At 44.1% G+C, this 144,179-nt stretch overlaps 1 protein-coding gene across 1 annotated transcript; it reads left to right on the top strand.

The window, feature by feature from the left end:
* Nucleotides 1-80,945: 80,945 nt before the first annotated feature.
* ARSA (arylsulfatase A) lies at nucleotides 80,946-143,699 on the top strand. The gene is made up of 8 exons (XM_040413564.1): nucleotides 80,946-81,445; nucleotides 98,908-99,148; nucleotides 99,271-99,489; nucleotides 103,413-103,582; nucleotides 108,413-108,537; nucleotides 108,890-109,017; nucleotides 140,324-140,426; nucleotides 141,546-143,699. Exons 1-8 carry the CDS (start codon nucleotides 81,222-81,224, stop codon nucleotides 141,842-141,844), a joined length of 1,509 nt encoding a protein of 502 aa, XP_040269498.1. The 5' UTR covers nucleotides 80,946-81,221; the 3' UTR covers nucleotides 141,845-143,699.
* The last annotated feature ends 480 nt before the right edge of the window (nucleotides 143,700-144,179 follow it).

Here is a 144,179-nt window from a genome sequence, read left to right as displayed (position 1 = left end):
GAATGAACAATATAAAAACATGTGAAGGGACATTTAGCAGAAAAGTTGTCCCATAAAGTATTTTGTGAACATGACACCATAAAATACAATCGCTACGTGTGTTCTATTGAAACATACAGTATTTGGAGTAACCAAACAAACAGAAGAAGCAGACAAAGACGGAACAACAAGGGGGAGAGATTAGACAGAAGGGGGGGGGAAGGGTCAGAGGGGGGGAATAAGTGCCTATTGTGTCAGTATGTCTTGGTACTCCTGTGTACCCTGGAAGGTAAACCATGGGGTCCATGCCTTGACATGGGCATTAGTAGTATGCCTTAAAGCCGACATGAGCTCCTCCATTCTCCGTATCTCCTCAACCTTCTGAATCCAGTAACTAATCTGTGGGGGTGAGGACGACTTCCATCTCGCTGGAATGCAAGCCCTTGCGGCTAAGACTAGGGAACGCAAACAGGATTTACGCAACACCGTCAGCGGGAGGTCTGAGTATAATAGTAAGAAGAATCCCGGCGTATTCGGTATAGAGAAGGAAAACGTCTTGACCAATGACCCATGAACCCTGTTCCAGAACGCGTGTAGCTTGTGGCATTCCCAAAAGATATGCATCATTGAACCCGGAGCTGCTGCACATCGCCAACATAACTGAGAGGTGGAGGGGAACATTCTCTGCAGACGAGTCGGGACATAATACCATCTAGACATGATCTTATATCCTGCTTCCTGAAATTTACTCGCTACTGATGATTTATGTACCAGAGAAATCAGCTTAGGCCAGTGGTCAGAGGGGATGTCAACGCCCAGGTCTCGTGCCCATTTGTCAGTGTAAGGGGGATGGTATTCTGGGTCTGGTGCAATCAGGGCTTTGTAACATTCCGATAGAGAGTGTCTGTATGTTCCTGAGCCTATGCAAATCTTTTCAAAGGAAGTGAGGGATCTGTCTAAACCACTCGGAGAGGGTAAGGTAGATAAAAAATGAGCTAGCTGTCAGGCCCCCCAATGTCCCAGAGGGCAAGGGTCCGATCTTCCTTCTAATTCAGTATAAGTTAGCCATCTCCTGGAGGTTCGGAAGAATGGGGCACGGCTTTTACCTTGTATGCGCCATTGTTGGAACGGACCACCCGAACAACCAGCCGGGAAGTCCAGATGGCCCAGGATTGGAAAAAGCGGAGATGGGTTAGGAGAGATCAGCGAGGTATCTCTAGACTTTCCAAATTGCGTCAAGGTAGGGCCTATGGTCAGATGCGTGGTTAGGGTCTGGGAGAGTTTCGTCCCAGTCGAGGGGAGAAGCGCCAATGGAGATCTGGAGTAGTGTTGTTCGATGGACACCCATTGTTTAACTTGGGTATGACGACACCAATCAACTATTCTCTGTAAGGCTACTTTCACACCTGCGTTTGGTGCGGATCCGTCTGGTATCTGCACAGACGGATCCGCACCTATAATGCAAACGCTTAGATCCGTTCAGAACGGATCCGTTTGCATTACCATGAACAAAAAAAAATAAAAAAAAATTATTATAATTATTATTTTTTTTGTTCATGATAATGCAAACGGATCCGTTTTGACTTTACATTGAAAGTCAATGGGGGACGGATCCGTTTGAAAATTGAGCCATATAGTGTCATCTTCAAACGGATCCGTCCCCATTGACTTACATTGTAAGTTTGGACGGATCCGTTTGCCTCCACACGGCCAGGCGGACACCCGAACGCTGCAAGCAGCGTTCAGGTGTCCGCCTGCTGAGCGGAGCGGAGGACAAACGCTGCTAGACTGATGCATTCTGAGCGGATCCGCATCCACTCAGAATGCATTAGGGCTGGACGGATCCGTTCGGGGCCGCTTGTGAGAGCCTTCAAACGGAACTCACAAGCGGAGCCCCGAACGCTAGTGTGAAAGTAGCCTAATAGTGATGCCACATAGTATTTCCTGAGGTCAGGAACCCCCAGACCTCATATCTCTTTCGGTAAATGCAGTAAGGAGCGGGATAATCTAGGTTTCCCTCCCGCCCACATAAATCTAAAAAGGTTACGGTGAGCTATGTCAAAAAAAAAATTCGGCAGCCGAATCGGGAGGGTCTGGAAGAGGTACAGCACTCAGGGGAGGACGTTCATTTTAAAAATGGCACAGCGCCCAAACCAAGTATAAATACCTTTGGACCATCTCTTCAGGTCGGCTTGGATCTGACCCAAGAGAGGCACATAGTTCCGGCTGTACACCTCTCCCAGATCCCTAGGGATAAAGGTGCCCAAGTATTTAACTGCTCCCGTCACCCATCTAAACCTGAAGGCTGAGGCTAGGTCTGATTCTAGAGAGGTTGGGAGGGACACATTCATAGCTTCAGACTTTTGGAAGTTGATTTTGAGATTAGACAACCTTTGAAATGTACGGAACTCTGCTATCAGATTCGGAAAAGAAGTCCTGGGCCTGGTGACCGTGAACATCAAGTCATCCGCATAAGCAGCAATCTTGAACTCTCGGCTACCTACTGAGATGCCCGAGATGTTCGGATTACTCCTAATCGAACGTAAAAGAGGCTCAAGTGTGAGAACAAAAACTAGCGGCGAGAGAGGACACCCCTGACGGGTCCCATTTCTTATTGCGAAGGAGGACGAGAGCAACCCATTGACCTTAGTCGCTGCAGAGGGTGATGTGTAGAGAGAATGTATCCAGGTCGACATCTGGCCTGCAATACCTATATGGTCCAGCACCTCAAACAGCCACTGCCACCCCACCCTGTCAAAGGCTTTCTCGGCGTCAGTGGAGAGGAGACAGAGAGGGGTGGACTGTCATCTTGCATGGTGGACCAGATTCAGAATTTTGGTGGTGTTGTCTCTCGCCTCCCTAGCGGGAATATAACCCACTTGGTCAGTATGAATGAGACCCGAGAACAGAGGCACCAGCCGTGTGGCTAAGACTTTTGCGAATAACTTGAGGTCCACATTTAGTAAAGATATGGGTTCGGTAGCTCGCACACGCTGAGGGGTCCTTCCCTTCCTTGTGAATTACAGTTATATGTGCATGGGTCATATCAGAAGGAAGAGGGTGACCTGCCGTGATCCCATTGAACGCCTTAGTGAGTGGGTGTCATGCCCCACTCTGACGATGTGCGGAGGACGGCCAGGATAGCAGCACGAGTTTAGTATTTGTTTTGGTGTCGTGCTGGATCCGCCTCTCATCAGGTGCACTGGGTGGAGTCATTAGTTTAAATGGCCTCCAGCTAAGTGCTCTGAGCGGATTATACTGATCATTTTGGTCTGGGAAGTTTGGAAGAAAGGTTGGCTGTCAGTTCCTGCTCTCAGAGATAAGTGGCATTTCTAGTTTGGTTGTTTGTGCCATCTAGCCCATCCAGGTTCTGTGCGAGCAGGCTGCTCCTTTCTCCCCACTTCACCATCTCAGGGAGTTCAGGGTTTTGTTAGTCCAGGCTGGTGGACACAGCACACCTACCTTTAAGGTCTGCCTGTGGGCTGAGCAGTGCAGGGAAAGAGGTCAGGGATTTACTAGGAGGTGACCCTTCCCCTGTCTCTCGTCCAGAGCCTGGTTGGTGTGTTATCGTTTATACTGAGTGCACGTCTGCCGTGACAGTGTGATCAGAAGGAGAGAGGAAAATCTTTTGTAATACGAGGCAGGTAAGCCATCCGGCTCCGGGGCCTTAATGGGCTGCATGAACTTCAAGGCTTCTTTAAGTTCTAACTCCTGAATCGGCCTGTCCAAGTCTCGCAGGGCCTCTTCAGGGATCTTAGGCATTTCAGAGTCTACAAGGTATGCACGCATCGCCTCAGGCAAGGATGGGTTGGCAGTATCAGAGTGCGGTAGATTATATAAGTTCTGGTAAAAGTGTGCAAACGCTTCCGCAATGGATTCCGGATCAGTTACGAGTCGGCCCCCATGGGCTGTCACTCGGGGGATATAATTTTTAACCCTTTGATCTCGCAAAGAGCGGGCTAGCAGTTTACTGCTTTTATTACCAAATTCGAAAAAGAGCCTTCGGCCCCTAGCGAGAATGGTTTAAGTGCGAACATCTAGTTTCTCCCTAAGCTTTCCCCGGGCTATGAGTAGTGCCGCTTTGGAGTCCAATGCATGGGACCGTTTATGGACTTGTTCTAGTTGGGCGATCTCTTTCAGCAAGTGGGCAATCTCCAACGCCCTCTCTCTCTTACGCCTAGCTCCATGTTTGACAAACTCCCCCGCACTACACATTTGTGAGCAGCCCACACCATAATTGGTGAGGTGTCTGCAGTTTGATTTTCTTCAAAATAGCGGGTTAGGACCTCACCAATTTCTGGAGAGACTGACAAATCTTGCAACAAAGATTCGTTCAAACGCCAATTCCATGGCTTAGAAGTCGGCAGTAGGAACTTCAGCGAAACATGGAGCATGGCATGATCTGAGAATGTGATGGAATCGATGGAGGACGAGGAGACAAGGGATATAGCTGAGTGTCTCACAAAAAAATTATCTAGTCTGGAGTAAGAGTCCCTCACCGCCGAGTAGAATGCAAAGTCCCGTGTGTCCGGGTGTACGGTCCGGCATACATCCACCAACTGGTACATGTGGAGAAGACGTTTGAAACTATGCAGAAAGGCGTAGGCCAGATGAGAAGTGCCTCTTGAGACATCTACCGACGGATCTAAAGCCACATTGAGATCCCCTCCGACCAGTAAAGTGCCTTCCGCAAAATCATCAAGCTTAGACAAAATCCCCTCCATGGCTCTGAGCTGTTTGGAGTTGGGTAAATATACATTAGCAAAAGTGAAAAGTTGTTCTCCTAAGCGGCCTTTGACGAAGAGGTATCTACCATTGTCATCTGTACAAGTATCGATAAGTTCCCATGGGGCAGATCTGGCTATCAGGATACTAACCCCCCTTGATTTAGATACTGAATAGCAACTGTGATACATATCGGGGTATCTGGGGGATTTGAAGGATGGCATAGCATCACGGCGAAAATGCGTCTCCTGGATAAAAGCAACCTGTACCTTTTTATTGTTTTAAAATTGTTTTTATTAGTTTTTAACACAAAAACTGAACATACAGGTCGACAGTGTTTCACCATTTTGGAAGAAAACATAAATATATATCCTGAGCGTACATTACCCTAGTGATCTTGACAATAAGGCGAAGATACTTCCATTAGAGATCTATATAGACCAAATATCAACTAACTAAAGAAAAACTGTAGAAGGAAATAAAATGATACAAATGGAAAGGGAAAGACATAGACATAACTTAAAAATATAATGGAGAAGGAGGGGGGGGGAAAGGGGGGGAAGGAGAGCTTGATATGTTATGGATTACCATTGAGGCCGGTGCAACATGATATGTCTTATCACAATTCCATCCGGAAGCAGGCAATTCAATTAAGTACCATAAATGAGGTTAACCTGTACCTTTTTAGAGCCGGAGAATGGAGGAGCGTTTTTCAGGGATGTTCAAAACGTTGGCATTGATCGAGGCAAAGTTGATAGTGGACATGTTTCCAATCTAGAAGACAAAGATGTGAGAAAAGGGACACAACAAAGGAAGGGATAGACACAACCAAGACGGGGTAGACAAAACACACAACACAAGCTACTAGAGCTATGTACCCCAACCGGCTAACCCAGAGAGGCTAGTAATAATGGAGAAAAAAATAATAATTTATAACTCTGAACAGAAATAACAAAAAGGGTTCCAGAAGAACCCTAAAGAATACTGTGGGAACCAAGCCCACTTTGCGATTCTTGGCAAACTCTAACAGAGCCAGCCAAGACTCACTACACTATGTGGGAGGATGGAGAGCAAATCGAAGCGTCTCCCTTTCTCTGGGTCCAGCATATGCTAAAACGTATGGGAGGTTGGTGACAACACTACCAAAAGGCGGCCCACACGCCAGCACCACATAGGTCTGCATCTGCTGAACTGCATAAAAAGGAAAAAACTAGGGTAAACATATAAGCCTATCCTAAAGCTAAGCTAGACTGTGAGGTTAGTTCATTGGTCCAGCGATCGTCTCGACAGCCAGTGGCAGGGCGGCAGAAGTAGATTCTCGCTGGGGATCCTGATGTGGTCCTACATCTGGATGTGCGGAAGTACCAGACAAAGGGAATGAAAAGATAGGGACATCAAACCAGTCCGGCAATTGTATAGGTGGAATGTCCAAGAACCGTCCCAGGTCAGCCGCTTGGTCTGGAGTATGGATGGCCATTGAGGATCCATTCTTGCGAACGATGAGATGAAATGGGTGACCCCAGCGGTACGTGGCCCCTGCTTCCGTGATGATCTGTAAGAGCGGCTTCAGAGATCTCCTCATCAGTAAGGTTCTTCTGGAAACGTCCGGGAGGAGCTGGATTTGGGAGTTGCCGGACAATACGGGACCATGCCTCCAAGCCTTTTGTAGAATATCTTCTTTAATGCGGAAAAAGTGAATTCTGCATAAGAGGTCGCATGGATTAAGATTCCCAGGGCGTCTCGGACCCAGAACTCTGTGGACTCTGTCCAATTCAATCTCTGCGTCAGTAGGTCTCGACAGGAGGGTATTAAATATGGAGGTAACCACCTTGCGTAAATCAATGGCTTGAACCTCTTACAGTATTCCACGGAGTTTGATATTGTTTCGGCGACTGCGGTTTTCTTGGTCGTCAAGCTGCAGTAGTAGGTGTCTGTTCATAGCTTTCTGGGACGCAATGCTGTTTTCTACTATGGTGAGGCGAGAGTCCAGGACACTAGACACCTGAGCCTGTGATGTGATTTGAGCAGAAATACTCGAGATGTCAGCTTTCACCTCTGCTATTGCTTTATCTTGTTTGGATTCTACCTTCCTTATCAAGGTCTCCAAATCGGATTTGGTGGGAAGGGAGCTTAATAGTGACCATATATCTTTGAGCCTCGGTCTTTTGGACTTTCTGAATGGAGAGGTCGAGGCAGAGGTGGAGGCCTCCGATTCCTCTGAAGGAGACTGAGTACATAAGATCCCCGGAGTAGATGAAAAGTCTCCTGATACGTTTCGTGGAGATAGGATTAAGTGATCAGACTGAGGGACAAAGTCCTGTGCCATGGGGGAGAGTCTACCACGTGGGATCAGGTGGGGAGAGGAGAAATGGCTCTCCTGCAAGTCCTCTGCAATCAGTCCCCGTGAAGTGGTCTTTGCATTCCCGCCGGCTTCATTCATCTCTATGACCCGCCCTATAGTCTCCCCTTTAGGAGATGTGGATGACTGCTCCATTCCCTGTGTGCTCAGGGCCAGCGATATAGGGTTCGGTGCAGGAAGGTGGGTGGATAGGGGCACTGCTGCTGTCTGGTCATTCATGCCCGGGGGACCCAGTGGAGGCTGCGCTGCCGTTGTCGGGACCTACAGCGGGAGAGGACCGGAGGTAAGAACAGACCTTGTGTAGAAAGGCTGAGAGGGTGAGTCCTGTGGTGTGGGCCCTGTCGGCTCCTTACTGGTGCTCAGAGCAAGGAGGGACTGTGAACCAAGGAGTGGAGTGCTCACGGGCGTCATAGTCTTCCCTGCAGGTTCCACTGCGGGCGCCATCTTAAAAAAGCCGGGCTCTCGCTCTGCAGCCACATATTATCTCCTAATATGTGGCTCAGGAGCAAGGTAAGTGGATCCCCGTCGTCCTGAGCGCCTGACCATGGCTTCGTGTGCTGTTTGTGGGCACTCTGAGAGGCAGAAAGGGTAGGTTAAAGGACCCAGGGTCCGGGAGCTCTGAAAGGTATATATATATTTTTTTAAGTATTTCACTTTAGCATAATAATAGCAGTTTTGAAACAAAAAAAATGATGTTTTATTGTCTCCATGTTCTGAGAGCTATAATTTTTTTTATTTTTTAGGCGATTGTCTTAGGTAGGGGCTCATTTTTTGCGGGATGATGTGACGGTTTAATTGATACCATTTTGGGGGGCATACGCCTTTTTGATCGCTTGGTGTTGCACTTTTTGTGATGTAAGGTGACAAAAATGGCTTTTTTTTACACTTTTTTTTTTTATGGTGTTTATCGGACAAGGTGGATCATGTGATATATTTATAGAGCCAGTCATTACGGACGCGGCGATACCTAATATGTGTGTTTTTTGTTTGTTTTTTTCAGTTTTTTATTATAAAATAAGGGGAAAGAGGCGTTTTTTTTCTTTTTTACTTTATTAATTTTATTACTTTATAAATTTTATTAAAAACACTTATTTTTTTACTTTTTTTTTACTTTACTTTATTTATGACATTCACTTTTGGGGGTCTGATCCCCCCCATCTGTATTGTAATGCATTGCCTGTTTGTGTATGGTACTAACAGGTTGCCTAGTGTATGACACATACACTAACAGGTTGCCTAGGAGACCTAGCCTGAGGCTGGATCTCCTCGGCTCCCAAAGAAGGCAGTTCCCGATGCCGTGCAAGGCATTGGGCAGCCTCTGCACGGCATCGGGCTGCCTTGTGTCGCATCGGGTCCCCGCCACAGCAGCGCGGGGACTCGATGCGATCGTTCACCTGACACAAACCTCTTCTATGTCGCGGTCAGCGCGGACCGCGGCATAGAAGGGGTTAATCCACCGGCATCGACTTTTACAGCGATGCCGGCGGATACAGCAGGGGCCCGGTTACCACTGACTGCCGGGCCCCTGCAGTGATCGCGCGCGCGCACCGCTCCGGTGCTCGAGCGATCACTATGACGTACTATTGCGTCAAATTGCGGGAACTCAGTGGTTCCCATGACGTAACAGTATGTCAAAGGTCGGGAAGGGGTTAAAGGAAATCTGTCACCAAGATATTCGCTATTGAAGTAATGCCATGGCCTAATAGCACTTAGTACCTTATTTCAAGATGGGCCTTTGTTCCTCAATAGATGTTTTTATCCTCTGAAAATCTAGTTTATTTGGTATGCAAATAAGCCAGTGAGGTGCCCAGAGGGGTGTCCCTCTTGCAGGAAGGAGCCCAGAAATGCCCCCCGCCACAATGTGTCCACCCTCAAAAGACAAACTTAAAACCCTGCACCTAGGTCACACTAAGCCACGCCCCTAATCCTCCTCAGCCGACGGAGATTGAAAAAATTAAGGTAAAAATCAACTTCTGTCAGCTGCAGGGGTGGGAGGGACAGTGACTTTCTCCCTGCAGCTCACACTCAGACAGCACAGTGCTGCTGTTTTAGAGTGAGCTGTTCAAAAGGACACGCCCCAATCCGGTTAGACCACTCCTTCTCCTACTCCTCAGCCAACAGGGATTGAAAAAATCAAGTAAAAAATCAACTTCTATGCCCCGCTAAGCCACGCCCCCAATTTGGTTAGGCCATGCCTCCTCCCACTCCTCAGCCAACAGGGATTGAAAAAATGAAATAAAAAATCAGCTTCTGTCAGTTGCAGAGGTGTGAGGGAGGGTGACTTTCTCCCTGCAGCTCACACTCAGACAGCACAGTCCTGCTGTCTTAGAGTGAGCTGTTCAAAAGGACACACCCCCAATCCAGTTAGGTCACGCCCCCTCTACTCCTTAGCCAACAGGGATTGAAAAAAATGAAGGTAAAAATCAACTTCTGTCAGCTTCAGGGATGGGAGGGAGGGCGACTTTCTCCCTGCAGCTCACACTCAGACAGCACAGTGCTTCTATCTTAGAGTGAGATGTTCAAAAGGACATGCCCCTGATCTGGTTAGGCCATGCCCCCTCCCACTCCTCAGCCGACAGGGATTGAAAAAATGAAGTTAAAAATCAACTTCTGTCAGCTGCAGGGGGAATGGTGACTTTCTTCCTGCAGCTAACACTCAGACAGCACAGTGCTGCTGTCTGAGAGTGAGCTGTTCAAAAAGATATCCTTGTGTCCATCCAGGCCCTGCACCAGATGGAGGAAAGCCGGACTGACCTAAAACTGGACCTCTAGCCACCCTAAGGGCAGGCTGCTGTGGAGGTCACAGTTAAGGGGATGGTCCGCTATGGAGGTTAGTGTTAAGGGGCAGATTGCTGTAAAGGCCACTGTTAAGGGCGCGGGCCCCTGTGGAGGTCACTGTCAAGGGATTGGTGTGCTGTGAAACTCACTGTTAAAGGGGAAGGCTGCTGTAAAGGTCAAAGTTAAGGGGGTGGAAATGGAAATCCAATTTTTTAAGGGACGGGGAACTGTGGGCCGGGGGTCAGTGTTAAGGGGTGGGGGGCTGTGGAGGTCACTGTTAAGGGGGCAGGGTGCTGTAGATGTCACTGTTATAGTGGATAGTGTTGATATCTTTTAATGATACACACAAACATTAAATGAAATAGATGAAATATACCCGAGCGAAGCCGGGTCCTTCAGCTAGTGTGTGTATATATATATACATATATATATATACAGTCCTGATCAAAAGTTTAAGACCACTTGAAAAATGGCAATAAATCATATTTTACATTGTTGGATCTTAACAAGGTTCCAAGTAGAGCTTCAACATGCAACAAGAAGAAATGAGAGTGAGACAAAACATTTTTTGAGCATTCAATTAATTGAAAATAACGATTAAACTGAAACAGGCTGTTTTTCAGGACCACATGCCTTTAAAAGGCCAAATCTGTGCAAAGATGTGGATTCATTGTCATTTTCTGTCCGGTAGTCACATGTTGTGATGGCAAAGGGAAAAAAACTCTCCCTTTTTGAACGTTGTCGGGTTGTTGAACTGCATAAGCCGGGTCTCTCACAGTGCGCCATCGCTGCTGAGGTGAGACGCAGTAAGACATTCATTTGGAATTTCTTAAATGATCCTGAGGGTTATGGAACAAAAAAGTAAAGTGGAAGACCCAAAAAAATTTCATCAGCACTGAGCCGGAGGATCCAATTAGCTGTCCGTCAAGACACTGGACGATCCTCGACCCAAATTAAGGCCCTTACTGGTGCTGACTGCACCCCCATAACCATCAGACGGCATCTGAGACTGAAGGGCTTCAAAAACAAAAAACGTCTTCAAAGACCTCGTCTCCTTGAACGCCACAGAACTGCTCATTTGGACTTTGCAAAAGAGCACCAAACATGGGACATTTAAAGGTGGAAGAAAGTTTTATTCTCTGATGAGAATTTTTTTTACCTTGATGGTCCTGATAGTTTCCAACGTTACTGGCATGACAAGCAGATCCCACCTGAGATGTTTTCTACGCACCACAGTGGAGGGGGAGCCATAATGGTCTGGGGTGCTTTTTCCTTCAGTGGAACAATGGAGCTTCAGGAAGTGCAGGGGCGTCAAACGGCCGCTGGCTATGTCCAGATGTTGCAGAGAGCATTCCTCATGACTGAGGCCCCTCGTCTGTGTGGTAACGACTGGGTTTTTCAACAGGTTAACGCTACAATACACAATGCCCGCAGAACAAGGGACTTCTTCCAGGAGAATAACATCACTCTTTTGGCCCATCCTGCGTGTTCCCCTGATCTAAATCCAATTGAGAACCTTTGGGGATGGATGGCAAGGGAAGTTTACAAAAATGGACAACATTTCCAGATAGTAGATGGCCTTCGTGCGGCCGTCTTTACCACTTGGAGAAATGTTCCCACTCACCTCATGGAAACGCTTGCATCAAGCATGCCGAAACGAATTTTGGAAGTGATAAACAATAACGGCGGAGCTACTCATTACTGAGTTCATGTTTGGAAGTTGGATTTCTGTTTTGGGGGGGTTTAGGTTTTTTTTGGAGCTGTGGTCCTTAACTTTTGATCAGCTGAAAAACAGCCTGTTTCAGTTTATTAGTTGTTTTCATTAAATTGAATGCTTAAAAAAATGTTTTGTCTCACTCCCATTTCTTCTTGTTGCATGTTGAAGCTCTACTTGGAACCTTGTTAAGATCCAACAATGTAAAATATGATTTTTTGCCATTTTTCAAGTGGTCTTAAACTTATACATACCCATGTTTCTGAATTTGTTAAACTCAAAATATACAGCCGCATCTTTTTGTTTAGAACTCCCCCCACATTTTTTTTTTTACCTCCAGTTTTATACAAGTTCTCAGAAATGAATAGTAGAGGTGAATACATATAAGAAACTTTGTAATATATATTATTAAATAATTAAGTTACCGCTGGGCTTCTCATGCTGTTTTCCTCCTCTTTTCCTTAAAAGGGTATTCCCATTCCCATCTCAAGTTTATTTTAACTGTGTTCCCCAGGGCACAGCCACCGCGGTGATACAGCCCTGCCCCTGCCACATGCCCAGCCTAAACCCACCCAGCTTTGGAGGCAGAAAACAAGGAAGTGGAGAGCACAGCAGACTGAACAAGACACTGAAAAAGTGAGATGGGACAACCCCTTTAACTCAACCTCTTACAGTCAGGTCCATAAATATTGGGACATCGCCACAATTCTAACATTTTTGACTCTATACACCACCACAATGGATTTGAAATGAAATGAACTAGATGTGCTTTAACTGCAGACTGTCAGCTTTAATTTGAGGGTATTTAAATCCAAATCAGGTGAACGGTGTAGGAATTACAACAGTATTCATATGTGCCTCCCACTTGTTAAGGGACCAAAAGTAATGGGACAGAATAATAATCATAAGTCAAACTTTCACTTTTTAATACTTAGTTGCAAATCCTTTGCAGTCAATTACAGCCTGAAGTCTGGAACGCATAGACATCACCAGACGCTGGGTTTCATCCCTGGTGATGCTCTGCCAGGCCTCTACTGAAACTGTCTTCAGTTCCTGCTTGTTCTTGGGGCATTTTCCCTTCAGTTTTGTCTTCAGCAAGTGAAATGCATGCTCAATCGGATTCAGGTCAGGTGATTGACTTGGCCATTGCATAACATTTCACTTCTTTCCCTTAAAAAACTCTTTGGTTGCTTTTGCAGTATGCTTTGGGTCATTGTCCATCTGCACTGTGAAGCACTGTCCAATGAGTTCTGAAGCATTTGGCTGAATATGAGCAGATAATATTGCCCGAAACACTTCAGAATTCATCCTGCTGCTTTTGTCAGCAGTCACATCATCAATAAATACAAGAGAACCAGTTCTATTGACAGCCATACATGCCCACGCCATGACACTACCACCACCATGCTTCACTGATGAGGTGGTATGCTTAGGATCATGAGCAGGTTTTTTTTTATGGCGGAACGCACCGGAACGGCGTTCCCGCCACCTTTTGACATCGCAAGCTGCGATGTATCAGCGGGGAGGGACTGGGAGGAGGAGCTGGGGGCCGGTGCGTTCACTGTGCTCCGGCCCCGCAGCTCCAGTAGAGACTTATAAAATGTTTAATGAAATGAATAATGATTCCTGCTGCCCCTCAGTAGTATAATATTCAATGTATTTGTACTCACAGCCGGCTACTGACATCGTAATCCAGGCCGGCCGGGTAGACGAGCGGCAGCGTCACTGACTGACGTCACCTGCCTGGGCCGCCTGCTTCATTCATAAAGTAGGCGGCGCACTCACGTGACGTCAGTCAGTGACGCTGCCGCTCGTCTGCCCGGCCGGCCTGGATTACGATGTCAGTAGCCGGCTGTGAGTACAAATACATTGAATGTTATACTACTGAGGGGCAGCAGGAATCATTATTCATTTCATTACACATTGTATAACTGTACTGGAGCGGCAATGGGGGGTCTGTGGATGACACTGTTATGGGGTGGGGGGGGGGTATATGGATGGCACTGTTATGGGGTGGGGGGGTCTGTGGATGGCACTGTTATGGGGTGGGGGGGTCTCTGGATGGCACTGTTATGGGGTGGGGGTGTCTGTGGATGGCACTGTTATGGGGTGGGGGGGTTTGTGGATGGCACTGTTATGGGGTGGGGGGGTCTCTGGATGGCACTGTTATGGGGTGGGGGGGGTGTGGATGGCACTGTTATGGGGTGTGGGGGGGTGTGTGGATGGCACTGTTATGGGGTGGGGGGGTCTGTGGATGGCACTGTTATGGGGTGGGGGGTCTGTGGATGGCACTGTTATGGGGTGGGGGGGTCTGTGGATGGCACTGTTATAGGATGGGGGGGGGTCTGTGGATGGCACTGTTATAGGATGGGGGATCTGTGGATGCCATCCCCAGATCCTCCACCCCATAACAGTGCCATCCTCAGATCCCCCCATTAACAGTGCCATCCCCAGATCCAGTGCCATCCCCATCTGGGGGGTTTCTTTGCTGGGCTGGACTTTTATAGCCCCCCCCCCCCCCAAATTTTACTTGCAGTCCTAGGGTTGGGTAGAGGGGGCGGTCCTAGGGGTGGGTAGAGGGGGCGGTCCTAGGGGTGGGTAGGGGGCGGTCTTAGGGGCGGGTAGGGGGGGCGGTCCTAGGGTTGGGTAGGGGCGTGGCCAGGGGAGGGGGGGTGAGTTCCACCACCTTTTCTCTGAGAAAAAAAGCCCTGATCATGAGCAGTTCCTTTCCTTCTCCATACTCTTCTCTTCCCATCACTCTGGTACAAGTCGATCTTGGTCTCATCTGTCCATAGATTGTTGTTCCAGAACTGTGAAGGCTTTTTTAGATGTCGTTTGGCAAACTCTAATCTGGCCTTCCTGTTTTGAGGCTCACCAATAGTTTACATCTTGTAGTGAACCCTCTGTATTAACTCTGGTGAAGTCTTCTCTTGATTGTTGACTTTGATATACATACACCTACCTCCTGGAGAGTGTTCTTGATCTGGCCAACTATTGTGATGGGTGTTTTCTTCACCAGGGCAAGAATTCTTCGGTCATCCACCACAGTTGTTTTCCGTGGTCTTCCGGGTCTTTTGGTGTTGCTGAGCTCACCGGTGCGTTCCTTATTTTTAAGAATGTTCCAAACATTATTTTGGCCACGCCTAAGGTTTTTGCTATCTCTCTGATGGGTTTGTTTTGGTTTTTTTCAGCCTAATAATGACTTGCTTCACTGATAGTGACAGCTCTTTGGATCTCATCTTAAGAGTTGACAGCAACAGATTCCAAATGCAAATAGCACACTTGAAATGAACTCTGGGACTTTTATCTGCTCATTGTAATTGGAATAATAGGGGAATAACACACACCTGGCCATGGAACAGCTGAGAAGCAAATTGTCCCATTACTTTTGGTCCCTTAACAAGTGGGAGGCACATATGCAAACTGTTATAATTCCTACACCGTTTACCTGATATAGACCCTATAGGGAAATTTCCCAGGAGGGTCGATACCCAGAGGGCTGCCCAAGCCCTCTTCATGGCCACCAGCCAGGTACATAATGATCTGATAGTCTCAACATTAAAAGGGTTTTCCAGGTTTTCCTCAGGATCGGTCATCAGTATCTGATTGGTGGGAGCCTGACACCTAGGACCAGCTGTTTCAGAAGTGTAAGGGATCAGATCTTTTTCAGGGGTAATTCTCACAATTATCTTCGCCACAGCCGGATTGCAGGTCCAAATGTGAAATTTTTTTCACAGCAACAACAAAACAGTACAAAATAAAATAAAAACCTGCCCGTCTGGGCTCTATCTAAACATAAAATAACCCTATCTCACTTATAGCACCGTTCACACACAGTACCAACATGCAGCTTTTTTAGCCAATACTCCAGCACTTCCAGGCTGTAACAAAGTCCAGTACCTTTGGGGGATGGTAGTCCAGAAGTCCCCCTGACTCTGGCCCAGCGACCGTCGATTCCCAGACCTCGCGGAGTCCCCCAAAGCTCAGGCTAGCACCTAGCTCCGTGGCCCCTCAGCCAGCCCGGCTGAGACCACCCTTCCAGAGCCTCCAGCAGGCCTCTGTTGCACCAAGACTTTCTCTCCTTGACTGACAGTCTGGGCTGGGCTCTTATCTCAGACTGATTGTGTCACCTGGTGCTGCCTCAGACCTGATAACTGACGGGGAAGACACAGAAACTCCTGCCATGAATCTCCCCTAGCAGCTATGAGGCCTGTCACTGCCTCACAGAAGCCACCAGCACATCACTGTACATTGTATAGCGGCTGTGCTTGCAGTGTATTGCAGCTCAGCCCCATTCACTTCTTTGGGGCTGAGCTGCTACTAGGCCATGTGACTGATGAATGTGTTATCACTGATCTAGGAAAAACTGTGAGAAGGCCGTGGTGTTCACAGGAGTGTGCGGTGAATTCTCAAACAGCTGATCGGCGGGGTCCCGGGTGTCAGACCCCCACCGATCAGATAGTGATGACCTATCCTGAGGGGAAAACCCCTTTAATTATTGTAGGAGTATAAGGCACTTGTGCCCTGCTGAATTCAACTGTATTGTTGTCCTCAGGAAGATTATACAGTTTCATACTGTGACACGAACGGAAGTATTATGGTATTTAGTTCTGCTGGGGCTGTATTTTGTTCTGCACTACTGTATTGCTGGCCCCGCCTACTTCTGTTAGCCCGCCCTTTATCAATTTGGACCCTCCTACAACATGGGGCCACGTCTAGTTTTTATTTCCAGAGCCACTTTAAGTTCCCAATCTCCCCCTGCATGCTGGTGGGGCAGGAACTAGAGGATCTTGTGTGCTGGGGGGCTATCCAGGCTTTGTGTATAAGTATTGTGTACTTTGGGAGAGATGGATTATAGATAACATACCTCCCCAATTGAAACTATTCATTGGGTGGTTGTTTCTATTCCTCTGATGAAAAAAGTTGCTTTAATTTTTCATCTACACTATTCCCATACTAAGTAAATGTGTCTAAAGATTTTGATGTATATCAATAAAGTTTAATAGGTTTTAATTATTAGAGCTCATACTGCTGAGTCAGCGAATTTTCCAGTGTTGCTGGATCTTTCCTGCCCTCACTGCATTTTGTAAGCCTAGTGTGCAGAAGAAGGGAGTCTGATTGTGTAGGTCCCCATCTGAAAATGCTGCCTTTCTGTTGGCACATGGGCCTAATTGAAAATGTGTACAAAAACTTTAAATTTTTATATACAAGTATGGTAGTAATGCAAGTCAGAATATTGCATATACAACTTGAAATGTCTTAGTGTATAACCCCTTCAGGCCCAAGACAGTTTTCCCTTTTAGCACCCAGACTAACTATGCAAATCTCAAGTGTCACTTTACTGCATGTGGTAATAACTTTGGAATGCAATTCTGAGAATGGCTTTTGTGACACATCGTACTTAATGTTAGTGGTAAAATTGGGTCAACATGTTTTACCTTTATTTGTAGAAAAAAGATCCAAAATTTACGGAAAATTTGGAAAAATATGAACTTCTCTGCTTTTAAGACAGATCGCGATACCTGACAAAATAGTTATTACTTAACATTCCCCATATGTCTTCTTTGTGTTGGCATCATTTTGCAAATGCCATTTTATTTTTTAGAAGGCTTAAAATATTAGAAGCAATTTTTCGAATTTTCCAGAAAATTTCCCAAACTGCCTTTTTTAAGGACCAATTCAGTTTTAAAGTGAAGGGCTTACATAATAAAAAAAATATTATAGAAAATAAACCACTCAAATTACTCAAAACCGATTTTTAGAAACTTTATTAACCCTTTAGCTGTTTCATAGGAAGTAACTCCAAATAAAGGTGAAATTTCAAAATTTCACTTTTTTGCCAATTTTTTCCTGTACTAGAAGGGTTAACAGCAGAGCAAACCTCAATATTTATTACCTTGATTCTGAAGTTTACAGAAACACCCCATATGTGTTCGTAAACTGCTGTATGGGCAGACCACAGGGCTCAGAAGAGAAGGTGTGCCTTATGGTTTTTGAAGGGCAGATTTTGCTGGAATGGTTTTTGGGTGCCATATCACATTTAAAGTGACCCTGGGCTACTCCTACAGTGGAAAATCCCAAAAAGTGAAAACATTTTGAAAATTACAACCCTCAAATTTTTCATTTACACAAGTGGCATTTCAGGAGTAAAGGCACACCCCAATTTTTCTGAACATGGCAACATCCCATATATGGTCATAACCTGCAATATGGGCACAAGGCAAGGCCCATCATGTTATATTTTTATAGTGCAGGTAGTTATGGACATGGCTATAAAATATGTCTATTTTTTCATTTTTCATTCTTTTTTAATAGTAAATATCTTGATGGGGTGGAGGTAGGAAGATGTGCTTTTTTTTATTTGAAAGTTTTATTTTCATGAAACAGTTTTTACATTTTTATTTTTTACCTTTTATTTTTGTTCTCTGGACTTTAACTTCTGGTGTCCTGATTGTTCCTACAATGCATTACAATACATAGGGTATTGCAATGCATTGTAACTGTCAGTTTCTCACTGACAGTTCACCTAGGAGGCCTAGCCTTTGGCTGAACCTCATAGACTTCTGTATCTGGCAGGCCCGGGGGCCTTTGTAAGATCTTGGGCTGCCACAGCAACCGTTGGCACCCCGGGATCAAAATTGCAGGGAACTGATGGGGTCAGAGAGGGAGCCCTCTTCTTCTGTAAACTGAACTGCTTAGATGTGGCGGTCATCATCGACCACTGCATCTTAGGGGTTATATTGCTGGCATCAGAGTTTTCACCTGCGCCAGTATATGTGAAAAACATTAATAGATTCTACCATGCACTCAATATTGTAAAGAAGACACAAAACAGTCTACACTGAGGCACCAACAGGTTCACACTTTCTGTATAGTACAGTGCTCAGCTATCTCTTGTAGTCCCACAGGGAATGAATAGATAAGCAGATCACAAGCTAGGCCTGCTGCTCTCTTAGAGTACTTTCACACATAGGCCCCTTTCACACGGGCGAGTATTCAGAGCAGGTGCAATGTGTGACGTGAACGCATTGCACCCGCACTGAATCCTGACCCATTCATTTCAATGGGGCTGTGTACATGAGCGTTGTTTTTCACGCAGCACTTGTGCGTTGCGTGAAAATCGCAGAAGGTTCTATATTCTGTGTTTTTCATGCAACGCAGGCCCCATAGAAATGAATGGGGCTGTGTGAAAATCGCATAGCAGCCGCAAGCAAGTGCGGATGCGGTGCGATTTTCACGCATGGTTGCTAGGAGATGATGTTAGTAAATAGGGATGAGCAACCCTGGACTCCATTAAAGTCAATTCACTGTATTATTTTCCCTTCTAACATGGTTATAAGGGAAAATAATAGCATTCTTAATACAGAATGCTTACTTAAATGTCCATTGAGGGGTTAAAAAATAAAAAAAAATAAACTCACCTCATCCACTTGATTGCGCAGCCGGTATCGTCTTCTTTCTTCTTCCTGCAGGACCTGCAAAAGGACCTTCGATGACCTTCTATTTTCATTCAGCAGGACCTGCGCTGACATCACCGCGCTCACCACATGGTGAGTGCCATGACGTCATCAAAGGACCTTTTACAGGTCCTGCAGGAAGAAGAATACCGGCTGCGCGATCAAGTGGATGAGGTGAGTTTATTTTTTTATTTTTTTAACCCCTCAATGGACATTTTAGTTAGCATTCTGTATTAAGAATGCTATTATTTTCCCTTATAACCATGTTAAAAGGGAAAATATTCAAATCAACAGGATTGGTGGGGGTTCTAGCAGTCAGACCCCCCGATCAGTTAGCTCTCCTCTATCCAGTGGATAGGAGATGTGTAGTTAGCTTTAAATGATATATTCTTATATTCTTCTTGCACTTCTCATACCTTCTTCAATAAACGCTTGGAAGTATTATTACTTTACAGCTTTATAGAATATGTTGTTTAAGGTGCAGAACACACTTCAGAAGCAACACAATTACACAAATGTACAAACCTAACCCATTGTCCTTGGACAATAACTGCCAGATGGCTTTAAAGGAGTTACTAAGCCGGTATTCACTGCACTGAAGTCAATCATACCACTGGGGAGGCTTACCTCTCTCTAATCATAAAGACACAGTTTTCCAGCAAATAATCCTTCTAACCACAGGAAAATGAATGCGAAACGGTGAAAAACATTGTGTTTAACATATAAAAAAAAAAAGAGTTCTCTTAAATTAATATCTTGTCTGAAAAGCTAACAAAACGAATAATATTGTAGAATTTGTATGTTTGGAAAATTATGAAATATTTCTTTATATTAGGCTACATGCACATGAACGTTGTTTGTTTCCGTGTCCGATCCTTTTTTTTTGCGGATAGGATGCGGACCCATTCATTTCAATGGGCCGCAAAAAATGCTGTCCGCATCAGTATGTTCGTTCCGTAGCCCCGCAAAAAAATAGAATATGTAATAGAACATGTCCTATTCTTGCCCGTTTTAGGCATTGTCACAATGGATCCGCAAAAAAACGGATGGCATACGCATGTCATCCGTTTTTTTTTGCGGATACGCAATTTGCGGACCTCAAAACACATACGGTCGTGTGCATGTAGCCTTAACAGAATAAAATACAACTCAAATAGTCCACAGCTGGCACCATGGAGGTATGGAAGGGAATATTTTCGTAATTTGTATAGATTGCCTTCTATAGATGACAGACTAATTTTTTTAAGTAAATAACCTTAAAGGGGTTGTTGATTTTAAATTTTTTTTCTGCAAAACTGCTGTGGCAAACTTAAAATCACCTTCACCAGCCCCCTCCAATCCAGTATTACCACTCCTTTCTTTTGGGCCAGTGACATCACTACTTCAGCCACAACAACACATCACAGCTGAAACCCATAGGAGAGGATGGAGCAATTGCACTGGATTGGAGGGAGCTGTAGAAAGGGAGTTCAAGTTACCACGCAAATGCACGGGGCCCCGTGCAGACAGCATCACGACTTTCAACTGTATCTGCTTCTTAGGATGCAGATATAGTTGCAAAGAGACAGAGAACTGCTGTGACGAATAGCAATTTCTGAATTCCCTTTTAACTATCAGCCTGGGCCGCAGCACCGGCATGCTGCACACAACTTCACAATGTCACGAACGGAGAGACGTTGTATCATGTGTACAACCCAACTGCGCAGGTGCAGTCTGCAGAGGCTGCTATATCATCAGTAATGTCATATTTCTATTGTCAGTTGACCCTGCCTACTGCACATGGATTTAGCTTTTGCCACTAAAATGTAGGCAAAATTCTTGAGAAATGCATTGTCATAGTTATCTGAGCTCAGAGTTAATTGCACTCAGTCCAGGATATGAAATTAATCCCACACGCCTTTCCCTCCGATTTGTATTTGGCGTGTGGGTGTATATGCTGTATATCCTGGTAATTACATGCAGGATGTATACGGTGATTATCCTGTGTACTGTGTATACTGGTAATTACATGCAGGGTGTATATGGTGATCATCCTGTGTACTGTATATACTGGTAATTACATGCAGGGTGTATATGGTGATCATCCTGTGTACTGTATATACTGGTAATTACATGCAGGGTGTATATGGTGATTATCCTGTGTACTGTATATACTGGTAATTACATGCAGGGTGTATATGGTGATTATCCTGTGTACTGTATATACTGGTAATTACATGCAGGGTGTATACGGTGATTATCCTGTGTACTGTATATACTGGTAATTACATGCAGGGTGTATACGGTGATTATCCTGTGTACTGTATATACTGGTAATTACATGCAGGGTGTATACGGTGATTATCCTGTGTACTGTGTATACTGGTAATTACATGCAGGGTGTATACGGTGATTATCCTGTGTACTGTGTATACTGATAATTACATGCAGGGTGTATACGGTGATTATCCTGTGTACTGTGTATACTGGTAATTACATGCAGGGTGTATATGGTGATTATCCTGTGTACTGTGTATACTGGTAATTACATGCAGGGTGTATATGGTGATTATCCTGTGTACTGTATATACTGGTAATTACATGCAGGGTGTATATGGTGATCATCCTGTGTACTGTATATACTGGTAATTACATGCAGGGTGTATATGGTGATTATCCTGTGTACTGTGTATACTGGTAATTACATGCAGGGTGTATATGGTGATTATCCTGTGTACTGTGTATACTGGTAATTACATGCAGGCTGACGGGAGGCAAACTAGGCCATGAACAAGATACTAGAAATAAATATACAAGGATTACTAGACCTAGGCTAGTTTCACACTAGCACTAGGGATCCTACAGCAGAGGTGCAGCGGTGTTCTTCCGGCCGATTCTCTTCATATTTGCCTGGTTGCAGCCAGATCTCCACTGATCCCCCTTATAGTAAATGGGGCCGGAAGGGGATGATCAAGCTTCCAGCAATGCCGGAATGCAGAGAGATCAGGGAACAGCCTGCCAGATCCCTAGAACTAGTCTGAAACTAGCCTTAAACGCACAGAGCTTACGCTATAACCAGCAAGAAGCCCAGGAATATTTAAAGAGCATCTGTCAGCAGATCTGTACCTATGAAACTGGATGAACTGTTGCGTATTTGCTTGGGAGCCGAAGGCATCTGTGTTGGTCTCATGTTCATATGTGTCCATATTTCTGAGAAAAATTAAGTTTTAATAAATGCAAATTAGCCTCAAGGAGTAGAGTTGAGCGAACACCTGGATGTTCGGGTTCGAGAAGTTCGGCCGAACTTCCAGTAAATGTTCGGGTTCGGGATCCGAACCCGAACCGAACTTCGTCCCGAACCCGAACCCCATTGAAGTCAATGGGGACCCGAACTTTTGGGCACTAAAAAGGCTGTAAAACAGCCCAGGAAAGAGCTAGAGGGCTGCAAAAGGCAGCAACATGTAGGTAAATCCCCTGCAAACAAATGTGGATAGGGAAATGAATTAAAATTAAAATTAAAAAAATAAAAATGAACCAATATCAATTGGACAGAGGTCCCATAGCAGAGAATCTGGCTTCACGTCAGCAGAGAATCAGTCTCTTCATGCCATAGCAAAGAATCTGGCTTCATGTCAGCACAGAATCAGTCTCTTCATGCCATAGCAGAGAATCTGGCTTCATGTCAGCACAGAATCAGTCTTCATGTCATAGCAGAGAATCAGGCTTCACGTCACCCACCACTGGAACAGGCCACTGTCACACATTTAGGCCCCGGCACCCAGACAGAGGAGAGCGGTCCCGTAACAGAGAATCTGGCCTTATGTCAGCGCAGAATCTGTCTTCATGTCATAGCAGAGAATCAGGCTTCACGTCACCCACCACTGGAACAGGCCACTGTCACACATTTAGGCCCCGGCACCCAGACAGAGGAGAGCGGTCCCGTAACAGAGAATCTGGCCTTATGTCAGCGCAGAATCTGTCTTCATGTCATAGCAGAGAATCAGGCTTCACGTCACCCACCACTGGAACAGGCCACTGTCACACATTTAGGCCCAGGCACCCAGGCAGAGGAGAGAGGTCCCGTAACAGAGAATCTGGCCTTATGTCAGCGCAGAATCTGTATTCATGTCATAGCAGAGAATCAGGCTTCACGTCACCCACCACTGGAACAGGCCACTGTCACACATTTAGGCCCCGGCACCCAGACAGAGGAGAGCGGTCCCGTAACAGAGAATCTGGCCTTATGTCAGCGCAGAATCTGTCTTCATGTCATAGCAGAGAATCAGGCTTCACATCACCCATCACTGGCACAGGCCACTGTCACACATTTAGGCCCAGGCACCCAGGCAGAGGAGAGAGGTCCCGTAACAGAGAATCTGGCCTTATGTCAGCGCAGAATCTGTCTTCATGTCATAGCAGAGAATCAGGCTTCACGTCACCCACCACTGGAACAGGCCACTGTCACACATTTAGGCCCCGGCACCCAGACAGAGGAGAGCGGTCCCGTAACAGAGAATCTGGCCTTATGTCAGCGCAGAATCTGTCTTCATGTCATAGCAGAGAATCAGGCTTCACGTCACCCACCACTGGAACAGGCCACTGTCACACATTTAGGCCCAGGCACCCAGGCAGAGGAGAGAGGTCCCGTAACAGAGAATCTGGCCTTATGTCAGCGCAGAATCTGTCTTCATGTCATAGCAGAGAATCAGGCTTCACGTCACCCACCACTGGAACAGGCCACTGTCACACATTTAGGCCCCGCCACCCAGACAGAGGAGAGCGGTCCCGTAACAGAGAATCTGGCCTTATGTCAACGCAGAATCTGTCTTCATGTCATAGCAGAGAATCAGGCTTCACGTCACCCACCACTGGAACAGGCCACTGTCACACATTTAGACCCAGGCAGAGGAGAGAGGTCCCGTAACAGAGAATCTGGCCTTATGTCAGCGCAGAATCTGTATTCATGTCATAGCAGAGAATCAGGCTTCATGTCACCCACCACTGGAACAGGCCACTGTCACACATTTAGGCCCCGGCACCCAGACAGAGGAGAGCGGTCCCGTAACAGAGAATCTGGCCTTATGTCAGCGCAGAATCTGTCTTCATGTCATAGCAGAGAATCAGGCTTCACGTCACCCACCACTGGAACAGGCCACTGTCACACATTTAGGCCCCGGCACCCAGACAGAGGAGAGCGGTCCCGTAACAGAGAATCTGGCCTTATGTCAGCGCAGAATCTGTCTTCATGTCATAGCAGAGAATCAGGCTTCACGTCACCCACCACTGGAACAGGCCACTGTCACACATTTAGGCCCCGGCACCCAGACAGAGGAGAGCGGTCCCGTAACAGAGAATCAGGCCTTATGTCCGCGCAGAATCTGTCTTCATGTCATAGCAGAGAATCAGGCTTCACGTCACCCACCACTGGAACAGGCCACTGTCACACATTTAGGCCCCGGCACCCAGACAGAGGAGAGGTTCATTCAACTTTGGGTTGCCCCACAATATAATGGTAAAATTAAATTAAAAATAGTATTGAATGAGGAAGTGCCCTGGAGTAGAATAATATATTGTTAAGGGGAGGTAGTTAATATCTAATCTGCACAAGGGATGGACAGGTCCTGTGGGATCCATGCCTGGTTCATTTTTATGAACGTCAGCTTGTCCACATTGGCTGTAGACAGGCGGCTGCGTTTGTCTGTAATGACGCCCCCTGCCGTGCTGAATACACGTTCAGACAAAACGCTGGCCGCCGGGCAGGCCAGCACCTCCAAGGCATAAAAGGCTAGCTCTGGCCACGTGGACAATTTGGAGACCCAGAAGTTGAATGGGGCCGAACCATCAGTCAGTACGTGGAGGGGTGTGCACAGGTACTGTTCCACCATGTTAGTGAAATGTTGCCTCCTGCTAACACGTTCCGTATCAGGTGGTGGTGCAGTTAGCTGTGGCGTGGTGACAAAACTTTTCCACATCTCTGCCATGCTAACCCTGCCCTCAGAGGAGCTGGCCGTGACACAGCTGCATTGGCGACCTCTTGCTCCTCCTCTGCCTTCGCCTTGGGCTTCCACTGGTTCCCCTGTGACATTTGGGAATGCTCTCAGTAGCGCGTCTACCAACGTGCGCTTGTACTCGCGCATCTTCCTATCACGCTCCAGTGTAGGAAGTAAGGTGGGCACATTGTCTTTGTACCGGGGATCCAGCAGGGTGGCAACCCAGTATTCCGCACACGTTAAAATGTGGGCAACTCTGCTGTCGTTGCGCAGGCATTGCAGCATGTAGTCGCTCATGTGTGCCAGGCTGCCCAGAGGTAAGGACAAGCTGTCCTCTGTGGGAGGCGTATCGTCATCATCCTGTGTTTCCCCCCAGCCACGCACCAGTGATGGGCCCGAGCTGCTTTGGGTGCCACCCCGCTGTGAACATGCTTCATCCTCATCCTCCTCCACCTCCTCCTCATCCTCGTCCTCCTCGTCCTCCAGTAGTGGGCCCTGTCTGGCCAAATTTGTACCTGGCCTCTGGTGTTGCAAAAAACCTCCCTCTGAGTCACTTCGAAGAGACTGGCCTGAAAGTGCTAAAAATGACCCCTCTTCCTCCTCTTCCTCCTGGGCCACCTCCTCTTCCATCATCGCCCTAAGTGTTTTCTCAAGGAGACATAGAAGTGGTATTGTAACGCTGATAACGGCGTCATCGCCACTGGCCATGTTGGTGGAGTACTCGAAACAGCGCAACAGGGCACACAGGTCTCGCATGGAGGCCCAGTCATTGGTGGTGAAGTGGGTCTGATCCACAGTGCGACTGACCCGTGCATGCTGCAGCTGAAACTCCACTATGGCCTGCTGCTGCTCGCACAGTCTGTCCAGCATATGCAAGGTGGAGTTCCACCTCGCATATGAGGCGGTGAGCGGGAAGGCCGAAGTTACGCTGTAGCGCAGACAGGCGAGCAGCGGCAGGGTGTGAACGCCGGAAGCGCGAACAGACGGCCCGCACTTTATGCAGCAGCTCTGACATGTCGGGGTAGTTGCGAATGAACTTCTGCACCACCAAATTCAGCACATGCGCCAGGCAAGGGATGTGCGTCAAACCGGCTAGTCCCAGAGCTGCAACGAGATTTTGCCCATTATCGCACACCACCAGGCCGGGCTTGAGGCTCACCGGCAGCAACCACTCGTCGGTCTGTTGTTCTATACCCCGCCACAACTCCTATGCGGTGTGGGGCCTGTCCCCCAAACATATGAGTTTCAGAATGGCCTGCTGACGTTTACCCCGTGCTGTGCTGAAGTTGGTGGTGAAGGTGTGTGGCTGACTGGATGAGCAGGTGGAAGAAGAGGAGGAGGAAGCTGAGTAGGAGGAGGAGGAGACAGGAGGCAAAGAATGTTGCCCTGCGATCCTTGGCGGCGGAAGGACGTGCGCCAAACAGCTCTCCGCCTGGGGCCCAGCCGCCACTACATTTACCCAGTGTGCAGTTAGGGAGATATAGCGTCCCTGGCCGTGCTTACTGGTCCACGTATCTGTGGTTAGGTGGACCTTGCCACAGATGGTGTTGCGCAGTGCACACTTGATTTTATCGGACACTTGTTTGTGCAGGGAAGGCACGGCTCTCTTGGAGAAGTAGTGGCGGCTGGGAACATACTGTGGGACAGCAAGTGACATGAGCTGTTTGAATCTGTGTGTGTCCACCAGCCTAAATGACAGCATTTCATAGGCCAGTAGTTTAGAAATGCTGGCATTCAGGGCCAGGGATCGAGGGTGGCTAGGTGGTAATTTACGCTTTCTCTCAAATGTTTGTGAGATGGAGAGCTGAACGCTGCCGTGTGACATGGTTGAGATGCTTGGTGACGCAGGTGGTGGTGTTGGTGGTACATCCCATGTTTGCTGGGCGGCAGGTGCCAACGTTCCTCCAGAGGCGGAGGAAGAGGCCGAGGCGGCGGCAGCAGCAGAAGAGGCCGAGGCAGCAGCAGCAGAAGAGGTAGCAGGGGGAGCCTGAGTGACTTCTTTGTTTTTAAGGTGTTTACTCCACTGCAGTTCATGCTTTGCATGCTGGTGCCTGGTCATGCAGGTTGTGCTAAGGTTCAGAACGTTAATGCCTCGCTTCAGGCTCTGATGGCACAGCGTGCAAACCACTCGGGTCTTGTCGTCAGCACATTGTTTGAAGAAGTGCCATGCCAGGGAACTCCTTGAAGCTGCCTTTGGGGTGCTCGGTCCCCGATGGCGGCGGTCAGTAGCAGGCGGAGTCTCTTGGCGGCGGGTGTTCTGATTTTGCCCACTGCTCCCTCTTTTGCTACGCTGTTGGCTCGGTCTCACCACTGCCTCTTCCTCCGAACTGTGAAAGTCAGTGGCACGACCTTCATTCCATGTGGGGTCTAGGACCTCATCGTCCCCTGCATCGTCTTCCACCCAGTCTTGATCCCTGACCTCCTGTTCAGTCTGCACACTGCAGAAAGACGCAGCAGTTGGCACCTGTGTTTCGTCATCATCAGAGACGTGCTGAGGTGGTATTCCCATGTCATCATCATCAGGAAAAATAAGTGGTTGTGCGTTAGTGCATTCTATCTCTTCCACCCCTGGGGAAGGGCTAGGTGGATGCCCTTGGGAAACCCTGGCAGCAGAGTCTTCAAACAGCATAAGAGACTGCTGCATAACTTGAGGCTCAGACAGTTTCCCTGATATGCATGGGGGTGATGTGACAGACCGATGGGCTTGGTTTTCATGCGCCATCTGTGCGCTTTCTGCAGAAGACTGGGTGGGAGATAATGTGAACGTGCTGGATCCACTGTCGGCCACCCAATTGACTAATGCCTGTACCTGCTCAGGCCTTAACATCCTTAGAACGGCATTGGGCCCCACCAAATATCGCTGTAAATTCTGCTGGCTACTGGGACCTGAGGTAGTTGGTTCACTAGGACGTGTGGCTGTGGCAGAACGGCCACGTCCTCTCCCAGCACCAGAGGGTCCACTAACACCACCACGACCATGTCCACGTCCGCGTCCGCGTCCCATATTAGATGTTTTCCTCATTGTTCCCGTTCACCACAATTTTGAGAATGGCAAATTTGGGAATGCTTTTTCAACCCAGAACAAAAAGTCTGCTTTTACGGTCACTACAAATAACTTGACCAGCTAAAACAGTGCAGATTTGGTTGAATAGAGATGTGAGACCTGTTTTTTTTTGCGCTGTGTGACAGGTATAGGTTTAATCACAGAATGACACTTCTATCAGCACGCTAGCGTGTGTCTTAGGTTTTTCTGAATGACACTATCAATACCTTCACTGTAAGATTTTCTTTTTGGGATAGATTTCAAGTAGGCCTCAAATACCAGAAACTAGTTATTTTGAGAATGGGAAATTTGGGAATGCTTTTTTAACCCAGAACAAAAAGTCTGCTTTTACGGTCACTACAAATAACTTGACCAGCAAAAACAGTGCAGATTTGGTTGAATAGAGATGTGAGACCTGTTTTTTTTTGCGCTGTGTGACAGGTATAGGTTTAATCACAGAATGACACTTCTATCAGCACGCTAGCGTGTGTCTTAGGTTTTTCTGAATGACACTATCAATACCTTCAATGCAAGATTTTCTTTTTGGGATAGATTTCAAGTAGGCCTCAAATACCAGAAACTAGTTATTTTGAGAATGGGAAATTTGGGAATGCTTTTTCAACCCAGAAAAAAAAGTGTGCTTTTACGGTCAATACAAATAACTTGACCAGCTAAAACAGTACAGATTTGGTTGAATAGAAATGTCAGGTCTATTTTTTAGGCGCTGGGTGACAGGCTCAACTTGCCCCTGATGTAATATATGGCCAAAAAATAACCACACTGTTGATGGTTAAATGCACTTGGGTGACACAAGCTCAGCCTGCACCAGATGTAGTATATGGCCAAAAAATAATCAGACTGTTGATGGTTAAATGCACTTGGGTGACACAGGCTCAGCCTGCACCAGATGTAGTATATGGCCAAAAAATAATCAGACTGTTGATGGTTAAATGCACTTCGGTGACACAGGCTCAGCCTGCAGCTGATGTAGGATATAGCACAAAATAACCACACTATCGATGGTTAAATACACTTGGTGATAGCTCGTGCTGGCGCACCACAAGTCACAAAATGGCCGCCGATCACCCCAGAAAAAAAAGTGATCTAAAAACGCTCTGGGCAGCCTCAAAAAAGTGAGCAAGTCAATAATAGCACTTCAATGATCCACAGCTGCAGATCGATCACAGAATGAAGTCTTTTGGAGGAGTTAATCTGCCTAATTTCGCCCTAACGTCGCAGCTGCAACCTCTCCCTATACTGATCATAGCAGAGTGACGTGCGGCGCTACGTGACTCCAGCTTAAATAGAGGCTGGGTCACATGGTGCACTGGCCAATCACAGCCATGCCAATAGTAGGCATGGCTGTGATGGCCTCTTGGGCCAAGTAGTATGACGCTTGTTGATTGGCTGCTTTGCAGCCTTTCAAAAAGAGCCAAGAAAGCGCCGAACCCGAACCCGGACTCTTACGAAAATGTTCGGGTTCGGGTCCGTGTCACGGACACCCCAAAATTCGGTACGAACCCGAACTATACAGTTCGGGTTCGCTCATCCCTATCAAGGAGCAATGGGGCCGCATTCCCATGTCCCATCATATGTAACTCCATTATCTCCATACCACTCACATCCACTATATACCTTCACACAGCAGCATCCACACAAGAAGTATCTTTCTAGCACTGGTGGGCCAGGTGGTGTTTTTTGTTATGGTGTTGTTCTGTCATTCTTTTTTTTTTTTACAATTTTATTAAACATAAATTATAATTGATTTGTACCTCCTTTTTTGACAACTGGTTGTATGGCAGGCTGGGGGTTTTATTGTAGTAAGGGTGCATTCACATGACCGTATGTATTTTACGGTCTGCAAAACGTGGCATCCTGAAAAAATTCTGTGACATCCATATTGCATTTGATTTTTTGCAGACCCATTGTAACAATGGCCTATTCTTGTCCATGAAAAAGACAAGAATTGGACATGTTCTATCTTTTTTGCAGGACTGCGGAATGGACATATGGAAGTAGACAGCACACAGTGTGCTGTCCACATTTTTTCTGGCCCCATGAAATGTTTTGTTATTACAAACTGCTGCTGCTAAGCTTTTATATTATATTTTCTGCTACATCAAATAAGCTACCAGCAGTACTTTTACAATGGCCAATGTTCAAGAACGAGTGTTGTGATGAACGCTTGCACCTGAAAGTGTCAAAACAATTGACCATTGTAAATGTTCCTTTGCAACAGGACACTGTTTTGTGGCTCTATGATAATACAAGAGACATTGATGTCAATCATGTATTGTTATAGTTTGAAGGGGTTGTCCATTTTTGATATATTGCTGACCTCTCCTCAGGATAGGTGAGGAGCATACTATTTCTTATGGTGAACACCTGTCAACCCCACTTATCACCCTTGTTTTGCTCTGCGTGCCTCATGAAGAAGAGCAGTGGATGCAGAAGGAAGAGAAAAGATGGATTTTTTTCATGATGCGGATTAGTAAAACACATGACTGTTTTATGCGCTGGGTGTCGGATCCCCGAAAATGTGATATCTATTATCATTAAAGAGATTGTCTCATCTTGCTGTTACTAAGGTGAGATAAGAATAAAGCCCTGACCACAGGGAGTCCGGGAAACGGTGGAGCATGCTGGACTCAGTAGTTCCCATTGTAGTGCATGGGAGCTACGCAAACAGTGTAGCACAGCAAGCTTAGCTGTTTCCGAGTTAGCTTGTGTAGTTCTGACAAAATACATAAGCCCGCAACTCCCGTGAAGGGTCCTCATCATTTTGTGAATGCCTAGCTATTCAAAACAAGAAACTAAACTGCATGGCCACATCAGAAAAATAAACCTTCCCAAATCCAGGGACAAAATACAGGCCAAAATGTATCTGTGACTAGGAATACAGTCCTCCTGCTGCCATAGGAAATCTCCCTGAAGTGTTTTCCGCCGCTATTGAGATCCTATGACGGATCCAAATAGCGGAAAGGGAAAATGCTGGTGGAAAGTAACCTAAGGGTGGGTTCACACTAGCGTTATGGAGTCCATTATTGTTTTCCGTTATAACAGGGTTATAACAGGACATAACGGACTCCATAACGCTAGTGTGAACCCAGCCTAAGCTGTATCCCATACTTCATGATCAGAGCAACAGGTCCCTCACTAGCTCAGCTTTATTTGATATCTTCTAACTTAAAGTACACAGGTATCTTAAGACTTGTACAGGTAGTATGAGTGAAAAAACAGGGAAAAGTTTTAAATTAATCCATAAATGGTGATTTGTCGTTGCCGCAGCCTATCTTGATTGCATGCGATCAGATCCCAAACAACAGAGAGGAGATCCCTACACCTGATGCAGCATTACATCATGGACACATGAAAACCATAGGGATTTTCCAAGGATCAAACAGATAGCTGGGTTGCACAACTTCCTTTCAAAACTCAGACGCCATCTTCCCAACAATAGGGAGCAGGCATCAATGATTTGCACTGATTGGGAATAGCAGGTTTATAAGCAGACTCAAAAAGGGAGTTTGGGAGTAGTGATGGACGAACATCTGATGGGACGGTTCGCAAACACGATCGCTCAAACTGGCTCAAATGTTCGGTTCGCGGCGGGTTCCATTCATTTTAATGGCAGGCGAACATGAGAAACCTCCAGGTCATATTTGCAGCCACAAAATACTTAGTAGATGCGCACACATAGTACCACAACATGGACACTGACATACCAGAAGTATTAAGCGATTTTACGATCGACAAGCATTCTTTTTTTATCGGCGAAATTTCGGCAAAATATTAATCGCAAGAGCACATGCGTTCTGAAGGCGTGGCCTACAGCAACTGGTTTGCACCGACTAGCAATTAGATGGATGCGATGGTTGGAGCGAAGTTCAACGAGGAAGAGGAAGAACTACTGGTGACTGTAAGTAATCTTACATCAAAGTAGTGTATTTGATTATATTTCACCTGCATGTCTGAACAATCGCTTTATATGCAATCGCTTTATATGCATAAAGACCTTCTGCGAATCAAATTTTTCTTAAGTGCACAAAACTTCACATTTTATAAGGTCTCACTAGATATTATAGATTTTTGCACTAAGTATTCCTGTGACATCACACCCACTATTTTAGGTTACCCTGCAGAGTGGCCGAGCACACGGCGTCATTGGTTGCTAATGCTAACTCGCTATGACGCCGTGCGCTTCTTGCCGCCACCACTGTACAGTAATACACTTGTATAGATCATACAAGTGTGTCACAGTACAGCGGTGGTGGCCTGGAAGCGCACGTCGTCATAGCAACCAATGACGCAGTGCGCTTGTCCACTCTGCAGGACGGCAGGACAGGGTTGTACGGTCCTTAGTTTTGAAAAAACACGCCCGTGTGCATGCGGCCTTACTGTTACGGTTAGAAGATGGGATTGTATTACGACTGTATGTGGGTGGGGTCAGAGCTATCAGATACTGTCCAGCTAAGCAGAGATGTACCTGTCTAATGAAGTGACGGTACGGTATGGGGTGTACAGCTGGTTCGTCTCCCCGGGATGCACCCTGGGTAACTCTAAATGAACCAGCAAATACTGGCGGTGCAGGCGGCCTAAATCTAATATTTCCACCTCAAAGCATTAAATACTTTTAGCAGTTTACTTGAGTAAATTATTTTCAATACTATTATTGTTAAAAATTGGGATTATATGCTTGCATTTTTCTATTGCAGCGGATGTTGGGTCGGGGCTACGACCGCACATGGTCCCACGCCGAGAAACAGAGAATAGTGCGGGAGTTGGCCTATGAAATGTGGCGCCAAATGGGTCGCAAACACTGCCGTCTGGCCATTATAAAAAAAAGGTCAGACATGAAGCAAAGACAGCCCGTTTCATAAAAAGAATCTGGGACGAAAAATGCCCAGGTACATACGTAAATAACTTTTTTATGTTTTGCCAACACTCTGTAATGTACTGTATACAGTGCTAAGCAAAAGTATTCACCCCCTTGACTTCGTTCTTTTTTTGTTGACTCACCCCCTGGAACTAACATGGATTGTTTGAGGATTTCCTTCATGTAATTTGTAGAACATGCTCATAACTTAGACCTTTTTTTAAATTGGTTAATTGTAAAGCATACAACTAATAGGACAAAATAACAGAAAAGGTCAATGTGCATAACTATTCACCCCCCTAAAGTCAATACTTAGTAGAGCCACCTTTTGCGGCAATCACAGCTCCAAGTCGCTTTGGACAAGTCTCTATGAGCAGTTGCCATATCTTACCACAGGTGTTTTTACCCATTCCTCCTTGCAATACTGATTCTGCTCCTTCAAATTTGATGGTTTGCGCTTGTGACAGTAATCTTTAAGTCTGACCACTGATTTTTCTATTGGATTGAGGTCTGGGCTTTGACTAGGCCATTACAACACATTTACATGTTTACCCTTAAACCACTCGAGTGTTGCTTTAGCAGTGTGTTTGGGGTCATTGTCCTGCTGGAAGGTGAACCTCCGTCCTAGCCTCAAATCGCACACAGAGTGGTACAGGTTTTGCTCAAGAATATCCCTGTATTTAGCACCATCCATCTTTCCCATCAGCTCTGACCAGTTTCCCAGTCCCATCCCCATTGCATGATGCTGCCACCACCATGTTTCACTGTGGGAATGGTGTTCTTTAGGTGATGTGATGTGTTGGCTTTGTGCCAGACAAGTGACGGACTGAACCATCACTGTGTCTGCAGTAGAAGCCTGAGGCCTAGCCTCCTTCCTACGGGCTATGGACCCAGGACTATGGAGACCCCCACTCTGACCTATTTGGTTTAGAGGGGAACTATAAACCATGAATTTTTGGTTGAGTTTATAGGCCACATCTTTCGTATTCCCCATTAAAGTAGCATGGTGTGAATCCATAAACACAATAAGGGTTAACTCTGCTCTGAGACTCCCAATGAATGTGTTGGTTTATTTTTTCCTTTGTTCTATTGTGTTAGTGATGGAATTAAGAAGTAGCCGTCTCTGGTGTAGAGAAGTAGATCATCCTATGATACACTGAGGAGATAATCCCATCCCATGGGTCGCCTCTCGCCCTATTGTTCCATCAAGACACTGTGGAGGGGATGTCTTTTTTCATACTGTTAATTTTTTATTGAGTTATGCGTCATAAAGCTGGCAGCCACTGCAATTATATATAGATCCCTCCATATTGGAATTTCTTTATATCAAATGTTCTTAAGATTTTGGAGTTGTTTATCTAAAATCTGAACATTCTGTGATCACAGAAGTTCCTATTTCCTCCATTCGGAGAAGGCGATCGGCGGAGGCCGTGGAGGTAGAGGCGGAAGAGGAGGAGGCCGGACCCTCCCAGGCTATTGAACCACCCCAACAGATGTGGGAGAAGTGAAGGAGGTGGAAAGTGCTGTACCCTCCAGCAACACCCCTTCTCAGGACTCTGAGGAAGAGGAGGTGATCACCAGCCCCCGCCAGGAGGGTAAATATGTGCACATAGCAATATGATTATGTATCCATAACATGTACATAAAGATTAAAAGGGCCAACAATGAGGCGACAACCTACACTATAGTAATACAAAAAAAGAACACTGGACAATAACTCTTTAATCTACATTAAAACCATTAACTTAACAAATATATAATATTAAACTCAATAGAACTATCACTAACTAATAAAATAAAATTATACTGTACTGAAATATCACTAACTAATAAACTATATAAAGATCATAAATATCACTAACGTATTGAGATTTAAATCGTTAATGTGTATAAAGACTTTAAATTAAAAAAAATATAAGGTAAACAATAGACAAACAGACATATTTTGTACCGCCGTGTACATATCGACCGTCTCTATAAAAATATCCGATGATCTAACCCCTCCGGTGAACACTTTAAACATAAAAAAAAAAGGAAACAATTTAAAGAAAATATTAATTTATTCAACCTAACATCACTAAAAGTGCAACACCAAGCTATAAAAAAAGGCATATGCCCCCCAAAATAGTAATAATCGGTCAGTTCATTCTGCAAAAAATGAGACCCTACCATTAGACCATAGCCAAATAAAAATAATATGGCTCTCAAAATATGGAGATAGTAAAACATGAATTGTTTTTGGTTCAACAATGCTTTTATTGTCTAAAATAGAAATAACTAAAAAATAAGGAAAAATATTCAGTCTGGCAGCATCTGTAACAACCAGCTGTCTAAAAATATCATACCAAATAACCCCTCAGGTGGACACCTTTTTAAACTAAAATTTAAAACTCTCCAAAAAGTCAATTTTTTGGACAACTTTTATCACAAAAAGGTGTAATAGCAAGCGATCATAAAGTCAGATGCACCACAAAATAAAGGTTTAATAAGAGTTGCAAATAATGTTCATATATTTTTTTCAACATGAATGAAGACATTGAAGGCCAAATTGGCCAAAATGCAAAAGGAGCACCGCCAGGATATGCGGGCCATTGAAGGCCATGGAGGAGAGGCAACGCCAGGCCATGAAGGGGGTGCAGGAGATGATCATCCTTTTGGAAAAGTTGCCATCATTTTTTTTTCTAATAAGTTATATAAATCGTTTATACAGTTATAACGTGTATTTCGTTTTTTGTAATATTGCTCGGTTTTAGTGTAATAGCTTGGCCTAAATCAGCCAGAACTGACAGCAGCCGGTAAATACATGTCAAATACATATAGGGTCCATTCACACGTCTGTAAAATGTGTCCGCATCCGTTCCACAATTGAGAGGAACGTTTACAGACCCATTGATTTTCAATTCCAGTCTGAAAAATTTGGCATTCACAGGATACAGAAGTAAGTGTCGACCATTACAGGCCCCAAAAATTAGCCGACAGGCATTCACCTGACAGCAAATACATTTGTATTCTGTGGCTGGTGGAACATTAGGCATTCACAGGATACTGAAGTAAGTGTCGGCCTTTACAGGCCCCAAAAATTAGGCATTCAACGGACATAAAAGGCCTTTTATGCCGCTGTATTTAGCGAAGACAGGGACCATAAATTGTTATGGGTGGTGGCGGATATGGGCTGTCATGAGGAATTTGAATCAAACATGGTCTACTGGTCACATGTGTTGAATTCCTCCGAGATCCATGCCTCATTCATTTCTTAGAAATGTGAGGTAGTCAACACTGTCGTGAGCTAGGCGAGTGCGCTTATCAGTCACAATCTCCCCTGCTGCGCTGAACGTCCTTTCGGATAGGACACTTGATGAGGGGCAAGCCATCATTTCCATTGCAAATTGTGCAAGCTCTGGCTAGAGGTCAAGCCTGCCCACCCAGTAGTCCAGGGGTTCATCACTTCTCAGAGCGTCCAAATCGGCCGTTAACCCGATGTAGTCGGACACCTGCCGGTCTAGACGTTCCCTGAGGCTGGATCCGGAGGACAGCTGTCGATAGGTCGGCTGAAAGAATGTTCTCATATCAGAAGTGATCAACACATCTTCAAACCGCCCTCTTCTTGCAGGCGCAGTTGGATTGGTACCCGCAACTGTTTCTCTGTGAGTGGAAATTCCTCTGCGCCCAAAAAAGCAGAATGCAGCATTTCTCTAAGCAAGGCCTGGAAGTGCTGCATTCTGACAGCCCTCTGTGATGGTGGTAACATTCCCGCTATTTTTTTTTGTACCGGTGGTCTAAGTATGTTGCCACCCAGTACTGGTCCTTGCCCTTGATGCTTTTTATACGGGGGTCCCTCTTCAAACACTGGAGCATGAAGGCCCCCATTTGCACTAAACTGGAAGCGGTGTAGTGGTCTGGCTCCTGCTCATCATCCAGGATAATGTCGTCCTCGTTCTCCTCCCTCCATCCACGGACAACACCAGGGATCCCAGAAAGGTTTAAAGCATTCTCTTCTTGCTCCTCCTCCTCCCCGGCACCATCCTCCTCTGACTCCTCTTCAGACTCCTGTTGTTGACTTGTCTCAGATGCAGTAGCCTCCCCTGGGAATTCATCCAGCATTGAGACTTCCTCATCTTCCTGCTCCTGCTCCTCGACGGCTTGATTAATGACACGCCGCAATGCACGCTCCAGAAAGAAGGCATAAGGTACAATGTCACTGATGGCGCGCAGGCTGCGACTGACCAGTTTGGTGATCTCATCAAATGGCCGCAGAAGTCTGCATGCGTCTCGCATGAGCAGTCACTGGCGCGGTGAAAAAAAAACAAGCTCCTCAGAACCTGTCCTACCGCAGAGTTCGTACAGGTAGTCGTTAACTGCACGTTTCTGCTGGAGCAGCCTATCCAGCATATACAAGGTTGAGTTCCCATGCATCGGGCAGTCACAAATAAGACGTCTGACGGGCAGTTTGTGTCGCCGCTGAATGTCAGCAAGGCGAGCCATGGCCGTGTAAGATCTTCTGAAATGGCCCGAGATTTTCATGGCCTACCGCAAGACGTCCTGGACCCCAGGGAATTTGACAACGAATTGCTGCACGACCAAGTTCAGGACGTTGCCATGCACGGCACGTGTGTAATTTTGCCCTGTTAAAGCGCGCTCAGCAGATTGGCACCGTTGTCGCACACCACTTTACCAACTGTCAAATTGAGCGGTGTTAGACACTGATCTGCCTGTGAACGCAAAGCTGAAAGGAGTGCAGGATCGGTGTGGCTCTTGGCTTCCAGGCACAACAGACGCAGCACAGCATGGCAACGTCTCACCTGGCATGTCGAATAGGTTCTGGGGATCTTGGCCGGCGCAGCGGAAGAGACGGTAGCAGTGGAAAAGGAGGAGTCAGTCGAGGAGGAGAGGGAGGATGGAGTAGGAGAAGGAGAAGAAGAGGCAGGCCTGCATGCAATCCGTGGTGGTAAAACCAAATCTACACGGGTGCCACGGGTTACATGCTTGACGGCCGTCAGAAGGTTCACCCAGTGGGCAGTAAAAGTTATATACCTTCCCTGCCCGTGTTTGCTAGACCACGTGTCTGTGGTCAGATATATCTTGGCACCAACACTGTGTGCCAGAGATACATTCACTTGCCGCTGAATGTGGCCGTATAGCTCTGGGATGCCCTTCTGCGAGAAATATTTCCTTCCTGGGACCTTCCATTGTGGTGTTCCAATGGACACAAGTTTATATGGCAGTAGTTGGCGGGCTATCAGTTCCGACAAGCCAGCGGTCAACCGTTGGGCAAGAGGGTTATCCGGCGTCATAATTTTTATACGCTCGAACATTTTGGCCACGGAAGCCTGCCTTTTTCCTGACAAACGTGAGGACGGCATGATGGAAGGTGGAGTGGAGGACAATTGTGAGGAGAGAGGAGAAGGAGAAGAGGCTGGACGGTGAGAGCCTGGAGTGTGGCTTTGTGGGTTCTGACGGTGTTGCTCCCACTAGGCTCGGTGATGTGAGGCCAGGTGCCTTCTTAAGGCGGTCGTCCCTAGGTGGGTGTTGGGCTTACTGCGACTTATGCGTGGACTGCAAAGGCTGCAGATGGCAACACTATTGTCAGCAGCTGACACATTAAAAAAAGCCCACACTGCGGAGCCATGTGCCGGCGTCCTGGGAGCGCAAGATGTGACCGTACATGGTTGATGGCTCTCTGCTGATACATTAGCAGTCTGGTTTGTCCCTCCTGTGCAATGTAAGTTCAGCCTGCTTCTCCTCCCTATCTGCTGGTCCATCTCTCCCTCTGAACTCCCCTCCTCTTCCTCTCTTGTGGGCACCCACGTTACGTCCATAGACACGTCATCATCGACGTCACGTTCCCCACCACTAACGTTAGAGATCTCGGAGTAGGCAGCAACAGGGGGACCAACCTCCTTGGGCTGATCTGGGTACTTTCGTCAGACTGCTGAGTGGCGGCTGTTGCTACCTCCTCTTCCTGATCCGATGCCAAGAATGGCTGCACATCGGAAATGTCTTGTGATGGATCGTAAAATAATTCCTGTGACTCAAGTGGAGGGTATATGGTGGTGGTGTTTGTGGTGGTGTCTTTGGGGGTGCACACAGCAGAGAGTGAAGAGGGTGCAGATAGAGAGGATGAGGAGGGTACAGAAGCGGAAGGCTGAGTGAGCCACTCAACCAAGTCTGGTGCCTCCTTTGACGTAATTGAACGCACCTTCTAAAACTTCCCACTTTGGCTCCGGCCTTGTGCTCCTGCCCTACCCCTACCACCCCTGTGGAAGGGTCTGCCTCTTCCTCTGCCTGTCATTTTTTAAATGACCCGGTGACAAAAGTCTCTAGAGAAGCGCAGTGTATGTGGAAGAAGGTATATAACACCCTACTTCAATTTGTCGTTTTGGGGTCAACTGGTCTATAATCACACCAGTTTATATAAGGCTACTTTTACACTAGCGTTCGGGGCTCCGCTTGTGAGCTCCGTTTGAAGAGGCTCACAAGCGGCCCCGAACGGATCCGTTCAGCCCTAATGCATTCTGAGTGGATGCGGATCCGCTCAGAATGCATCAGTCTGGCTCCGTTTGTCCTCCGCTCCGCTCAGCAGGCGGACACCTGAACGCAGCTTGCAGCGTTCGGGTGTCCGCCTGGCCGTGCGGAGGCAAACGGATCCGTCCAGACTTACAATGTAAGTCAATGGGGACGGATCCGTTTGAAGTTGACACAGTATGGCTCAATTTTCAAACGGATCCGTCCCCCATTGACTTTCAATGTAAAGTCAAAACGGATCCGTTTGCATTATCATGAACAAAAAAAAAAAAAAAAAAGTTTTTTTTTTTTTTGTTTTTTTTTTTGTTCATGGTAATGCAAACGGATCCGTTCTGAACGGATCTAAGCGTTTGCATTATAGGTGCGGATCCGTCTGGGCACATACCAGACGGATCCGACCTAAACGCAGGTGTGAAAGTAGCCTAAAAGATTTCCTTAAAATTTTCTCACTGTTTGTAGCAGAGGTGACGCAGTGAAAGCGAAAAAATTTCTTCAGTACCAAAATACACTATTTGAATAGTATATTCTTAGATAACACCCCGCTTCAATATGTGGTTTTGGGGGCCACTGGTCTATAATCACACCAGTTATAAAAAAAGTTTTGCTTTAAATTTTCTCACTGTGTGTAGCAGAGGTAACGCAGTGAAAGCGGATAAATTTCTTCAGTACCAAAATACACTATTTGAAAAGTATATTCTTATATAACACCCCGCTTCAATATGTGTTTTTGGGGGCCACTGGTCTGTCACACCAGTTATAATACTTTTTTCTAATTGTGTTTGTCACTCTTTGTAGTGGTAGTATCGCTGCAGAACCGATCACCAGTCACAATGCTGCACTATACAAATCCACTATAATATGCTTTCTATAGAAAGTATATTATAAGTGTATTACACCCCTATATAATGCACACCAAACAATAGTACACCTATACCAGTCCTTAAAAGGACTTTTGTGGACCTATTATCTAGCGATTTGTGTCACTATTAACACTCTAACAGTCTGTGCCTGCTCCACACAGCAATCTCTCCTTACACTGACAAAACACAGAATGAAAAATGGCAGCCAGATCGGGTCTATTTATAAGGTAGGGGGTGTGTCCATGTGCTGAAATGTCTCAATTGGCTGTCCTGTACCACCTGAAGGATGTGTCATGGGTCAAAGTTCTTCACAATGTAAAAAAATATGGCGCCGGCGAATATCGCCATATGTTCGCATGTTCGGCGAACCGCAAATGTGTAAAGTTCGCTGAGAACTGACCGCCGGGCGAACTGCAAGGCCATCTCTATTTGGGAGCGTGAAACTGTGTTTTGATCCCAAGTGTTTTGTCAGGGTACTGCATTTATTAATTTCTTTATCAGTTTCATTGCATTGTATAGATTACTTTGTTTTGTTTTCATGGTGTAAGCTCCATTATCAAGTATGTGCTCCATGATTGACAATTCAGTCCAGTGCACATCTTGTGTAATATATGCAGTCCTGGAACAGCTGTTTGAGGGTGCATTTTGCTGTGCAAAATGTGAGCAAATGTCACATTTGGAAGTCTGTATCCTGCATCTGCATGAGTGAATTGCAACACTGAGATACCTTAACAATAGGAAAAGGAGATTGATACTCACTGTTAATACACTCGCTGGAGTAGATGAGGGGGATAATCGTAGTATGGAGGAGCAGGAAAGTGAGATAGCTAGCTAGGCAACAGTCAGAAGGCAGAGTAGAAGGAAGAGTGCTTGGGACTCTAGCCTTGATCTGACACACTCCGGCAAGCAGGGGCGTTGCTAGGGTCTGAAGACATCTGGGGCACGAGCCCACGTGAAGCCACGCCCCACCCCATGTAGCCACGCCCTCATTGTCACCGGGGGAAGGAGCCTTCACAGTAGTTATTAACCCCTTTTAGCAGTTCCCCCTTCAGTGAATGGGGGACTGCTTAAAGGGGTTAATAACTACAGTGAAGGGCCTAGCCGTCTGGGCAACCCCACAGATCATCCTAACCAATGGTCAGCCTAATTTAAAATTAAGCAAACTCCCCAACTATAAACTAATTACAGAAGTTGGAACCCATCAACCCCCCTTGTACTTGTTCCGCTACTTGCAGGCTGCGCGGGGATGAGTTCAGAACTTCAGTCACTTCGGTCCGCAATTCTGCTCTGCGGCATGTGATCCCGCGAGACCCGCCACGGGAGGTCACGGGTCTCGCGGGATCACACGCCTTCAGAACAGAATTGTGGACCGAAGTGACTGAAGTTCTGAACTTATGCCCGTGCACCTTGCAAGTAGCGGAACAAGTACAAGGGGGGTTGGGGGATGATCTGTGGGATTGCCCAGACGACAATAAAAAAAAAAAATCTCACCAGCATAAACATTCGGGGCACTGGATAAAACATCCGGGGCTCCAGCCCCGAATGTTTTCAAATAACGACGCCCCTGCTAGCAAGTTTGCAAAGTTGGCAGATGTGGGGGATGTCAGTTCAGCAATAGCAGTTCTGCAGCAAGATACTTCCTCTGCAAGTCAGGGGAATGTCAGCTCCAGTAAGGAAGGGTCCAGAGGAGTGCAGGGCAGGCCAGACAGGTGCTGGTAGTGGCAGATTAAATTATTAGGGGTACATATAGGGTGATCTGTCACAAAGACCGGGATCTTCGATCGGTGTGTTATCTTCTGGGTGCTTCAGTTCCACATATCACGAATCGGGTTGATAAATTATGGGGAGGGGCTGGTGAAGACCCAGCAGTCATGGTGCACAAAGAGGGAGGTGGAGGGTCCTTAAAAATGATTTCATGGGCACAGGTTGAAAACTCAGGGCAAGGACCTCAAATGTAGTGTTCCCTGAAATGTTACCTATTCCACAAGCCACACCAAAAGGCAACGGGAGATTAGGGCAATAAACAAGTGGCTCAAAAATTGGTGTAGGAAGGAGGTGTTTTGGTTCCGGGAAAACTGGGCCGACTTCTCTGTTGGCTACAGGCTCTAATGTAGGGATGGGCTGCACCTCAATGGGGAAGGTGCAGATGTTTTGGGGGAGAAGTTGGTTAGAAGGTTGGAGAAGTGTTTAAACTAGGGGGTGGGAGGTAATTACATTAAAGGAGGGGAAGATAGTGCAGATAGTGACCTGCGGCTAAGTAATGAAACTGGGGGAGGGATGGAGGGAGGGACTAGAACAGTTTATAGGTAAAGGTGTAAGGTAAAAAATATCCAAAAACCTGTTAATTGTATGAATACTAATGTCAGCTGCCACCTGTGATGCTAGGGAGGCTCGTACCTGCTGCGGCTTGCTATTGGCTGCCCCCCCTGTCGCTGGATGTTTTGATCCGCGCAATGAGGAGAAGCAGTGGCAGCCATGCGGGGATCAGAAGCGAAGCGAGTGCCGGGGAGCAGGGTAAGTATAACCTATATGAGGGCCCCGGGCATTGAGGATGGGGGGTCATTATGCAGCACGCCAGACCTGCAGGGTATTGCGATTGTGAGGTCACGGTTAATGGGCAAGCGAGGGTTACTCACAGTTCTGTAGGAAAACCCTGGGCAGGCGTATAGCAGTGAAGGAGAGGCTGGCACAAGAGTCCTCTGGGGCACACTCTGTATTTAGGGACCAGGCCTGGTGGTGGATGAGGTGCCCTGGATGTTGCAGGTATTTTATGTGCCTGGGGCAAGGTCCCTTTAAGATTCGTGACGCCAGTGCCTGTAACGGTGGCACACCGGTTGGTAGTATTAATAAGGTGAGGTACACAGATGGTATGGTGAACCAAACTTTGCTTTACTTTAATAAGTTCAACTTTATACAGTTGGATGTCAATTCAGTTCCACATATCAGATACACATCACAAGCAGGCTTTCACAATTATGGCAGGTATACTGTTCCTTGCAAGATACTCAGAGGGTAAACAACAACACACTCAGAATCAGGCTGTACCTTCTCCTCAGAAATAGTGTACACTGTTTCTTAGAACTCCTGTCTGGTTTTATCCCAAGGCCCGGATGCCCTAATACTGGCTTTTATCCTTGGTAACAATCTTCCTCAGGTATTCATCCTTGCTTTACATTTATAATCCTTCTGCCCTTCAGCCTACTTGGTTTAGCTGGTACACTGGCTCCGCTTGGCTTGGTGGGAACTGCAGGTTTTCTCCCAGGAGGCAAACTCTTCTCTTGGGGTGAATCTTCTGAGCTAACATAGGCTCAGGGAACTTCAGGCAGGCTATGATCCTTCACTAGCCTCCTGGTACCAACTAGAAGCCTGGACTATCTAGCTGCATGTCAGGAGGAGGCCCTCAGCATATCTCTGGCTGGTGCCCTCTCACTTCTGTCTCCACAGACTCCTGACTACAAACTGACTCCTCCCTGTCTGGATCTAAGTATATATACTAAGTGTTCACTGGTTCCCCCTAGTGCATAGGATGCCTAACTACACCCTAATAGGCCTGCTATACATATCACAGGGGAACAATACATATAAAAACATATAGAAAATACATTAAAATGGACGGTTAAATATACTGCCACTGTCCCTCAGGAGTAGGAGTACCACGTGGCCCAATTGACCCTTGTGTAGTGCCCACATTCACCTAGTGGGACACTACAATTATAGGGGTTGGATAACCTTTTTAACTTACAGGGTCACAGTCTATTTAGCAAAGATTCTAAAAACTGGGGAGGGGCAGGGCCGGCGTCAGCACCCGGCATACCCAGGCAAGTGCCGGGGCCCACTGTTCCTTAGGGGGCCCATTCGTTTCAGTGGCCCCTTTAAACATTTTGACGTACTTTAACTTCATGCTGTTGCTGCACTGCGTTGCCATCTCACAGGATCTCCGGCAGATTGGAGAAGGACTGGAGGAATGTGCACGTGATCACATTAGGGGCGGAGCTGATCAGCAGTGGGAGCGCAGCTGAAGTCACAGCTGAGCGCCGAAGAAACCAGGAGCAGGGCAGCCATCAGTGTGAGATGTGAGTCACTGTGATGTGTGACCACTGACACCACACACCAGTAACATGAGGGGGAGGCTGCAGGGCTAATGCATGGTGTAGTGTTTTAATGCATGGTGTGGTGTTTTTGCGTCAGCCTCCCCCCCTCCCCCCAGCCTCCACTAATAGGAAAATAGTGAATTGAGCAACAAACCTCTTTGTGGGGGAATTCCTTAGACCCTCCCCCCAGTATACCTAACCTCAGGCTACCACATATAATGTATATGGATGAGAAATGCACAGCAAGCAGTAAAGCAAATATTCCTAAAGGCTCAGCAGCATGTCCAGCCTCAGTCAGCAGTGAGTGAGTCTGTCATTACTGGTAACTTATCACTGAAGTTATCAGTAATGACAGACTCACTCACTGCTGACTGAGCCTTTAGGAATATTTGCTTTACTGCTTGCTGTGCATTTCTTTTCCTCATCCATATACATGTATGTACATAATGTGGCGGTGAGCCTGCCCCATACACAGCAGGAGCTGTGATGATCTCACCATTGTATAAGTGTCTGTCCATATGTATGTGTCTGTCCCTGTGTGTGTGTTTGTCTGTCTGTGTGTGTGTCTCTCCCTGTGTGTGTGTGTCACCATCACCATGCCTACATTGTTCCTTTGTCTTGACGCAGCTGCATCAGGACGTTCTGTGCGGGGCAAGAAGAAGGAAGAAGAGGCAGTGCCACCAGCATGGAGTCCCGTAGGAGAGGCACAGGGAGGCACACTAAGGACGTAGATAACACTACCGCATGATTTACACTAGTGTTATCTGTGGTTTTACATAGGACTGCAGGTAATACTACCACATTATCAGCTCTAGTGTTAACTGTGGTTTACATAGTACTGCAGGTAACACTATCACATTATCAGCACTAGTGTTATCTGTGGTTTTACATAGGACTGCAGGTAACACTTCCACATTATCAGCACTAGTGTTATCTGTGGTTTTACATAGGACTGCAAGTAACACTACTACATTTTCTGTACTCAGATAGCCATCACTGTGTTATCTGTGGTTTTACATAGGACTGCAGGTGATATCTACTACATTATCTGTACTCAGAGAGTTATCACTATGTAAGGGGGCCCACTGAGACTTTATCGCCCAAGGGCCCACATGAACCTGGAGCCGGCCCTGGGAGGGGTTTTCCTTTATGTTAAGTTCTGTCTAAAGCCCACACTCCGGGAAGATATAAATGAGGGAAATGAACATGTCACTGTGGTTAGAAATACATGGAGCCAAAAACAATAATAGAATACTTATAGAGGTTTGCTATAAGACACCAAAAATAACAGAGTTCACAGAAAATCTAATACTAAGGGAGATAGATGAGGCGGCAAATCATAATGAGGTTGTTATTATGGGGGACTTCAACTACCCAGATACAGACTGGGAAACTGAAACGTGTACATCTCATAAAGGAAACAGGTTCTTCTCAATAACTAACGAAAATTACCTTTCCCAACTGGTTCAGGACTCGACTAGAGGGCGGCCATACTGGACTTAGTATTAACCAATAGACCTGACAGAACAACAGACGTGCAGGTTGGGGAACACCTGAAAAATAGCGACCATAACATCAAAACCTTCTAATTGTTATTTAAAACAGTGTCTTTTCAGCGAGGCACAAAAACGCTTAACTTCTAAAAAGCTAAATTTGACCAGCTTAGAGAGGCTAATGGCCTCACTAACTGGGACATTGTCCTCAAAAATAAAAATGCAGCCACAAAATTGGATATTTTTAAAAGCATCCTGAACTTTCATTGAGAGAGGTACATATCTTATGGGAATAAGCAGGCCAGTAACAAGAAAAAAACAATGTGGATAAGTAGAAATGTAAGTGGAGGCAATACATAACAAAGAGAAAGCATTGCAATTATAAAAACAGGAAGGTAGCAAAGAAGCACTAAAAAAACAAGGAAAAAAATTGAATATGTAAAAGACAGATAAAGGCAGCCGAGCTGGAGACAGAGAGGCTCATTGCCAAAGAGAGTAAAACTCTCTGACGAAGCCTACGTGGCGAAACACGTGTTGAGGTCGAAGCAGTGGGGGAACTATGTCACCATTTTTCAGCAGCAACATGGGTAGGTAACATGGTATCTGTATTAGGGTGGGACTAGTGACTTACAGTTATTGTTATATGCCATCTTTATGAGTAGTATTGCACCGTCCAATTATACCCTACAGCATCCATTGCTTGGACGCTGTGAATAAGAGCTAGGTAGTTGTTCAACACTAGGGGACAGCAATTGCACCCGCAACTACTCCAATGTTCACAGCTTCTGTTAATTGTCTGTTACCTGCTGTATATGGTCACATTATCCCCCATTGTGATTCTCCACATTGCAGAGCCCTTTTGTGGCCCAGTCTCCATGTTCTGTCCCTTTTGAGTCTCACCTGTAATGTTCATGTGATTTATAACAAATAAAATGAGATTTTTTTACCTTGTTAAATCCTTGCTCTTTTTTTGTACAAAGAGAGTAAAACTAACACCCAAATGTTCTTCAATTATATAAATGGTAAAAAGTTTAAACCTGAAAGTGTTGCCCTTTTAAGAGTGATAAAGGGAAGAGTTGTAGAGCGAGATGAGGAGAAAGCAAATTTATTTAATTTTTTTTTTTCTCCACTGTATTCACTGAGGAAAATGAAATGTCAGATGAAAGGCAGAGTGTCAAAGTAAGCTCGCTATTAAATGTGGCTTGTCTGACCCAGGAATAAGTGCAGCAGTCTTAAAAAATTAAAATAGACAAATCACCAGATCCAGATGGCATACACCCCTGTATCCCAAGAGAATTAAATAATGTGATATCTAAGGATTCCATAATGACATGGTCAGTTCCACAAGGATTGGCGCAAATATTCAAAAAAGGGTCAAAAACAGAGCCCGGAAACTATAGGCTGGTAAGTCTAACATCTGTTGTGGGTAAACTGAAGGCTTTCTAAGAGATGCTATTCTGGAGTATCTCAATAAAAATAACTGTATAACGCGGTATCAGTACAAGTTTATGAGGGATCAGTCCTGTTAAAATAATCTAATCAGTTTCTATGATGAGGTAAGTTCTAGATTGCAGCAGAGTAAGTTAATGGATGTCGTATATCTTGAGTTCTTCAAAGCATTTGATACTGTGCCACATAAAAGGTTAGTATATAAAATGAGAATGTTCGGATTGGGAGAAAATGTCTGTATGTGGGTAAGTAACTGGATCAGTTATAGAAAACAGAGGGTGGTTATTAACAATACACACTCAGATTGGGTCACTGTCACTAGTGGAGTACCTCAAGGGTCAGTATTGGGCCCTATTCTGTTCAATTAATTTATTAATGATCTTGTAGAAGGCTTGCATAGTAAAATGTCAATGTCTGCTGATGATACAAATCCATGTAAAGCAATTAACACAGAAGAGGACAGTATACCGCTACATATGGATCTAGATAGATTGGAGGCTTGGGCAGAGAAGTGGCAGATGAGGTTTAACACTGACAAATGTAAGGTTATGCACATGGAAAGGGAAACTACAAGGCCAATAAGATTATAGGGAGCATCAAAAAGGGCATAAGATGCACGTGATGAGAACATAGTCTTGCTACTTTACAAATCATTATTCACACCGCGCATAGAGTATTGTGTACAATTCTGGGCTCCTGTAAACAAGACAGTCAGAACAGAGTTGGAGAGAGTTCAGAGGAGGGCAACTAAAGTAATAACTGGAATGGGTGGACTACAGTACCCAGAAAGATTATCAAAATGAGAGTTATTCACTTTAGAAAAAAGACGACCCAGAAAGATTATCAAAATTAGGGTTATTCACTTTAGAAAAAAGACGACTAAGGATAGATCAAATAACTATGTATAAATATATCAGGGGTCAGTACAGAGATCTCTCCCATCATCTATTTATCCCCAGGACTGTGACTATGATGAAGGGACATCCTCTACGTCTATACGTCTAGAGGAAATACGGTTTCTACTTAAACATTGCGTCAAACATCAAAGTTGTTATGGAGGCCTTTCCCAGTCAAGATTATAACAGTAATTTGAAAGATCTAGACTTCGTAACAGACTCAATACCCCTGCAGTGCAGCTTATGGCTCATCTGACACCTCAAGACAGATACCTTTTGGGTCAACCAAGAACAAAGGCCTTTGCACACGACGTGGCATCTTATCTACCATAAAGGGTCTATATGATCCGCTTGGGTTTGCAGCACCTGTAATCATCCAAGGTAAGATTGCTCAGAAAATTAACGACAGATACTTGTGTTTGGGACTCCTAACTTTTCCCAGAGACAGAAGCATTATGGTTAGAATGAAGTGACTCTCTAAAATTGCTGTCTAACCTACACATACCTAGACCATATACCTATGCACATCCATCCTGCAGAGACTAGGAAGCTGTGTGTATTTTGTGATCCTTCAGTAAAAGCAATCACTGCAATAGCTTACAATACAATAGACATTAAAGACCAAGTCTACATTGGCTTTGTAATGGGTTAGGCAAAGCTGGTACCATGTGCTGAACCTACCATACCAAGACTAGAGCTTTGTGATGCCCTTCTAGCAGTAAAACTAGCATAATTAGTTATGGTAAAAATAGATGTGAAATTTGATGACTTTGTTTCATACAGACAGTAAAGTAATTTTGGGCTGCATTTACAACCATCTTAAATGCCAGATGCACGTTTGTCAATACATTCTAATGGTGTTGGTCCTATTTCCATTGGTGTCCCCATTGTGGAGAAATTAGGCTTTCCTTCTTGGCTGTACCCCCACCACTGACAGGGCCAGTCAGTGAAGACCTACTCACGCCTGGCCTTAAAGCCTCCTAAAGTCTCACAATTCCTTTTTCACTTCACTGTTCGGCATTGGCGCAGTACAGAATCCATCAGCCGGTGAGCTTCTGTACTGTACTGCACAGAACCAAATGCAATTACAAAAGTATTCAGATCCAGGTGCTGGTTTGAAAACTGCAACCTATTTTTCATGGGGCAACTCCTTTTAACATTATTTAACTAGTAAAATCACAGAAAGCTCAGGTATGTTAGAGTCAATTCCGTGGGAGCTTTACTTGAAAGTTACAAAACAAATTCACGGAGAGCTGTTGTATGCCAGTGTCTCTTCCCTAGGTGCATTGCTTTGTTTTAAGAAGGGAAGAGAGGTGCAAGGTGCACAACTGGGATGTAAGGTGGAGTCCCTTTATGGGGTAGAGTTTCTAGGGTAGGCTTCGTAGGGCCAAAAACACACAACTTGGAAAAACAGAGCCAGTCTCTTTCTCTAGGCTCTGGGCTCCTTGGTTTCCTAATTTTGCAGCTTTAGATGGTTTAGGTCAGGGTGGAGTCTACAGCCTCTGGTGTGGCAGCAGAATCTGCGGGTGCTGGAACCACGGTGCTGGTCTTAGTAGCTGCAGCTGTAGCTCCGGTATATGAGCTGATGGCGGAGCTCTGGTGGCCTCTGTTGGCAAGTGCAGTGGCTGGCGAAGCCCAAGAGTGATGTATGAGTCCCAGAAGCGCAGCTTGAAGACAAATGGAATTGTAGTACGCCTCCCAGGCCTGGCTTCTCTGTGGCGTCTGCATCCTAAAACAGGAGTGTATAGGATACACCCTGCCCAACATTAACAGTAATGATCAGGCAAATGTGGACGGCATTGCCCTCTCCGACAGTGGCCGAAGGTGGTTCTGGCAAACCATACATCAGAAGCTCTGGGTCAATGATGACCTCTGGCTAGGTGAGGGCTCTGTAAGTAAGGGGGCCTTCCGGTGTCTTGCATATGCCTGTGGTTCTGAGGGACTCACCTGGTCTTCTGGCAATTTCTCCAATGATCCCCCAGATAGGCTGCAAAGATATTGGAGGAGGTACACCCTCTTAACGTACAGCCGGCTCACCAGTAGGAAGCCAAACCTGTGGTCCATGGAAAACCAGAGAATGATGCCCATCCGCTGTTCCAGGTTGAGGTCTCCTGAGCAAGGTTGATCGAGTATAAAGATGATGTCCATCTCTTGCCGGGTCTTGTCGTACAAGGCCTCTCATAGGTGGGCTCACCACACACATCCATTGAGTCCCTGGCCATGGCCTGAAGGAGGTAGCACAATCTGCGATATCTCTCCCAGGTGGAGTGGCATGGCAGTAGTTACAATAGGATTTAGGGGAATATTAATAGGCATACCTCTGATTAACTATTGCACCCTAGCCTGCATTTGACACTTTAGGTGGTCTGTTTTGCCCCAGATTTTAGTATTGAATACGCAATAAAGTGAGTTTTTGTTTTATTTTAACGTTCGTTACCAGGCTGAGAATTAATGACAATTGTGAACGTCTACTTTTTACACTGATTTAACCTGTTAACTAACAGTTTAATTGAGATTAATTTCTTTTATCTAGCAACATTGGTACAGACGAATGGTTGGGCAATCCAGCAGAAGTTTTTTCTGAAAAGGACTTACCGCCACAATCACAGAATATCAGCATTTTGTCGTCATTTAAGACTGTCAATAGGGTGTATAAAAACTTTATTCGTGGGTGGTGAGAAGTTCAGACCCCTGAGACGTATATTAGGAACAACATTGTCCCAAGAGACCTCAGAAATCTCACACTATCAGCAGCACGCCTATGATCGGGTGAATTTCTCAGGAGGTGGGAGAAGGAGTCAATTGAGGGCTCCATCCGCCTGATGAAGTTGTTATTGGAGGAAGAAAAACACCTTTTAGAAAAAAGCGAGATAGAACTGAAAGAAAGTGTGGAACAGGTTAAGAAGTTTAATAGTAATCCTGAATTCAATAAAAAAGAGATCCAATTACAACATTGAAAAGTTTACAGCCTAGATTAAGGAAAGGAAACATTTTCAATTTAATAGAGACATCAGGGACTTCAAAGAGGGGAGGATTTTGGATTATACAAGTAAGACAAATAGAGGGTCAGAGGTGGAAACGGAGCAATCCTCTTCTGAGTGTGACACAGATCAAGGGCCAGGGACAATAAGAAGAAGAGGTACATATACACGTGGCCCCTTAAGGTCTGGCCCATCTAGACACAGAGGCAGAGCTGGGAGAGGAGGATACGTATTTTTGTTTGAGAATATCTTACCAGTCTCAGATTATCTGCTGAGAAACAAGAAATAAGCCCTCTATCCCAAACGGACGAGCTCCAAATTGTGAATCTATCTCCACATACCACCGCAGCCTCAAGAATAGACTGAAATGTGCTTTGCCCAATATAGAAAAGAAGGATGATACATAGATATCCTTATATGATTAGTCCAATAAACATGATATTGTGAAAGCAAGAAAAAAAACGCATCTACAGTTAAACGCAACTGGAATCGCACATGCGTTTTTTTAAATGACCTTTTCTTGGGGAGTTTCATTATTGGAGAGAATACATCCCTCCCATACAGAACTTGTAGAAATCTGCATTGAACTGATATATTTATTAATTTTATATCTATTTTTACTCTTTTTATCACATATATCTTTTATGATATTTCCATGTTGCATATTACTTATTATATCTCCATACTATGTTATGATTAGACCTATCATTCATATAGAATAGAGTGTATTCATAATATATATAAAAAAAACACAAGATATCCCCTTATATGAAATATTATAAGGTAGAATACACAAATTGAAGGCCTAATACGAATTTATGTTATATAGATTCAATTATATACACAAAATATACTAAAAAACCGCACCTAAATCGCAAGCAAACTGCAAAGATACAAAATGTCATCCAGGAACCAGATCCATACCAGGTCTTTGCATGCAAACAAGGTTTAGATCGGATTTTGTGGAAAACCAGTAGCAACTACAGGGAGTGCAGAATTATTAGGCAAGTTGTATTTTTGAGGATTAGTTTTATTATTGAACAACAACCATGTTCTCAATGAACCCAAAAAACTCATTAATATCAAAGCTGAATATTTTTGGAAGTAGTTTTTAGTTTGTTTTTAGTTTTAGCTATTTTAGGGGGATATCTGTGTGTGCAGGTGACTATTACTGTGCATAATTATTAGGCGACTTAACAAAAAACAAATATATACCCATTTCAATTATTTATTTTTACCAGTGAAACCATTATAACATCTCAACATTCACAAATATACATTTCTGACATTTAAAAACAAAACAAAAACAAATCAGTGACCAATATAGCCACCTTTCTTTGCAAGGACACTCAAAAGCCTGCCATCCATGGATTCTGTCAGTGTTTTGATCTGTTCACCATCAACATTGCGTGCAGCAGCAACCACAGCCTCCCAGACACTGTTCAGAGAGGTGTACTGTTTTCCCTCCTTGTAAATCTCACATTTGATGATGGACCACAGGTTCTCAATGGGGTTCAGATCAGGTGAACAAGGAGGCCATGTCATTAGATTTTCTTCTTTTATACCCTTTCTTGCCAGCCACGCTGTGGAGTACTTGGACGCGTGTGATGGAGCATTGTCCTGCATGAAAATCATGTTTTTCTTGAAGGATGCAGACTTCTTCCTGTACCACTGCTTGAAGAAGGTGTCTTCCAGAAACTGGCAGTAGGACTGGGAGTTTAGCTTGACTCCATCCTCAACCCGAAAAGGCCCCACAAGCTCATCTTTGATGATACCAGCCCAAACCAGTACTCCACCTCCACCTTGCTGGCGTCTGAGTCGGACTGGAGCTCTCTGCCCTTTACCAATCCAGCCACGGGCCCATCCATCTGGCCCATCAAGACTCACTCTCATTTCATCAGTCCATAAAACCTTAGAAAAATCAGTCTTGAGATATTTCTTGGCCCAGTCTTGACGTTTCAGCTTGTGTGTCTTGTTCAGTGGTGGTCGTCTTTCAGCCTTTCTTACCTTGGCCATGTCTCTGAGTATTGCACACCTTGTGCTTTTGGGCACTCCAGTGATGTTGCAGCTCTGAAATATGGCCAAACTGGTGGCAAGTGGCATCTTGGCAGCTGCACGCTTGACTTTTCTCAGTTCATGGGCAGTTATTTTGCGCCTTGGTTTTTCCACACGCTTCTTGCGACCCTGTTGACTATTTTGAATGAAACGCTTGATTGTTCGATGATCACGCTTCAGAAGCTTTGCAATTTTAAGAGTGCTGCATCCCTCTGCAAGATATCTCACTATTTTTGACTTTTCTGAGCCTGTCAAGTCCTTCTTTTGACCCATTTTGCCAAAGGAAAGGAAGTTGCCTAATAATTATGCACACCTAATATAGGGTGTTGATGTCATTAGACCACACCCCTTCTCATTACAGAGATGCACATCACCTAATATGCTTAATTGGTAGTAGGCTTTCGAGCCTATACAGCTTGGAGTAAGACAACATGCATAAAGAGGATGATGTGGTCAAAATACTCATTTGCCTAATAATTCTGCACGCAGTGTATAAAACCCACCGACCTATGGAATTGGGGTATGCCACTGAGGAAGGGGAAAGCGTCTCCCTGAAACGCGTTTGGCGTGAATCCTGGACTGATGCCCCCGAACTTTTTTATGGAACTTAGTGCACTATAGCAAAGAAGGACTTTCCTCACTCCACCAAGTATTGCAATACGTCATATACCAGCGCCTGGAAATCAAGGTCCGTGATCCTCACCACTATTCTATCATCAGCTGTGAGAGACACGAGGGACGCTAAAGCACTCCGGAGCCGGGACGCCGACTTAGAACGGAGGAGAGACTTACCAAAAAGTCTTATTGAAGTAACAACACAGGCGCAGGTAAGCCCACACTTGTGGGTGAAACATAAGAAGTTATATTACTGAGACATAAGGAGGTGAAGCGATACGAACTTATACAGCTACCCTCCAAGGATTTTTTTCTTTTCTGGAGATTCCTATATAAAGCAATTGAAACAGTGTATAAGCCAGAAAAATAAGAACTAGATACTGTTTACCAAAAGACTTGAAAGTGGGAGCGCTACTTTGAATATATTCCTGGATACAATTTGCTACTAAATACAGGACATTATTACCGCTCAGCGACTTAACAGGGGACAATAACGCTTAGTAATCCATTATTACAAGTGGTGCGGTTTATATATTTTATATTTCATATAATATAGGATAGACATATAAAAATGTTTAATGACATTTTATGAAGTCCGATCTACTAGGAGGATCGTTATTTGAACAAACAGAGACTGCTCACACAGATTTCTCTCTAATATTAACCCTTACATTACACCTAGGACTCTATTGAGTCCACACCAGGACTTATAGGGGAGAGAGCTTTGGAGTGATCAGTCCCTGCTGAAATTGTTTTTTTTATTTATTTACAACATTGTGAACATGCATATTGTGTTTTGATATACAGGGAGTACAGAATTATTAGGCAAGTTGTATTTTTGAGGATTAATTTTATTATTGAACAACAACCATGTTCTCAATGAACCCAAAAAACTCATTAATATCAAAGCTGAATATTTTTTGAAGTAGTTTTTAGTTTGTTTTTAGTTTTAGCTATTTTAGGGGGATATATGTGTGTGCAGGTGACTATTACTGTGCATAATTATTAGGAAACTTAACAAAAAACAAATATATACCCATTTCAATTATTTATTTTTACCAGTGAAACCAATATAACATCTCAACATTCACAAATATACATTTCTGACATTCAAAAACAAAACAAAAACAAATCAGTGACCAATATAGCCACCTTTCTTTGCAAGGACACTCAAAAGCCTGCCATCCATGGATTCTGTCAGTGTTTTGATCTGTTCACCATCAACATTGCGTGCAGCAGCAACCACAGCCTCCCAGACACTGTTCAGAGAGGTGTACTGTTTTCCCTCCTTGTAAATCTCACATTTGATGATGGACCACAGGTTCTCAATGGGGTTCAGATCAGGTGAACAAGGAGGCCATGTCATTAGATTTTCTTCTTTTATACCCTTTCTTGCCAGCCACGCTGTGGAGTACTTGGACGCGTGTGATGGAGCATTGTCCTGCATGAAAATCATGTTTTTCTTGAAGGATGCAGACTTCTTCCTGTACCACTGCTTGAAGAAGGGGTCTTCCAGAAACTGGCAGTAGGACTTGGAGTTGAGCTTGACTCCATCCTCAACCCGAAAAGGCCCCACAAGCTCATCTTTGATGATACCAGCCCAAACCAGTACTCCACCTCCACCTTGCTGGCGTCTGAGTCGGACTGGAGCTCTCTGCCCTTTACCAATCCAGCCACGGGCCCATCCATCTGGCCCATCAAGACTCACTCTCATTTCATCAGTCCATAAAACCTTAGAAAAATCAGTCTTGAGATATTTCTTGGCCCAGTCTTGATGTTTCAGCTTGTGTGTCTTGTTCAGTGGTGGTCGTCTTTCAGCCTTTCTTACCTTGGCCATGTCTCTGAGTATTGCACACCTTGTGCTTTTGGGCACTCCAGTGATGTTGCAGCTCTGAAATATGGCCAAACTGGTGGCAAGTGGCATCTTGGCAGCTGCACGCTTGACTTTTCTCAGTTCATGGGCAGTTATTTTGCGCCTTGGTTTTTCCACACGCTTCCTGTGACCCTGTTGACTATTTTGAATGAAACGCTTGATTGTTCGATGATCACGCCTCAGAAGCTTTGCAATTTTAAGAGTGCTGCATCCCTCTGCAAGATATCTCACTATTTTTGACTTTTCTGAGCCTGTCAAGTCCTTCTTTTGACCTATTTTGCCAAAGGAAAGGAAGTTACCTAATAATTATGCACACCTAATATAGGGTGTTGATGTCATTAGACCACACCCCTTCTCATTACAGAGATGCACATCACCTAATATGCTTAATTGGTAGTAGGCTTTTGAGCCTATACAGCTTGGAGTAAGACAACATGCATAAAGAGGATGATGTGGTCAAAATACTCATTTGCCTAATAATTCTGCACGCAGTGTATTGTGTTTTATTTTATTGCTTTTTAGTATGATATTTTATTGGATTTTTACTCATTAAATAGTATCCTATATTTCCATATATGAGTGCCCAATCCACATTTTTTCACATACTCTATTTATTTTGAGGGGTGTCTCAAACTCTGGTTTGGAGCACCTACCGTGAGAGAGCAGAAGTGAGCGGATCTCTACACCTTTTTCTATCTCCACATACGCTCACAGAATCCGAGATGCAAGTCCTAATGAAGGGTCTTTCTTTTGTCCCCCTGCAGAAGTTCAATCAGTTTAATTGGGTCAAAGATCTAAATCTTTTTGCAAGGAAATTAAAATGGAAAAAATTCTTCCTCACCCATGACAGGCGGAGATGCCAGGAGCTGGGAATAGAGTATAAAGACCTATCAGATGTCCGAATCCTGGCCGACCTATATGGGGAAGGACAAAGAGGTGTGGGTGAGGGTCCCTTTACTGGTCTCAGAATGCCTTCTAGAAAATATCCTCCACTAAATGATAATACCTCTGTTAACACCTTTGTCTCAGTGGTTACTGATAAATTGTGCCATTTAGAACACATTAGATCAGGCCCTGACAATCTGAATAGGGAAGAAAGGGAAGCGCTTAAAGTACTTGAACAAGACATCTCGATTGTCATCAAACCCTCCGATAAAGGGGGGAACATTGTCGTTCTATACCATATACAATATCGAGACATGTGTCTCAGGATCCTTTTTTTAAAATCAGATAATTTTTATTAAACATTTTTCTTGAAAAACAACGGAATACAAGCATTCAGGCCCCTATCCCTTTCTGATATAGCTGCATGGGATGTTTATTATATTGCATTTCCATAAGACTTCTATAATGGAGTGAGTTTACACCACTATTGTCTCCATGCGTGGCAGTGAGGTCTATGATGGTGTGTTTCGCCGCAGGTGTTATAGCAACCTGTTTCTCTTTGGACTGTATGGCATGTCTTACTTGCAGGTATAAATAAAAGAATGTCTTAGGTAGGCTAAATTCCTGTTGTAGCTAAGTAAATGCCTTGAGAGTACCATTAGCAAATAGTTGGGTGATACGTCTGAGCCCGTATACCTCCCATGCCTGCACACTTGACATTTTATCTAGTTCCCGCTAAATACGGTTATGCCATATTGGGGTATGTTCTGTATACCCTGTAATTCCAGCCAGTTCTCTAGCCTTCCACCATACTCCATGTATGGTGCGCAATAGCTGATATTGACTACCCCGTGTATAGGAAGTTCTATCCTCCAGGGCTGACATTAGGCATTTGCCATTGAGGAGATGCTGTACAATCCGTCTAGTCGTGTTGACCTTATCCCCATCTCCCATCCCCTAAGGTGTTGTAGTTGGGCCGCCAAATAATATATCCATGGATCCGGTACCGTGAGTCCCCCCTGCGTTTTCAACCTATGCAGCGTTGAGTTTTATACGCGGGATTCCCCTCTTCCAGATGAGATCCCTGAAGATCACATTTATTTTATAGAAAAGTTGGAGTGGTATCCAAATTGGGGCATTATGCAATACATAGAGAAGCTGGGGAATGAGAATCATTTCTAATAGATTTGTGCGGCCGACTAGAGTGAGGGGCAATCGGGTCCGGGCCTGTACCTTGCGTCTAAACTTATCCAGCAAAGGGACAAGATTTAACTCCCCAAAGTCCTGGGTCCTGGCCGACAACTGAATTCCCAGGTATTTAAAATATGTGACTAGCTGTTGCCCTGCATGGGGTTAACGTTACTGTTTGTACTATAAGACAATGGCATCAATACCGACTTTGTCCAGTTAATGACCAAGCCAGACAGCTTACCAAAGTGGTTTATTATCGACATGGCCTCTGGAAGAGAAGAAGCCCATTCATCCAAAAAAAGTAGCAGATCATCTGCGTATAAAGCAACCTTTTCGGATAAGGAAGCCTCTTACTACTGCTGCTGTTCTAAGCGCCGCCGCCATAGGTTCCACCACCCCCACAAATAGTAGCGGCGACAGAGGACAGCCCTGTCTAGTCCCCCTGTGCAAGGGAAAGGGGTCTGAGAGTCTTCCATTCACCTGTATTCGGGCCGTGGGACATGCATAGAGTAGTTGTATCCATTTAATAAACAGGTCCAAAACCTATCTTTCCCATCTCTGTCCACAGGTATCGCCATTCCACGCTGTTGAATGCTTTGGCCGCATCAAGGGATGCAACCGCCGCATTCAAGGCGTGGACCTGGGTAGCCTGAATATTTAAATATAATCGCCGGATATTTACGGTACTGCTGTGGACATGTTCGGCATAAAGCCAGCCTGATCAATGTGAATAAGTGACGTTACTAATTTGCCAGTACTTTCGCTAATATTTTAACATCTACCTGGAGTAGGGATATGGGTCTATAGGACTGCGCTGCTAGGACGTCTTTACCCGGTTTAGGGAGCACCACCACTATGGCTTCATTCATGGAGGTTGGTAAACTACCCTGCTTTTTGGCCTCATAATAAACTAGTAAATAGGGTAAAAGGTTTGAGGATTGAGGAATAGGTTTTATATTGTATATCTCCATTGGCAATCCATCTCCCCTCGGGGCCTTATTATTAGACATACTACCCACCGCCTCCTCCATTTCTTTTAGAGTAATAGGGGCATCTAGCATATTTCTCTGTTCCGTAGTAAGGGTATGAAGTCTCAGCGGGTCGAAAAAACGCCTGGGTCTCCACTTCAGATGCAAAAGTTTTAGACTCATACAGGGAGGAATAAAACAAGTGCATAATCTCAAGTACCTTTTCAGGAGCTGTACAGAGTTCTCCTTCAGGGTTGCGGAGAGAAGCTATATGGGCTGATTGTTGCTGAGCCTTAGAAACCGTAGCCAGTAATCTACCCGCACTTTCTCCTTCCTCATAATACGTCTGTTTCTGAAAGAAACGTCGATTTTTTTGGCGTTCAGTAGCAAGCGTTCATTCAGCCTCTGTTGTGCTCCTCGCCATTCTTCCTCTTGTTCAATAGATGGGTTTACAATATACCTGGCTTCAGCCCTCTCTACAGGAGGCCTTTTACTTTGGCCCTAGTCTCGTTTCTTTTTTTGTTTACCTCTGTAATTAGTACCCCCAGTAGGAAAGCCTTCATAGTGTCCCAAACTACGAGCTGGGGTGCCGAGGGGAGATTATGTATAAAGAACTCCTTCAGTTTGTCTCCTATACCTGCCACATCCGCCAGCACATTAAGCCAGTATGGGTTAAATTTCCACACCATGCATCCCCGCAATTCAGGAGGAAGGAAGTTGGCCATGACAAGCACAGGGAAATGGTCTGATATTCTACGGGGAAGATATTGTATGTCCTGAATTAGTTGTCCCATCGCGGTGTTGTCCAGTATTAAGTCTATCCTGGATAGTAACCCATAAGTATTAGAGTAGCAGGAGTATTGTTTTATCTGCGGGTTCCTCAGTCTCCAATAATCCAGCAGGAGGGACGATAAATGGGACATATTAACATCAATATTAATTTCCAATGTGCACAGTGATATGAAGCTCCTTAGGTACACCATTTTTCCAAAATGTCCCATGTCGTTAGCCTTATATGTGTTAAAATTGACCATCTACGACATAGGGACATTATGACTTTTGTGATGTAAGAGCTCTATCATCAGCGCTCACTCTCTCTGAGTCTGCCCTCTATTCACGTACGAATGTGTAATTGCAGAGGATACGTACGCGGCCGCCTTTTAATTTTCCACCGCTACTCGAGCTGTTATCTGATACAGTGACTAGCCTGCCTCTGGGGGCGGAGTGATTGACCCGCCCACACTCCGGATTGGCCGGCTGCCACAAGCTCACACCCAGTGGGCGGGGCATTGGGCATTTAAGCCAGCAGTTGAAGCAGGCGTGTACGGCCATTACAGTGTCGGATACATGCTGTCCGCACACCATCAGAGGCGGATAGCACTTTCTGTCTTTGCAGCCATTATTAATATCTGCTCCTGATGACACAGGGGACTTACCCCCTCAATAAAAACGCGTTAGTCAGCTTCATCTAGAAGATAGTATTCCATAGGCAGGGTGATAGTGTGTAGGGCAGATATCGGCACCTGACGTAAGTAACACTATTACTAAGTGAGCGCTACTGTAAAACACAATACAGAGAACTGACTTACTGCCTAAAACCTGACTGGTATAGACTGGGCTGTTTACTAGCTCTTTCTAGCAGCTGATACGTAGCTGAGGGTTATACCAGTGTGGAAACTACCTGGCTGACCCGATGGATCAAGAGAGGGAGCGCAAACCTCCCATATGTGCTGACCGCGACATATGGGGGGTTAAACCACCGCGGCACCGTGTGTGGGGCAGGGAAAGGACTGCAAGATGAGAATGCTCGTCCTGGGGTGCAAAGTACTGGCAATTTAGGATGAGCATTCTCATCCTGGGTCCTTAAGGAGTTAAACAGCAGGTCATTTTCTGATGACATATGCCCTTATAAGTGGCCTTCCTCTGAACCCTCTCTAGCTCTCTTATTTCTTCCTTGTGCACAGGAGCCCCAAATTGTACACATTACGCCATATAGTTATTTATAAAGTGGCAGAACTATGCTCTTATCACGGTCATCTATGCCCCTTTTGAGGCAACCCATTATCTTATTGGCCTTGGCAGCAGCGGCCTGACACTGGTTTCTACAGCTTAGTTTGCTGTTCATTATAATTCCTAAGTCCTTTTCCATTTCAGTGTTACCCAGTGTTTTACCATTTAGTATGTACGGGTGACTTGCATTATTCCTTCTCATGTGCATAACCTTACATTTTTCAGTGTTAAACCTCATCTGCCTCTTCTCTGCCAAAGTCTCCAATCTATCCAGATCCATCTGTAGCAGTATACTGTTTTGTACTAAAGGGATTCTGTCACCTCGTTTTAGCTTATAGGGCTGTGGACATGCACAGCTAGATCGCCGCTAGCATGTCCGCAATATACCTGTCCCATAAAGCTGTGTCCTTTTATTCTGTTTAAAAGATTATTTTATAGATATGTAAATGACCCTGGTAAGGAGCCCAAGGGGCTGTACTAACCTTCTTGGACCCCATCCACGCCCCCCTGTGAAGGAGCCCAGCACCGCCTGCGTCCTCCGAATCTCCTCCTTGCTCACAGTTAGATTGCCGCGAGCTCACGCATGCGCAGTTTCTTCACTGAGGCTGATGCCAGCACAGGGAAGGAACCCTATACTGGCATTGCGCATGTGTGAGCTCGCACATCGCGAGATTATGGCAATCTAACTGCGAGCAAGGAGGAGATTCTGAGGACGTAGGCGGTGCTGGGCTCCTTCACAGGGGGGCGTGGCTGGGCTCCAAGAAGGTTAGTACAGCCCCTTGGGCTCCTTACCAGGTTCATTTACATATCTATAAAATTATTTTTTTTAAAAGGACACAGCTTTTTGGGACAGGTATATTGCGGACATGCTAGCAGCGATCTAGCCGTGCATGTGCGCAGCTCTATAGGATAAAAACGAGGTGACAGAATCCCTTTTAATTACTTTACACAGTTTAGTGTCACCAGCAGAAATTGACGTTTTACTATGAACCCCTCTACAACTGGCATGGAAAATGATGATTGAGACGGTCTGCCCTCTTCCCTGTCCACAACACGCCCCCTTTTTCCGCCACTTCGTTAAATAAATGTGACCTAATTGCTCAGAAGTTTAAGGACAATGAACAATATGGATATAAAATAACAGAATCATTGTATACACAGCCCACTACTGGATTCTCTCAGCTGCCTCTATTCATAAAATATGGGAAAGCAGATGAGGACAGAAGCTTTAGTCAGAGACACGTCTGTGTGACGCCAAAGCATTCATAATGTTTTTTTATAACTGATAAAAAAACAACGGGCATAATTTACATGATAAAAATATTATACTGCATCATTTTTTAATAAATGAATCACAAACCTACATTTTCATTTACAAAGAGTGTCAATGTGTTAAAATTAGAGGACACCAGCCTAGGGTTCAGGTTTTTTTATGCGCTATTTGAAGCCAAAGCCAAGAACTGATCAAAACTGACATAGTCTTCTCTTTTTTTTTTTTTTTACAATTTTATTTTTACATCCTTAACCCCTTAGTGACCAGCCTCTTTTTGGCCTTACTGACCAAGCGTTTTTCTTACTTTTTTCATCGTCGCATTCCAAGAGCTATAACTTTTTTATTTTTCCATCTATATACAGTAGCTGTATGAGGGCTTGTTTTTTGTGGGAAAAGTTGTAGTTTTTAATGGTGCCATTTTGGGGTACACATAACTTTCTGATTAACTTTTATTAACTTTTTCTGAGAGGGAAATGGTAAACACAGCAATTCTGCCACTGCGTTTTTACATTATAAATTTTACGGTGTTCATTTTTCGGTAAATTTTTTTCGCCGTAGGGGATAATTTACTTGCTATTTATGTATTCCCGGTCTTTACGGATGCGTAACATATGGGGAGATTTTTTTTGCAATTTTTTTCATTGAAAAGGTAATTTTCAATGAGGGAAAAAAGCTTATTTTTTCATGGAATTTTTATTTTTATTTAATGAATGTTTTTTTTCTTTTTTACCACTTAATAGTCCCACAAGTGGACTATAACAGACAGTGTTTTGATTGCTTTTAAAATGCAATGCACTATCCCTATAGTGCATTGCATTTTAATGACAATGCTGTTCTGACATTGACTAGTAGGCCAGAGAGGCGCAGCCTGCTGGAAATTACTCAAGGCTGGTCTGGGGCCTACATGAGACCCCAGCCAGCCTTCACACACATCGGCACCCCGCAATCGCATTTGCGGGGTGCCGATGGGAGACAGAGGGAGTCCGCTCCCTCTGTCAGCACCTTACATGCAGCGAGCGCCATTGCACAATATGCTATGCTGTCTGTTAGACCAAAAATCCCTTTAGGAGTCTCTAACTATTAATAAAAATATATATTTATTTAATCCATTTAAAATCTACACACAATAAGGAAACTCTAAATGTTAAAATTATCAGGGTACAGTGAGATGTCAGATTTATTAAACTCTTGTCTACTGATGGTTGCTAATAGCAACTCAGGGAACTTGTCCAATACAGCACTTGTTTCATGTATGTGTACCTATCATGTGCATAGACTATGAGCGTGCTAGGAGCAGGGACCTATTAGGTGTATAATTTACACCACTTTTGGGGAACAGTTATGATCAACCCATATATATTGTTGGTAAGATATAGATTTTTAGTTTTTATTTTTGGTGAATTTTGTATACCAATCAAACCAGCTGATTTTACATAGCTGCTAGCACACAATATCCAGGTGTATCAGCTTATCAGGGCATTCAATGCTTCTTGACATGCCTCTGTTTAGAGAATGTTGCAACTTTGGCAACAAAATAGCAATCCTTTTGCTCCTTATATGTTGAGTTCACACTCTGTAAGCTGATACAAACGCTGATAAGTATGATAGTTACAACTGCCTTCTAATAGCTCTATCCTCTATCAGGGGTTAATACTTGACTTGACATTGGATGAACTAACTGCTTATCCACCACAATTCACATTTCCCATAACTAGCTCTTAGCCGCTCCTAATGCTCCTAGGTGTCTCTCACTGACTGCTGTCTAAAAAACTTAGCACTAAACTAATGCACCCCTCCCGACATGTTTCGCCACTTGCGTGGGGAAGTGGGGTATTAGGCGTGTGCGCGCTTTCAATGACCTCTATTTGTACGCCATTGCACGCGCTATGTAAAGTGTTAAACAGCCCGGATCAGCACTCCTACTGGTCCGGGCTGTTAGAGCAGGGCCGCGGCCCCCGTGCAGTGCTTAGACTGGGCTGCCGTAAAAAAGAGGCAGCCCAGCCTAAGGCCCCTTAGTAATCGCCATAAAAAGACATATGGGTTGTCACTAAGGGGTTAAATAGTACATACAGTAAAAATAATCTTTCCCCTATCGCAGGAACCTTTTGAGACGCTAAGACAATAACATGCTATTTTTCAAAGACCACCCAATTCAATCATGTCCATCCCAACTAGACTTGTTCCCATTTCCTGATCAGTTTTTTATCCCTAGATAAAATACACTGCTCAGAAAAATAAAGGGAACACTTAAACAACACAATGTAACTCCAAGTCAATTACACTTCTGTGTAATCAAACTGTCCACTTAGGAAGCAACACTGACTGACAATCAATTTCACATGCTGTTGTGCAAATAGATAGACAACAGGTGGAAATTATAGGCAATTAGCAAGACACCCCCAATAAAGGAGTGGTTCTGCAGGTGGTGACCACAGACCACTTCTCAGTTCCTATGCTTCCTGGCTGATGTTTTGGTCACTTTTGAATGCTGGCGGTGCTTTCACTCCAGGATGGCGCAGCTTATCCAGGATGGCACCTCAATGCGAGTTGTGGCAAGAAGGTTTGCTGTGTCTGTCAGCGTAGTGTCCAGAGCATGGAGGCGCTACCAGGAGACAGGCCAGTACATCAGGAGACGTGGAGGAGGCCGTAAGAGGGCAGCAACCCAGCAGCAGGACTGCTACCTCCGTCTTTGTGCAAGGAGGAACAGGAGGAGCACTGCCAGAGCCCTGCAAAATGACCTCCAGCAGGCCACAAATGTGCATGTGTCTGCTCAAACGGTTTGGCATTTGCCAGAGAACACCAAGATTGGCAAATTCGCCACTGGCGCCCTGTGCTCTTCACAGATGAAAGCAGGTTCACACTGAGCACATGTGACAGACGTAACAGAGTCTGGAGACGCCGTGGAGAACGTTCTGCTGCCTGCAACATCCTCCAGCATGACTGGTTTGGCATTGAGTCAGTAATGGTGTGGGGTGGCATTTCTTTGGAGGGCCGCACAGCCCTCCATGTGCTCGCCAGAGGTAGCCTAACTGCCATTAGGTACCGAGATGAGATCCTCAGACCCCTTGTGAGACCATATGCTGGTGCGGTTGGACCTGGGTTCCTCCTAATGCAAGACAATGCTAGACCTCATGTGGCTGGAGTGTGTCAGCAGTTCCTGCAAGACGAAGGCATTGCATGCAATGGACTGGCCGCCCGTTCCCCAGACCTGAATCCAATTGAGCACATCTGGGACATCATGTCTCGCTCTATCCACCAACATCACGTTGCACCACAGACTGTCCAGGAGTTGGCAGATGTATTAGTCCAGGTCTGGGAGGAGATCCCTCAGGAGACCGTCCGCCACCTCATCAGGAGCATGCACAGGCATTGTAGGGAGGTCATACAGGCACGTGGAGGCCACACACACTACTGAGCCTCATTTTGACTTGTTTTAAGGACATTACATCAAAGTTGGATCAGCCTGTAGTGTGTTTTTCCACTTTAATTTTGAGTGTGACTCCAAATCCAGACCTCCATGGGTTGAAAAATTTGATTTCCATTTTCTTATGAGAAACTACAGCAAGAAACCTAATCATAGAAATCCGGCCATACAGTGCTATTACACATACAGGTTTTGGACTGTGTTTAAAAATACATTAAAAAAAGCTTTGGAAAAAGGCATGCTTTTTTGGAAATCAGACATGCGTTTTCTGTTTGATCAAATAGTATATGACTTTTTACATGCGGTTAATTATGTATTTTTAAACGCATTATAAAAATGCCATATTTAATAGCACCTTGAGGCTCTCCAACAAGAACAAACATATGATCAAATTTTGAATGATCTTGAAAGGACCAAAATTAAAGTCCAATTTATTGGTACTGTTTAAGGTAAAATAGCCATGATTTAAAAAGTTTAAGTGTTCTGTACCTGCCGTATCAGGACTTCTCTGTATAAGCTATCATTTGTGTGCGTACATGAGGAATAACAGTATATCTGGCTAATATATGACTTGTATCCTGCGTTTTTACCTCTGCAGGGTGTCATTCTAATTGTCAGTTTTTCTTTGGTGGATGCTGCTATGATGTCTCCCATACACTGCACACAGAAGAGGACAGATGTCACTGTAGCACACCCTCAAAAGCAGCAGCAGTATGGATGACATTATACAGCAGTACTGAGCTGTGTAGCTGTGAATCCAGCATTGGGGTGAGATAGTAAAACACTTAGAAGATGTTACAGCAGCATCTCTGTTTGCCTCTCTGTCTCTCTCTCTCTTTCACACTCCTCCTCCTCCAGTTTCCATAGACTTGAGAGGAAAGCATATAACTTGATCCCTTAGTCTTGTCTTTCAAGCAGAAAGAATGTGAATGATCACTATGGGAAGAGACTAAGTGAGGAAAGAGGTATTTTTTTCACTAAGATATATTAAAAAGGTTAGCATATTTGCTTGCATACAAAAGGGATCAGAGGGCAAAAATAATGGACTATAGACTTTTGTTCTGACATGAAACACAGCAAAGACTATTTACCCATTCCCGACATGTGACATAATAGTTTGTTACACGGCAAGTCTTTAAAGAATGCCGATAGAGGACTTTTAACCCCTCAGATGCCATGGTCAAACGTGACAACGGCATCTGGAGGAGCAAAAACCCGGAAGCGCGAGCTCCCCTTAGTTGAGGATCCTATACGGCAAGTGGCAAAACTGAAAAAAGTCAAAATGGTTAAGTCTCATCTACCACAAAAAATGTAATAAAAAGTGATCAAAAAGTCATACACACTCCAAAATGGTATCAATGAAAAGTATAGATGACCCTGCAAAAAGTGATCCCTCACATAGCTCTGTACACATACTGTAACTAGAAAAATTATAGGGGTCAGAATATGGTGACGAAAAGAATTTTATATTTTTTTCAAGGTTTTCACTTTTTTCAGTATTAAAACACAAGAAAAACTACACATATGTGGTATTGCCATAATCATACAAAACCCATGTAACTTTTGCAGAATTGTGTTTTTTTTCTTCAATTTCGCCCCATTTAGAATTTTTTTTCCAGCTCCCTACTACATTGTATGCAATATTACATGGTGGAATTAGAAAGTGCTTGTCCCGCAAAAAAAAAATCCCTCATACGGCTATGTGAACAGAAAAATAAAAAAGTTATGACTCTGGAAAGGCAGGGAGTGAAAAACGCAAAAAAAGAAAAAACAGGGCTCAAAGGGTTAAATTAAAAGCAATATTGCTGGTCTGATACAAAGCCCCTTTAGACACGGAATGTGATGGGGATGCAGAAGGAACAAATTATCCAAACTCACATGGTGAGATACAAAAGTCTTGTGGAGGAGGAAGGAAGACGTGTGTCGTCTTTGATTCAATAAGCTGCAGATGAGTAAGGACGTAAGACGAGTAAGTGCAGCTTACTTTACAATATACGGTAGGTTGTCAACCTGCCTACAGTTTATTATTGGAAATTGCCTTGTATGATACCTTTAAAAGCATGAATCTACATAAAATAGATGACAACACATTCTGGAGAAATAAGAAAACACATATCCTTGCATTCATAGGATTAGTCACTTTATTTGTTGAATGAAGGATCTAGAGATTATGGGACTAGTATAAATGGGTTACCCCATTACAGCATTACTCACCGATCTACAGGTGGTTGGACCTCCAGGAATCCCGAAAACAAGGGTCACAAAGTGCCCTCTTTGAATGGAAAGGTGGATCAACATGCACACTACAGTGCAGTTCACACAGTGCATTCTGGAACCCCCATTTTCACAATTGCTGAGTGTCCCTGAGATTGGAACCGCAGTCATCTGACAATAAGCACCTACCCTGTGGTTAGCTGATAAATGCTGTTTTTGAAACCAGCCAGATCCATTGTTACCCTGGCATACCAGGTTCGGCGCTTGATCATTTTTTATTTTTTTAAACAGGATTCCTTTCGCTTTAAAGCTTAGCTTTTCCACAAAATGTCCCCCGTCAGGCAACTTAGAGCTTTGAAGTGAGTGGGGAATTTTAGGGAGTTAATCACTGAGGCTTCTCTTATACCAGTGGAGAAGCCTTTGTGTAACTCACTGACACACATACATTTAGCATGTGTTTTTTCTATTGGTTCGGTGGTAAAAAAAAACTTAAATGTGAATATCCAAATAAATAGAAATATTTTGAAATAATCCAGGTTTCACAACAGGCTGAGGCTTCCTGTAGCTCATTTAGCACTTTTACGGTTCATGCGCAAGGTTGGTGGCCAGTGCGCAACTTATTGGTGGCCAGTGCGGCCCCCCCTCCCTTTCCAGTATTAATTGTAAGCAGTGCGGCCCCCCTCCCTCTATATTCATCGGTGGCCAGTGCGGATTTCCAGTATTAAATATGACCAGTGCGGCCTCCCCCTCCCTCCCCAGTATTAAATATGACCAGTGCGGCCCCCCTCCCTCTATATTCATTGGTGGCCGGCCAGTGCGGATTCCAAGTATTGTGACCAGTGCGGCCTCCCCTCTTCCCCCCCCTAATTAAAATCACTTCCCCCCCCCATCATTGGTGGCAGCGGAGAGTACCGATCGGAGTCCCAGTTTAAATCGCTGGGGCTCCGATCGGTTACCATGGCAGCCAAGACGCTATTGCAGTCTTGGCTGCCATGGTTACTTAGCAATAAATAGAAGCATTATACTTACCTGAAGAGCTGCGATGTCTGTGTCCGGCCGGGAGCTCCTCCTACTGGTAAGTGAAAGGTCTGTGCGGCGCATTACCTATAACACAGACCTGTCATATTTAATACTGGGGAGGGAGGGATGGGGAGGCCGCAATAGTCATATTTAATACTGGGAATCCGCACTGGCCACCGATGAATATAGAGGGAGGGGGGCCGCACTGGTTACAATTTATACTGGGGAGGGAGGGAGGCCGCACTGGCCACCAATAAGTTAAATACAGGAGGGGGGGGGTTTGCCCCCTGCTGCCTGGCAGCATCTGCCAGGCAGCAGGGGGCAGTCATGTACACAGTTCTCAGTATATTCTAACTTGAAGCGTCCCCATCACCATGGGAACGCCTCTGTGTTAGAATATACTGTCGGATCTGAGTTTCACGATGTAACTCAAATCCGATGGTATATTCTAACATAGAGGCGTTCCCATGGTGATGGGGACGCTTCAAGTTAAAATATACCATCGGATTGGAGAAAACTCCGATCTGATGGTATATTAATAGGGACTCCTGACTTTACATTGAAAGTCAATGGGGGACGGATCCGTTTGAAATTGCACCATATTGTGTCAACGTCAAACGGATCCGTCCCCATTGACTTGCATTGTAAGTCTGGACGGATCCGTTTGGCTCCGCACGGCCAGGCGGACACGAAAACGCTGAAAGCTGCGTTCGGGTGTCCGCCTGCTGAGCGGAGCGGAGGCCAAACGGTGCCAAACTGATGCATTCTGAGCGGATCCGCATCCACTCAGAATGCATTAGGGCTGGACGGATCCGTTCGGGGCCGCTTGTGAGAGCCTTCAAACGGAACTCACAAGCGGAGCCCCGAGCGCTAGTGTGAAAGTAGCCTAAGTATTAAGACAGGATGCATTTATTTTTCTCTATTATAAATGAGCTAAACAACTGTGTTCTGTCACTAAATTGACATCCAACAAAAACAAAACAATCACAAAAACGTCCTGAGTCTGAGACAAAAGTCGCAATTTACCAGTGGAAATGTCATAAATATGCTTCAAAAGTTGCAAATATGTTTCAATGTCTCAAGTGTGGTCTGGCAAGGTGGTGGAAATGGCGAATTTTCGTTTAAAAAAAGTTGCATTTTCGTGCTATTGGCGTTAAAATGTTGCAAATAGAGAGAAATAGGCAAATAATCAGGTTTATAAATAAATAACCACTTTTCCAGAAACTATGTCGCATCTGAAATAAACCTATAAAAGTGAACGTCATGTCCCAACGATTATTCATCATTTTCTATACCACTAAGGAAGGAACAGTATAGTTCCGAAACGCGTCTGGTGAGCAGTGAAAGGACGGACAGTGTGAACAGAAGTATACTGCAGCGAAGAAAGGCTCCAGTAACAGGTTGGCGTTCCGGCGGGCAAACTACGCATGCGCCACAGATACACTCTGGGAAATAGCAGAGGTGAACCAACAGCACGGGAATGAGTGCAGCGGGTATCGTGAGTAACACTCGATAGCGTGTAGCAGCGAATGCTGCAAACTAACTAAATCTGTGACTAATCAAGTGTATGTATATGCACGTCCATTTAACCGCTTGAGAAACAGACCGCATAATGAACGCATATATTAGCGGGGACTGAGTTACACGCAATCGCGTGCAGCGGTGAAATAAGTTGTGGACTAACCAAATCTGTGACTAATCAAGTGTACTGTATGTGCATGCATGTCAATCTACCTGTGAATTAACATAACAACTAGCCCGACCATATGGACACAATATAACTATTGAACAGACCATATAACAAACATAAAAGGAGGAAATATCAAAGCTAGCGCAACAGTATATCATATCATTGATCACACGCTCCGATTGAACAAAGCTGCTATTATATTTTAAATTTTTTTAAACATTTTATGAGCAAGCTCCACATTCAAAAGGGACAGTATATGAAAGTGACGTCTATTACTGTATATTTATGTGAATGTTTTACACACATTCCAAAAATTACCTAAAGGCCTATCCATTGAATCTCCCTCAATGGAATTTACATGCATCTGGTGTCACTAGGAGAATAATTACAGCAAGTTCACTATCTTCCAATGCTTGTACACGAGATTGCCACTCACACTCAGAGACTTATCTCACGTACATTGGTGGCTGAATAGTCAAAGAAAACCTAGGTCTACAGTATCTGCATTTACATGCCTAGTCTGCAAGCAAGCTGCAATTCTATCTTAAAGGGACAGAACATTTCTGAACAAAAGCACATGTCCACAAAAAGCTCTGTGGATTCCTCTGTCACTGGAACAAAGCAAATGCATCATGTGTCTAACAACTTGACACAATGATCAAACGACACTAAAGATTAGATAGAACTATAAGGCAACCAGGGATGAGTTCCATAACAATCTAAATGACTTATGGCAGGGATGCTCAACCTGCGGCCCTCCAGCTGTTGCAAAACTACTGTACAATTCCCAGCATGCCCTAATAGCTGTAGGCTGTCCAGGCATGCTGGGAGTTGTAGTTTTGCAACAGCTGGAGGGCCGCAGGTTGAGCATCTCTGATTAATGGGAAAGAGCTAAACATGATATCACAGCAGCTTTTTCACACTTTGACAATGCAACAGAGTTGTTGCAGCTTTGAATCTTTTATCTTCCGCATATGATCACTGTGAGGAATATGGATTATTATTTTATGTCAGCCTTGTTCCCACACCAGCCCTCTGCTGTCAGATAGCAGAGGTAGTGAACTCCACAGGGAGAACTTCTGGCAGGCCACCTTTGTTTAAAATTTCTCACCTCCATTCAGACAGCCCGGATCCGGCAGGAAAACTTCCCTGCAGGGGGTCTAGGCCATTCCCGAGTTCAATGAACATTATCAGACATCATGGAACCGGCGATTCATAAGGAATTATGAATTGCCCGTCCATCACAGACAAACCATATACACATTTGTGTCAATGTGGCCACGATGAACAGGCCCGTGGTCATAGTTGGTGGTGGGATGCCAGGGACGGGAGATATACATATCTCCCCACAGAAACCAGATAATGGTACCATGCTTGGACTCTACTAGTAGCCGGAAGCCAGGCGGATCCATTGGTCCCAGAACCAGCTCCCTGCGACATTCTGGTCTGGAGCCATGAACCCTAATCAGTTTTGGGGCTCATTTGCTGCCAACCCCAGCAGAGGGGGAGTGGACCCCTCCCAGAGGCTGGGAGGGGAGGGGCCGGCTACAGGTTAAAAGGCTTGTGCCAGCAAGCAGGCGTGTCTTTTCTCTGAAGGGAGGTCACATCGTGCCATGTGTTTAAAGGGACCTGCAACCTGCTGATATCACTGCTGCCCATGTGACTATAGCCAAGAACTCATCACAACCCAAAGGACTCATATACCTGGTAAACTGACTTATTGTTCTGCTTAACCCTGTTGTACTCTATCACCTGTATTTGTAACCTCAGATCACTGTATATATTTTCTGTGTGTATAGTGTTATTTCTAGTGAGCCCTTAAGGCGATTAAATACATAATTTAATCTTGTGCTGTCTTGCATCTCGATCACGAATCCCCACATCCGTGTTTTTCACCTAGTAATACGCTACTGCGGGTTGGTTTCTTACCCTATATAATTTCGTTAGCGGACCGGGCTTATATCAAACAAGAAACTGGTGGCAATATACCTAGGCTGAGAAAGCGCTGTTTCACTGCGGCAGTGAAAAGGCTCTCTCAGCTTGTTGCCTCTCTGTGCCCGCGTGGACAGGAGGTGTCTGTGTAAACTGTATCAAGCTGACCTTACCTGCTCCTCCAGGAGGGCGTAACGTCACGCCTTGGTAACCAGTGACCATACCCTATCTCGCTGGCTATACGTATTTGATGTCCGACATCAGTCGGAGTACGGTATTCATCACAATCGCTACCAGCAACTGTCCGCAAAGTACATCACATTCCTGAGTAACTCTGACATTGATAATGACTCAGCAGAGCTAGCTGAGAGAAAGATTGTACTCCAAAAAGTGGATGCCTTGGTACAAGATTCCAGGGAAAAGGAAGAACTGAGCATCGCACACTTGCAAGAGGTTAGATCACATCGATTGTCAACCAAATGTACATCTCCATCTACCAGATTATTTCATTCCAGAAGGTCAGCATTATGTTACAGAAGAATCTATTGTTAGAAGTTTCTTTGCTAAAAAGGAAGCAGAGGTAAGGGCAAACATGGCAACAAAAGAAGCAGAGGTAAGGGCAAAAATGGCACAGAAGAAAACAGAAGTAGCCGAAATGAAAGCTCATTTAGAAATTCTCCAAATGGAAAAGGAAGAAGTAGCTACTGTGGGGATTTGCTCTGGTAGACAGGCTTATGGACGCAGTACAGAGGCAATGACAACGTCTTTATGTCTGAGACTGCTGGCTGGGTTTTTATCCCAAACCAAAACCCGGCCTGGAACGTGGGGAACAGCCACCCACCCTGCATTTTGGCTGCTCCCAGTAAGAGCCGGCCCGGATAGGCTTTACAGCCACACTAAATACTCAATAGTGTCAGTCAGCACTAGCTGCCGCTGACACTTAAAATTACTGACTCTTACCTCACCAAGGCCAGGAACCTCGGTGACACATATCTTCCGTCAATGACGGCCCCTTGCGCTTTCCTACACTACCTAAGGCAAGTTTTATACAGGGAACAGCCTGCCATATCTCATTGCCGGAAGCTTAAATGTCGCCGTCCGGCCCCATTAACACAGCGTAGTGTCCAGAGCATGGAGGCGCTACCAGGAGACAGGCCAGTACATCAGGAGACGTGGAGGAGGCCGTAGGATGGCAACAATCCAGCAGCAGGACCGCTACCTCCGCAGGACCGCTACCTACCTTTGTGCAAGGAGGAACACTGCCAGAGCACTGCAAAATGACCTCCAGCAGGCCACAAATGTGCATGTGTCTGCTCAAACCATCAGAAACAGACTCCATGAGGGTGATATGAGGGCCCGACGTCCACAGGTTGGGGTTGTGCTTACAGCCCAACACTGTGCAGGACGTTTGGCATTTGCCAGAGAACACCAAGATTGGCAAATTCGCCACTGGCGCCCTGTGCTCTTCACAGATGAAAGCAGGTTCACACTGAGCACATGTGACAGACGTGACAGAGTCTGGAGACGCCGTGGAGAACGTTCTGCTGCCTGCAATATCCTCCAGCATGACCGGTTTGGCATTGGGTCAGTAATGGTGTGGGGTGGCATTTCTTTGGAGGGCCACACAGCCCTCCATGTGCTCGCCAGAGGTAGCCTGACTGCCATTAGGTACCGAGATAAGATCCTCAGACCCCTTGTGAGACCATATGCTGGTGCGGTTCGCCCTGGGTTCCTCCTAATGCAAGACAATGCTAGACCTCATGTGGCTGGAGTGTGTCAGCAGTTCCTGCAAGACGAAGGCATTGATGCTATGGACTGGCCCGCCCGTTCCCCAGACCTGAATCCAATTGAGCACATCTGGGACATCATGTCTTGCTCTATCCACCAACGTCACCTTGCACCACAGACTGTCCAGGAGTTGGCAGATGCTTTAGTCCAGGTCTGGGAGGAGATCCCTCAGGAGACCGTCCGCCACCTCATCAGGAGCATGCACAGGCATTGTAGGGAGGTCATACAGGCACGTGGAGGCCACACACACTACTGAGCCTCATTTTGACTTGTTTTAAGGACATTACATCAAAGTTGGATCAGCCTGTAGTGTGTTTTTCCACTTTAATTTTGAGTGTGACTCCAAATCCAGACCTCCATGGGTTGAAAAATTTGATTTCCATTTTTTAATTTTTGTGTGATTTTGTTGTCAGCACATTCAACTATGTAAAGAACAAAGTATTTCAGAAGAATATTTAATTAACTCAGATCTAGGATGTTATTTTTGTGTTCCCTCTATTTTTTTGAGCAGTGTACTAAGGTCTCCTTGTGGCCCCACTGTCCTATACCATATAATGTGGCACGGACACAGGGATTTAGAAATGAATAGGTCTGCATTTGATCCACAAAAATGCATTACATACAGCACTGCTAAACATACAGGGTAATACAGCACCACATACCTCTTACATCCAGTGATGTTTCCTCTGATGTAGATATTATCTTTCCTCATCTTATCCATTCAGGCCATGACGATTTCTTTCAGCCATGTATCATCTTTGGAGGGTTTGAAACACATCTTAGATTCCTCACTTTTCCATAATCCTCCCCCTCCTGGTGCCCCAATATTGTCATCCTGCTGCTATCCCCAATACTTGCAGCATACGGCTAGGTTACCCGACACTGCTATATCATAACGTGTATTTCCCTTTAAGCCAGTTAGGCCTGTTGCAGGCAATCCTTGTTCCAGTCAGCAGAGGGAGCTCCCAGTTGAGTATAAATAGGCTAGGGCCTAGCCTAGGAAGGGAGTTCAGAAGTTTCCAGAGTCAGTGCTGGGAGAGACAGAGGCAAGTCCAGAAAAGCAAGAGGTACTAAAGATAACAGAGGAGGTACTTGATCATTATAAAACCAAGAATATCAGCCAGAGCTAGGGCATTGGGCCTTGGAGAAGAGTTTCTATGTTCCAGGATCAGTCAGGAATAGAGTGCAAGCCGCCTGTACTACAAATCCTGTGTTTAACACTCTGAAGTCACCTTGCTATATATTGCCTGCATCAAATGTACTGAAACCAGCTGTCTGCAAAGGAACTGCGCTTCCATCTATGTCCATGCATGATGACTACTAAAGTTTGAGTTCTGTTTTAACATCACGTGGTTCCTCAGTTATTCCTGCTATCAGCAAACGGCGTGCCACCGTTTAATTGGCACTGGCGTCACGAACATTACTTATCATTACCTGCCTTGCAGAGAGTCAGCTGTCTCAGGTTAGTGGTCACAATTGCACTACAACACCCAGGAACACTATTAACCCTAACTTGAGTACGCTGCATACTGCGCCCCCCAATGTCCACAAACACTGTACTGCAAAAATAATAGAGCCATATAGATTTGTTGTAGAAATATTATCTGTTGTAGAAATATTAATATTAGAAATCCGCTCTCCAATGTCTTTGTGTAAGGAAAGGTAAAAATCTCAACCGCAGAGTCAGACACAGGTGTTTTCATGTTAAGTTCTGCTGAGCAACTGCCCCGCCCTGCTCAGTCTGTTCACTTTTATTTACTCACAAAAGGTGTAAAAGGGGCTGGCCCAAGACAAGGATGCAGGAAGTGATGACACAGGAAGACAAGACACCATCATTTAGAATACCCTAGCCAACAAACACATGTATACAATAATCTACCATTACGACTGGAGCTAATTTTATCTAGCCTTGCTCAGTGATCAATGCCAGATAAAGTTACTATGATCCTCATGCATGTTTATTTACAGGACAACGTCATTATCTCCAGCGGCTGATCAGGCGCACTAGAGACCACAAACGCACGTTCCTTTCGTTATATTGTTCTCTTAACAAATGCATCCACGCCAAGCCAATAAATCCACGTCTTGCGCGGGGGCCCTAGCCGGCGTCCATAAATCAGCCAACAAAACACTGCTCTGCTGAACACATCAGTCTTCCCGGGCCCACAGCCCAGCGCATAGCACATGGACCATTCGCCGACGGAGACCTCTGCCCCCAGCAGCTGTGACAGGACATACACAGATATCCACTCCAATGGTTTACCCTGACCAGTGGCGTACACACAATCCATGGGGCCCCGGTGCAAAACTAAACCATGGGGCCCCCACCCAACCTCCCTCCACCAGCAGCAGAGTTAGGCTACTTTCACACCTGCGTTAGGTGCGGATCCGTCTGGGGGGCTGGTGTTGCTGCGGGCTTTTCCTGCCAGAGATTGCCGCTACACCCCCCCCTGGTCATCTGCCAGGGGGGATGCTTGGGGGCCTAGTGTGCCCTGTTGCTGCGGGCTTTTCCTGACATTGGGCCCGCAACCAATCCCCCCCCTGGTCATCTGCCAGGCCCAGGGGGGGGGGGGGGGGGTGCCTAGGGGCCTAGTGTGCCCTGCTGCTGCGGGTGGCCCTGCGGGCTTTTCCTGCCAGAGATTGCCCCTGCACCCCCCCCCTGGTGGTCATCTGCCAGGGGAGTGCCTGGGGGCCTAGTGTGCCCTGCGGGCTTTTCCTGCCATTGGGCCCGCAACCAATCCCCCCCCCCGGTCATCTGCCAGGCCCAGGGGGGGTGCCTGGGGGCCTAGTGTGCCCTGCTGCTGCGGGCGGCCCTGCAGGCTTTTCCTGCCATTGCCGCTACCCCTCCCCCCGGTCATCCGCCAGGGGGGATGCCTGGGGGGCTGGGGGCCTAGTGTGCCCTGCGCGGGCTTTTCCTGCCACTGCCAGAGAGACGACGAGTAGTGCCAGCCCAGGGTCCGGTCGTGTCCGGTCCCCCCCTGGCTTTTACTTACTTACCGTCGAGTTACCGGCTGGCAGGGGAACTTGTCTTCAGTTCTTCTGTTCTTCCGGTCGGCGCCTTGGCGGTCCTCTTCTATCTGACGTCCTCTCTGAGTCACGTCCGGCTCCCGTCTGAGTTCAGGCGCGTGTTCCCGCGAGACCTGCACAGGAGTTCACACAGGTCTCGCAGGAGTTCACGGGCCCGGCGCCGGCGCTGACCGCAGGGAGGACTCGGAGGAGGGCGGCAACTTAAATGTGAATCAGAGTCATCGGACGGATGCCAGAGTCAGACACAGTTGCAGCAGGGGCCAGGGGTCCGCAGGCGCAACTGCGACCCCTATATGTACGCCACTGACCCTGACACTGAGAGACATGATGACAATACTGACCCTGACACTGAGAGACATGATGACAATACACAATATATTAAATACACATCCTAATAAAATTTCCACAACAGATTATACTCCCATAGTTATAGTGCTCCCAGGCTGCCCCCAATAGTAATAGTGCCCCCCTACAGTAGCCCCATTAGTAGTAGTGCCCTCCATATTTTGCCCAATAATAATGCCCCCAGAGTACCCCCTATATTAATAATGATCCCGGGCCTAGGGCATTAATGCCCCCATATGTAATGTCTCCCCCAGTAGTATAATGTCCCATATACAGAATATAATGCTCTCCCCACCAAAGTATAATGCCCCAATATATAATGCTCTTCCCCTATAGTATATTGCCCCCATATGTAATGCTCTCCCCCCTTCTAGTATAATGCACACTCCTCTGCACTGTGGAGGAGCACCCTGTAATGAAGCAGGTCAGTCAGTGCAGTGTTATGGAGGAGCAGTATGGACACACACTCCTCTGCACTGTGGAGGAGCACCCTGTAATGAAGCAGGTCAGTCAGTGCAGTGTAATGGAGGAGCAGTATGGACACACACTCCTCTGCACTGTGGAGGAGCACCCTGTAATGAAGCAGGTCAGTCAGTGCAGTGTTATGGAGGAGCAGTATGGACACACACTCCTCTGCACTGTGGAGGAGCACCCTGTAATGAAGTAGGTCAGTCAGTGCAGTGTTATGGAGGTGCTTTATGGACACACACTCCTCTGCACGGTGGAGGAGCACCCTGTAATGAAGCAGGTCAGTCAGTGCAGTGTTATGGAGGAGCAGTATGGACACACTCCTCTGCACTGTGGAGGAACACCCTGTAATGAAGCAGGTCAGTCAGTGCAGTGTAATGGAGGAGCAGTATGGACACACACTCCTCTGCACTGTGGAGGAGCACCCTGTAATGAAGCAGGTCAGTCAGTGCAGTGTTATGGAGGAGCAGTATGGACACACACTCCTCTGCACTGTGGAGGAGCACCCTGTAATGAAGCAGGTCAGTCAGTGCAGTGTAATGGAGGAGCAGTATGGACACACACTCCTCTGCACTGTGGAGGAGCACCCTGTAATGAAGCAGAAGGTCAGTCAGTGCAGTGTTATGGAGGAGCAGTATGGACACACACTCCTCTGCTCTGTGGAGGAGCACCCTGTAATGAAGCAGAAGGTCAGTCAGTGCAGTGTTATGGAGGAGCAGTATGGACACACACTCCTCTGCACTGTGGAGGAGCACCCTGTAATGAAGCAGGTCAGTCAGTGCAGTGTAATGGAGGAGCAGTATGGACACACACTCCTCTGCACTGTGGAGGAGCACCCTGTAATGAAGCAGAAGGTCAGTCAGTGCAGTGTTATGGAGGAGCAGTATGGACACACACTCCTGTGCACTGTGGAGGAGCACCCTGTAATGAAGCAGGTCAGTCAGTGCAGTGTTATGGAGGAGCAGTATGGACACACACTCCTCTGCACTGTGGAGGAGCACCCTGTAATGAAGCAGGTCAGTCAGTGCAGTGTTATGGAGGAGCAGTATGGACACACACTCCTCTGCACTGTGGAGGAGCACCCTGTAATGAAGCAGAAGGTCAGTCAGTGCAGTGTTATGGAGGAGCAGTATGGACACACACTCCTCTGCACTGTGGAGGAGCACCCTGTAATGAAGCAGGTCAGTCAGTGCAGTGTTATGGAGGAGCAGTATGGACACACACTCCTCTGCACTGTGGAGGAGCACCCTGTAATGAAGCAGGTCAGTCAGTGCAGTGTTATGGAGGAGTAGTATGGACACACACTCCTCTGCACTGTGGAGGAGCACCCTGTAATGAAGCAGAAGGTCAGTCAGTGCAGTGTTATGGAGGAGCAGTATGGACACACACTCCTCTGCACTGTGGAGGAGCACCCTGTAATGAAGCAGGTCAGTCAGTGCAGTGTTATGGAGGAGTAGTATGGACACACACTCCTCTGCACTGTGGAGGAGCACCCTGTAATGAAGCAGGTCAGTCAGTGCAGTGTTATGGAGGAGCAGTATGGACACACACTCCTCTGCACTGTGGAGGAGCACCCTGTAATGAAGCAGGTCAGTCAGTGCAGTATTATGGAGGAGCAGTATGGACACACACTCCTCTGCACTGTGGAGGAGCACCCTGTAATGAAGCAGGTCAGTCAGTGCAGTGTTATGGAGGAGTAGTATGGACACACACTCCTCTGCACTGTGGAGGAGCACCCTGTAATGAAGCAGGTCAGTGAGTGCAGTGTTATGGAGGAGCAGTATGGACACACACTCCTCTGCACTGTGGAGAAGCACCCTGTAATGAAGCAGGTCAGTGAGTGCAGTGTTATGGAGGTGCAGTATGGACACACACTCCTCTGCACTGTGGAGGAGCACCCTGTAATGAAGCAGGTCAGTCAGTGCAGTGTTATGGAGGAGCAGTATGGACACACACTCCTCTGCACTGTGGAGGAGCACCCTGTAATGAAGCAGGTCAGTCAGTGCAGTGTAATGGAGGAGCAGTATGGACACACACTCCTCTGCACTGTGGAGGAGCACCCTGTAATGAAGCAGGTCAGTCAGTGCAGTGTTATGGAGGAGTAGTATGGACACACACTCCTCTGCACTGTGGAGGAGCACCCTGTAATGAAGCAGGTCAGTCAGTGCAGTGTAATGGAGGAGCAGTATGGACACACACTCCTCTGCACTGTGGAGGAGCACCCTGTAATGAAGGTCAGTCAGTGCAGTGTTATGGAGGTGCAGTATGGACACACACTCCTCTGCACTGTGGAGGAGCACCCTGTAATGAAGCAGGTCAGTCAGTGCAGTGTTATGGAGGAGCAGTATGGACACACACTCCTCTGCACTGTGGAGGAGCACCCTGTAATGAAGCAGGTCAGTCAGTGCAGTGTTATGGAGGAGTAGTATGGACACACACTCCTCTGCACTGTGGAGGAGCACCCTGTAATGAAGCAGGTCAGTCAGTGCAGTGTTATGGAGGAGCAGTATGGACACACACTCCTCTGCACTGTGGAGGAGCACCCTGTAATGAAGCAGGTCAGTCAGTGCAGTGTTATGGAGGTGCAGTATGGACACACACTCCTCTGCACTGTGGAGGAGCACCCTGTAATGAAGCAGGTCAGTCAGTGCAGTGTTATGGAGGAGTAGTATGGACACACACTCCTCTGCACTGTGGAGGAGCACCCTGTAATGAAGCAGGCGCGGCTCCTCAGCCATTGCTTCACACTTTAGGCTGCTCAGATAATTGCAGACATCCATCAGACGCGCAGCCTCCTCTACCAGCCTTTCAGTAACTGCTCCCAGAGGGCGAGAGTCACAACTGCAGCAGTCAGTGCCCTCCACCATAGGAGGAGACTCTCAGCTCCCACAGGCACTGCAAATAAAGACAGACGAGAGGCGGAGACCACATAAAAGACTACAGTTCCCACAATACATTGCGGTCAGCTGACAGGATGCTCCCTGGCGAGGTTCCTACTGATTTCTGTGTGCAGGCAGGACGCCTTGCCAGCTACCTGTGGTGGTGCTGCAGACAGCTGTGTACGGGTATGCCCTGTGTACTGCTGCCCCCTACCTGCTGCAGCGTTACCTGCATGTGCTGCTGACTTCCTCCTTGTCCCAGTGCCATGTGATTAGTGCAGCAGTTTGCTGCTCCCTGCATTTTACCAATAATTCTACCATTCGCTAGGTGTCATCTCCCTTATTGTCCCTGCCAGCAGCCTGACGTTCACTATGACCCCCTCTGCCCTCTTCATATTTGGGTGTTTGCTGTATTATGCTGCAGCATCGTCTGATCCCCCAAACATCATCCTGATGTTTGCTGATGACCTTGGCTATGGTGACTTGGGGTGCTATGGACACCCTACTTCCCTTACTCCTAACCTTGACAGAATGGCAGCCCGAGGACTACGTTTCACAGATTTCTACGCTTCTGGCGCTTTGTGCACGCCTTCCAGGTAATATATAAAGGTGGCATCCCGGGGAATTGTTGTCTCTAGGTCATAGGCGATTGGAAGTGCGTTGCTAAATTTATAATCAATAATGTGCTATTTTCCTGATTTTGTGCCTTTTGCATGTTTGCTTCCAGGAACCCTACAGAAATGATGTTACTCTTGTGTAGTGTTAAGAAAACTTGTGTTTTCAAGTTCGGCGTACAAGGTTCGTGTTATCTGAGAATTCCGTTATGGATTCCGCTACCACAGAACATAACTTATGGTCCGTGGTAGCGGAAACCATAATGGAGTTCGCTCAACACTACCTAATTAATCGCCCCCAAAAAAATGTGGATCGGACACGGACCAAAAATGGGGCATGAGGCCTAAGGCTGGGGTCACACATGACTGATTAGCTGCGGATGTTCGTGAAGCAAATCCGCAGTGTTGTACAGTAACAGCAAATTAGATCAGGATTTCTGAATTCTCATCCACATGCTGCGTAAAAAAAATAATGTAGAAAAGCCTCGGTTTTTGAAATCCGCAGCATTCAATTTAGGCCTCATGCACACGACTGTACTTCGGGTCCGCATCCGAGCCGCAGTTTTTGCAGCTCGGGTGCGGACCCATTCACTTCAATGGGGCCTCAAAACATGCGGACAGCACTTTGTGTGCTGTCCGCATCCGTTGCTCCGTTCCGTTGCCCCGCAAAAAAAAATAACATGTCCTATTCTTGTCCGTTTTGCGGACAAGAAAAGGCATGTCTACAATGGGCCTTCCGTTCCGCAAATTACGGAAGGCATACGGGCGGCTTCCGTTTTTTGTGGATCCGCGGTTTGCGGACCGCAAAAAACAGCACGGTTGTGTGCATGAGGCCTTATACACAGATTTCTCAAGGGAGAGGTTAAAATCTGGCTTTTTCACAACAAAAACTGTAATGCGTGCGGTTTTGTTTTTGATTTTGCTGCGGAAATGAAGCAAAACAGCAGCAGATTTTTTTTCGCTGGATTTTCACTCACCTGTGAATTCAGCTTAAGGACTCGTGCACACGGCCGTTGCCCGGCCTTGCCCGTATTGCGGTCCGCAATCTGGAAGGTCGGTGTGGAATGGAGGCACGGAACCCGATGGTGTGCTTCCATGGGATTTCCCTCCGTGGCTCTGCACCACAAAAAAATAGTGTGTCCGCGGTGCGGATGGATCACGGACCCATTCAAGTCTGGATCTGTTGCGGCAGCCACACAAATGTTGCCCGTGCATTAGGGACCGCAAATTGCGGCCCCCAATGCACGGAATGGCTGAACGGGCGTGTGCAGATGCAGCCTGCAGTCTTGCAGAAATTCCTCACGAAAATGTTCATGTGGGTTTTCTGCTTTTCTGCACCAAATCTTAGCCATAAATCTATGTGTAATCCGTGCCGTGTGCAGGTAGCTTAAAGAGGACCTGTCACCACTCCTCACATTCCTGTTTTAATAGCTCCAGGCATTCCTCATGTAATAACAATTCTGGAGCCTCTATTCTTATGTCTGTATGTTGTGCCATTCCTTTATTATTTCTACTAGAAGCTATGAATGACTTGCTAGCAGTCTGCAGTAAGGGTACAGTGCGGTGATAACCCGTTAGGGGTGTGTCCCTGCACAGTCTGCCACTGTCAGCACTGATTGGATAGAGTCAGTCTGTGCAGATACACCCCCCCCCCAACTGGTTACCGCCCCAATGTACCCTTAGGCCTGGTTCACACTTGAGCGTATTTGATACGTGCGTTTTTGTCGGACGGAGTCCCTCCGGTCATGTTCAAGCTCCGAAATCGCAGCCCGATACTTTCGGCGCTTGCGATGACGTCACCGGAAGTCGGGTGCGGTCCACGTGCGTTCCAAGAGGTACTTCTGGTCTGTGGAATGCACGCTGAGGGGGCGGAGCTAGAATTTGCGCGCAGGATCAAGGCGGATGTCGCGCTCTGATCTGAGGTCTGCAGGTAAGAGTATTTAAAGGGGTCAGAGGTAGAAAAAAGGCAAACATGTCTGAGCCTGGTACAGACAAAATGGAAACCATAAAATACACCATAAATCTTTTAAAGGAAGGGGATTTCTTGGCATCAATACAGGGAGTGCAGAATTATTAGGCAAGTTGTATTTTTGAGGATTAATTTTATTATTGAACAACAACCATGTTCTCAATGAACCCAAAAAACTCATTAATATCAAAGCTGAATATTTTTGGAAGTAGTTTTTAGTTTGTTTTTAGTTTTAGCTATTTTAGGGGGATATCTGTGTGTGCAGGTGACTATTACTGTGCATAATTATTAGGCAACTTAACAAAAAACAAATATATACCCATTTCAATTATTTATTTTTACCAGTGAAGCCAATATAACATCTCAACATTCACAAATATACATTTCTGACATTCAAAAACAAAACAAAAACAAATCAGTGACCAATATAGCCACCTTTCTTTGCAAGGACACTCAAAAGCCTGCCATCCATGGATTCTGTCAGTGTTTTGATCTGTTCACCATCAACATTGCGTGCAGCAGCAACCACAGCCTCCCAGACACTGTTCAGAGAGGTGTACTGTTTTCCCTCCTTGTAAATCTCACATTTGATGATGGACCACAGGTTCTCAATGGGGTTCAGATCAGGTGAACAAGGAGGCCATGTCATTAGATTTTCTTCTTTTATACCCTTTCTTGCCAGCCACGCTGTGGAGTACTTGGACGCGTGTGATGGAGCATTGTCCTGCATGAAAATCATGTTTTTCTTGAAGGATGCAGACTTCTTCCTGTACCACTGCTTGAAGAAGGTGTCTTCCAGAAACTGGCAGTAGGACTGGGAGTTTAGCTTGACTCCATCCTCAACCCGAAAAGGCCCCACAAGCTCATCTTTGATGATACCAGCCCAAACCAGTACTCCACCTCCACCTTGCTGGCGTCTGAGTCGGACTGGAGCTCTCTGCCCTTTACCAATCCAGCCACAGGCCCATCCATCTGGCCCATCAAGACTCACTCTCATTTCATCAGTCCATAAAACCTTAGAAAAATCAGTCTTGAGATATTTCTTGGCCCAGTCTTGACGTTTCAGCTTGTGTGTCTTGTTCAGTGGTGGTCGTCTTTCAGCCTTTCTTACCTTGGCCATGTCTCTGAGTATTGCACACCTTGTGCTTTTGGGCACTCCAGTGATGTTGCAGCTCTGAAATATGGCCAAACTGGTGGCAAGTGGCATCTTGGCAGCTGCACGCTTGACTTTTCTCAGTTCATGGGCAGTTATTTTGCGCCTTGGTTTTTCCACACGCTTCTTGCGACCCTGTTGACTATTTTGAATGAAACGCTTGATTGTTCGATGATCACGCTTCAGAAGCTTTGCAATTTTAAGAGTGCTGCATCCCTCTGCAAGATATCTCACTATTTTTGACTTTTCTGAGCCTGTCAAGTCCTTCTTTTGACCCATTTTGCCAAAGGAAAGGAAGTTGCCTAATAATTATGCACACCTAATATAGGGTGTTGATGTCATTAGACCACACCCCTTCTCATTACAGAGATGCACATCACCTAATATGCTTAATTGGTAGTAGGCTTTCGAGCCTATACAGCTTGGAGTAAGACAACATGCATAAAGAGGATGATGTGGTCAAAATACTCATTTGCCTAAATTCTGCACGCAGTGTAGATCTAAAAGATACGTATTACCATATTCCGGTATGCGAAAAAGCTCAAAAATTCGTCTGCATAGCAGTCTTTCTAGGAAAGGAGCTATGTCTAGGAAAGGAGCTTTTGGCATTACCTCCGCTCCGAGGGTATTTACCAAAGTAATGTTGGAAGTTGTGGCTCACTTAAAGGGGTTGTCTCATCATGGACAATGTGGGCATATAGCTAGGACATGCCCCCATTGTCTTATAGGTGCGGGTCCCACCCCTGGGACCCGCACCTATATTGAGAACGGAGCCCCGCAAATGAAGGAGGGCGCACTGCGCATACGCAGCAGCCCTCCATTCAGTTTCTATGGGGCCGGCGAAAATAGCCGAGCGCAGGCTCTGCTATTTCCGTTGGCCCCATAGAAATGAATGGGAGTGGGGGCCACGCATGCGCGGTACGCTCCCATTCACTTCTATGGGGAGCCGGCTTGGTGGTGGCCGGACCAGAGTCCTCCAGCCACCACCTTGCGGGGCTCGTAGCGATATGCCCCCATTGTCCATGATGAGACAACCCCTTTAAGGAGGAGGAACATTCTAATAATTCCCTACTTGGACGATTTGTTAATCGTAGGAAGCTCAAAAACAGTCCTGGAAAACAATCTATTCATAACCTGTCAGACACTATATCAGACATGCTGGATAATAAACTAAAAAAAAAATCAAACCCCTGTCCATCCCAGAGTTTAATATTTCTAGGGGTCCGTCTAGACTCAATTCTTCAGAAGACTTTTCTTCCAACCCAGAAAGTGATGGGGATAAGCAAAAAGGTCTCACAATTCCAAAGTCAGCCTAAATGCACAATCAGAGAGGCTATGAAGCAATTGGGCTTATTGACCTCTTGTATCCCTGCAGTAAAATGGGCCCAGTTCCACACTCGGACTCTCCAGCAATGGATACTAGAGAGTTGGAACAGAAATCAGGACGCATTAGAGGAGACGATTCAAATTCCCTTAAAAGTGAATCAGTCCTTACAGTGGTGGAAAGATCCAGACCATCTGATGAGGGGAGTTTCTTGGCATCCCGAACATCTGCAAGTTATTACCAAAGATGCGAGCCTTTGGGGATGGGGAGCGCATTGCTCTCATCTCTCTTTCCAAGGACAATGGTCCGAAGATCAGAGATCTCTCTTCAAATCAGAGAGAATTGTCCTCAGTCTGGGAAGCTATAAAAGCATTGTCCCATTACATAGAAGGAAAGGACATTCAAGTAAGGACGGACAACATGACGGTAGTCTCCTACCTAAACCATCAAGGGGGTACAAGAAGTGTAGGTCTAAGTCTAGTGACAGAAAAAAGTTCACTCAAGATCCCTATTGGCAGTGCACATAAAAGGGTCACTAAATACAAAGGCGGACTTCTTAAGCAGAAATTATCGAAGGTCAACAGAATGGAGCCTAAAAAAAGGAAGTGTTTTTCCAGATCACAGAATTATGGGGTACTCCCCTAGTGGATCTGTTTGCCTCAGCAGAAAACACAAAACTAACAAAATTATTTTCCCTAAATCCCTCAGATGGAATATAGTCGCAAAAATGGGGCTTGTAGCTGGCGTACACCTCCCCCCCCCCCCCCCCCCCCTCTTCAGTTGATTTCCAAGGTGCTAAAAAAGATCCGCATAGACAAGGCACATGTGATTTTGATAGCTCCTCTGTGGCCAAAAAAAGCCATGGTTCCCTCTGCTGAAGTTCTTGTCAATCCAGAGCCCGTGGGTTCTTCCATTGAGTCACAATCTGTTGTCACAGGGTCCAGTCTATTATCCCAAAGTGGAAAGACTACATCTGGCAGCTTGGAACCTGAGAGGGTAACACTGAGGTCCAAGGGCTTATCTGGCGCCATAATTGACACCAGTAGTATATTGGGCAGACTAGATGGGCCAAATGGTTCTTATCTGCCGACCCATTCTATGTTTCTATGTCAGCCAGAAGGAAGGAAGTTACTTCCAAGATTTATTTCAAAATCTGGAAAAGATTCTGTGGTTGGTGTAATCAGTCAGGGAACTCCTCTCAGAGATTCTCCATCCAGGCAATTTTAGGATTCTTGCAAACAGGATTTGAAAAAGGGTTGCGTCCAAATACCCTAATGGTACATATGTAGCATTGACTTCAGTGTTTGATGAAAAAATTGCGGACCATCCATGGGTTATCCGGTTTTTGAAAGAGGCAGAAAGATTAAGGCCCTTCTTAAGACCTACTGTTCCTCCCTAGGATCTTAATTTAGTTCTATCAGGCCTGACTAATTTCCCTTTTGAACCCCTTTCGGAGGCCTCACTAAAATATGTTGTCCTAAAAACCCTATTTTTAGTAGCAATTACCTCAGCACGTAGAGTGAGATCCAGGCTCTAAAAATAGTGGAACTGTTTTGCATGGTCTTTCCAGACAGGATTGTTTGTAGATTGGACAATTCTTTCCTTCCTAAAGTCGTATCTAATTTTCACAGACTGGAGGAGATTGTTGTTCCATCTTTTTGTTCAGATCCAAAATCAGATGGAGAGGAGAAATTTCAGATTGGACGTACGTAGAGCTATCTTGTACTACTTAGAGACCACAAAGTCCTTTAGGAAAACGTATTACTTGTTTATGCAGTTCATTGGGGCACACAAAGGACACAAAGCCACAAAGAATTCTTTGTCCAGATGGATAAAAATGGCCATATTGGAATCCTATAAGTCTTTAGGGGTATCTCCTCCAAAGTCGTTCACAGCTCACTCTACAAGATCTGTCGCAACATCCTGGGCCGAAAGAGCAAGCGCTTCGTTAGAGCAGATATGTATGGCAGCGATATGTAGGCCCCCCCAAATAAAAAAAATATTTTTTTTTTTATAGATATATAAGTGTAGGATAGTATATAGGTGGAGGTATGTGTTGGTGTGAATAAAAAAGGGGAAAAGACTCTCTAGGCTGTCGGTTCAGAAAGACACTGAGGAGGAGCCAGAGGAGGGTCAAATTTATCTTCCTGTCCCTACCTGGTTGGAGGCGGGTCATCTCTCATGGTATGCTGTCATGGAGGATTCATGGAAAGGAAATAACTGGTAAGTAATATGGTTTTCTGTAAACTGCAGAATCAGAGTAATGTATATTGAGGTTTATTTTGCTGTTAACCGTTGCTGTGTTGCAAGAAAAAATTATTAACATAGAAAATCTTTAAAAAAAGTGACATTTTGAAATTTCACCTCCATTTTCCTTTAAAGAGGCTCTGTCACCAGGATTAACCCTATTAAACCAGACATACTGCCTGGTAGGGCTCATCATGCTGATTAAAACAATACCTTTTTGTCTGTATGATAAACAGCTGCAGAGAAATGTGTTTTTATTCATATGAGCAATCAGCGCACTCAGAGGCGGGGCTGAATGGTCTGAGCACTGCTATGTAACACCCCATGTGCTCTGCACCTCCCCCCCCCCCCACATTGATTGATCGGGCTGGACAGCAGGCTGAGGGCAGAGCTGTTTCCTAGCATCTACATATCATATACACTATGTACTATAGCTTCACCACACTGAGATCTCCTCAGAAAGCTAATCTACATATTACTGCTTTATATACAGAGACCAGTGATATTTATCAGCTTTCTAAAAAACATTATTCTCAATATGATAAGGACACAGACAGAGGTCCCAATAACTCCTGTACAAGCGTCATAGATGCCTGTTCAGGCCATTTTACTCCCTGGAAAAAGTCTAAGGCCTCCTGCACACGACCGTTGTGTGCACCCGTGGCCGTTGTGCCGTTTTCCGCTTTTTTTCGCGGACCCATTGACTTTCAATGGGTCCGTGGAAAAATCGGAAAATGCACCGTTTTGCAGCCGCATCCGTGATCCGTGTTTCCTGGCCGTGAAAAAAATATGACCTGTCCTATTTTTTTCACGGCCAACGGTTCACGGACCCATTCAAGTCAATGGGTCCGTGAAAGAACACGGATGCACACAAGATTGGCATCCGTGTCCGTGATCCGTGGCCGTAGGTTAGTTTTTATACAGACGGATCCGAAGATCCGTCTGTATAAAAGCTTTTTCAAAGCTGAGTTTTCACTTCGTGAAAACTCAGAACCGACAGTATATTCTAACACAGAAGCGTTCCCATGGTGATGGGGACGCTTCTAGTTAGAATACACTACAAACTGTGTACAAGACTGCCCCCTGCTGCCTGGCAGCACCTGATCTCTTACAGGGGGCCGTGATCAGCACAATTAACCCCTTCAGATGCTAGGACACAGCTCTGCCCTCAGCCTGCTGTCTAGCCCGATCAATCAATGTGGGGGGGGGGGGGGGGAGGTGCAGAGCACATGGGGTGTTACATAGCAGTGCTCAGACCATTCAGCCCCGCCTCTGAGTGCGCTGATTGCTCATATGAATAAAAACACATTTCTCTGCAGCTGTTTATCATACAGACAAAAAGGTATTGTTTTAATCAGCATGATGAGCCCTACCAGGCAGTATGTCTGGTTTAATAGGGTTAATCCTGGTGACAGAGCCTCTTTAAAGGAAAATGGAGGTGAAATTTCAAAATGTCACTTTTTTTAAAGATTTTTTATGTTAATAATTTTTTCTTGCAACACAGCAACGGTTAACAGCAAAATAAACCTCAATATACATTACTCTGATTCTGCAGTTTACAGAAAACCATATTACTTACCAGTTATTTCCTTTCCATGAATCCTCCATGACAGCATACCATGAGAGATGACCCGCCTCCAACCAGGTAGGGACAGGAAGATAAATTTGACCCTCCTCTGGCTCCTCCTCAGTGTCTTTCTGAACCGACAGCCTAGAGAGTCTTTTCCCCTTTTTTATTCACACCAACACATACCTCCACCTATATACTATCCTACACTTTTATATATCTATAAAAAAAAAATATTTTTTTTATTTGGGGGGGCCTACATATCGCTGCCATACATATCTGCTCTAACGAAGCGCTTGCTCTTTCGGCCCAGGATGTTGCGACAGATCTTGTAGAGTGAGCTGTGAACGACTTTGGAGGAGATACCCCTAAAGACTTATAGGATTCCAATATGGCCATTTTTATCCATCTGGACAAAGAATTCTTTGTGGCTTTGTGTCCTTTGTGTGCCCCAATGAACTGCATAAACAAGTAATACGTTTTCCTAAAGGACTTTGTGGTCTCTAAGTAGTACAAGATAGCTCTACGTACGTCCAATCTGAAATTTCTCCTCTCCATCTGATTTTGGATCTGAACAAAAAGATGGAACAACAATCTCCTCCAGTCTGTGAAAATTAGATACGACTTTAGGAAGGAAAGAATTGTCCAATCTACAAACACGGCCCCCTGTAAGAGATCAGGGCTGCCAGGCAGCAGGGGGCAGACCCTCCCCCCCCCCCTTCCCAGTTTAAATATCATTGGTGGCCAGTGCGGCCCCCCCCCCTCCCTCTATTGGAATTATTCGTTGGTGGCACAGTGTGCGCCCCCCCCCCCTCCCTCCCTCTATTGTAATAATTCGTTGGTGGCACAGTGTGCGCCCCACATCGGCCCCCCCCCCTCCCTCTATAGCATTAACAACATTGGTGGCCAGTGTGCGGCCTCCCATCTCCCCCACCCACCCCATCATTGGTGGCAGCGGAGTTCCGATCGGAGTCCCAGTTTAATCGCTGGGGCTCCGATCGGTAACCATGGCACGCTGGTTGCCATGGTTACTTAGCAATAGTACAATAGTAGAAGATTCATACTTACCGGCTGCTGCGATGTTCACCTACTGGTAAGTGTCATTGCTAAATGAACTGTCACTTACCAGTAGGAGGAGCTCCCGGCCGGAAGCAGACATCGCAGCTCCCAGGTAAGTATGAATCTTTTACTATTGTACTATTGCTAGTAACCCGCTGCCACCAATGATCGGGGGGGGGGGGGGTAGATGGGAGGCCGCACACTGGCCACCAATGTTGTTAATGCTATAGAGGGAGGGGGGCCAATGGGGGGCGCACACTGTGCCACCAACGATTACAATAGAGGGAGGAAGGGGGGGGGGGGCGCACACTGTGCCACCAAGGAATTATTACAATAGAGGGAGGAAGGGGGGGGGGGCGCACACTGTGCCACCAACGATTTATTACAATAGAGGGAGGAAGAAGGCGGGGGGGCGCACACTGTGCCACCAAGGAATTATTACAATAGAGGGAGGAAGGGGGGGGGGGGCCGCACTGGCCACCAATGATATTCAAACTGGGGAGGGGGGGGGGGGGGGTCTGCCCCCTGCTGCCTGGCAGCCCTGATCTCTTACAGGGGGATATGATAGCACAATTAACCCCTTCAGGTGCGGCACCTGAAGGGTTAATTGTGCTGATCACAGCCCCCTGTAAGAGATCGGATGCTGCTAGGCAGCAGGGGGCAGTCATGTACACAGTTTGTAGTATATTCTAACTAGAAGCGTCCCCATCACCATGGGAACGCCTCTGTGTTAGAATATACTGTCGGAAATGAGGTTTCACGATCTAACTCATATCCGACAGTATATTCTAACATAGAGGCGTTCCCATGGTGATGGGGACGCTTCAAGTTAAAATATACCATCGGATTGGAGAAAACTCCGATCCGATGGTATAAAGGGACTCCAGACTTTACATTGAAAGTCAATGGGGACGGATCCATTTGAAATGGCACCATATTGTGTCAACGTCAAACGGATCCGTCCCCATTGACTTGCATTGTAATTCAGGATGGATCCGTTTGGCTCCGCACGGCCAGGCGGACACCAAAACGACTTTTTTTTCATGTCCATGGATCCTCCAAAAATCAAGGAAGACCCACGGACGAAAAAACGGTCACGGATCACGGAAAAACGGGACCCGTTTTTGCGGACCGCAAAAAAATACGTTCGTGTGCAGGAGGCCTAAGGCATACTGATACGCCTAAGGCTACTTTCACACCTGCGTTAGGTGTGGATCCGTCTGGTATCTGCACAGACGGATCCGCACCTATAATGCAAACGCTTAGATCCGTTCAGAACGGATCCGTTCGCATTACCATGAACAAAAAAAAAATGTATTTATTTTTTGTTCATGATAATGCAAACGGATCCGTTTTGACTTTACATTGAAAGTCAATGGGGGACGGATCCGTTTGAAAATTGAGCCATATTGTGTCAACTTCAAACGGATCCGTCCCCATTGACTTACATTGTAAGTCTGGACGGATCCGTTTGCCTCTGCACGGCCAGGCGGACACCCGAACGCTGCAAGCTGCGTTCAGGGGTCCGCCTGCTGAGCGGAGCGGAGGACAAACGGTGCCAAACTGATGCATTCTGAGCGGATCCGCATCCACTCAGAATGCATTAGGGCTGGACGGATCCGTTCGGGGCCGCTTGTGAGAGCCTTCAAACGGAACTCACAAGCGGAGCCCCGAACGCTAGTGTGAAAGTAGCCTTAGACTTTTCCCTGCCTTTCATAAGTGCAGTGAGCGCTGTGAACGGCACAGGCAGCACAGCGATGCTGCTGCTGCCTGAAACAACCTATAACAAGGCTCCTTACAGTAAGGAGCTTTGTTATTGGTCAGTTTGAGCGGGCTACCGGAGCTTATGGCACACCGCTCTGAAGTGAGAAAGGAGCCGCACGATCCTCACTGGCGGGATAAGTGGCCTTGCTGTGAAATATAGTGGGGGTCCCGGATCTGAGTGCCTTGTTTTTCTCTATAAAGCGTGGTCTCTTCTCCCTGCTGAGTGCAGTACTGAAGACTGCCTCAATAGAAGGTCTAGGGGACTGTCTTCACTACCGCGCTCAGCAATGAGGAAAAGTGGCTGAGCGCTTCAGACTTCTGCTTATAGAAGTCAGCGAGGGCGCGTCACTGCTCCATAACTGACAGACCTGTTACCCGTAGACCTCTACCTATGTCACCTGTCAGCTCTCCTATGAATCCATCAAGGATAATTCATTGCAGCATGTTCCATCAGACATTGTGTGCTATAAGGATTTCTTCTTTAATGCGGCGCCGTATGGCGGCACATGGTGCTACAAGGACTGCATGTGGCCATTTACAGCCTCCAGGACAGCCTCCCTCTGCCAAGCGCATGAAGTCTTCGCTGTAAGACTGTATGAACCAATAACCACAGCGGTGGTGGCAATTTAGTGGCATTATCTGGTGGCATGAGATGGGGCAAACGGGTCATGGAAGACTAACTCCCCTTTATAGCAAGATCAAGCACAACAGAAAATGACAGCCTCTAGATCGGGGATCAGCAACCTCCGGCACTCCAGCTGTTCTGAAACTACAACTCTCAGTATTCTCCTTTCACTTCTTTTAGGAGTTACAAGAACAGCTGAGCAAGTGTGCATGCTGTGTGTTGTAGTTTCACAGCAGCTGGAGTGCCGAAGGTTGCTGCATTCTAGATCTATAGGCGAGCCTGGTGGTTATTATTGCGTGATGACGTAATCCAGATCCGCAACATGTGACTGTGGCGGTGTGAGGTATGTGCCAGCATGCACCATCATCCATTGTGCCTGTGTCCTGCTCTGCCAGTGCCTCAGGTCTCTTCAGAGTCTACCAACAGCCCCGGTGGCACGACATACCCACCTGAGAGCTCATCTACAAGGACGTAACTTTGGTGGGCAGCAATGGCCACGTGATGGATGGCAAACCCCAATGACCAGCGGCACAGAAACAGCAGCAAAAATTTAAGGGATTGTCCTAAGATCAACACTATTTACCTATCCATACTTGACCCAGAGAACACTAGAACATGGTAACCAAGGTGGGGCCCCCAGCGATCATGTACTTGAAGTGGACATGTCTGTTTTATAACGACTTGCATTTCCCATGCAATAACAATTCTGGGGAATCAATTCTTGTGACTCTATATTGTACCATTCCTCGATTATTCCTACTAGAACTTATGAACAAAGTAGTCTGTTAGTAGTCTGCAATAAAGGTCCAGCTGGCTGTTACCAGTTGACAGCACTGATTGAATAATATCAGGCTGTGCGGTGACACCCCCATCTGGACCTTCACTGCAAACGGCTAGCAAGTCATTTATAACTAATAGCAGAAATAAGAGGAATGGTGCAACAAAGTCATAAGAATAGATGCTCCAGGATTGTTATTACATGGGGGGTGCAAGTAGTTTCCAAAACAGACAAATCTGGAGAGATGAGGTCCTCTTTAACGACAGGTGATAAATATCTATCTTAGGACAGGTGTATATATGTAGATGCTAGCACACAGCTCTGCCCTCAGCCTTCTGTCTAGCCCTGTCTATCAATGGGAGGGGGCCATGCAGAGCACAGGGGCTTTTACAGAGCAGTGCTCAGACCATTCAGCCCCGCCTCTGTGTGCTTGAAATTCTCATTTGCATATGAATAAAAACACATTTCTCTGCAGCTTTATCATACAGACAAAATAAAGGTGTTTTAATCAGCATGATGAGCGCCACAGGGCAGTATCTCTGGTTTAGGCCTCTTTCACACGACACACGTGTGCTGGCTGGGCCCGTGCTGCGGACCGCACGGGCAGTGACAGTGGGGCAGCCGCATGCGGATCGCGGACCCAATCGTTCCGCAAAAAGATAGAACAAGTTCTATATTTTTACAATATGGAAGCACTGAACATCACGGAAGCACTCTGTAGTGCTTCCATGGGGTTCCGTTCCGTGCTTCTGTTCCGCATCGCATTTCCGGATTTGCGAGCCCATTCAATTGAATGGGTCCGCATCCGTGATGCGGATTGAACACTGCTGGTGACCCATGTATTGCGGAACCGCCGTATGCGGCCCGCAATGTGGCCACGGAACGAATACGTTCGTGTGAAAGAGGCCTTAATAGGGTTGATCCTGGTGGCAGAGGACACAGAGCCTCTTTAATTCTTGTTGGACACCAAGGGTTAACAAAGTTTGTAACCTTTTAGTTTTGAATAATTTGAGTGGTTTTGTTTATAAAATGGGGTAATTTATGGGTAGTTTACATTATGTAAACCCCGCAAAATCACTTTATAACTGATTTGGTGCTTTAAAAAAATGGTTTGGGAAATTTTCTTGAAAATTAGAAAAATTGCTTCTAAAATTCTAAGCCTTCTAACCTCCAAAAAAAAAAAAAAAAAAAAAAATAGAATGACCTTTCCAAAATGATGCCAATATAAAGTAGACATATGGGGAATGTTGATTGATAACTATTTTGAGGTATTACTATCTCAAATGTACAGAAATTCAAATAGAGAATTGTGAATTTTTCTGTAAATTTATAAAAAAAAAAAATATTGACCCACATTAACTGCTAACATGAAGTACAATGTGTCATCCGATAAATAAAACCATTCCAGAGTTATTACCACATAAAGTGACACATGTCAGATTTGCAAAAATTTGGCCTGGGCAAGAATGTTAAAACTGTCCTGGGGTAGAAGGGGTCAATATATGACAAGGTGTGCACCTTGTCATTAAGTCCCCTTTCAGGCAAGCTACCAACACTGCCAGGGTCACATAGCATTATATTGATTTGTGATGCTATATAACCCTTAGGCCCCTTTCACACCAGCATGACGGATTGGCTCCGGATGCGTTCAGGAAAACTCGCACCATTTTGCAAGCAAGTTCAGTCAGTTTTGTCTGCAATTGCGTTCAGTTTTTTCTGCGCGGGTGCAATGCGTTTTGATGCGTTTTTCACGCGCGTGATAAAAAAAACTGAAGGTTTACAAACAACATCTCTTAGCAACCATCAGTGAAGAATGCACTGCATCCGCACCTGCTTCCGGATGCAATGCGTTTTTCACTGAAGCCCCATTCACTTCTATGGAGCCAGGGCTGCATGAAAATCTCAGAATATTGTAGAACATGCTGCCTTTTTCACGCAACGCAAAACTGATGCATGAAAAAAAACGCTCATGTACACAGACCCATTGAAATGAATGGGTCAGGATTCAGTGCGGGCGCTATGTGTTCACGTCACGCATTGCACCCGCGTGGAAAACTCACTCGTGTGAAAGGGGCCTTACAATTCTGGAATGTATTAGATGACACGGACATAATGCTGTCAGTGTTATCCAGTACATTCCAGAACTCTACGGGTGACATAGCATCATAAATCATTAAAATGCTATGTGACCCCGGCAGTGCTGGAAGTTCAGGACGGGTGCTGTGCTGCGAGTCCGCAGCGTGACACCCGCTCGTATGAAAGGGGGATGCAGGGGATATTAAAGATGCTGGTCTTTGATAAATTATCCCCTTTCTCTAGAAATGTTAGTCCTGTTTTGCTACACCACCACTACCCACTGGAGTGTTAGCTAATTTGCCGGGGCCAGGAGTGCAGCGCTTGATAAATTACCCCATATGAGTCTATTAAACACAAGACTTTGTTTTTGTGGCATTTTTCATTCTTGAGGTTTTTTTTTGGTCAGTTGTGATTTTATCATTGTAGGTGTATTTGGGGTTAGTTTTTAGATTGGAGTTGCTGTGCACAATTGCGCCAATTTTATGAAATTTGGTAACAGTAATAATATGGCGCAAGTGTGATTTTAGTTTAAGCCAATATCAGTAAAAGTATGCCTAGGGCGGTGATGGTGAACCTTTTAGAGATTGAGTGCCCAAACTGTAACCCACTTATTTATCGCAAAGGGCCAACACGGCAACTTAGCCTAAATACTGAACAAGTTAAGCTGTAGGGGCGTGGCCTAACACAGGCCCTAGTAAAATGAATGCCCCCGTTGGTGCCCCATAGTATCAAAAATGTCCCATTAGTGGCCCCCAGTATTAATAATGCCCCCATTAGAGGCCATTTGATCGCGCCACGGTGAACACTCTCGCTGCTCACTGCATGCTCAGGACAAGACCTGTGCTCTAGCATGATGACGTTTCACAGGCCCTGCTGTTTTTAATCAATGATGTGAAACATCGTCACGCTGGAGCACAAGTCCAAGTACTAACGAGCGCTCTACAATGGAAGCGCTCATTAGTAATAGTGCACATATGGCAACCATATACATGGCCCACAAAGAGTTGTGTGCCCACAGAGAGGGCTCCGAGTGCCGTCTCTGACACACGTGCCATAGGTTCGCTACCACTGGCCTAGGGGATGCCTGGTGTGGAGTTGTGACCTTTTTGCAACTTTTTAAAAGTTGCTAAATTTTGGGCAACTAAACAATGTGTGACCATTTAACACTAAAATATGTACTTAACACATTTGATAAATGTACCTTTTGGGCATGGCAGCACCCCAAAACTTCAAAAGTGCACAAAAACGCAACTAAATCCAGCCTCCGGGTTTACATGTTGCTTTTGCGTTCCTTCTTTAAAAGCATGTTGTAAAAACGCATTAAAAAAAGCATACGCTATATGTAGTAAAAACTACCGTATATAGGAAATTACCACATTTTTCAATGCATTTGTGGGCAACACAAAAAAAACCAGCCTAAGGCCTCATTCACATTTCCATGTCCATGATGATATCCATGACAAGATGCTTGGTCTTTAATCTGCGAAGATGCCTATGTTCGGTCTGCTTGTCCGTTGTTTGTCCTGTGTGTCATCCGTTACCCATGTGTACTGCTATGCTGAAAATTGGTTTCCGGAGCATCTCCTACAAATGCTCATTAAAAATCATTGACAGAACCCTGAAGCCATCAGTGTTCTGTCAGTCGCTTTCATGGCCCTATAAACTTAAATGGTTGTGTTTGGTCTGCATGCCACGGACAGTGGAAAACCACTAATGTGTGAACAGACATTAAAATCAATGGATCTGTGGATAACAGGAACAGTGTTATTTTTATTTTATTTATTTATTTTTTGCTGTGCGGACAGATAACGGACCCATTCAAGTTGAATGGGTCTGGATCTGTCACGGCAGCCGCACGGATGGTGGCTGTGCATTGGGGACCACAAACTGCGCCCTTAATGCATGGAACAGCCGAACAATGGCCGTGTACAATAGACATAAGGCGGAATTTGCACAGTCAGTGTTTGGTCAGTGAGCCAAACAAAGAGTAAAGCCTACATAGTACACACAGGCAAGGTATAATGGAAATATTTCCTGCTCTGTGTTTTGACTTGCACCTAGTTTTGGCTCACAATCACTAATGAAAATCACTGACCAAACACGGACTGTGAAAGCAGCCTTAGGGCTCATGCACACAAACGTATTTTTGGTCCGCATCCAATCCGTATTGGACCATTCCCTTCAATGGGACCGCAAAAGATGCGGATAGCACACCTGTGTGCTCTCTACATCCGCATGTCAGTTCCACGGCCCAGCAAACAAATAGAACATGTCCTATTCTTGTCCTATAGAGGGCATGGTCACATTTTTTAGGCTCCCCCCCCCCCCCCCCCCCCACAGTCTGAGGAAACGCTGGAAAAAATTGCATAAATATTGCATGCTGCATTTTTAAAAAACACCATGGACCCCAAAAAAATTAATAACATAATGGGGGGAAAAGCCACAAAAAAGCCCTGCGCTATTTGTAATGCATTTCCTACTGCCTCTCCGCAAACATCCGACAATGGATAAAAAGGAAAAATATTGTGACAACCCCCTAACTTCCTGAAAGGTACACCTGGTATTTTGATTTGTATCCTATCTGTGAGAGTGCCACTTAGTAGTGCTGCGGGTCCCATGAGTATTCTTCTGGAATTCTTCCTCTATTTGCTGGTACTCTTTATCCCTGTTGACTTCAAGATGACCACCACTCATGGAAAGTTGTATCAGAATTTGGATTTTAAAGGTATCTCAATCGCAGTAGGTCTCCTTGCCAAAGCAATAATCATTCTATGGGTAACGCTTAGTGTACATTGATCTCGGTACAAGGCTCACAGGCAGATTTTTTTTTTTTCCGTTTGCCATAGTCTTAAGTTTTTACTGTCTCATTTTTCTCCTTCCAGAGCCGGCCTCCTGACGGGTCGTTTTCAAACCCGTTCTGGAGTGTACCCTGGAGTGTTTTACCCCAGCTCCGTGGGTGGACTTCCTCTGAGTGAGATTACTATTGCCGAGGTACTACAATCTCGTGGGTATGTCACAGCCATGGCAGGCAAATGGCATCTGGGACTGGGACGTAATGGGACTTTCCTGCCCACACGTCAAGGATTTCAGCACTTCTTGGGTGTTCCTTACTCACATGATCAGGTAAAGTAGTTTTATAGAAGTATGGTATGTCATTTTGAACATGTCTATTTTCATTTTTAATTTTTTTTGGAAGGATATAATAACTGTATTGTGTTATATACATACGCCTCGTGTTTCCACAGGGTCCTTGTCAGAATTTGACATGTTTTCCTCCAGACACACTGTGCTACGGGACATGTGACTTGGGGGAGACTCTTCTGCCAGTGTTCATTGATGAGAAGATCCTACAACAACCGGTGAACTTTCCTGGACTGGTTCCTCTATATCAGCAGTTCAGCAAAGAATTTATTCATAAAGCAGTGAGCGAAAAGAAGCCGTTCTTTCTGTACTATGCTTCACATGTAAGTGTTAAAGGAAACCGTTTATGACCCCAAGGATATGATCACTGAATGAATGCATTTTTTTACTATTACATTGTACTTATTGGTATTCCATTTTGCAGTTTTCAGCATCACTTGACAGGAGACAAGTTATCACTTATTAATAGTGATTGCTTATCTATAATGCCCCATTTTCCTACATGACCTTTTCCACTGTGTTGGTTCCCTATCCCGATGACATCACATCAACATTTGAGGTTTGGTAAGACTTGTAAGGCTCTGCCCTGTAGACAGAACCCTTATCGGTGACCTTGCCTCTCAGGGTGGTGTTCTGCTCATTCTCATGGACACTGCCATGTAGGAGTGACATCAGCAATGATGCTGGGTCTTAGGACAGTTTTGTTTTGTTTTTTGCAGCAGGAGGTTCAAGCAGGCTTGGATCTAGGGCTGCCATCAGGAACTTCAGGGACCCCCCTCCCCTATTTACTATATTGTATGGGTTACTATCATTACAGGGACACCAAATACTGTTTTGTGATATTTAATGAAAAACAGTAATACTATAAAAAAGACCACATCTTTACAGCAGAGCTTTTTTAGTGGGTAAGGTGATTGTTTACTGTACAGAAGGTCTGGGGTCAGACCTCACTGAGACCTGTAAAATAATATTTATAGTTAAGGCAGAAATATATAATTTTTACTTTCTAGCTTTTCTCTTTTGTGGTAAGTTTTTTTTTTTTTCTACATAATTCTTAAAATAAAATAAAAAAAAATAACGAAGCAAAAAACAAGTTTTTGTAACATACGAAATATCGCAAAACCAGTATTTGGTATCAATGTAATTATATATGTATGTGTGTGTGTGTGTGTGTGTATATATGTATGTGTATATGTATATATATATATATATATATATATATATATATATATATTAGTGAACACATTATATAGATAGATAGAAATGGACAGCACATCCAGTAAAAAAATCAAATCAAAATTTATTCAGCCACAGTGGCACAAAGAGGCGACGTTTCGGCTCAAAACCCAGAGCCTTTCTCAAGCGGTTTTGAGCCGGTAAATGGTAAATGGCACAATTTTTCCTTCATCTCCGTAATATACTGTTTTAGTGCCATACCTGTGAAGAAAATAGCTTGTTAAGCACAGAAAATTCAACAGAACAGGTCTGTAGTGTAATGGCAACGCTTCTGCCTGCCATACAGAAGGTCTGGGGTTGAAATCCTGATGACCTGTTAAATAATTTCTTTAGTAAAGGTCTATGTGCTGGAAGATAGCCCTTCTCCCAACCAATATCCAACACAACTTCACTAGTATTCACTGCAGTGGAGTGAGTACTAATGAGGCTGCGGACCTTTTTTGGATCTGGGATGTTCTAGCTGGTAGGGGAAGGAGAGGCAGAGACCTGATATTACAGACACTCCCCTTTAGAACGAGTCTTGCGTTCTAAACATAGGGTGCAGGTGACAGATATAAATTACGTGTTTGCAGGGCATTTTAGGAGTTCATACTGGCCAGCATGTAACAGCTCTCTATGGTGGTTTTTACTGCTAAATTAGGCTGTAAAAAAGTGGTGGTGTTCAAAAAAAGACCTAGCATGAAACGAATTATGTTTATGTGGCTACAATCCATAGCAGAAAAATCTGTAGCTGAAAACATATTGTTTTTGGTAGCAGATTTGTAATTTGGTGAGTTTTTGTTTGAGGTTTTTCTGCTTCCCCATTGACTTCTATCAAATCTACTTCAAAGATGTAACTTGTCACTTCTCAATGGTTTTTCAAATCGGCTACTGAAAAAAAGCTACTATTTTTACACCGTGTGCACATGGTCAAGTTTTTTGCATTAAAGTTAATAGGGAATATATTAATAGGAATTTTGAAAGAGGATTTCTGAGTTTTCTGCTGCTGAATCGGTGGCAGATTATATCCGTGTGACCATACCATCAGAGTGGAGGAGCATACAGCTATCCTCTGCTCTGTATGGGGACAAGCATTCACTACTGCTACCATTCGTCCCCATACAAATTCATAACTTGCTGTTTGCACAGCTCTGCTGCCAACAAATGATGATCTAAGGTGGCGCAACAAAGAAGCTTTCACCCGGGAACCCGTGTTCTTACGAATGTTTCCGATAATCAGCCTGATCATCTGACTGTGCGATAGGGTCTGTGCTTATGAGCTCTCAGGAGTACAGAATAAGGGCTGCAGATTGAGTGACGTGACTGAAGCGGTGGTTACACATGTCTACTATGACTGCATTCACACAGGGGACTAGGTGATCCCCATTCTTATGGTCACTGGGCATCCATGCTCTTGAACCCTCAGGGTTCATTTAGTTAGGTGATAAATATTGTTCATGGGCCAGTCATTTCAAGGGATTGTCCAGGAAGTGAAAGTTATTTTTTTTGGCTTGCAAATAAGGCTTTATTGGCTTGCAAAGCCAGTTCCCTTCTTAGTCATGGCTGATGCCTGAAAAGGTGGCTGGCTCAGCTATTGAACGGAGCCAGCCAATCATTCCCTTACAGCACATCAGAGGTCACACTGGCACGTAGGGGGAGCTCTTTCCTATCGCCTCTTCTGTTTTAGTAAATAATTGTATTCCACGTGAAATGACCATTCTGGAGCATCTTTTCTTAAGACTCTATATTGTGCCATTCTTCTGTTATTCTCACTAGAAGTTTATAGTTAAAGGTACAGGTGGGAATTATCAGTTAGTGGGGTGTCCTTGCACAGTCTGACCATGTCCAGTCAGTGCTGCCAGTGTCAGACTGTACAGGGACACACCACCAACTGGTAACGCCCATCTGTACCTTTATTCATAAAGAGGGAGGAATGGCACAACCTATTCATAAGAAAAGAAGTTCCATCATTTTATTACATAGGGGTGCAAGGTAGGGATCGACCGATATAGATTTTTTTTTAGAGCCCATACTGATACCGATAATCTGTGAACTTTCAGGCCGATAGCCGATAATTTATACCGATATTCAGTGAATTTTCATTTTTGAAAAAAATATTAAAATTCCTAAACTAATCTGCTGAAAATGAATATGTTTATTGTTAACGTGTGTTTTTTTTAATTTTTTTATTTTTTTTTAAATCTTTCTTTTTCATTTATACTTAATATTTTTATTTTTACTTTTTTTAACTAACTTTTAGCCCCCTTAGGGACTAGAACAGTTGTCTTATTCACCCTGCGCCACCAATGAAGATAACTCTCTCATTCATTCATATACAGGAGACGGGTGCTGGCTGCAGAATCATAGCCGGCTCCCGAACTCTATGAGCGGTAGCTGCGATCCGCGGCAGTTAACCCCTTAGGTGCCGCACCTGAGGGGTTAACTGCCGTAGATCGCAGCTACTTGTCATAGAGGTCGGGAGCCGGCTATGCGATTCTGCAGCCAGCTCCCGCCTCCTGTATATGAATTAATAAGAGAGTTATCTTCATTGGTGGCGCAGTGGCCACAGCCCCTCCTCTTGTCCTCCCTCCTCTCATTGGTGGCAGCGGCAGCACAGGGGGGAGGGAGACACTGCTTCCTTCTCCCCTGTGCTGCTGAGGGAACACGGATCGCGCTGTCAGCAGCGCGATCCTTGTTCCCCATACGTTATCGGTATATCGGCAAAATAGATGCCGATACCGATAACGTTCAAAATCCTGAATATCGGCCGATATCGGTAAAACCGATAATCGGTCGATCCCTAATGCAAGGAGCTACTAAAACATGTCAGGTCCTCTTTAAACTCCAATGTATGAGAAAGTACTTTGTTGTAAAAGAACAACTTTTTCCAGTGTGTACCTTCTAGATGTGCTACATTATAAGACATGATCTTTTGCGGACATATTCTACCCTCACCACTGAGGGACACTAGCTAATGGGACAATCATATAATCTGTTTTCTAGTCCTATATTGTATCTTGTCTTTCCTCAGCATACTCATTACCCTCAGTTTGCAAGTGCCCGATATACAGGGCATTCTCCAAGGGGAAAATTTGGAGATGCACTGCTGGAATTGGATGGAACAGTTGGGGAGCTGATCTCATCTGTGTGGGATATGGGTGTTCAGAACAACACACTAATCATCTTTACTTCTGACAATGGGTAATTGTATCTGATCATATGAAATGTTCTCATCCATTTGTAGTTGTAAAATGTAATGTGATAAAGAGTTCTCGTTCTTGTGCATTCAAAGGCTATGTCCACATGTCCGCTGTGAACTCTGGCAGGCTGTGCCCCACAGAGTAATAACCTGCCAGAGTTCACCATGCCTAGCCTGCAATGGGATCCGGTACCTTTGCAGCAGAAATGCTGGCTTTCGGATGTGCAAAATGCTGTGCAAGAAGTCTAATGTGTGTGGGGCGCTCCCGACACCATTTGAGACCATTCATATGTGGAGTTGCTTCTCATCCAAAGGAGTGGTCTCACCCACAATTTTGTCATGAATAAAGAATGGTATCAAAACATCCTCCAAGAGCAACTTCTCATAGGAGCAATTTAGTGACGAACAATGCTTTTTCCAGCATGATGGAGCACCATGTCACAAGGCAAATGTGATAGCGAAGTGGCTCTGTGAACAAAGCATTGAAGTTTTGCATCCATGACCAGTAAGCTCCCAGATAAAACCATTTGGAATCTGTGGACAAACAAAAACGTAAAAATTGTGATGAACTCCAAGCACTGATTAGGCAAGAATGGGTTGCCATCAATCAGGAGTGGGCCCAGGAGCTGATATCCAGCATGCTTGGGTAGGGTACTGGCTCTCCTTAAAGGAGCTGTCTCACTTCAGCAAATGGCATTTATCATGTAGACATAAATGCATATGGTGGCAGGGACCATGGGCGTGCGCATAGACAGGCCCTTTTCTTGCATATATAATGTTCTGGATTGCAGGGTGGTCATAACCCCTGGATACGAGCAGTATATAATGCGATTGAAAAAAAAATAAAAATAATAATCAAGCCACAAAGGAGTAAATATTGGCAATCAATACATTAGTAAGTGCCTTGTATTAACTTTCTCTACATGATACATGCCATGTGCTAAAGTGAGACACCCCCTTTAATGTCTATTGTTTTACAGTTAGCAACTACAGTTATTGTGTGTTGAGGATCAAAATGTTTGGGCATACTAGACTACTAACCTCACCATATACCCAGGATCTTTGGTGTGCCTCACTTAGAGACCTGGCACACAACTGGGTGGGTATGGACTCGGCACTAAGCTGCTTCCCCCCAGAGGCATACATAGAAATCATTGCGCCCCATAGCAAGAATCTGAATTGGGTCCCCATGCCTAGCCCCCTCCTACTACCCTTCCCTGGTCCTCCCACTACCAGGGCCCTGGCCCTCCCCGGCCCCACCTATGAACTGTGCCTGCTGCTTATTATATAGTGTACCATAACCCCATGAAATGGGCCTTCTGCTGCATATAATATAGAGTACCATAACCCCCAATGGTCAGTGCCTGCTGTATATTATATAGTGTGAAATATCTCCCCATGGACAGCCCCTTTAAAGAGACCAGTCCTATTGGAGACTTGCCGAAAGTGCTCCATGGTATGGAGACTTATTGGCAATGCTCCATGGGGAAAAAATATTTGCAAAAAGGTATCTCCCATCTCGCTAGCACCACCTTGTGGAAGTGGCTCCCTATGAGTCAAATTCTGACTTTATAACAAACCTTGGAAAATGAGAAGGGAATATAGCCAAGCCTAATATCCATCCGCAGACAACTGTTTTGGAGTGTTTGCCCCTCATCAGTATGTAGGATTCTGGCTGATTGAGTGTGATGCCTTGGATGCAGCTTAGGTGGGATACTGGCCCTCCTTAAAGAAACCTGCCCTGTATGAAGACTTACTGGAAGTGCTACATGGTATGGAGACTTATTGGCAATGCTCCATGGGAAAATATTATGCAAAGAAAGAGAACCACCTTACGGTAGTGACTCCTGATGAGTTATTTTAAAGGTGTTTTCGGCAATATTTTATAGGATAGGTCATTAGTATCTGATTGGTGGGGGTCCAACACCCGGGAACCCTGCCGATCAGCTGTTTGAAAAGGCACCAGTGCAGTAGCAGTGTGGCTTTCTCCTAGCTTTGAGTAGGCCATGTGACGTCACGTTCATTGGCCACATGGCCTAGGAGCAGCTCAGGCCCATTGAAGTGAATAGGACTGAGCTAAAATACTAAACACGGCTGCTGTATAATGTACAGCACTGTGCTTGGTGATCTGAGAAGGCCTGTGACGCTACTACGAGCGCCGGTGTCTTCTCAAACAGCTGGGCAACCCCTTTAAGGAGAACTAGGACTCTACCTAAGCTGCATCCAAGGTATTGCACAGCCAGCCAGAATCCTACTCCTACTACTGCAGTGCTGGTGCCTTCTCAAACAGCTGATCAATGGGGGTCCTGGGTGTTAGATCCCCACCAATCAGAAAACATCACCGAAAACACCTTTAAAGTAACCTATCGGGAGCCACTACCACAAGGTGGTGCTAGTAAAATGGTTCTCTTTCTTTGGGAGATACCTCTTTGCATATTAGTTTCCTATGGAGCATTGCCAATATGTCTCCATACCATGGATAATTTCTAGTAAGTCTCAGGGCTGGTTTCTTTAACCACTATAGGACCGCCGTACGCAGGATTGCGTCTTTGCGGCGGCCCTGTCATTCTGAGTGGACGCGCCGGCGCGTCATCTCGCGAGACGCGAGATTTCCTGTGAACACGGGCGCACGCGTTCACAGGACCTGCAGGTAATCGAGTGGATCTGCAGCCTGCCAGCGGCGATCATTCGCTGGCAGGCTGCAGATCCGATTTTTTTATTTTTAACCCCTTAAATGTATATTAGACTCTGTTTTGATAACAGCATCTAATATACCTGCTACCTGGTCCTCTGGTTGTCTCTTTTGCTTGGATCGACCACCAGAGGACACAGGCAGCTCTGTAAAGTAGCACCAAACACCACTACACTACACCCCCCCCTGTCACTTATTAACCCCTTACTAACCCCTGATCACCCCATATAGACTCCCTGATCACCCCCCTGTCATTGATCACCCCCCTGTAAGGCTCCATTCAGACGTCCGTATGTGTTTTGCGGATCCATGGATCAGCAAAACACATACGGACATCTGAATGGAGCCTTACAGGGGGGTGATCACACCATATAGACTCCCTGATCACCCCCCTGTAAGGCTCCATTCAGACGTCCGTATGTGTTTTGCGGATCCCCAAAACACGGACACCGCGGATCCCCAAAACACGGACACCGCGGATCCCCAAAACACGGACACCGCGGATCCCCAAAACATTGCTGGTATTCGCTGAGGGACATATTGAGTCCATGAAAGATTTAACTTTTTGTCACAAGTTAGCGGAAAGGGAGACTTTGTGAGAAAAAAACTAAAAAAATCAATTTCCGCTAACTTGTGCCAAAAAAAATTAACTTCTATGAACTCGCCATGCCCCTCACGGAATACCTTGGGGTGTCTTTTTTCCATGGGGTCACATGTGGGGTATTTATACTGCCCTAGCATTTTAGGGGCCCTAAAGCGTGAGAAGAAGTCTGGAATCCAAATGTCTAAAAATGCCCTCCTAAAAGGAATTTGGGCCCCTTTGCGCACCTAGGCTGCAAAAAAGTGTCACACATGTGGTATCGCCGTACTCTGGAGAAGTTGGGCAATGTGTTTTGGGGTGTCATTTTACATATACCCATGCTGGGTGAGAGAAATATCTCTCTAAAAGACAACTTTTCCCATTTTTTTTATACAAAGTTGTCATTTGACAGAGATATTTATCTCACCCAGCATGGGCATGTGTAAAAAGACACCCCAAAACACATTGCCCGACTTCTCCTGAGTACGGCGATACCACGTGTGACACTTTTTTGCAGCCTAGGTGGGCAAAGGGGCCCACATTCCAAAGAGCACCTTCAGGATTTCACAGGGCATTTTTTACACATTTTGATTTCAAACTACTTCTCACGCATTAGGGCCCCTAAAATGCCAGGGCAGTATAAATACCCCACAAAGACACCCCAAGGTATTTCGTGATGGGCATGGTGAGTTTATGGAAGTTTTTATTTTTTGTCACAAGTTAGTGGAATATGAGACTTTGTAAGGAAAAAAAAATAAATCATAATTTTCCACTAACTTGTGAAAAAATATAAAAAGTTCTATGAACTCACTATGCCAATCAGCGAATACCTTAGGGTGTGTACTTTCCGAAATGGGGTCATTTGTGGGGTTTTTCTACTGTCTGGGCATTGTAGAACCTCAGGAAACATGACAGGTGCTCAGAAAGTCAGAGCTGCTTCAAAAAGCGGAAATTCACATTTTTGTACCATAGTTTGTAAACGCTATAACTTTTACCCAAACCATTTTTTTTTTTTATCAAAGACATGTAGAACAATACATTTAGAGAAAATTTTATATAGAAATGTAGTTTTAAAAAAAATAATTTACAACTGAAAGTGAAAAATGTCATTTTTTTACAAAAATTTCGGTAAATTTCGATTAATAACAAAAAAAGTAAAAATGTCAGCAGCAATGAAATACCACCAAATGAAAGCTCTATTAGTGAGAAGAAAAGGAGCTAAAATTCATTTGGGTGGTAAGTTGCATGACCGAGCAATAAACCGTGAAAGTAGTGTAGTGCAGAATTGTAAAAAGTGCTCTGGTCATTAAGGGGGTTTAAGCTAGGGGAGCTGAGGTGGTTAAGGAGAGCCAGTACCCCACCTAAGCTGCATCCAAGGCATCGCACTCAGTCAGCCAGAATCCCACGGCGTACTGATGAGGGGCAAACACTCCGAAACAGTTGTCCATGGATGGATATTTGGCTTGCCTATTTTCCCTTCTCAAGTCCCAGGGCTTGTTAAAAAAACAGATTCTGTCTCTTTGGTCGTGTGATTTCTTATAATTTTTTTCTTTTCATCAGACCTGAGACCATGCGTATGGAGAGAGGAGGTAGCTCTGGGCTCCTGAAATGTGGCAAAAGTACAACTTATGAAGGAGGGTTACGAGAACCTGCTATTATGTATTGGGAAGGAAAAATAAAACCAGGTACGAACAACTTATGTCTAGAAATATATGACCCAAAAGTGTTATAGATGTATCATCTACCTCTGAATACTACACACTGTTTGTGCTACTAAATTTGTAGAAAATTTTTGCTAATTATCGTTATTCCTGTTACATTATGTTCAAAATGAATTGACTACTTGTAACAGTAATGCAGACGATAGAGATGTACATTACACAAAATGTTGTCAGTTGTCAATTTGTCATGGCTGGCTGTAATATGAAAATTATTACTCTAGGTTTTTAATCTCGTGTCTCTGGATAGCTTCACTTTTTTTATTAAGAATAATAAAAAGAATGTGGCCACTGTGTTCACTCTTCTAATAACTTGTAGGAGTGACCTCGGAGCTGGCCAGCACTCTGGACATTCTGCCTACTGTAGCATCTCTAACAGGCACCCCTCTTCCCAAAGTCACATTGGATGGATATGATCTAAGTAGACTTCTTCTTAATGGAGAAAAGGTAAGTAATTTGCAATACATATGGAAGGCTGTTAGTATGCCTAATAGCAATGAATGAATGAATGAAGACCCTGGCTAGTCGATAAGATCAACTTTACAATTTTTCTTGGCCAACTATATAACATATGAAAAAGTCTCCAAAAAACTTTTCCTTTTGGCTATAGTTTTGTCTGGTAATGCTGAGCCACATTCACTAATAGTACACAGACAGCTTTTAGGGTATAACTACATTATGCCAAACAATGGGAATATAGCCAGACAGCCCTGTGGTTCTTCAGTGAATTTTTAGTGGTTATTTCCTTTTCATCCACCATGACGGCTACGGATGAGATTGACCTCTTGACCTCTATAGGGGCAGGAAATACACAGAGAGAGAGTTTTTAAAAAAGGCCCCCACCCACTCTCACCTTCAGTGTTTTTCCTGTCCCTAAGGGGTTAGAAGCACAGAGTGACTCCTACGGGGGTTAGAAGAGTTCTTCCTTTTTTTTATTTTCCTTAAAAAACAAATGATTGGCCTACCAATCTCCTCCTCAGCCCTCCCGCAGCTTATGCCAAAGCTGGGGAGGTTAACGTGGACCTCGTCTCCAACTTGGGAGGCCTGGTTTTCACTGGGGCCAGAGGCGGAAGCAGACCGGCAGGTGAGAGGACGCCAAACGGGACAGAGTCTTCGCAGCATTCTGCGCTTCGGGGGGGGGGGGCGGGGCGGAGCTTGTTGGAGCACACGTCATCGCGCCGGCAGGCGGTCCTTGATGACGTCAGACGCCGGTCTTTCAAATAAGCGCGGGAGCGCATAGCCGGTGTCTCCCCCCAGCCTCTCCAGCAGCGATGTCGGCTCCGGAAGCACCTGGGACCCGCGGTGACTGCAATGACCCACCTTCGGTTACTCCAACCGTGAGTCTCCCAGTGGGGGAAAAGCCTGCACATTTTCTTGTATATGTTGCCTCCTTAGTCCATAGGCCTAATTAGAGTGCTCTTCTTTCTACCTAGGGTAAAGAAATAAAATCAAAAACAAAATATGTTAAGTGCATTAACTGCTCCAAAAAATTGCCGGATGGATATAAGAAAAAGCTCTGCAAAATTTGCATTAGTGACCTTCTGAAAAAAGAGCAACCGTCTATTATGACGGAAATTAAGTCTATGATTCAGGACGAGATCAAATCATCCTTGGCCTCCCTCCACCCCCCCCCCCTAAAAATGCACCTCCTATAAAAAAAAAACGAGGATATCTGTTCCATCCTCCTCAGATTCTGAGGACATGGCAGAAGGAGCGTCTGCGTTTAAACATGATCTGGATGAGGATCAATTATCAGAGGGAGAGATAATTAAGGAAGAGGAAGGGAAAAAATATATTTTCTCCTCTGAAGACATGGATGAGCTTATTAAAGTCGTCAGGGAAACCATGGGCATTGAAAACATCCAGAAAACTAGATCCGTTCAGGATGAAATGTTCAGGGGTTTACGTACCAAAAGAGCTACGGTCTTCCCCATTAACGAAAACATGATTATTGACGAATGGTCAGATCCCGAAAAAAGACTAGGGGTCTCTAAAGAATTTAGGAAAAGATTACTTTTTGACCCAACTGAATCAAAAATCTTTGACGAGACCCCTAAAATCGATGTTCAAGTGGCAAAAGTCGTAAAAAAGACTTCCTTACCATTTAAAGACTCGTCCCAACTACGTGACCCCATGGAACGCAAAGCTGATTCCCTCCTAAGGAAGTGTTGGGAAACCTCGATGTTTGGAATTAAAGCAAATATTGCTGCTACTTCAGTGGCTAGAGCCATGTATTTCTGGCTCAACGAATTAGAAGGTCATATAAAAAATAGGACTCCTAGGGAAGAGATCCTTCAGTCTATCACCCTTTTAAAATCCGCCACGGCGTTTTTAGCAGACGCTTCAGCTGAATCGGTTAGGTTTGCCGCAAAAGATGCCGCCTTCTCCAACTCTGCCAGGCGTGCACTATGGATGAAATCCTGGGGAGGAGGCGATAAAATTTCTAAATCCAAGCTGTGTTCCATAGCATTCTCGGGGGAATATGTGTTTGGACCAGTACTGAATAAAATATTAGAAAAAGCCGCCGACAAAAAGAAGGCTTTCCGGAGGAACAAAAAAGGAATTTTTTTTCGTTCCTTCGGTCAACAATTCAAATCCTATATAATTGATATATCAAAACAGATTGCAATACAAAAAGGATTAAATAAATAATACCTAGCTTCAATGTATTTTTTTTTCCCTTATCCCCATTCCCTACACCCACCCCCCTCCCCATACCTGTGATGCGTCAAAAAAAAAAAAAAAATATATATATATATATATATATATATATATATATATATATATAAAGTAAAAAAATAGAAGAGCAGCACACAATATATCAGCAGGTGCAATACCTTGAAAAGGGCCACGGGACCTGGTCCAAATTAGATATACAGAAGGAAAAATCCAAGGCAGCACACAAGTTATCCGTGAAAAAAAGGGTGTTTATTGACCCATGTGGACAGCAACGTTTCAGCTCTCTCACTGGAGCCTTTATATATATATATTTATAAAAAAAAAGAAAAGAAGAAAGGAAACCATTATCACAGCTATTCAGGTCCTCCAACCACTCCATATCTTAATCCACTTCTCATCAGCTTCCCTCTGTTTATAGATGATTTTCTCATAATTTTTTACCTTATTAACTAGGTCCATCCATACATTTATATCTGGAGTATATTGAGCAAACCAGGTTCGACTGACCAAAACTCTGGCCAACATCAATATCCTACCTAGGAAGATCTTTTGATACTTATGGTTTTTTATTTTGGAAAGATCATTAAGCAAAAACACTTGTGGTTCGAAAGGGATTCGAATTTTTAATTTGTCGATGATAAAGTTGTTAATGCTATTCCAGTATTTTATAAGTTCTGGGCAGGTCCAAATCATATGGAGATAGTCCGCACCTTCGATGTCACATTTAGGGCAGTTAGACGTATCTCTTAGCCCACATTTATTCATCCATAAAGGGGTTATATATAGTCTGTGGCAAATATTAAAATGTACTAGAACATGATTAAAGTTCTGGGATAGTGAACCTAGATTCCCAAAAATATTCTCCCACCCTTCTAGTTGTATATTCGGACAATCCATCTCCCACGCTCTTTGTCCTGGTGACTGTATATCACTAAATCGTGCCTTAAGTAATGACTTATATATATTTGAAATCTTCATTCTAGGCAGTGTCCTCCCTGCCCAGTCATTCAGGAAGGATACACTATCTATATCCAGCACCAATTTATCGTCCAGACTAGATAATGCTGAACGCAATTGAAAGTATCTAAACCATGAAAAGTTTTCTATATTATGTGTTATCTCTGTAAATGGCTTAATTTCTCTATCCTTAACTACCTGTGAAATATACAAAATTCTATTATTTTGCCAAAATGTGTCCACTGCAATATCATCTAGCCTTTGTAAGTGCACATTATGCCAAAGAGGCGTGAATGTAAGTGAACCCTTTACCTTCAACCATGTCCTAGTAGTAGCCCACACTTTCAGAAATAGTTTAATAGTCTCTTTATAACCCCGCTCATAGCTCTTCAGTAACCCGGATTCCAACAGGGTAAATATATTATCATGAGCGTGGCTACCTACCAACTTCCCTAGGAGTGCACTATTTTCTGATTCATGGAAGGTCAATAACTGGGCAGCAATAAAATACCCTTTAAAGTAAGGGAGATTTAAACCCCCGCACTCCAGTGGTTTATACAGATATTCCAACTTTATTCGAACTCGTTTTCTTCCCCATATTAAATCATTAATTATTCTTTCCATGAGTTTAAAGTTTATCTTGTATCCAGATAGGTGTATTTCTAAGCACATAAAGAAGTTGTGGGAGTATCACCATTTTGACCAGTGAAACTCGATCAGCTCTAGATAGGGGAAGTCTCAGCCAGATCCCTATTTTAGCTCTAATCTTTGCTATTATGGGAATCAGGTTAAGTTGTAGAAAATTTTCAACCCTGGGTGATATAATCAAACCCAAGTATTGAAAAGTGTCAGCGATGTTCAACTGTGTCACAAGAACCTCCTTTCTGTGGCAGGGGATCTATTGGCATCAAACTGGTCTTAGACCAGTTTATAAGAAGACCGGACACCTTACCAAATGATTTAACCATTTGAATAATTCTGGGAAGAGTTGTTTCCGTGTGGTCTATAAGAAAAAGAACATCGTCCGCATATAAGGAGATACGGTCTTGTGCTCCTAGCGTACCAAATCCTTTAACCTGATCATCCTGCCTAATGGCCATCGCGAGCGGTTCAATATAAATGTCAAATAACAATGGGGATAGTGGGCAGCCCTGCCGCGTGCCTCTATTTAAATCAAAGCTAGTAGTCAGGATCCCATTGAGACTCAATTTTGCCTTGGGAGATCTATACAGTAATTTGAGAATGCCTATAAATCTTTCCCCAAAGCCCATCCTTGCCAGAACCTTCCAGAGGAAGCGCCACTCCACCCTGTCAAAGGCCTTAGAGGCATCCAGTGACAGGATGGAGCGAGCGGTCCCCCCAGGGGCCTGTATATTGGCAAAAAGCCAATGGAGATTATAATGCGTACCCTTGTCCTGAATAAAGCCATTCTGATCTGGGTGGACAATGGAGGAAATAACCCTGGAAAGCCTTGTGGCCAAAATCCTCGCAAGAAGCTTTACATCTGCATTTAGCAGTGAGATTGGTCTATATGATTCTATATCTGCAGGATCCTTGCCTTTTTTTGGAATTAATGTTATTACGGCTTCCATCATTGAATCTGGCAATTTCCCATCCTCCACTGATTCAGAAAAGACCTCCAGCAGTCTAGGGAGAATAAACTCCCCATATTTACTGTAGAATTCGTATGGGAGTCCATCTGAACCGGGGGTGGAGTTGGCCGAACATAATTTAATAGCCCCCTCAAGTTCCTGAATTGAAACCTCCAGTTCAAGTGCTTTCTTTTGCGCCTCAGTAATAGTTGGAAAAGCAATGCCATTAAGATAGGAATCCATCTTATCATCTGTGATCTTGGATTCAGCTTTATACAAATCCAGGAAGTAGTCCACAAAGGCCTTCTCTACAGGACCCTGTCCACTAACCATCCTACCATTAACCAGTCGGACATTATCTATATACTTTTTAGATTCTTGGCTTGAGATCACTGTGGACAAAAGTTTACCAGGTCGCCCTGACTCCGTAAAGTATTTTAGCCCTTTAAAAAAAAGGCTCTGTTGGGCCTTATCCAACAAGAAGTTAGAATATACTTTTGTGGCCCTTTGCATACTTTCCCTATTCTCCTCCGTTTTATTCATATAGAAGGATTGTGTCGCCAGTGATGCAAGTTCTTCTAGATTTTTCTGTTTTTTCCCGTACTTCTTTCTGAGGTTCGCAATATTACTGACCATCATTCCCCTCATATACGCCTTAAAGGTATCCCATACTACTTGGATTTTTGCTGAGCCATAGTTGTTATCCCAAAACCGGCCAATTTCATTCTGGATTATTTCATGTGTCTTTATTACTGATAACCAATAAGGGTTTAATCTAAAAGGGGGTTTTTGTATGTGTCTTTCCTGGGTTAAGCAAAGTTCAAGGAATAACGGTGAATGGTCCGAAATTGACCTTGTTTCATATTTCATTCGCTTTACCAATTTCACATATTTGCTACTTATCAATGCAAGATCTATTCTGGACATAGATTTACCTGCTTTACTAAAACATGAAAAAGCCCTTTTCCCCTGTCCTAGATATCCCCAAACGTCTTCAAAACCAGCCTCAGAACAAAACCGTGCCAGGGGAGACCCCTGAACTGGACTATCTCCCTTGACACTCGTAGAAACCCTATCACGTAGAGGATCAATGACACAGTTGAAATCACCAATAATCAATGTTGGACACTCTGGCCATTTATCCATAAACAATAACAGAATTAAGAACCGAAAAGGAAAATGGCGGTGGAATATAAACAAAAGCCAAAATACATATCTTCCCCCTTAACCTACAATATAGGAAGATAAATCTCCCCTGCTGGTCGACAGAGGATGCCTCACAGACGAAGTCAATCAGTCTATGTATCAAGACAGTAACACCTCTGGAGTAGCTGGAAAGAGTAGAATGATACGTATGCGCAGCCCATCCCCTGCCGACCGCCCTGGAGGTCTCTTCAGTAAGATGGGTTTCTAACAAGCATACTATTGCTGGGAGATGGACCCGTGTCAAGTCGAAAACCGCTTGTCTTTTTCCTCTGTCCCCCAAACCGCGTATATTCCAGGCAAGAATTCTAATCGACATTATCAAAAGCGGTTAGGTGGGACAGGGGGAAGAAGGAAAAAGAAAGAGGAAAAAAAAAAAAAGGAAAAAAAACTAATTAGACGCACCACAGTCAAAATCCCACCCCAGTCCCCACCCCCCCCCGTACAGGCAATCCACCACGTATTGTAGTAGATTTCTCTCCTATGACCATCTCTCCCACACTCCCCCCGCTCGGCCCTCCCTATTAAGAAGTGAGAAAAAAAAAAGAATTGGGGGTATAAATCCCCTATAACAGTTATGGTTCCCACCAAATCCTGAAGCGATTAGATCACAAGTCATTTCGTTCAAGCCACTCCGCGGCTTTATCCGGAGTATCAAAGAATAGGATTGTGTCATTGAAAATAATCCGCAATTTTGCTGGGAACATAAGGGAGTATTTAATATCCCTTTCTCTTAGTTTCTTTTTTACCGTCATAAATGTGCGTCTCTTTTCTTGTATGTCTTTTGAGAAGTCTGGAAAAAAGGCCAATCTATTACCATTATATACAACCGATGAGCATTCCCTCGCCCTTCTCAATAACATATCTTTATCCCCTGTGGCCAGTAACTTAACAAGAAATGTCCGAGGTTGTATCCCTGGGATTGGTTTACCCCCTGGGACCCGATGAGCTCTTTCTATCATAAACAGCGAGGAGAACGAGTCCTTCCCAAAATTTTCAAAGATTAACTTTTGTATAAATTGAGTAGGATTCTTCTCTTCAGCGCCCTCTGGGATCCCTATTATTCTCACGTTGTATCTTCGCGATCTATCCTCAAGGTCCACCACCTTTTTCTTCAGAAGGTTACACTCTAATTTCAGTGTGGAGATTTCAGAGTTTGTTTTTTGGGATTCATTCTGTATCTGGGCCATAGAGCTCTCAAGATTATTAACTCTGTCTCGGATTTTTGACAAGTCGTCTCTTATTAGTCCCACATCAACTTGGATAAACCCAAGTTGGGTTGTGACTGCCTGTATTAAATCCCCATTTTGTTTGACCGCTAGCAATATTTCTTCTAGCGGAGAGGAATTATCATTAGGCATAACTTCTCCCATTATACCTTCTTCCTCTTCAGGGTGTTTAGAGGCTTTTTGTGGTTCTATCTCAGTCACCTCAGAATCATCATCTTTTTTTTTTTTTAGAGGCAAAGTCCTTTTGTCCGCCCCTCGTATTAACCCTCGGAGACCTCAGGAATTGGTCTATTTTAGTTGTTTCAAAGGTTTTTGTCCCCGGTTTCTGACCGGAGAGGTCAGCCGAGCGCCTATTAGCTTTCGGAGCCATGCCCTGTTCCTGTAAATCTTTTTTTTTTTTTTTTTTTTTTTCTTTTAACTTTTTCTCTTCCCCTCTTTCCTCTTTTCCTTTCCCCTTTTTTTCTCTCCTTTTTATTTTATTTTATTTTTTTTCCTCTCTTTTTCTTCTTTTCTTCTCCTTCTTTCTCTCCTCTCCTCTTTTTCCTTCCTCCCCCTTCTTCTTTTCTTTTTTTTTTTCTCTTTTCCTTTTTTCCTTCCTTCCCCTTCTTTTCTTCTTTCCTTCCCCTTTTTCTTCTATTTTTTTTTTCCTCTTTCTCCTTTCCCCTTTAGTTTGTGTTCCTCTCCCCCCTTTTTTTTTTTTTTCTTCCTCCTTTTCTCTTCGTTCTTCTCTCTCTTTTCTTTTTTCCCTTTATGCTTTTGTTGTTTATTCCTTTTTATATTGGTGTTTATAATTTACTTTTATTTTACATTTGTAGACATCTCACTTTTCTCTTTCAACAAAGAGGGTAAATAATAAGCCTTACAAAGTATAAATTGGTACGTTCTGTAATATTGGAACAGTTTTGGCTTATTAATTGGTATCAAAGGGAGAGGACATAGGGGAGACAGAGGGGATAAAGAAAGGAGCAATCTCACCAACTTTAACGCCCCCCGACAGTCCAAGTGTCTACGGAGGTCCCACCTGAGCGTCCAAGGGGAAGGAAGCTCCTCAGTCCAAGGATTCACCGAGAGAGGGGGTTGAAGGGGGTCAGAAGCCGTCAGAGAAGCGCCTATTATACAGACCAGCGATTCGCTCTTCTTAATCCAGAAACCAGATGGTTCTTCCAGAACTATCATAAACTTAAAAGATTTAAACAGGTCCATAGTATACAAAAAATTCTAAATGGAATCCATCTCCTCAATCGTACCCCTAAAGAGAAAAGGAGCATACATGACGTCGGTAGACCTCAAAGACGCATACTATCACGTCCCGATACATCAAAATTCGCAAAAACTTCTGCGGTTTGCCCTGCCAGGTCCGGATAATCAAATTCATCATTTCCAATTCTGTGCTCTTCCTTTCGGCATTTCATCTGCACCAAGGATTTTTTCAAAACTTGTAGTAGAAATGTTGCCCTCCCTAAGAGAAGTGGGACTTAGAATTTTCCCTTATCTAGACGACTTTCTTCTATTAGGAAATTCAGTAGTAGAATCAGTCTCCAACACGGAGACATTCTTACAGAAAGTTTCCAGCCTGGGTTGGCTGATAAATATAAAGAAGTCTTCCCTAATACCATCACGCAGCAAGAAATTCCTGGGGTTAATTCTAGACTCAGATGCCCAAAATACTTTACTACCTCTGGAAAAAGTAAAGGCCATAAAAGAAAAAATTGGAAGGTTTCAAACCCAAAACAATACTTCAATCAGGAACGCAATGAGTATCCTAGGTCTCATGACCTCCTGTATACCAGCGGTTGCCTGGAGCCAAGCCCACACAAGAACAATCCAATCCTGGATTCTAAACAACTGGAACAAACACCCCTCATCATTGGACAGGATAATAAAAATCCCCAGGCAAGTAAAAATAGACCTAAATTGGTGGAAAATAGAATCCAATCTTACCAGTGGGGTCTTCTGGCAAAAAGAACCGGGAGTTCAGGTAGTAACGGATGCAAGCGCAACAGGATGGGGTGCATTAGTGGGCTCCTCAAACAGGCAAGGAAAATGGCCAGAACAAATAAAAAAACGAATCCTCAAACTAAAGGGAGTTAAGGGCGGTCTGGGAGGTTCTAAAATCAAACCCAACTTTATTAAACGGCAAACACCTAAAAATATCCTCAGACAATACAACAGTCGCCTATCTGAAACACCAAGGAGGCACCAAATCCCAAAAACTAAAATTTTTAACAAGAAAAATCTTTTTTTGGGCAGAAAGAAAAGAAAAGTCTTATTCATCACAGCCTTCCACTTGAAAGGTTCCAAGAACACCGAGGCGGACTTTCTAAGCAGACAAACCCCAGATCCAGGAGAATGGTCCTTAAACCCAGCCATTTTTCAAAAACTAACAAAAAAGTGGGGCCAACCACAAATAGACCTATTCGCATCCAAAAAGAACGCAAAGGTCGACTGGTTCTGCTCACTCAACCCCAGGTAAAGTCCATGGGCAGTGGACGCACTTTCAATAAAATGGAACTGGTACCTAGCCTACGCATTTCCTCCATGGGCATTAATACCCAAGGTCATTCAGAAAATCCTCACGGATCCAGTTAGTGATTCTAATCACCCCCTATTGGCCCAAGCGAACCTGGTTTCCCATCCTGAGAAATCTATCCTTGGAAGATCCATGGCTGATTCCGTTCCAGAAAGACATTCTGTCACAGGGCCTGATTTTACACCCAAATCCGGGACTCTTCAAACTGCAGCTTGGATCCTGAAAGCGAGATCCTTAGAAGCAGGGGCCTCTCAAATTCCGTAATTAGTACCCTAAAAGCAAGTAGGAAAAAAGTCACAAACGCCATCGATTTAAAGATATGGAGAAGATACTGCTCATGGCTGGGGAAAGATTGTTCTGACATATCATCTCTCTCCATACAAAAAATCTTAGAATTTTTACAAAGGGGTCTAGACTTAGGCCTAGTACCTTTTTTAAAAGTACAAATCTCAGCCTTGGGGGCCTTCTACGACACCAACCTTTCGAATCATAGATGGGTTAGAAGATTTATTAAAGCCGCGTCTAGACCATCCTTAAAGGCAAATACTCCGCCATGGGACCTAAATTTAGTCCTTAATGGATTAACAAATCCGGCTTTTTCCCCACTCTCGGAAATCTCCCTAAAACATCTCTCCTTTTAAAACAGCCTTCCTGATAGCGATTACTTAGAAATCCAGGCCCTGTCATGTAAGGAACCATACTTTCTAGTTTTTCCTGATAAGATAGTACTAAAACTAGATCCAGGTTTTCTCCCAAAAGTGGTTTCCAACTTCCATAGGGACCAGGAGATTATCCTACCTTCCTTCTATAGGGAACCAAAAAATCCCTCGGAAGAAAAATGGCATCTACTCGACGTTAAGGAGACTATTATCCAATACCTAAAAGTGACAGCCCCTTTTAGGAAAGATAATAATCTATTAATTCAATTTTCGGGGAAAAATAAGGGTAAACTGTCTAAAACATCAATAGCACGTTGGATTAAAACTACTATTGTTCTCTGCTATAGTTTAGTAGGCCAGTCATGCCCTTTTGGTATTAAGGCACACTCAACTAGAGCCATGGGCTCCCCCTGGGCGGAAAAAGCAGGAGTATCCCTTGACCAAATATGCAAAGCTGCAACCTGGTCCAGCATAAATACTTTCATTAGGCATTACCGCCTAAATTTTTCATCTGCAATAGATTTGGCGTTTGGCCAAAAAGTACTACAAGCAGTTGCCCCCCCTACTTAGTAATCTGGGAGTTCTCATCCGTAGCCGTCATGGTGGATGAAACGGAAAAACCGTAATTAGACTTACCGGTAATTCGGTTTCCTTGAATCCACCATGACTGCTCATATATTCCCTCCCATAACAAAAAAAAATAAAAATATAAAAATATAATAAAATATATACAAAAAATATATATAATACCCACTTGGTATCTGGTACACACTGAGGGTGAGAGTGGGTGGGGCCTTTTAAACTCTCTCTGTATTTCCTGCCCCTATAGAGGTCAAGAGGTCAATCTCATCCGTAGCCGTCATGGTGGATTCAAGGAAACAGAATTACCGGTAAGTCTAAGTTTTTTTTTTTTTTTTTTTTTTTTTTCATGTCAATGTCTATATTAAATAAAAAAAACAAAACCTTGCCGTTTTTGCACTGAGCCTAATAGGTGCAACTCCTTGGTATCTACAGATTACTTTACTACAGTTAACTGCTGCATGATTGCAATGACAGTTATCACCTGTATAAAGATGATACAAGATCCACCATTTACAATAGGTGATATCACAGGTTATCTACTCCCTCCTGACCTCTGCACAGGTCACAGAGCACGCCTCTCCCATAAAAGTCAGTGAGATCCCATCCTGTCCATTGTCAGTAACTTATGGTGGCTGCTGTAATGCATATCTCTAAATGCTGTTGCTCAGGCAAGATGGTTGACCCCCATAATCATGTTCAGGAAATATCTGTAATGTTACAGACATTGGTTGTGAAACTTCTACATCAACCGAACAGTTTAACTTTGGGCTAATCCTAAGGCCTAGTTCACACGACAGTATGGCTTTTATAGTTTTTTGCGGTCCGTTTTTCACGGATCCGTTCAGTTTTTGAGTTCCGTTGTTTTTCCGTTCAGTTTTTCCATATGGCATATACAATAATTACATAGAAAAAATTGGGCTGGGCATAACATTTTAAAAAGATGGTTCAGAAAAAACTGAACGGATACGGAAGACATACGGATGCATTTCCGTATGTGTTCAGTTTTTTGGCGGACCCTTTGACTTGAATGGAGCCACGGAACGTGATTTGCGGGCAATAATAGGACATGTTCTATCTTTTAACGGAACGGAAATACGGAAACTGAATGCATACGGAGTACATTCAGTTTTTTTTGCGGAACCATTGAAATTAATGGTTCCGTATACGGACCGTATACGGAACACACAAAAACGGCCCGTACACTCGCAAAAAAAAAAACGTTTGTGTGAACTAGGCCTAAGAGCTTTATTTTGACAGTCCACTTGTATTCACTTTTTGACTTTGGGTCACCATCATGCCCCTCCTAGGGTGATGCACCTCCTTTTGAGCCTATGAAGCGCTGTGGATGTCAAATGTAGTAAATCCAGGGTTGCCAACTGTACAGAAATTTCTGGACACTCTGTAAAAATGAGCGACTTTATTTTTTGTGTCCGTGTTTTTTTTTTGTTTGTTGTTTTTTTTAGGCCAGTGGTACCGGACTAGGATATTTTGGTGGTAATTCTTATTATTTTACAGCTCACAGTAAATGCTAGTAATGAGTTCTTATCAGTATATTAAGCTATAGACATGTATTACTTATAATCTTTATCATTCATTATGGTTTTCTAATTTGTCGAATATGTTGGCTGTCTGTGATCTTTGAATAATTTGTCCAGAAAAAAGAAATTCTGGTTGGCAACCCGGAGTCTCTCATCTGGTGTCCCTAAGGCAAGTTAGAAAATAAAGGCACCATTTCATTTGACCGTTAAAGGGCTTCTGTCAGCCCACTAAACCGTTTTTTGTTTTTTTGCTTAATAATAACCCCTACACTGTGATTTATCCATACATAAGTAAAATAATAATTTTGGTTCAGTAGAATTTGCTAAAACCCTATTTTTATAATATGTAAATTACCTTGCTACCAGCAAGTAGGGCGGCTACTTGCTGGTAGCAGCCGCATCCTCCGATGGTAATGACGCCCCCTCTGCTTGTTGATTGACAGGGCCAGCGGACGGGATCTTTCTCCGCTGGCCCTGCCTGTTTTCATTCAATATCCCTACTTGCTGGTAGCAAGGTAATTTACATATTATAAAAATAGGGTTTTAGCAAATTCTACAGAACCAAAATTATTATTTTACTTATGTATGGATAAATCGCAGTGTAGGGGTTATTAAGCAAAAAAACAAAAAACGGTTTAGTGGGCTGACAGAAGCCCTTTAAAGTAAAGTTTTACATGGATGTAAAGATTATAATTTCAAGTTATAGAGATGTTAAAGGGGTTCTCTGGGAATTAAGAAAATGAAAATACTTAAATATTACTTCATTATCTATATATTACCAAATACCTTTCATTAGTTATTTTGTCAGGGAAGCAGTCATTAGGAAAAGTAAAATGGCCGCCAACCTACTAGTCCACACAAAACCTGTCCTAATTACACAGGAGGACAAGTTAAAGAGCTGCGCCATCTTCCTCTCTTACTTGGGGAGGGGAGTCCTCTCCTACAAAAACGGAAACAGCACGGATCCATTTTGCAGCCCATAGACCTCTAAAAGGCATTCCGTCATAGAATTGCGTTATGGTCCGTGGTAACGGAATCCATAACGCAATTCACCTTTTACCAGTAAACGAAGCGTGAACGAATTTCATAACCTGAAATTCACTCATCTCTAATTGTAGCATTTCCCACTGTATAAAATGTTTCTCCATGAAGAAAATCATATCTTGGGAAATATATATTCTTGTATTGCACTTTGTCAGTTGCTAAAATATCCCAACACTTGTTGGATAGAGTAAAAGCTTCTATGGGCAGCCTGATTCTTCTGCTTTTCCTTAGGAGAAGTCCCTACTTCCCACCATAATATATTAAACTTGGAGGAGTAAGATGCTACTCCTTCCTCGTTAGGTTGTTTTAGTTGCTCATTTAAATGGCAATGACTTGGCAGAGTTGCTGTATCATTACTGGTACTGTAGGTTACATTGTGCTAATGCTCCCTTCCAGTTTTCTACAATATACTTACAAATAAACAATTATCTCTCAGTTGGACGTCTGTCCTGTAAGTAAGAATGCAAGAATGCCTACTGCTTCTGCAACAGCTCTCTGAGCAATGAAGATGGCTTAGATTATGCTGAGCTGTCGTCCTGCAGTAAGGGAGTTTATCATCATAAACTGTATAGAACAGCTTTTATTAGTAACCTGGTAATATGTACATGTGTGTGAGACTGTGTTTCTACAAAAATGAAAAAATAGTGGGCTGACAGAAGCCCTTTAAAGTAAAGTTTTACATGGATGTAAAGATTATAATTTCAAGTTATAGAGATGTTAAAGGGGTTCTCTGGGAATTAAGAAAATGAAAATACTTAAATATTACTTCATTATCTATATATTACCAAATACCTTTCATTAGTTATTTTGTCAGGGAAGCAGTCATTAGGAAAAGTAAAATGGCCGCCAACCTACTAGTCCACACAAAACCTGTCCTAATTACACAGGAGGACAAGTTAAAGAGCTGCGCCATCTTCCTCTCTTACTTGGGGAGGGGAGTCCTCTCCTACAAAAACGGAAACAGCACGGATCCATTTTGCAGCCCATAGACCTCTAAAAGGCATTCCGTCATAGAATTGCGTTATGGTCCGTGGTAACGGAATCCATAACGCAATTCACCTTTTACCAGTAAACGAAGCGTGAACGAATTTCATAACCTGAAATTCACTCATCTCTAATTGTAGCATTTCCCACTGTATAAAATGTTTCTCCATGAAGAAAATCATATCTTGGGAAATATATATTCTTGTATTGCACTTTGTCAGTTGCTAAAATATCCCAACACTTGTTGGATAGAGTAAAAGCTTCTATGGGCAGCCTGATTCTTCTGCTTTTCCTTAGGAGAAGTCCCTACTTCCCACCATAATATATTAAACTTGGAGGAGTAAGATGCTACTGAAGGGCCTTGCACATCCTGTGAACATCTTGTACTTCTTTTTCAATAGGCAATCTTTCTGCAGGCTTCAATGTCATTGAGGAAAATTCGACAGTTTTATAACCTAGACCTTTTCACTTCCTCGTTAGGTTGTTTTAGTTGCTCATTTAAATGGCAATGACTTGGCAGAGTTGCTGTATCATTACTGGTACTGTAGGTTACATTGTGCTAATGCTCCCTTCCAGTTTTCTACAATATACTTACAAATAAACAATTATCTCTCAGTTGGACGTCTGTCCTGTAAGTAAGAATGCAAGAATGCCTACTGCTTCTGCAACAGCTCTCTGAGCAATGAAGATGGCTTAGATTATGCTGAGCTGTCGTCCTGCAGTAAGGGAGTTTATCATCATAAACTGTATAGAACAGCTTTTATTAGTAACCTGGTAATATGTACATGTGTGTGAGACTGTGTTTCTACAAAAATGAAAAAATATAGAATTAGAAATTCCTAACAGAATGGCCCAGATTTACCAATGTGTCTTGGCCAAAAATCTGTCTAAAAACTTGGCACATGTACAGTAAGGTTTCTTTTTTTTTCTTCTCTGAATTGCTTGACAAAGGGGCTTAGTGGGGAATAGGCAGAATTTCATTGGAAAGGGCCGGGACTTAAGATGCACCATTTTGCGACAAAATTTCTGTGCAATTCTGGTGTTAAAATCTGTCTGAAGGTAAGCCAACCAGCAGTTGACTCGGAGAAAAGTGTCTGTTCCTTCGCCACATTTATCATCCAGCCTGAGCCCCTGTGATAAATATGGTGCAGGTTTAGACCGCCTGTGTAAGGTTACGGAGCAGTGGGATATACTGCAGACTTCCACTTCCACTGAAGGGATATGTAGGGAGATCTTCCAAAATGAGATTGAAATATTTTGCACAAAAAGGTCCAGATTTACTAATCCTACAGATCAGGGATGCCCAACCTGTGGCCCTCCAGATGCTGCAAAACTGCAACTCCCAGCATGCCCAGGTAGCCTACTGCTATCAGCCTACAGCAGGGCATGGTGGGAGTTGTGGTTTTACAACAACTGGAGGGGTGCAGGTTGGGCATCCCTGATTAGTAAATGTGGACCTTTTTTGTGCAAAATTTTTCAAGCTCATTTTGGAGGATCTCCTTACATATCCCTTCAATGGAAGTCTGCAGTATATCCCACTGCATTGGAATATAGTGGGATATGTCCTAAAAAGGATATTTTTTTTTTTTTCTTCTTTTTTTTTGATGTTGGTGTGCGGTGCCTCTTTTTCTCCACACATAGGGCCAGATTTATCATTCCTCTGACAGCTCACTCCACTTTAACATATGGCTAAAGTCAGTTTTAGCCAAGTCAGATTTATGATCGGCCCTTTAAGACTGTAATAAATGTGGTTTGACGGTAGCAGTTTATCCGTCAGTAAGCAGCTTTACAAAAGTCGCACATCTTTACGAAAAAGTCGCACGTTTTTATGAAAAAGTCGCATGTTCTATTAAAAAGTACAAAACAGGATAGAAAAAAGGGAAATAGCTCACCCTCTCACAGTCACAAAGAGGTGCTCTGGTCTAAAATGATTCACCCTTCAAAATGCAAGAAAACGTATATGATTGAAAAGACCGGCACTCTCAACACACGGGACCATATGGTTAAATGCAGATCACAATGTTTAATTGATACATATATAAAAGAATAAAAATATATAAAAATATAAAATATACACTAATATTAGGTGATAATTAATGGTTTCACACAATGTTGTGCCAATCCTACAAAGGTGACATTAATTTAAAACGTCCAATGTTCAATACTAGTTTATACCATGTAAAAAAGAACGCTGTAGGTGAGAAAGACCATGAATATTCACATATAAATTCCTAGAAGGAAAGAGAATAGAAGTCCTTTTTGGTTCTGTCCCGAATATAGACGGACAGTGCGAGGTGGTATTTGCCAAAATAAAGTCAATGTTGTATTATATATAACTGTCTTTTTCTTCATATGGATATCGCTTTAGCGATTAATGGTCATATGCGCTTGATGATCACCCACTGTGTGGGCTTACCTTCCCTTTCTGCCGGTCTGTCAATCGGATTCCTCGGGGCTCGCTGAGAGCCGGCGTCCCGGCTGAAGCGCTGTCAGCGTCCCACGTGGGTTTGGAGGAAAAGTTTGTCGCTCCGGAAGTGACGTATCGGCATGCAGGAAGGTATTCGATACTTCGCTCAGACTCGGCTGTTCGTTGTAGCGGCTGAGGTAAAACTTACAGTGCACTGTAGTTAGAATTATTTACATCTCACAGATGGGTCATATTCTGATCTCCGATTTGGATCTCTTAGTACCAAACGCGTTTCGGGAAACACTCTTCCTGTCAAAAATAAAACGCACCAAAAACGCGGCACAACCGCAAAGAGAAAAAAAGATGAAAAAATGGAAAAATACTAAACACATGAAAAGAACTATGTATAACAGAGATGTTGAGAACAACAGATACCTAATAACTATATTGTAGATGACTAAAAACATACAAAGAAAACAAAGAAAAAAATGGACAGATTCCATGTCTGTTTTTGGCAACTACCGACAGAGGGTATAAAAACCAATCAGGCATGAAGGAGGGTCATCACCACTGAAGAAGGGAAGAGTGTTTCCCGAAACGCGTTTGGTACTAAGAGATCCAAATCGGAGATCAGAATATGACCCATCTGTGAGATGTAAATAATTCTAACTACAGTGCACTGTAAGTTTTACCTCAGCCGCTACAACGAACAGCCGAGTCTGAGCGAAGTATCGAATACCTTCCTGAATGCCGATACGTCACTTCCGGAGCGACAAACTTTTCCTCCAAACCCACGTGGGACGCTGACAGCGCTTCAGCCGGGACGCCGGCTCTCAGCGAGCCCCGAGGAATCCGATTGACAGACCGGCAGAAAGGGAAGGTAAGCCCACACAGTGGGTGATCATCAAGCGCATATGACCATTAATCGCTAAAGCGATATCCATATGAAGAAAAAGACAGTTATATATAATACAACATTGACTTTATTTTAGCAAATACCACCTCGCACTGTCCGTCTATATTCGGGACAGAACCAAAAAGGACTTCTATTCTCTTTCCTTCTAGGAATTTATATGTGAATATTCATGGTCTTTCTCACCTACAGCGTTCTTTTTTACATGGTATAAACTAGTATTGAACATTGGACGTTTTAAATTAATGTCACCTTTGTAGGATTGGCACAACATTGTGTGAAACCATTAATTATCACCTAATATTAGTGTATATTTTATATTTTTATATATTTTTATTCTTTTATATATGTATCAATTAAACATTGTGATCTGCATTTAACCATATGGTCCCGTGTGTTGAGAGTGCCGGTCTTTTCAATCATATACGTTTTCTTGCATTTTGAAGGGTGAATCATTTTAGACCAGAGCACCTCTTTGTGACTGTGAGAGGGTGAGCTATTTCCCTTTTTTCTATCCTGTTTTGTACCTTATCCATTCACCCATTGAGGAAATTTAGCTCCCCATCTCACAGCCATGGACATATGGAGCCATATGGAGAGTAAAAAACAAAAAGCAGAAACTTTTATGTTCGACACAACAGAAGAAAACCCCCACAATCCAACTGGGGAAATATCTATATCAGATACGTTTAAAGAACTGGAGTGGGTTATGCAAAAACAACTAAGGCAAATTTGGGAAATACGTTCTTTGACCCAATATTTGACTTGTAATAAAATCCCAAAGGGATTACAATTAAATAAAACACCAGCACAGGACCTTTTGGGAGAGGAATTTGACAGGGAATGGGACGAGCTCCTCATGAAACAGTCACGCGCACTTGTGGAATTGATTATCAAGAGGAGATCTGAAATCCTGGCAGGCCTCTCCGAAAGGGTCTCTGAATTTAAAGTCGTTTTGGATAAATTGCCCAAAAATGAAATATACAATATGTGGCAAGAAAAGCTTTGCAAAGGTCTGGATAGGATGGAGCAAGAAATAATTTTAAAGAAAGCCAAAAAATACAAAAATACATCTAGGCCCAATAAATATGAGAGTCAAATAAATAGAGTGGAACCAATAAGAGAAATATATGATCATGCTCAAGAAGAAGAATTAGAACACAACCGATATAATATCCCTACTCAAAACCGTTATGAAACTCTAACACAGCACTCTTTTTTAGATCAAACTCCCCCTCATCACCCACCAAAAATCCGACGGAGACAGTCACGTTCACCGGAACAGAACACAAAAACACAAACCCCACACAGGCCACCATACAATTTGAGACACCGTATTTCACCCCAAGAACAGAGAAAACCTACATACGCGAAAGCACATCTACGGAAACACGAGCACAATGCACAGAACAATTATGCACAAGACAGTCAACAACAACATTACAAACAATATCCTCCAAAACCAAAAAGACAAGAAGAGGAAAGAAGAAAGTTAGACTACAGAAGACACTATTAAACACTGATTCAAATAATATTATTAACCTTAGCACAATTAATCTTAGCCCACAACAGATCACTTTACTAAATAAGGGACTCAAATTTGCTCCCACTACTAAATTAAACAAGTTTAACGTATATATAGGGATTCAGAAATTTATTAGAAAATTATGTTTAAAAAAATACTTCTTAAAAAATCCGGTAACCACTGACAAAGAAACAAAAGACCCATTTATACATACCCAACTAAAATGTAAGTCAAAGAAATTCCCTAGAGCCGAAATAAGTCATGAAATGATGACTTTTCAAAAAAATGTTGAGGCAGACTTAGAAAAAATAAAAGAAAAAAAGTATAGTAAAAACAACCTAACTAAAGGAGAAATCAAAGCTTTACAAGAACTCCAAAAAGAAAACAATATAATAATCCGCCCTGCGGATAAGGGGAGTGCCATAGTTATCTGGGGTAAAGAGGAATATTATAATGAATGTATGAAACAACTTACAGATCAGTCCACATATAAACCTATCAAAGGAGATCCGTCATCAACATTTAGGGCCTCTTTATTGGAATACTGCGACAGGGGTTTACAACGGGGAATCCTCAAAGATTATGAATACAAATTTATTATGGGCACACCAGGGAGATTACCAATATTTTACTGCTTACCAAAAGTACACAAGGATCCAAGTAATCCCCCTGGTCGCCCTATCATATCAGGAATAGGTTCCCTGACGTCCAACCTGTCGCAGTATTTGGATACCATACTCCAACCCTTTGTTAAAAAAACCAGGTCCTATATTAGAGATACAACACAAATTATTAGTGTTTTAGAGGATTTGGACGTCCAACCAGAATGGATCATAAATACATTGGACGTCCAGTCCCTATACACCGTTATCGACCATAAACAAGGAATTGAGGCCCTCAAAAACCAACTAAATGGAAATATCTCTTTAAAAACAGAACAGATAGATTTTATGTTGGAAGGTGTGGACCATATTTTACACCATAATTATTTTATGTTTGAGGAGGAGTTTTATTTACAATTAAGGGGCACCGCCATGGGGACCAGGTTCGCCCCCAGCTATGCCAACTTATTTTTGGCTCAGTGGGAACAGGACACCATCGGCCCTAGGCTGGGGGAGGACCTGGTCCTATGGCGACGCTATATTGACGACATTATTTTTATCTGGCGTAAAGATGATATTAGCCTTTCTAAATTTTTGGATGATCTAAATAACAATTTATATAATTTACGTTTCACATCTGGACCAAGGACAGAAACAGTAGATTTTTTAGACATCCAGATCACCAGAAACGGAAACAAATATGTCTGTAATACTTATCACAAACCCACAACCAAAAATGGATTTATACTTTTTTCAAGTTGTCACCTGCCAAATTGGCTTACCAACATTCCTTTCGGACAGTTTCGCCGCATCAGGAGAAACTGTACGGAAGATAGCCAGTTTGAAAAGGAAGCTTCTATAATGAAGACACAATTTAGAGAAAAACTCTATCCTGAAAAAATACTAGGAGAGGCACTTGACAAAGTAAGAAAACTAGATCGAAAAACCTTTTTTGACGAAGTAAAGACACAAAAACAAAACCAAAATTCCGAATTTAGAATGATCTTACCCTATAGCGCCCGTTCAAAACAAGTAAGTGGAATTATCAAACGCCATTGGCACTATTTTCTCCAAGATAAGATAATAGGTCCACTAATACCAATAAACCCCCTCATAACATATACTAAAGCACCAAATCTAGGGATCCAAATAGCACCAACTGTTAAGAAAAAGTGTAAAAAAACAATAAATCAAAGTTGGTTGAAACCTGATGGTTTCTTTAGATGCGGGTCCTGCATTGGTTGTAGAAAAACTAAATTTCCCAAAAAAACTATGAAAATCTCCTCAACCCAGAATTCATTCTCAATGACAATTAAGGGCCTCTTGACATGCAATTCCTCCAGCGTGATATATCTGATCCAGTGCCCATGCAATAAACAATATATTGGAAGGACAAAAAGGCAACTTAAAGTACGAATATCAGAACACTTTAATAACATTGCTAAGGGTTGTGAGAACAATGCCCTATCAAGACACTTTAAAGAGGTCCACAATAAAAACTGTGAGGGCTTATCCTTCTCAGCGCTGGAACAGATAGACCACGACTGGAGAGGAGGTAACCACATCGAAAAAATGTCAAGGGCAGAGTCTAAAAGAATTTATGACTTTGGAAGTCTCATACCTAAGGGATTAAATGCTGACCTAGAAATTTTTGGCTTCCTTTGAATTTATGGGTCGTTCGCCTTTTTTCCAATGGAGAGTCGCATGTTTGGCCGTTTACCGGCACTGCGACCCTCCCTTGGGGAAAGGCGCACGTACCCCTCCTACATCCAAACAAAATGACCCTTGGGAAAGAAATGTCCCAGAAGAAATTTTGTAAAAAAAGATGCAAAGCATAATCTATAGATACATCCGCACTAATTTGCGGCTGTATTTTTAACATATCACAAGCCACCTAACAACACTAAGATATGCTCTTCACACTCCAGGATAAACATATAGATAGAAACATACATAATGTTATATATTGTTACAACCAATAAAATATGGAGATACAAAATGTATCATATGAGTCAGTCACAATTTTATCATTTTTATGTACCTAATTTTATTATTGGTAAAATTTTTAATACATTCATCAGATGCAAATATATGTTCATTGTCCATATGTTTATCTGCCAAAATACACTTAACAACCATAACAAATGATATATAAGGTTAACCATGGCCTATGCAATGAAACCATTTATGGACTTTGTACTACAGGGTAAATTGCAACCCTTTGACAAAAAAACGCATATGTCAAAAATAAAACGCACCAAAAACGCGGCACAACCGCAAAGAGAAAAAAAAGATGAAAAAATGGAAAAATACTAAACACATGAAAAGAACTATGTATAACAGAGATGTTGAGAACAACAGATACCTAATAACTATATTGTAGATGACTAAAAACATACAAAGAAAACAAAGAAAAAAATGGACAGATTCCATGTCTGTTTTTGGCAACTACCGACAGAGGGTATAAAAACCAATCAGGCATGAAGGAGGGTCATCACCACTGAAGAAGGGAAGAGTGTTTCCCGAAACGCGTTTGGTACTAAGAGATCCAAATCGGAGATCAGAATATGACCCATCTGTGAGATGTAAATAATTCTAACTACAGTGCACTGTAAGTTTTACCTCAGCCGCTACAACGAACAGCCGAGTCTGAGCGAAGTATCGAATACCTTCCTGCATGCCGATACGTCACTTCCGGAGCGACAAACTTTTCCTCCAAACCCACGTGGGACGCTGACAGCGCTTCAGCCGGGACGCCGGCTCTCAGCGAGCCCCGAGGAATCCGATTGACAGACCGGCAGAAAGGGAAGGTAAGCCCACACAGTGGGTGATCATCAAGCGCATATGACCATTAATCGCTAAAGCGATATCCATATGAAGAAAAAGACAGTTATATATAATACAACATTGACTTTATTTTAGCAAATACCACCTCGCACTGTCCGTCTATATTCGGGACAGAACCAAAAAGGACTTCTATTCTCTTTCCTTCTAGGAATTTATATGTGAATATTCATGGTCTTTCTCACCTACAGCGTTCTTTTTTACATGGTATAAACTAGTATTGAACATTGGACGTTTTAAATTAATGTCACCTTTGTAGGATTGGCACAACATTGTGTGAAACCATTAATTATCACCTAATATTAGTGTATATTTTATATTTTTATATATTTTTATTCTTTTATATATGTATCAATTAAACATTGTGATCTGCATTTAACCATATGGTCCCGTGTGTTGAGAGTGCCGGTCTTTTCAATCATATACGTTTTCTATTAAAAAGTCTCATAAGATAAGCATGGTCCTCACTGGAGTGAAATTGCGACTTTTTTGCGACTTTTTTAAATAGTCCCAATAGTAAATCTGTCTAGAGATTCATTTACATAAGAAGACACGCCCACTTTCAGAAAACTGGCGAGCATAGTGCAGAGCAGAAAAAATTCGCAAATTTGTGCGCAGTTTTAGCGTTTGGGACTTTTTTGGGACTTTTTCACTCCATTATTCTGACCTGAGCTAATGATAAATCTGGCCCATAGTGTTGTGTGTTTCTTCCAAACAACTCAACTTTGGTTTCATCTGTCCACAGAATATTTTGCCAGTACTGCTGTGGAACATCCAGATGCTCTTGTGCAAACTGTAAATGTGCAGCAATGTTTATTTTGGACAGCAGTGGCTTCCTCTGTGGTATCCTCCCATGAAATCCATTCTTGTTTAGTGTTTTACGTATCGTAGATTCGCTAACAGGGATGTTAGCATATGCCAGAGACTTTTGTAAGTCTTTAGCTGACACTTTAGGATTCTTCACCTCATTGAGCAGTCTGCACTGTGCTCTTGCAGTCATCTTTACAGGACGGCCACTCCTAGGGAGAGTAGCAGCAGTGCCAAACTTTCTTCATTTATAAACAATTTGTCTTACATGTGGACTGATGAACAGCAAGGCTTTTGGAGATACTTTTATAACCCTTTCCAGCTTTATGCAAGTCAACAATTCTTAATCGTAGGTCTTCTGCGAGCTCTTTTGTGCGAGGCATCATTCACATCAGGCAATGCTTCTTGTGAAAAGCAAACCCAGAACTGGTGTGTGTTTTTTATAGGGCAGGGCAGCTGTAACCAACACCTCCAATCTCATCTCATTGATTTGGACTCCAGTTGGCTGACACCTCACTCCAATTAGCTCTTGGAGATGTCATTAGTCTAGGGGTTCATACTTTTTCTACCTGCACTGTGAATGTTTACATGGTGTGTTCAATAAAAATATGGTAACATTTAATTCTTTGTGTGTTATTAGTTTAAGCAGACTGTGATGGTCTATTGTTGTGACTTAGATGAAGATCAGATCACATTTTATGACCAATTTCTGCAGAAATCCAGATCATTCCAAAGGGTTCACATACTTTTTCTTGCAACTGTAGGACATAGGTAATCAACTCGGTTCTCTGTTTTTCCTGTCACTTAGTCTTCAAAGAGAATTGGTTAGCCCACACTCTTACATTTCCCCAATAGATTACTCAAAAATATAATCATTTTTTCAATTGGAATCGCTTAAAAATATGTTCCTATGTCAAGAAACTGCTGTTACATACTTGTTACCGCACCCCCTGGTGTTCATCTGAGTTCCTCTAATATCTTTTACTCAGCACACCATTGTACCATAATTATGATGTCCTTTTGCACTGTGCAGCGCAAGGTCTGGTTGTTTACTGTAGGTGACATATCAGGCTTCACATCACTATGCTAAACTGAGAATTCTGGCTAGCTGTGAGCCTGGTGACATCACTGGCGCAAATAGGCGGTCTATATCCCTGCCGGAGGCTGTTTTGGAGGTGGGTACTATGCTCCTTTGCAAAACTATAGACCACCCATTTGTGTCGGTGACGTCACCGGGCTTGCAGCTAGGTGGAAGTCTCTGCCTAGCATAGTGATGTGGAGCCCAGTACATCACTGGCAGTAAACAAACAGACCTTGTGCTTTGCGATGCAGCACAAGGCAAGGGGGAGCATCAAAGCAAGGAAATGTATATAGTAAAAGAATAAAGAGCTTCTATCCGGGTTTAGCCTTGAACCCGGAGAACCCCCTTCAAACAAAAGAGCGTAAAGATGCACTTTATCATCCAGCTGCCAAATAAATGTGCTACATGAAAAATGTGGTGCATCTTTAGATTATCTAGTGTAAATTTATACTGTCTAAATATTAGAAAGAGATGGTAGATCTGTCATCTGTTCAGTATTTTTTTTGTTATGTTACCCTTAGGATACTGGAGGTTTTTTCATTTTTGCGTTTTAATTTTTCTTCCCTATTTTCCCTGAGCCATAACTTTATTTTTCCATTCACAAAGTTTTTTTGCGAGACAAGTTGTACTTTCTAATGCCACCATTTCATATGGCATACAATGTAGTGGGAAGCTGGAATAAAATTCCAAATGGGGTGGAATTGGAAAAAGAAAAACCATTCCTCCACAATTTTACAGGTTTTGTACCTATGGCGTTCCCGTTGCAGCAAAAATGACCCATGCCCTTCATTCTCTGGGTCCGTATGATTACAATGATACCACATATGTATAGGGGTTTTTTTTATGTCTAAATGGTGTAAAAATAAATTGAAACTTTGAAGAAGACTTTTTTTTTTTTTTTTTTTTAAATCACCATATTCTGAACCCCATAACTTTTTTTTTATAGTTATATCTACTTAGCTGTGCGGGGGCTAATTCTTTGCGGGACTATCTGTAGTACCATTCTGGAGTGTGTGTGACTTTTTGATCACATTTTATAAAAAAATTTGGGGTAAGCGCCATTTGTCGCATTGGAAATATATTTTTATATCGTCATAGTACAGGCGTTTTCGGATGCGGTGATGGCCAGATTTTTGCTATTTGTGTATTTTTTTTTTTTTTTTTTTATTCTACAGAAAGAGGGTGATTATATAAAATTTTAATTTTTTTTTTTTAATGGTTTTGTAGCTTGTGTTTGAGGCTATAAAACTGTGGTGTGTTTTTTTTATTATTTTTTTTATTATTATTATTCTGTACCACTGTTTATTAAATATACATATTGGTACAGAATTGCTAATTTCGTATGTTGGCCTGCCACCTGCTGGCAAAAATGTAGAATTGCATATTTAATACCCTAGGTCTCTTCAGAGATACCCAGCATATTGAATTCAATTACTGGCATCCTCATTGGCCGCAGAGGATGCCGGTAAGAAGCCTGGAAGTGCGAGCTTCCCGGTTTTTCACCCTTAAGATGCTGTGATCTCACTTGATCACAGCATCTAAAGGCTGGGGGGTCTCTGCTGTTTGGAACAGCAAAGACTCGCCGGCTATGGTGCTCGATGCACGAGTGGGCGCCATTTTTGCCAATCGTTCCAGTGAAAGGGTTAAGTAACCTCAGTTCATATTTGGTGAATGCATAATACCTTTATTTGTTGAAGGTATCAAGTGTTGATGTTTGCCATATACAATGGCGGTTCTCAAAGTTTCAGGTACTTTTTTGAATATCAGAAGAATAATTCTTTTAGTTTCTTATGTTGTTCAGTGGGGCTGCAGCCATCTACTATTTTTGTAATCGAGTATTCTATTGATTAATCCAACGATTAATTTGGTACTCTTATAACCAAAAACTAATTAAAAGAATGTTTTTCTTTAAAAAAACTCATCAGCCCCCCAGTGCCACCAGCTAGCAAGCGCTGCAAATAATTTGCATGGAGGATTTTTTTTGTGTCAAATTACTCGATTCAGTCGAGTAATTGTTTCAGCCCTATTGTTCAGGTTTAACCACTTCTGGACTGTCCATAGACTTTTTAAACATCCGGGTGGTCCCTGCTTAATTCTGCAAGGACCTTCCTGAACATCTTTGCAGAGTTAGCATCTGAACACTAATCGTGCAGGAGCAGGGAACCCCCTCCCAATGACTGCAGTGCTCCTTAGAGTACAGCCACACAGTCGGGTTTCTGCATGTAGTTTTGGAAGCCAAAACCAGGAGTGTATTAAAATAAGACTAGAAGTTGTATCTGTCCTTTTTGTCGTCTTTCCTTTTATGAATCCACTCCTGATTTTGGCTTCCAAGTCTGACCTCATGGCTGTACCCTTGTAGAGAAGGCAGGGACTTTTTTTTTACTGCCCCTGCCTTCTCCATCTCTGTATACACAGGACTCAATGAGCGCTATATACTGCTCTGATCCTAGTGATCGCTAATTGCTGAGTGCCAATTTGTGTGGGGTGGCACATTTATCGTCCACAAAGTGTCGTAGTTCGACAAGTGTCAGACAGTTAAACATGGCATGGATGTAACAACCATGTCTTTTCTCTTCATATAGGTATATGCATAGTATCTCTACTTGTTGTACATCTCATCCTGCATAATCATCACTTACTTATGGTACATATGACTGTCTGTTCTTCACTGTATATAGCATCTATTTATCTTTTGTTTAAAATGTTTGATCCTTAAGGCTCCTATACACGGGCCAATTTTGCAGGCGATTGCCGAGAAGGAAGCTTTCTTTCCTGACAAGCACCTGCTGGTCAGTGAAGGAGACTGCTGTATTTGCATGCAGTGATCTCCTTCACAGTATGTGTTTCGCTCATTCATCGGGTAATCGTCAGCACCTTTTAGGCCCCTTTCACATGGGCGAGAATTCCGCGCGGGTGCAATCCGTGAGGTGAACGCATTGCACCCGGACCCATTCACTTCAATGGGGCTGTTCAGATGAGCGGTGATTTTCACGCATCACTTGTGCGTTGCGTGAAAATCGCAGCATGTTCTATATTCAGCGTTTTTCATGCAACGCAGGCCCCATAGAAATGAATGGGGATGCGTGAAAATCGTAAGCATCCGCAAGCAAGCGCGGATGCGGTGCGATTTTCACACATGGTTGCTAGGAGATGATGGGGATGAGCAACCCCATTAAAGTCAATTTACTGTATTATTTTCCCTTATAACATGGTTATAAGGGAAATTAATAAAATCTACAGAACTCCTAACCCTAACTTCAGTGAAGAAGTCCGGGTTCGCGTCTGGGTACCACAATCAGTTTTTTCTCACGCGCGTGCAAAACGCATTGCACTCGCACAGAAAAAACTGACTGAAATTGCGTAAGCACTCGCACGATTTTCCCTGATCGCAGACGCAACGCATCCGGACCTAATCTGGACATGCTTGTCTGCAAGGGACCTTACACTGCCAGATATTCGCTAATGAGCGTTCCCATGAAAACTAGTTAGTGATTATTTGGCCGACTCGCCGCTCGTGTAAAGGGCACTTTAGTTTGTAGCCTGAGACAGCCAGGGCAATATATGTTTATCTTTTTGATGAGCGAATTTCCGTTTATGAAATTCGCTTGCGCCCTTTTTTTTTATACTGGTAAAAGCAGAATTGCGTTATAGATTCCATTACCACGGACTGTAACGCAATTCTATGACGGAATGCCTTTAGCGGCATTCCGTTATTCATTCCGTCATAATAGAAGTCTATGGGCTGCATAACTGATCTGTCCCGTTTCCGTTATGCAAGAGAGGACTTCTCTGCATAACGGAAATGGGACGGATCCATTATGCAGCCCATAGACCTCTATTATGACGGAATGAATAACGGAATGCCTCTAAAGGCATAGAATTGCGTTATGGTCCGTGGTAACTGAATCCATAACGCAATTCTGCTTTTACCAGTAAATGAATCGCAAACAAATTTAGCTCATCTCTATTAATTAGCTTAAAGAAGCTTCACTAACATTAGGGCTGCAGCTATCGACTATTTTTGTAATCAAATATTGTATTGATTAATCAAATGGTGAATCGAGTACTCTAATTACAAAATTAATTAAAATAACTTTTTTCTTTATAAAAACCCATCACGGCCTCCCCTCCTCCCCAGTGCCACCATCTTTTCCTCCTAGCCATGTCCCCAGCGCCAGTGAAATAAAATACCTCGCCTATAGGGGTGCCGCTCCACAGCTCGTCCATCTTCTCCGCACGCTGCACGGTCATCCTGACGGCACACAGCATCAGGTCATAGTGCACGTAAGCATGCACTATGTCCTGACGATGTGTCAGTGCGGTGCCGGCCAGCGGTTGACCACGGAGCGGTGAGTAATAGCAAGAGCTTCTCTCTTGCTCCTTGGTCACATGACACAAGCAAATCCTCAATGCAAAAAATTTGCATCCAGGATTTTTTTTGTGTAGAGTTACTCGATTCAATCGAGTAATCGTTTCAGCCTTACTACCCATAGATCCCTGCCTACAGTGCTATAAATTTAGTCACAGCTTAGGAGAGGCAGGTTTCTAAGAGGTGGCACATTTGTCAATCGCAAAGTGTCATCATTGGACAACTTTCAGGCAGTTAAACATGGATAGGATAGGACATAAGACAAGTATGTAATGCAAAACATTCTTACACACGTTTATCATTCTCTACGGTTTATGTTGATTGTTTCTCTGTTCATATTATTGTGTTCTTTTCCTCCACTGCCGCCCTGTTACACCTCCATTTCACACTCTCCAAATCAGCCTCTCTCTCCTTCCCTCCCCCATGTACAGTTCACATGCTTTATTCACCTTCCTGATTCATCTCCACCCATCATGTCCCAAGGTGCAGCACAATAAGCTCTTTTACAAATGACACAACTAGTTGCTCTTTCTCTTCATATTTTTGCCGCTAACTTCGGGGGATATCTCTCCCAACTCCGGCCAACTATTTTCACATTTCAATCTATTACCCGTCTCCCATAGAAACCCTGTCAATCTCCTAAACCTCCGTTGTCCTCTCTTCCCCCTTTTAACTGCAAGCTCTGGAATCCACTGTCTGTGTGTAACAAGCTCCCGTACATTCACAATTTCTTTCTTACTAATTCTCTTAACTTGCTGGCCCTCACCAAAACTTGAATTCAGCAATCTGATACTGTTTCTCCTGCTGCTTTTTCTAACAGTGGCCTACATTTTTCACATACCCCCAGACCTGACAACAGGGATACTTCTTTCCCCACAATGCACTTTCCAGATCCTTTCCCTAGTAACCTCACTTTCTTTCCCATGTTTTGTGGTCCACAATCTCAGACTTTCATCCTCTCTCCCTTTAGAGTGGCAGTTGTTTACTGACCGCCTGGCTCAGCGATGCAGTTTCTGGATCACTTTGCTGCCTGGCTGCCACACTTTTTGTCCTTTAGAAATACTAACTCTCATTTTGGGCGACTTTAACATCCCCATTGCCAGCCCTATCTCCCCGTCAGCCTCCCAGGTGTATCTCTTACCTCCTCTGTTGGACTTTCACAAATTTAAACTCTCAGACGCATAAATACAGTAACACACTTGACCTGGTCTTTTTCCTGCTCTCCTTAGTTTCAAACTTTACTAACTATACTTTGCCACTCTCTGACCACAACCTTCTCTCCTTCACTGTCACAAGTCCTCATCCATCTTGGCACACTCCTAGTTATCACACATTCAGAAATCTACACGCCATTGACACTAAGAAGCTTACAGACTTTTTACAGTCATCACTATTCTCAATCTCCTCTTTCTCCTGTAAAAACACTGGCTGCAAAACACTATAATGACACCCACAGAAGCAACCTGGATAAAGTAGTGCCCTCTACACTCAGAACTTCCAAACAGAAACAAAAGCAACCCTGGCTTACACCTCAATCTCGTTTCCTCCAGCGATGCTCCAGAAGCGCCAAAGGCCTTTGGAGGAAATCTCGGGCACCACAAGATTTCTTCTATTATAAATTTTATGTTGACAAGACAACTTCTCACCTTGACAAACAGACATACTTCACCACCCTGATCTCATCACTGTCCAATAATAGAAAAAAACTTTTCCATCTCTTCTTAGTCCAAAAGTGCAGGAGCTTAGTACAGACCTCTGTGCTGAAGACCTGGCAGAGCAAACTGCAGACTGGTCTCTAATCTTCCCTTCATCCGTAAACACCTGGACTGTTTGGTCTATTCTTGCCTCATCCGTTATCTACCAGCTTACTCTGTCCTTTTATAAATTTACTATCTGGTTTTTGCACCCTATATAATTTTAAAAAGTATTTTATTTGCAGTTTATGCTAGTAAAAATGTAAATAAGTTGACTACTTTTCCCTTTTAACATTTCCCATGTGTAAAAAGCAAAAATAAAATAAAGGCCTCGTATATAACCAAAAAGGGTGCAAAAATGTTGTACATAACCAAATGGAAAAAAGTTATGGCTTTTAAAGCCTAAAAAAGAAAAATGTGTCGGATGGGGTAAATGGCACGGTGTTGAACTGGTTAACAAATGTGGACTTGTTTCCATACAAACCTAACCACATCTTAATCTGTTGTACTTTAGAGTCCAAGGAATACTTTTTACTATTATCCTCCATCTATTGATCCAACCAGAGGGATCTACGCCCTGAGGATGGGAAAATACAAGGCTCATTTCTATACAGAGGGTAACTACTGATTTGTATGCCATGTGTACAGAGGAGAGCAATTTAAGAAATGGGACAGCAAGTCTGGAGAAATCAAATTCGCCATGTATGTTCCAGTTGCTGTCATCAGAATTCATGCATTTTATATATTTTTTTTCTATTAGGACCTTTTATTTGACACAGAAATAATATGACAAACTGCGGGCTATAGATATTGATAACCAGTCCTCAGAATAGGTCATCAGTATCGGATTGGTGGGGGTCCGACACCCGGGACCCACACTAATCCACTGTTTAGGGCTGCTTCAATGAATAAACTGAAGGCTCCGTACACTGTGCAGTTTCCATTGCAGGTGTACTGAAGCTTGTTCACTTCAACAGGAGCTGAGCTGCAGCACCCTGGCACTGCCACTACCCTGTGTATGGAGCTGTCTGCCTCCACCTCTGTACACAGTTGCATGCATCGCAGCAGCCCTGCACAGCTGATCATTGGGGATGTCAGGTCATCAATATGAGATTGACACCCATCTGATGGACCCCTTTAAATGTTGACGACAAATTAATGCTACAATATGCAGCCTAAAAACCCAATTGATGTTTCTTTTAACTGTGGTTGACTTTAATTTACTATTCTTTATTGACCTTTAACAACATGGACACCTCTGCAGGCAGTTTTTTTTAGCTCTAGTGCAGCTTTGCAAATAGTACTGATCAACAGTCTCCTAGTGTCCTGTGTCTACAGCTGGTATGCTCACTTCATGGAGTATTCCCATCTCAGTCATTTATGAGATTAGAATTCCTGTCGAATGCTGTGGCGGGGGTTACAGAAACGGCCAAGCGGGCTATGCTACACTGTTTCCGTAGCTCCCACAGAAGTAAATTGGAGTAACCGGATACATCTTAGCACAGCCAACTCCATAACCCTGGTCAGAGGCCGCCGCATATAATGTGTATTCCTATCTCAGCTGTAATTGGCTGAGATGAGAATATCCCTTTAAGGGATCTCCAAGGTTAAAAGCTGCAAAAGACCATTCTGTAGCCTGATCCTGCCATCCATCTGTCCTCTACTTCTTGCCGACGCACCGATGTCTTATTTCTTTGAATTCTTAATGCTTGACATGATTTTACATTTCCCCAAAGGAGCATTTCACAGTGAGACAACTCCAGATCCAGACTGCCACATCACTGCGCTGCTGACTGAGCATAACCCGCCTCTGCTGTTTGATCTTGACACAGACCCTGCTGAGAACTATAACTTACTGAAACCGGTTATCCCTAAAGAGCTCCAACCAATTGTAAATGAAATCCAGAATGAACGGGAAAGATTTCTCAAGAGTATGACTTATGCAGAAAGTGAGCTTAACAAAGGCGAGGACCCATCGCTGAGACCATGTTGTAACCCAGAATGCACTCCTAAGCCAAACTGTTGCCGTTGTTAATTCTCTGGTAAACCTCACATTCAGATCTTCTAAATGGGCCTCAGGTCAAGTGTCTTAAATCCAAAGAAGTCTCTCATGAGAAAACTTGCATCTTCATCCATGACATCTTCTTTTTTCATTTACAAATGCAGTTTTGAGTTTTTTTGTTTTTATTTTTAAGCAAAAGCTTGTGGATGCTGAAAAAGATGATTTTCTTTGTGCATTGTATCCTAAATAATCCACACCTGGCTTTTGGCTAAAAGAAATTCCACTAGAAATGGCTTAAGTTATTATAATTTTTTTTCCATAAGAAGACTTCAGTATTTCAACCAGAGAAGTGTTATAGGTTCCTGTAACTTCCATTCCTTTCAGTAGAATGACTGTGCATATGTCCACCTCTGCATAGAAAACAGGAAATAGGATGTACTTGTTCTCGAGATTGGACCATCACCAGTATGACACTTAAAGTGGTTATCTAGTCAGGGGTGCACCACCAATGAGGCCAAGTAAGGTGATTGCCTCAGGTAGGGGCAAGGGGGGGGCAGCTGAAGGGCCATGAGTTGACGGGAAGGGGTTAGGCTAAGAAATTGGCATTGGGGAGGTGGGGTGTTTAAGTTTTCGCCTCAGGCAGCAGAAAGGCTAGGTGCACCACTGTATCTAATGATTAATATTGATGACCTATCCTCAGGATAGGTTATCAGATCAGTGGGGGATTGACACCCAGGACCTCACTTAGCACCAGCCTCGTCTAACAGCTGATATGTAAGCTCCACAAACTCTTCCTAGGCCATGTGATGTCACTGGACATCGGTCACATGGCCTAGTTGCAGCTCAGCCCCATTGAAGTGAATACCAATACCAAGCACAGCTGCTATACTATGTATGTACGTCTCTGTGCTTGGTAAGCTGCCAGGAGCCTGCTGCGCTCACCAGAGCTCCGGTGAGCGAGGGTTGCCGGGGGCGGACCACCACCAATGTGAGAACGATAATCTATCCCAAGGATAGGCCATCATTATTATGTCTTCCTAAATAACCCCTTTAATATGTCAGATTACCATTCTGTCTTGGCAAACCCCTCAAAAGGAAGTTGTCCCACAAAATATTCAACATTTTTTGCAAAACAGCCCCTGGATGTGAATACTTTTGTATTTGCATATACACATAGCTAAAAATTGATTGTAGCTACTGAGTTATTCAATGAAATTCATCTGTATAGCGCCACTTTCTGTTTGTTCCTTTTCTAATTTTAATGTTTAGGTGGACGCACATGCTCAGTGCCATCCTTCATCTGCCACCAGCTGCAGCAAAAAGACATGCCCCCTGAGCTGCCAGCTTGAAATAAATGACGCAGCAGAGTAACTGGAATAATGAATGTACAGGACTGGTTCTAACTTTGTTCATGTTTTATATGATTTTTGTGTTTTAGACTAATCATGAGCACTCCTTTCAGCTTATGTTCCTAAAGCAATGATCATATATGAGTAGTCGGATCATTATGCAATACAAATGGGGAAGTTTTTATGTTTTACTGTGTCCATTAATGCAGTCAGTGCCTAGATCTCTTTCCTGCCTTGTATGAGGGAATTACTCACAAGCGAAGTAAACTCTGTGGGCCTAGAGGGCCTGGACACAGAGTATTTCATTAGCTCAATATAAGTAGTATTTTTTTCATTGTTTTTTTTTTTTACAATATGAAGGGGCTAAATCTCCTTTGGATTATTACTACTAGGCATTTTAAGAGCATCTTGAAATTTGTGACATTCATAGCTAAGCCTATTAACTGTAAAATATAAAAAATGCAACAATGACTATTGGGAAATGTACTTACATCTTTAATGTTGGCAATTACTTAGGAAATAAAATTAATAAAGCAGCTTATCGTGAATTCTCAATTCTTTTTTTTTTTTTTCACTAGAACAACATTAAATAAAAAAGTTTGTCCAACAGGATAGCGCAAGCTACGTTTTTCTTGCCTGTTGAAATTTGCCCCATATAAACAATCAGTGGATTTAAAAAAAAAAATGGGCGCCCTAACAGGATGCACAAACTTAGTGTAAATGCAGTCTATATGAGATATCAGTGTGGTTAACATTATTTTCCAACTTTAGAATACTTACACACAGGGTGTATTTTGCTCTGATCCTGCAGCTGAATTTCTTCTGCAGGTTTGACATGGATTTCACCTTGTGCATTGCAAAGGGTGAAATCTGCATGGAAATTTCTTACAATCTCAACCACATTGTTGGTACTGTAAAACACTATGGATTTGCCTCCTGCAAATCTAGGGTGTCAAATCGGCAAACTTTACGTCCTGTTTTGACTTAAAGGGGTTGTCACTTCAGCAAATGTCATTTAT

The sequence above is a fragment of the Bufo bufo genome, chromosome 1 (assembly GCF_905171765.1).
Source record: "Bufo bufo chromosome 1, aBufBuf1.1, whole genome shotgun sequence".
NCBI classification, from domain to species: domain Eukaryota; kingdom Metazoa; phylum Chordata; class Amphibia; order Anura; family Bufonidae; genus Bufo; species Bufo bufo.
The sequence above is the reverse complement of the archived record's forward strand: the minus strand, read 5'-3'. Positions and strand labels throughout refer to the sequence as shown.

Bases quoted from the DNA above. Each gene is read 5' to 3' on its own strand.
- ARSA (XM_040413564.1), top strand. From the start codon at position 81,222: ATGACCCCCTCTGCCCTCTTCATATTTGGGTGTTTGCTGTATTATGCT. The intron at 99,490-103,412 runs GTAAGTGTTAAA...GTCTTTCCTCAG, and splicing joins TTCTGTACTATGCTTCACAT to CATACTCATTACCCTCAGTT. The intron at 103,583-108,412 runs GTAATTGTATCT...TCTTTTCATCAG, and splicing joins ATCTTTACTTCTGACAATGG to ACCTGAGACCATGCGTATGG.